The following is a 144,179-nucleotide window of genomic DNA, read 5'->3' as shown; positions in this document are numbered from 1 at the left end:
ACATCTAGTAGGAGAGAAGCTTCCAAAAGAACGATGAGAACAGATCCTATATTTGTCTTTGTAACGGTCACAGTGGTGCACTGCCCAGATGACCCTTTCAGGACCAGCTGTGAAAAGTGTTGGTTGCTAATGGCTCACTGGAGATTCTTTCTTCAGGAATTGCCCTAGGCTAAAGAGAGTGGTCTTGCCAAAGTTTGTGCGCCCTTCCTGGGGGGAAGCCTGGAACCAAAGTCTGAGAGTTATGATGGTACAAAGAACTGGCCCCCATGCCTCAATTGGGAAGAACTGGGGCCAGAACTCGGCTGAGGCCTTTGTTGTGTCTGTATCACACCCAAAGGCTCTCCCTACCCAGTCCTGCTTCCTTGACCACTTACAGACCTTGTCCTCAAACATACTCTCCAATAAACTTTGGCACACACATCTCCATCCCAGACTCTATTTTCTGAGAAGTCTGATCTTTGACAGCCTTCTGGAATGTATATTAAAAATGAAAAAACAAAAACAATTTAAATGCTAGGACATAGAAAAAACAAAAAGATAAACAAACAAATAATACCCTGCCTCATCATTTCAGTATAGTGGCCCTAGTATTGTACACAGGAATATCTAGAAGTGACACTCTTAATCCAGGAAGAATGTTGTAAATCATAGGATTTTACTCTTTTTAGAACCAAAATGAATGTTAAGGAGACTTTCTCTCCCATCCCACTTCTATCCACCATCATATTACAATTTAAAAAAATAAATGAGGCTTTGAAAAAGTAACTGACTTGGTTATGGTCCCCCAGCTATTTGGTAGATGAGGGCCTAGTGCTGAATCTAAGATGTCACTATGAAACACAGAGCCAAGGTCATATTAAACTTCTAATTTGATTAAATTAAAATGCTTTATGGTACATATTATGTGCAAGAAAGTAATTAACTGAGAAATGTCAGGTTCTTTCATGCCAATTTTAGAGTTAGTGATACATAACTATTGCTTTTACAAATATAATAAAGGAACTTAATATCACGGCAGCAAACATTATCCTCTGCTTATCCTCTGATCAAGTACTGGATCTTACTTGATTCTGCCTATTTTAACCAAGTAGTGTCTTTTACACATAATTCACGCAGCTTTAAGTGATGCATTTTCTCTCCCTGCCACCCTGTGATAATTTTAATTTAAATTTCACCATGTTACATGATCAATTTATTTTCCTTAAAAGGAACAACTTCAAGTGTGCCTTCCAGAGCTCTGGGAGTTCTTTTTCCTTTCAATTAGATTAGTTTATAAATGGGGATCTTGGAAACTGAAAGAAGATTCAGTTGCAGAAGGAAAGACTTTGTGCTTGATTCTGATCCCCCCAATACGTACGCGTGCGTGTGCACAGACACACACACCATCCTCCATCAAGAGGTTAAAGGACCATGGCCTTTTGTTTCATGGGATGGATTAATATTGCTGGGTTGCTTGCAGGGAGAAAGGACTTTCCAAGCTGTTATATGCTGGATGCGTTGAGAGTGCATGTTTCTGTAACACCATACTTTTTAATACAACTGACGGTCTGTCTTGAGATTTAAGTGTGTTTTGACAGTTTTTATGCACCTGTTAATTCCAAGCTCTTAACATATGCCAGTTAAAAAGAGCCAGGCACTAAAACATCTAGCTTTAGAGGCTAAATATGGCTCAGCTGCAATCCCAGGCAGGCAGGCTGACAGGAACAATTCCTTCCGCCAAGATGGAAATCAGCTGTAGCCTCCTCTTGTGCCTTGAACAAACCATTTCTAGGTGGGGAGGGTGGAAATACCATTTGATTTCCCAGGGGACAGTTATCAGCGTCAACTCAGGTCTTCATCCATGGTTGGTTACTCTGGATAATATTCTGTTGTGTTCAAGTGGAGGACTCAGGATTTGGAAAGACCTTTATGTTCATCGTGGTGTCTAGTTAGGAGAGCTCTCCATCTGTTCTCTGCTCCACACCTTCCCTTCATACCCACCTACCCACACCCAGCAAAACTGAGGACAGATGCCCGAATTTTTCCAATGCTAACTCCACGGTTTTTAAGAACTAAGGCCATGCATTTCTCTACAACACAAAGAGCAATATTTCTGGTGTAAATAAAGAAATAATTCTCGTCAAACTTAAACAAGGATGATTAAGGGATATTCACTGTAGCACTAGCTAAATGCCAAAAGATAAATGATCTCTCTGTGCATACAAAGTACCTTGTACTCAGAGCTTTAAAACAGTGTAGAGTGAAAGATAAATAAGCATTTGCCTTTATTGTTCTGTGAGACTCTTTGGGGCAAGGTATGGATTTGATACATTTCAAACATCTGGTACATTTCCTCTTGAGGGTACAGAACAATTGCTGTCCAATGGAAATGTAATGCAAGCTACAAATGTAAGTCTGTGCATATGTAATTTGAAATTTTCCAGTAGCCACATTTTCAAAAGTAAAGAGAAACAGGTAAAAATAATTTTAATCATGTACTTATTTAAGCAATATCCAAAATACTATCATATCAATGTGTAAGCAATTAATGAGAAATTTTATGTGAAATTCGATGTGTATTTTGCACTCACAGCACATCTCTGTTTGGACTAGCCACATTAGCCACATTTCAAGTTTTTAATACCCACATGTAGCAAGTGCAGTTCTAAAATGTTGATCATGAAAATGTTCCAACAAATGGAAAATAACATTTAATGACCCTGGGAATATTACTAGAAACTGGATAATGGCCAAGGGACCTGTAGAGAATTCACCAGCTTCTTCTCTTTTTTACCCTGTATTACAACACATTTCTTTTCATACGATTGTTTGAATGTCCTTCTCAGCTTCACAGTGATGGTCATCAGATTCCAAGTAAATAACTATAGAAAAACAGAACTATTAAAAAGTGGAATGAGTTACCTAGATGGAAAAGTAGATTTCATGTCATCAGAGTATTTGAGCAGAATCTAAATGATTGTCTGCAGTGATGCTATGGTGAAATTCTGTACCATGTGGCTGAATAGCATAAGGTAGTATACACAGCGGCTAAGAGCTTGGGATTTAGAGCCAAGTAGAACTGGGTTACAATCTCACCTCCACTATTTGTGTGGTAGCACATAATGAGATTTAATTGTCCCATTTGTAAAACAGGAATAACCACTTCATGAAATTGTTATGTGAAATAAATGAAAGAATATATCTATAGCTCTCACAATGTTCAAAAAGATATTATGATTATGATTATTACAGCATAAGAAAACTGCCTACGGATATTTGGTACTAAAGACAGATGACACATAATATTAAGCATTCAAGACATTGTGTATCGTGTCTCCTTTAACTTTTGCAACTACTCTAATCTATCATGGTTATAGCAAGGTCATCAACTGTTAAAGAGGGTGACAACTAGACTTCAGAGTGATTTGTACCAAAAATGGTTCACTTCAAAAATTGTGGTTTTGTGTTTCTCCTAATTTTAGGAGAAAAGAAAGAACTAACTTTCATTGAGCGTTGTTGGTTTTGTTTTTGGTTTTTTCCCTGTTTGTTTTTTAAACGTACAAAGCACTTTCTGCATCTTATCTTAAAAATCCCTTGAGGTGGTGTTCTTTTTAAAGGGTGAGTATACTGAGGATCTGGGAAGTCAAGGGTGCAAGGTTAACATGTAGTGCGTTAATATGTGCATCCAGACCCGTCCGACTTTAAAGCTCGTGCTATTTCCACTACATGGGAATGGCCAGATTTGACTTTCACTTATCTGCAACTGTCAGTCAACAGTAGAAACAGATAGAAACAGTATTTCAATCAGTACTAACATACAAATATTCTGGCTCCTAAATTGACGCTGGTTAAAATACATGTCCCCCAACTACCATCATTTACCCAGAAAGGGGGTTAGTGCTGCACCTGTGGATCATCGCTGTTATCCACATCACAGTCTGCTTAGGCACTGCTTCTTACTGCACCACTGAAACGTTCACCCCTTTGAGGAGCTCACTTCTGATGGAAAAAATACTGGAAATTGGGACACATAAGTTGAAACGTATTTCAAGAGACTTCTCTTAGAGCATGCTACACCAGTGTTCTCAGGGCAACACTGGTGACCACCCTAGAGGTGGGAGCCATGCACACACTTCTCCAGAATGACTTTCCAGGTGTGTCTATCCTGATAAAACTAGTTTAAGGTTGATGTCGGGGGGGGGGGGGGTGGGGGGAAGGGGCGGGACGGAGTGGAGTGGCAAGAAAATAGATGTTTAAACACCACCCTTTAGACAATCATTTATGGTTAATCACTATCAGTGCCTTTAGAACATGTCTGCCATAGAAGAAAACAAAAGAACAAAAGTCCCTGGCAGCTGTTCTAAGGTTCTTTGCTTCATCAAGTTCAGTCTTTGTAGCTTTGCAGAGAGAGGTCCAAATAAGAATGTCCATAGTACGGCTGTGATTTTCAGAGGAGTCAAAATTCCTCAGTTTTGATCCTGGGACAGAGATGAACAATCCAGTTCAAACTGCATTTGTATTTCTCATCTATAATGTATTCAATTTAGTTTAAACAAACTTCCGTGTTTCCCTTAGGTGTTCTTACTCCAGAGGAACTGTTTCCACAAATTATATGTAATTACCCCTTCTGGTCAAAGGTGAGAAGGAAATTAGCATCACAATGGCAAGTTTTCTCTCTGGGCGTTGCCAGCTCACACAGTTCCATGGGTGATTTGAGTGTGTTAAGCCTCCGTTTACAAGCAGGAAAGCTCAGCAGAGCCCATGAGGACAGCATTAAAAATTCCTGATCAGAGACAAGCATTTCAGACATTCATTACCACACAAGCCATCAGTGGATTAGATCGAATAAGCCAAATACTTGCAGACCTCAGCCCTGGGGCTGGTTAGACTATTCAAGTAATGCAAAGTCAAATGGGCCCGAGTTACACCCTGCCTTCTTTTGAAACAAGCCAATGAGCCTCTGTCTACTCATAAGGGGTGTTAGGATACTAGTTGAAAGACAGTAGGCCCAGACATTTGGGTTTTAGCACTCTATTTGGTTATAGAAAGTAGGAAGTCATCTAGTGAGTCAGCACACACACACACACACACACACACACCATTTTTAAAAAATGTGTTAAGTTAGAGGAGGTAGCCTTTTGGGGGGAAGATAAGGGTGCTCTCTCCACTATTCTAGAAGAATGAAAATAACTCATCTTTTTCAGTAAAAAGAAATTGCAAAATATTCTTCCAGAAATAAACATGAAAAACTATACACACACATGAATTTCTGAGATAGATGCCAAGTACTGCTCTGAAACCATGTGAATTTTTCTCTCGTGCATTTGTCAGCCTGACTCCAAACCAATTTATTCTTTCCTCATTTCTCCCCTCTGCTCTGTCTGTTTTTAGTTAGTTGCTTCTTGGCATAGCTTCCGTTGGAGCAGAGAGTGCCTGTACTTTCTTCTTTTCTTCCTCTCTTCTTTTTCTTTTGTTTCCTTTTAAAACTTCTTTTTTTGTGTTCTTTCTCCTGGGCTCTGCAGTGACTCTGCAATAATTACTAAGACCAGAGCAAACAGGAGGTATGTGTCTCTGGAGCCCACTCTGTCCCCCTCCATCAGGCCTTCCTACTACACATAAAGAGCAGCTCAGTGAGGGGCACAGAGACATGTTCACGAATGCAAATGATACGCGTGCACGCTGCCCATGACTCACTTCTCTGCAAGAGCCTGCAGCTCCCCCGCCACCTTCTCTTGTGAGTGGACTTGCCCAATGGCACCATTTTGTGTCGAGGACTTCCTGCAGAGGAATTCTCCAAGCTGCTTTTGCTTTTAAGAACTAGGATTTTGAGACCCAGAGTGTAGAGGTTGCGATATTCATGTATTTACAGAACTCCATTACATTTTATTGGACCTCATTTTTAACTGGCTTTGTCACAACATGTTTCAAGTTGTGGAAAAACAGAAACACACTAGCCATGCAGCCACATAGAGACATGAAAAGAAGATGGTTGTTTTAAATCTAAGTTTAAGCAAACAAGTTTTGTTTGAATATGGAGTAAGTTTTAAAAAGCATCATGAACACACAGAATATAAAATGAAACACACTGTAAGGGCACGTCTTTGTTCTCATTCATTTTGTCTGGGGAGCTGGAGTGGATTCAGCTGGTGTTACTGTTTCTAGCAATGTGTGATCAGCCTTTGGAAAGGACACAATATCAGAACACACTCATAAGTGTGCGTTGGTTCAGGAATGTTAAAAAAAAAAAAAAAGGGACTTCCCTGGTGGTGCAGTGGTTAAGAATCCACCTGCCAATGCAAGGTACATGGGTTCGATCCCTGGTCTGGGAAGATCCCACATGCCACAGAGCAACTAAGCCCGTGCACCACAACTACTGAGCCTGCACTCTAGAGCCCGCAAGCCACAACTAGGAAGCCCACAAGCCACAGCTGCAGAAGCCCGCGTGCCTAGAGCCCGTGCTCCGCAACAAGAGAAGCCACCGCAATGAGAAGCCTGCGCACTGCAACAGAGTAGCCCCTGCTCACCACAACTAGAGAAAGCCTGGGCGTAGCAACAAAGACCCAATGCAGCCAAAAATTAAAAATTAATTAATTAATTTTTTTAAAAAAAGAAAGACAAGTCAATGCCTTTAACAAATTGAGAGTTACTTAAACTTGAATCAGCACTGTAGTCTAATGAGACAATAGAAATTGGCCTATTTGTTCCTGTCTTACCCTTCCCAAGTTCACGGACATTCAGCTTCTTTGAAAGAATTAACTCTGAAGCATGAAGCCCACTCTGTCTTCAGGTAAAACTTGAAATAAGAAGATTCTTTCCCTCTCTAGGAGCAGTTTTTTCAAAGAGACATAGAAACACAGAGGCATTTGTTGATGATGTGCATAGGACTTATGAACAAAATTTAAATCTCCATCATGTATAGGATTTTAAAAAATAATCATGTTAATTTCAGGAAACAAAAATAAAGGAATCAACACACACAGGTGCAAAGACTGTTGTGGGAGAAAATCATCTGAGGTATAAAATGAGAGATGTGAATTGGAATGACTTGGCTACTTGCAAGAAAAAGTGTTCAAAACTTACCCTCTTTGAGTATGCAGCCTGGAGAATGTCATTTCAATCACTTCTGCAGTTGCTCTACTGAGTACTTTTGAAATATCCTCTATCTACAGATGAAAGCACCCTCATCAGGGAGGGAACGAGCCTGTGACCATGTCTACATGATGCCAAACACTTGGGTAAAAACTGAAACCATTACACCAGTGCCTTGATGCTTTTCAGACACTCAGCTCTTTGGCATTGTAAAGGGAAACAATTCAGATTTTTCAGTTTTCCTTCTGATATTTGTCATTGTGTAGCTATAGTCAATGGCTAGATAAGTGTATGTTTACCAGAAAAAAAAGTTTGAAAGTTATATATATGATAGGTAATTCAAGAGAAGTAAATTATAGGGAAGATACATAAAGTAAACAGCTAAATCATCGTGCCATGGTCACCTATGTGTCTTTATTATAGACAAACACATAACACGCACAGGTGCAAACATACACTCAAAGACCAATTTTTAAAAATCCAGTTAAGTGAGATTTTTCCCTCTACCTTTAGTTATTTGTTGTGATGTTATCTCAATCTTATTTGTCCATACACCAGACAACTCCTATGAGAATAAAACTTTGCAGAAGTACATGACTTCTCTTTGTAAATCTGCAAACCATTTTTCTTTCTATCACTTGAAATATTGTCACTGTGGTTTCAGTTATGGGCAGAGTATATTTTAAAGGCACTGCTCAAATCCAGAATGCTCTGAGCCTCTCTGTTATTTTAGTGATCATATGGTTGCTGAAATAGAAGACAATTTATGTGCAAAAAAAAAATCCCAGCTTCAGTTTCTAAAATATGCTTACTGTTTTTTCAACAGAAATAAAAATTGTATCCAAAGAACACATGATTAATATTCTTACGTTAAAGGATTCAAAATCAAGATGAGAATAAATATTTTGTGTTTTGGTAGCATAATATATTTGCCAACAGACTTACCTTAATGTCTCTTAATTGGGAGATGGGGAAATAAGGGAATGTATTTAAAGTGAAGAACCACTTTACAGTTGACTTATTTAAAATGGATATTTAATGATTTCTAAAACATTTTCTAAAATAAATGGAAAAGAAAATGTTTAAGCTGTTTGATAAAAGCTGCTTTCAAAAGGCACATAGCATACTACTAACCTTTTCCCTGAGCCTGCCGTTCTCCAGAAATTCTCCTAACTATAAGGCACGTTCATAAACCCCACACCAGTAGAGACATACTTGTCACACCCAATCTTGCTATCTTCTTAGTTACTCATTTTACAGGAAAAATTCCTCGTCTTATTTTCTAAATTTTTAAATGCAACTTCCTCTAGGTAATATGTACATGAAATGGCATTCATTTCCAATATATTAAATGTCATAACTGAGGTCATCTTAAGATTAGAAAGAATCAGTGTTTTCAAAACAATGCACTTGAATTATCTGTGCAAAGACATACATGTACTTAATTAAGGTTGGAATTGTATAGGATTATTTATAAAGTTATAAATTACATTGTTCAAGAAAACACTTGAAATGGGCACTGAGAAGCCACATAATTAAATAAAAATTGAAAACCTTTGAACATGTCTAGATTGGTGTAAGTGGCTTCACAGACATAGATTTCATGTTTTCATTTTAATAGCAATAAAATATTTTGTTTATGTACACTCACTTTAAAACTCAACTTGAAAAGCATGGCATATATAGCATTTATGCACATGTTTACCATATATTTAAAGACAGATTTTAATGATCCATTACTGGAAATCCATAAAAGTTTGCATGTCAACACTGGCTCCATTTTAGAAAATATTTTGGAAAATATTTTCCTTTCTCTATTACATTTCTAAAAGTATGAAATGTTTGGTGAATGTGGAGGATAAGATGGAAGAAATGCTTTAAATAAATACATAGATTCTGAAGGTGCACTTTCTTTCTCTCTTTCTTTCTTTTTCTTTCTTTTCTTCTTCCTATTGAGAACAAGAATAAATAGATTAGTAGTTTAGTGCAGAGGAGAAATTGTACAGAAACTGAGATGGTGGCTGTAACACCACTGCAGTGATAATGTATAAATACTATTAGCTCCGTGTTCCTCTATCGCTTATGAACATTTAAAAAGTATTCAGCATGTTTGCTGGGTCAGATAAACTGTTGAAAGTCATTATTTGTCTACTTTTCAAAACTTCAAAATTTAGTGCTTTGTAATTTTGAACAAGGAAATTTAAACTGGTTGCAAGTCAAATGTTATAGAAAACAAACACAAAAACAAACATCAGAAAGAAAGGAAGAAAGGAGATATAAAATGAGAATAATAGTATGGAAACAGAGGGAGAAATAATTTGGGGGGAGGGCAAAAAGGACAAAATTAAGATCAGAATTGAAGGGGTCTGATAAAAGAATCCAACATAAACTTAAAAATATAGAAGCAGAGTAAACATCGCAAAATGCCCTTAACAAACCCCAGTTCTGCAGGCTTTTCTGCTGCTACACAAAAGTGTATTTTTCAAGAAAATTGGTTACAGCAGTTACCCGTGCCTTCGAATAGCAACGAGTAGAAATAAGGCAGGACGTCTAGAGGGGCTCTCCTTAGAGCCGCATTCCCTACCTTTTCAATCCCTGCCAGTTCTCCTGCGCCAAACCATATGGAATCCATCTCACTCAAGGACATAGACGAGGAGAGGGGCTTCGGGAAACCAGGGCTGCTGCAGGCGTTTTAACGGCATGCCACAGGAAAGTTTTATTTCCAATTGATTGGTTACAAATCAGATAAATATCGCTTCTAATGAAAGCAGCTTCGAACCGCTGGAAATGTTATCTATAGGAGTCTGGGGTTTATCAAAAGTCAAAAGTAGCTTTAATCACATCAGCATGCTAATTACAGGCAAACAATAAAAGCTTTAAGAAATGATTGTGCGGGTTTTATTACTATTGACAGTCACTGAGGTATATTTATTTCGGGAGGTAATTGTCAGAAGACTTTCTCCAGAAAGACTTGTTTGTATAATTAAGTGCATGTTATGCAAGCTTATCTACTGATCTACTTCTGCTAGTTATGTAGCTCCCCCAATGCCTCAGAACACAGAAGCAATTAAAAAAGAAAGGCCCAGGGAGATGGTTTTTCAGTAGTTCATTTGTGAAGGAGGAAAAAATAAAGACCTAATGTACTCTGGAAAAACAGAATGTACTAGAGTAAGAAATGTGATCAGTCACTAAAACATAAAGGAATAAAACAATAAAGGTAAGTTGGAAACTCTTCACAATCAGTGATGTAAAAGTAGGAAATAATAAGAATGGACATTTTCATTTGGAGGAGAAGTTGGGGGAGCAGGAATTTTCTTTTTTGTATACGAAATATCATTCAATAAAATGGGGTATTCCAACCTAAAAATATATGTGATGAGAATGAGACAAAATGGAAAATAACAATAAATGGCTTCAGGACCACTGGTTTTATTATTTTATTGTGGGTTTATTACCTAATTCCCAAAAGTGCCTAATTTACAAGTAAGAGCCTAAACTTTTCGTAACATCATTTCAAATCTGCACAGACACACGTGCTTTTTCATCCAAATGAACAACAAAGGTAGATTTACAGTTGCCGCCGAGCTTTTTTTTTTTTTAGGCTAAACCACCTGAAACATATTTTAAAAAAAATATTTCCATCTTATTTCTAATGACAAACTGCATTGTGACTGGACTAAAAGAGGAAAAAATAAACCTTTCAAACTATGAACTATTTTTGTGCCATAAAGAATCATTCAACTCTAAAAGGGAAAAACCCTAATTTAAAAGATATCATTATTATATCAAAAGGTGTTGGACTGGATTTAATTCTTTCCATTCCAACATATTGGCCTCAGTTCAGTTTCCACCTCATTCAAAGCAATTAAAAATGTGGCAAACCCTTGATCAATTTTTTACCCTTAAATCCGGTCGGTTCTGAAGTTTTCACATTTTAATGGGTTCAGAGTCAGTTTATGCAAGAGACAATCAAAAGTTTGCTTTTAAAAGTCCTATAAAAAGTAAGAGCTTTTAACCTTTTGAATGCATTAATAAAATGCTAATGGCATCATGGCCAAGACCACATTTGGAGGTTCCCCAGAACTCCAAAGGACTGTTGTGAAAACAGAATTTTAATCAAATGATCTGTTATTTTAATGGCCACTTACAAAACAGGAGATTTATTGAGAAGCATAAAGTTTGTTTGCATGAGTGAAAGCAAAGCTTTTAAGAATTACCTTCTTCCGGGTTTTTTTTTTGCCCCAGTTCCTTACAACATAATACTACCAAATATTTGTGAATTGTGACTCAAGTCTGCAGTCTTATTTCTAGCAGAAAATAAAAGGGAGGCTGGAGAGCAAAAAAAAGGTGGTGCCAATTTGTCTGCCCAGGCTCTGATTATTGGATGCAGAAAATTTTTTTTTCCTTTCAGGGGAGAAGGATTTGGTGGGAATGTTTCTCCCTTCAGGGTGAGATATCTGATATCCATCCCGAGACCAATCATAAGGCCAAACTTTCATGCAAACTGCACAAGGGAAAAAAATTAGGTCTTTGGGTAAAATTCTCATCTAAATTTGCAGCAGATCCCTAGTTTCCGCTGGGCAATTATGTCTCTTCTTACCATTTCTGATTGCAAAACACATTGATTTTTTTAAAAGTTATTTCTGATAACTTGAGAACCTTCGATCCCTAGCCCCCTCCCCCAACTCTTCGTCCTCTCTTTTGAGTCTCTGTTCCTCATTTCTGTCTCCCCCGTCTAGAAGTGCTATCCAGTGACCCCTGGTGCTGATTAAAGTTTCTCGGGTGACCCCTGAATGCATTTTATTACACTGGCTGGTCATAAAACCTGCTTAAACTGCTGGCTTATCCAAACTCCTACCTCTTCTGTGGAAAGCCCTACAGTCAGTCCAGCCTCAGGCAAGGAAAATACAAACAAGCAAACCAAGGAGGGCAGAGAAGGCTTGAACACAGACTTTGTCAATACCAAGGAGCCATCCGGCATAGGGGAGGGGAAAACTTAGAATGAAGACAGACACTCACAAGGGTTCTGGAGGAAATCAACTTAATACTAGTGTAGGTGGGACATGGAGAAGTAGAAACATGAGAAAAGAGAGAAAAAATTAAAACCGTTTGGTGTTTTCTTTTCCCTTAAAATGATGTCACAACACTGAAATAGCTTACAAGGTGAAAGGTAAGCATCACTAACACAGGTCAGCATAAGACATCTCTGAAAACAACATACTCCTAAAACGGATCCCAGGAAAACATTTACTCAGCTTCTGGGAGCAACACAAGGAGGTTAGAAGCCTTTGTATGTTTATGTATTTACTACATCTAGGTAAAAATATGTATTGTTATATTTACATGGTTCAGGAGAAGCCAACTTACAGTGAGGTTTAGTTTAGCTGTTTATTTTCCTGGGCTGCTGAAGGGAGGCAAAATCTATAAGATTCACAATCCTGCCTGGATGGAATTTCTGTGGCAGGGATAAGGCATGCAATGCTTAGAGGGGAGGCCAGAGAAATCAGCGTTCGAAAGGAGAATGGTGTTATTGCGCATCAAAACCTATCAAGCTCTGGGTTTTCCCCTGGGACTAAAACTGAACATATGCGTGTGTATCAAATCCAATTTAAAAAGTGTTTTGAATTTCATTCTCATTCGCGAAATCTGAAAATAAATCGGTAGGGTCGGTTCTCAGCCTTAAGCCAGAGTAGGAGGCTACAGTCTGGAAGTCTGCCGAGAGAAGTCCGTCTGTTCAGTTCTACAGGTAAGGTGCTACCTGTTGCCTTGCAGGCAACGGGATGAAGATCTGACACACAGAGTTAGCTCCTGGCAGCTGTCCCACCAACCACGGTAGAGATCCACAGAGGCAGGAGAAGAACACACTTTTCCTACTGGTCACGTTCCCATTTCAGTGACACTGAACCTGGATGAGATCCAGACTCTGCTCGGAGCCGTTGACATTCCTAATGTCCAAGTGACAGGCCCCCCGATTGCTGGGCAGTTTTTCAATACTAGCTAGAAATCTTTAAGAAGGTAAAATCAAGGGCCCAAAGTGAATCATTAATGACTATTTAATTGCATCTTGTGATTAAAAAGTGATTTGTGATGGTTACTCTTGACATCATTTTCTTTGTTCATGTGATTTTTTTAAACTCTTACAAAATGTCATTATTTTCCCTTTTGTTCAAAGAAATACAAAATAACCATGAATTCAACTCTTCTGTAGACCAGAAGTGGTCCCTTTCACCTGTTTATACTTTTCATGTAGTCACTAAGCAAAAGTCAAGCATTTCCCCAAAGATACTATTAGTGGAAGCTGGTGACTTTGTTAATACCTAGAATGAACTGGTGAGATATGCTTTATTTATCTAATTTAATTGATCTAATGTAATTCATTCAGAGAGTCTTCATAGTGAATGATAAATCTGATAACCAATGACATTCATCAACCATTTTTATTTTTTATATGCAGCCCACATTACACCAGGAGAGGAGTTTGATACCGTTCCTGCTGTTGCTTGCCTATCTACTAGGCCTGGCAATTTACAGATGTAAACACTTTACTTCTTACTACAACCATATGGAGTAAATATAATTATTCCCAGTTTGTAGATGAGGAAACTAGGGCTTAGAGAAATGAGGTAATTGCCCAGCTTCACATAACTAGTGAGTGTTACAGTCAGGAATGTGATTCTGGACAATCTGACTCTCTGCACTGACTTGGGCTCCAATTCACTCCTTAACCAACATCTCTTCATCAACTTTGCTGGGTCCCAAACAGGGTAAATAGAAAGGAAAGATCGGGGAAACAAACAAATGTACACTTGGTTGCTTATTTCATTTTTCTCAATATGTTAGGTCCAGAATATATATGAATCCACAACTCAAGGTTATTTTCTTCATGAAAACTTCCTGAGTAAACTAACTTACTCTCCACTTGATAAATCTATTTCTCACCTCTCCTTTCCTCAGTGGAATCTAAATTTCTTTTAAATTCTATATATTTTAGTTGCTTACATATAGTATGTCTTCTTAAAGGAAGTGATACATTTTTCTTTAAATGGTGGATAGTTTAAGTAGTTAAAAAAAAAAAAAAGCTTGTTCCATGCTTTCAGATAGAGGATGTAAGAAAGGAAAGTGGGTGCCAGATGTGCCAAAATGCTAAATAGTTTGGAGTTCAAGTTGAAGCTGGGAAACAGAGAGGGTAGATAGGTCAAAGTGGTAGTCAGCCTTCATGTATTTGATTGAAAAAGATGGTGAGTAAAGTGGTGGGGTGACAGAGTCTAGGAAGTTAAGATATAGAATGACCTAGTAAACATTTCTTGGAATCTAGCCTAGAACAAAAAATTATGAGGGAAAAGTTATGTGCAGGAAGATATTCACAATAGCAAAAGTTTGAAAACAGTAGAGCTATCCAAAATTGGGAAAATAAATAATTAAATGCTGACATACACACTGTGAAATATTATTACAACTACTAAAAGTGGTAATATAAAGTGAATAAATTACAAGTGTCATTACATTGTTTTTACTCTAGGTGAAATGTATGTACAGATGAATAAAGATTGGAAAAGAATGCATAGAAACTTTCAAAGTTACTTTAACAAGAGTATTGGTTTAGGAATTTTTTTCTCCCAATTGTCCAAAGTTTCTGTAGCATTGTTATACAGTACATTATATACAATATAATAAACAATAATATATTTACTATAGTGCACAGTGACAAGCACTTATATGTGTAGAAATATTGGGGATATTTCTCTATAATATTTCTATAGCCCCATTATTTTCAAAGGACATTTGATTTATGTAAATGTATGGATATTTATAGAAATTATTAGATTGATTATATTTATACATTTTAAAGTGATATTCTTAATTATTTTCCTCTTTTTCTTGACGTCTCCCTCCACTTTCCTCTGTCCCAATCTCACCCCCACCCCAATAATCTAAAAAGTATTCACTATTGAAATCCCAGGGACAACACAATAAAAATTTGTCACTTATTTCAAATCTGATGAAGGTAAGGTGGTCCTCTTCCAATTTGTAACTATATCATCTGGAACATATGACCTTCAAGATCACTATACAAGAAAAGAGTTTTTAACTATTTTGGCTTGCAGGTGACACACAAATTCTACTGACAGACCATTAGCTGAATTAGTCACAAAGCCCAGCTAAACTGTAAAACAGGCTGCAAAATGAAGGCAGCTCATGGAGTATGTAGTGAGCACTGTCATTGTGACAAATAGCCCATTTTCTCCTTCCTTTCCACAGTCAATATCTTCTCAAAAGAGACAACAAAAGTCCTATTCAGGTGCTGCCTCCATCTCAGAGTCCAGGATGTAGATTAGTATCTCCATCAAGACTGGAGAACTTTGAACTAAATACCCAAGTCATCTTCATACCCCAACCCTGCTGCTCAAGATGTTAATAAATAATGGAACAGTAAACACCCCCCATTTTGAAAGGGAAAAATGGAACATACACCGCAGTCACTGGTCCTCAGAAGTTCTGAAGTCCTCTGGGCAGGCAATATGAAGTCCTCCTAGCTGGCATGGGGATGTGTGTGTAGGACAGCACCTTGGTCAGCCCCCAGTTCTGCTCTCTGAATCTTCTCTGTCCACTGTTCTCAATAACCTTTGTTTTTCCATCTGAAAGTTCTTTTTTGAACATCCTCCTTGTCTACACCTGAAAAAGTCGTTTAGGGAATATACTGTCCTTGGAACTATATACCTTTCTCAGTCTACTTTCTGCTTGCAGAAGTTTGAGGCCCTAATTGCCTGGTTTTTTTAAACAGATTTATTGTGATATAATTGAGATATAAGTTGCCCATACTTAAAATATAATTTGATAGGTTTTGGCATATGTTTACATTGAGAAATCATCATAGTCAGACAATAAACATATCCATCACATATAAGAACTTCCTCAAGCCCCTTAGAATTCTTCTCCACCTCCCCTTTCTGCCCCCCTCATCCTTAGGCAATAACTGATCTGCTTTCTAGACCATTTCATTCTCTAAAATTTTATATACATGGACTTTACATATAGCGTGTACTTTTTATTTTTGGTCTGTTTTCTTTTACTCAGCATGATTATGTCGATGTTCATGCATGCTGTACAGCAGGCATGAACATCTCATTCCTTTTTATTACTGAGTAGTATTTCGTTATATTCCCCTGTTAATAGATATTTGGGTTGCTTCTAGTTTTTGAATATTACCAATACAGCTGCTATGACACTCAAGAACAAGTCTTTGTGTGGGAATATAAATTTATTTGTCTTGCTTAAAAACCTAAGTGTAGAGCAACTACGTCATATGGTTGCTGTATTTTTTTTTTTTTTTTTTTTTTTTTGCGGTACGCGGGCCTCTCACTGCTGTGACCTCTCCCGTTGTGGGGCACAGGCTCCAGACGCGCGGGCTCAGCAGCCATGGCTCACGGGCCAAGCCACTCCGCGGCATGTGGGATCTTCCCGGACCGGGGCACGAACCTGTGTCCCTTGCATCGGCAGGCGGACTCTCAACCACTGCGCCACCAGGGAAGCCCTGGTTGCTGTATTTTTAAGTTTCAAAATCCCACCAAGCTGTTATCCAAAGTAATTGCACCATTTTACACTTCCACCAGCAGTATATGAGAGTTTCAATTTCTCCACTTCCACAACACTTAGTATGGTCAGTCTTTCTAATTTCAAACTTTCTGGTAGGTGTGTAACATGAACTTCTTGTGGTTTGGACTTATATTTCAAAAATGGCCAATGACTTTGAACTTCTTTCTGTGTACTTATTTGCCATCAGCATCTCTCCTTTGGTGAAGTGTCATTTATACACTTTGGCATTTTTTGATTGGGCTGTTTCTTTTTTTATTGAATTTGGAGAGTTCCTTCTATATTCTGGATATAAATCCTTTATCAGATATGTGATTTTTAATCATTTTCACTCAGCCAGAGGCTTGTCTTTTCATAGTAGTATCTTTCAAAGAGCAGAAATTCTTAATTTGGATGAAGTCCAATTTTTCAATGTTTTCTTTTGTGGATCATGCTTTTGTTTTGTTTTCTTTAATTTTTTTTTTTTTTTAAATTTTGGCTGCACTGTGCAGCATGCAGGATCTTAGTTTCCTGACCAGGGATGGAACCCGTGCCCCCTACATTGGGAGCATGGAGTCTTAACCACTGGACCGCCAAGGAAGCTCCTAGATCATGCTTTTGATGTTATATCTAATAAATCTTTTCCTAATTGAAGGTCATAAAGATTCCATGCATTGCTTTTATTGAGTGTTTTATAGTTTTAGGTATTACACTTAGGTTTATGGTCGATTTGAGTGATTTTAATATGTATATGGATGGAAGTTATCCCTCCACCATACACACACATATGGATTTTCAATTGTTCTAGCACCTTTTAACATTATGAATTGTCTTTCTTTATCTCTAATAATATTTCTTGCCTTAAAGTATCATTCGCCTTATATAATCACTGCTTTCATAATTTTTATCAAATTTGTAATTGTTTTGACCATTATTTTTAGCATTATTTCTTTTAAAAATTTTCTGTCCCTCCCCTCCTCTTTTTGGGGACTAGAATCACGTGTATATTAGGTTGCTTAAAATTATACCACAACTAAATGAAGCTCTGTCCATCCTTTTTTCAATAACTTTTTTTCCTCTCTGTGATTCATTTTGAATTGTTTCTATTGCTATGTCTTCTAATTCGCTAATCCTTTCCTCTGCAATATCTAATCTACCATTAATCCTGTCCAGTGTATTTTTCATCTTTGACACTGTAATTTTCATTTTAAGAAGTTCAGTTTGGTTCTCTTTTATATCTTCCATGTTTCTGATTTACATATTCAAGCTTTTCTCTAGCTTCTTGAACATATAGAATGTACTTATAATTGCTTTTTAAATTAATTTATTTTTTATTGAAGTATAGTTGATTTACAGTGTTTTTTAAATTAAATTTTATTGGAGTATAGTTGATTTACAATGTTGTGTTAGTTTCTGCTATAGAGCAAAGAGACTCATTTATATACATATATATTTTCAGATTCTTTTCCTATAATTGTTTCAATATCCTTGCCTATTCATTCTGTCATCTGTATCATTTATGATTTGATTTTGATTAATTGATCTTTTTTCCATATTATCAACCATTATTTGTTGCATGCTTGATAATATTTGATTGCATGCCAGACATTGTGAATTTCACTTTGTTGATGGCTAGGGAGTTTTTCATTTGTTTGTTTTCCTATAAATATATTTGAGCTTTATTCTGAGACATTGTTAAATTATTTGGGAGCAGTTTAATCCTTTGGATCTTGCTTAAAGCTTTGTTAGACATAGTGGTGTTGAGTCAGGGACTAATTTTTCCTTATCTTGAGACAAAATCCTTCTGAGTACTCTAATCAAAGCTCTGTACATTATGAGTTTTTTTCACTCTTGCTCACAGGATTTTCCCTCTAATCCTTTCAGGTGCCTTTTTGCTCAGTCTTGGGTATTTCATTACATGCATGTGTTGATCATTAGTTAGCTGAATACTTGAGAAGAACCCTCTACAGATGTCCAGAATTTTCTCTTTGTGCAGCTCTCTTCTCTCTAGTACTCTGCCTACAAAATCTAGCCACGTTTTCACTACCCAGGCTCCCATCTCTGTCTTCTCAACTCAGGGAGACTGCCATGCTCCACCTGTACTCCTTCATCTGTGCCCTGATTGGAAAACTTTTTCTGGGCTTTAAGCTGGAACAATTGTAGGGCTCACCTACTCTGTCTCCCATTTCTCAAAGATCAGTTTTCTTCATTGCCTTATGCCTAATGTCTTGAAAATCAATTTTTTATATATTTTCTCGGTTTCTTAGTTGTCTCATGTGGGAGGGTAATTTTTTTTGGATGGTAAGTAGAAGTCTCCATATCTTGATCAAAATCTCACAGTTGGTCTAAGCTACTGGTTTCTTTGGCAATGTAGTTCCTTAAAATCTTGGTTGGCTTAACACTTAAAAAATGTAGTAGGCTTTTCATCCACTTGCTCAGTTTCATGTGCCAGTAACCACACTGTAAATCTTATTGAGGCATAGTTTTCAGATCTGCTTTATGTCTTTGCTTTCTTATCTCTACGCTTGTCTTTCTCAACTTAATAATAGCCACCTAAAGGCTTTCAGGCTTAAAAGTGAGAAATCTGAATGTGATCACTTATGCCAACAAGGACCTTAATTTTTTTTTGTTACTATCTTACACTTTTTGAGGTTGATAAGCAATCAGTTTTTCCAACCTTGTATGATCCCAAATTTCTCATCTCTGTAATCCTTCTAACTTCTGCTTGAAAATTGGCCAATTTTTTTTCTGAGTTCATCACTTTCTTATAAGATTCTGACAAAAGCAGTTAGCAGTAGCCAATATTCACTACTAATTGTTGTCTTTTCTAATCTCTTCTGCTATGCATGAGGTCTGGCCTAATGCCCAAGTTACCACGAGTGATCATTTTACCTTTTCTTTTTCTTTTTCTTGGGGGTGGGGGTGGGACACTGGATAACATCAATTTCTATCTTTCTTTCCTCTGATGTCAATTTTCTCACTGCTGGCTTCACACTAATATGAAGCATATATTTTAGATTTTTAATTTCAGCAACATCTCATCTCAAAATATTAATCACTGGATTAAGATAATTAATGTAGCTACCATAAGAGAAAAATGCCAAAATCTCTAAGGCTTAACAAAATAAGTTTAATTTTCCTCATGCAAAGTTTAATGTAGATTGGCAGTCTTCCTCAGACTTGTAGCTATGCCATCTGGAACATGTAGCCTCCAAGTTTTCCAAGGCAAGGGAAGAGAGAAATGCAGGAAACACATCATTTCTGAACTGCCTCATTTTTCCTCTCGGTCCATTGGTCAAGATTGTCATGTGGCCCCAACCTAACTCCAAAGATAGGAAATGTTAGGAAACATAAGAAAGTAATTGGGAGAAACAAGGGGGACATAATGATTAAATAACTCTTCCACAGCATGCTAATAACTTTGTATTGTACCATTCACATTTTCTTTATGGTCACATCCTTCCAAATATAAATGTATTATATATAGAAGGATGTGCAATGATAGGATTACATGTATATAATATATGATAACTATAGTTATATACATATAATCTTATCATTGTATGTGTGTACATAGATATAAAACCTTATCATTGTTTTCTAAAAATAGAATCATATTTATGCTATTTTATCTTTCTTTTTGTTTAGAAATATCTACTGGAAATCTTTCCAAATTAACTTCTAGACCTGTAGTTCATTCATTTTAATGACTCCATAATATTCCCTGGTGTGTTTGTACCGTAATTTATTATTTCTATACTGAGGTATATTTACTTTATTAGCTCATTTTTTGTCAGTATCAACTGTGTTTTAGTATATTTAATCAAATGAAATTTATTTCTGGAAATTAATGGCTTTTCCCCTCTATGGGATAGATATTAAATAGTGGGATTTAATGGGTTGAAGTGTACGTTTTGTTAATTTTAATACTTTGCCGGATTGGTGGTCATAAAGGCTGAAAATATTCACATTTTCATGTACAATATATAAGAGAACCCATGCCTCCATGAATGTGACAATAGATGTTTCAATACATTTTAGTTTTGTCAATTTAATGGGGAGTAAAGAGAATTAGGGAAATGCAAATTAAAGTAAGAATATCTTCATATATTAATTGGCCATTTGGTTGCCTCTTCATATTCTTTGCTATTGAGATTCACATGACATTTTTGTCAAGTAGTAAGAACTTTTCATTGTCATAGTAAACATCTGGTGATCTTCTGAATTGCAAATATATTTCCCAAATCAATTTTATAAATGTTTATAAAATTTTATAAACATTTTGGGTATATTTCTGCATAATATAAAATATTTAATATTAAACCATATGATATATGATATTTTGTCATTCAAATATTTAAAGTTTAAATTAAAATTTTAATTTTAAATTAAAAATAAAAGTTTAATTTTCGTATTACCAGAAAGTCTTTTATACTGCTGAGTCTCTTCTGCTCCTTGATTGTACTTGTTGTGTACTAGATTTTCTTGCCATATTTTATTATTTTTTTACTTATTTAAGGTTTTAATCCATATGGAATTAATTTTTTCATAAAATAGATTTCAGTTTTATTTTTTTTAGATGGGTAGCTTTCTGTGCCAGCACTATTTATTAAATAATTCAGTATTTTTCTTCTTTTCATATATCAAATCATGTATTTTCTGGGACTCTTTATTTTGTTCTATTGATATATTTGTTTCTTCCTATGCCTATAACAATACTAATGCAATTTCAACTGTTTACTAATATATTCTGATAGTAAGGCAAGTCCCTATTCACTATTCACCTTTATCAAAATTTGCTTGGCTATTCTCAAAAATGTTTGCTTCCTTATAAACTTTAAAGTCTTTTTATCCATTTTCCCCAAGCCTCTGCAAGGATTAAAACTGAGATTATTTTAAATTTAAACAATAATTTTTGGAAAATTGACACTTTTATTATATCAGATCTTTCCATCAAGGAATGTGGAAAACTTTCTAAAAATGGCTAGTTAAAAGTTAGTTATGGGGCTTCCCTGGTGGCGCAGTGGTTGAGAGTCCGCCTGCCGATGCAGGGGACAGGGGTTCGTGCCCCGGTCCGGGAAGATCCCACATGCCGCGGAGCGGCTAGGCCCGTGAGCCATGGCCGCTGAGCCTGTGCGTCTGGAGCCTGTGTTCCGCAACAGGAGAGGCCACAACAGTGAGAGGCCCGCGTACCGCAAAAAAAAAAAGAAAAAAAAAGTTAGTTATGAATCCATCTGTTCCTGGTACTGTTTTTAATGGTAAGTCTTTAATCTTTCGACAATCTCTTCTGTGATAATTGATCTATTGCAGTTTTCCTGGGTCTTCTTTGATAATTTTGTTAGGAAATTCTTCTTTTCCTGACTTCAAATTTGTTGTTAAAAGTTTTATGTAATATTCTTTTATAAGTTTTTCATCTTTTATGAACCTGTGATGTCTCTTTTAAAATTCCTGCAGTTTTGTGAGAAATTTTAATCACATTACTATTTTTTTTCTTTTTAAAAATCCTATCGGGTTTATGTCTTTTCTCATCAGTCCTTTTAATTGAAGATTAGACCTTTATTTGAACTTGAGGGAAATCTAATATTTGTTTCATTGCTTCACCTCCTTTTGCGATTCCTTCTTCTAGAACTTCTTTCATATATGGGGCTCCTGCTCTATCCTCCAAGTTTCTGTGTGTGTGTTTTCCATATTTATGAAATATTATGTTGTGCTTTAAGATATTACTTTTATTTGACATCTCAGGCCACTAATTTGAGTCTAGGTGGTAGCCAATAATTCCATCAACTCATTTACTGAATTGATTAGCTCAGAAATTATGATTTCACATACAGGAAGTATTTCGGAACTGCATTTGAATCTTTATGAATTGTCATCTGTCTCCTTCAGCAGCTGTGTGGGTGTTTTGTGCATTATGATCTATCTTCTTTTTGTAGATTGTTGGGCTGTCCTCAACTGATCACTTTTCATTATGAGCTCATATGAGCTCATTGTCTAGTTATTGGATTATCTCAAGTTGTCTATAGGTTCTTGCATTGTGGAAGGTGAAGCAGACTTTACAAACAAGAGGCTGACTCTTATTGAAGGACTGTATAAAAATCTTCCTGCTTCCAGCTATCCTCTCTCTCTTCTAATCCCAGGTATAAAGAGAGTTCAACCTTTTCTTTGCTTCTCCTTAGCTCTTCAAGGCCAGAAGACCAGGCACATTCACTGATACTAATGCCAAACTTCTTCCAAGGATCCATACTGTCTTAGAAACAGGTGCTTTCCAGGTTTCTCAGTCTTCATCCTGGAGATCTCCAGGCTTTCCAAGACCATATAGAAAAAGCCCTATACAACATTTCTCCTCTGGGTGTCCCATAGAGTTTGAGTTTCACTGGAACATGAGTATATACCAATCAGCTTCAGTGGTCTGGAGGCTCAGAAAGCAGACCAGACAAAGTTGAAATAACAGGGAAAAAAGATACGTTCAGGGGGACTTCCCTGGTGGTCCAGTGGTTAAGACTCCATGCTTCTGGGCTTCCCTGGTGGCGCAGTGGTTGAGAATCTGCCTGCCAATGCAGGGGACACGGGTTCGAGCCCTGGTCTGGGAGGATCCCACATGCCACGGAGCAACTGGGCCCGCGAGCCACAACTACTGAGCTCCGCAACAAGAGAGGCCGCGATAATGAGAGGCCCACGCACCGCGATGAAGAGTGGCCCCCGCTTGCCACAACTAGAGAAAGCCCTCGCACAGAAACGAAGATCCAACACAGCCATAAATAAATAAATAAATAAAAAGACTCCATGCTTCCAATGCAGGGGGACACAGGTTCAATCTCTGGTCTGGGAACTAAGATCCTGCATGCCACAAGATCCCTCATGCTGCATGGCATGGCCAGAAAAAAAAAAAAAAAAAAAAAAAAGATACATTCAGGTTACCACCTTCCTAGAAACTTCCCACTATTTTCTATAGAAATTATGGAAATTGAGAGAACACAGTGACAGAGTGATGAGGACTGTGAAAAACTGGGCACTCCACTCAATTATTGCCAACTAGGAAAGAAAACCCTGTGTTGCCAAATCTCCCCATTTTTTTCAAAAGCAGTCATAAATCCAGAATTTTATGTAATATCTTCCCATTTCAAAATATCAATGACTTGTTAAAATTTATTTTGTAAATACTTCGTGAGCCAAAACAAGTATGTCTGTAAGTTGAATTTAGCCTATAGGCTCCGAGGTTAGGATCTCTGGCGTAGATGGTACTCTGGACAACAGATGGGTATCTCTGACTTTGAAGTTCTGCATCATGGAGGGAAACTGTCATGCCTTCTCTTGAGGCAAGCTCCTTGAGGCAGATCCACATTCTCTACTTAGTTTTGCATCCCCCAAGGTTCCAAGTACAGCATAAGGTATGCACAGGACATTTCATACATGTTTATGGAATGAAGAAAGACAACTCTCGATGCCATCGTCAGAGACTAATGGATCATTGCTCTGGCTTTTGTAAAAATAAACAGTACTGCAGTTACGGAAGCTGCTAATGTGACAACTGAAAACGTAAAAGGGATGAGGCATGGGGTCATGAAAAACAAATTCCCTGAAATTCCTTTGCAGGTAAGTTGGATGTACAATGACAAGTTTTATACAAGACCAGAATATTTTCAACTGTCCAACTTTTCCGTGTCAAAGAGTTAGCTGGGCAATGCTTAATGAATGAGGAAGACAGAAAGTTTTGTCCCAACCATGTGGATGTGAAGATTTCATACAATCACCTTAATGCAAAGCTTTGTCTAGTAAGGCAGTCTGAGGATGAATTCGGAACACGGATTTTCATTATTTTTCTATTTGCCATGCTTCTCTATGAGACCTTTGTAAGGAAAGGAAAACAAGAAAATCATTGTTCTCTATTATACAAGCATGGAGTCTGAATAATATAATGCTGAAGCAATGGTTGTCTGAGATGAGAACTCAAACATGATTTTAAACTTGGAGGGAGAAAGGCCCAAAATCCAAGTTTTGAATTGCAAATCTACTTAATCTTTGATTGGGCTCTGATGGTCCACTCACAACAGTGCTTCTTCTATTAACCTGAGACCTATTCCCAGTTACAACCTGCTTTTGGTGTTCCTGGATGACATCAAGATGTGTGGGATTAATAGACAGTAACAGGCACACTGCGGAACAATTGCAGCAAAACACCACATTCCCTCAAGAGCATGGAGGGTGATTTCCTGGGTCAAAATATTAATGTCTAGACTTCCAAGGCTGTTATTATTATTCTGGAAAAAAAATAAAAAGCATCATTCTACTGAGTCAACAGACCATCCTGGATTTATCATTGAACTCATCTCATTTTACTCTCTAATTTAAAATTTCTTTGTTTCTCTCTGACAGTTTGAAAACATACTATTAACCTCAAAGAGTATTGGGTCCACTTATACATGATAGAAATATACTGTGTATAATAATATTACACATTTATTTATAATCTGTCTACTTTCAAAGAAAGGATTTGAGGTGGGCTATTCAGAGTAAATGAAAGAGATTCAATCAGCCCTTTCTGTCTGGGAATTTGAGAATCTAAGTGTACCCCCAAAATGCCAAATATGGCAATTTTCTCCAGGACTGTCACATTGCCCTACTTCCAAAGATATGACACCCAAAGAGTTCACAGCTGCGCTGTCACCACAAGTTTAAATTTGACACTGGTGATATCAAAACCATGGAAAATAATTTTTAAAAAATATCACAGCTGAGTTTATGGATTACTTAAGTTGTCATTAAGAAATAAGCTCCACGGAGTTTGATAGAGACTACTGACATTAAAGGATGCTCAGGGCTTCCCTGGTGGTGCAGTGGTTGAGAGTCCACCTGCTGATGCAGGGGACACGGGTTCGTGCCCCGGTCCGGGAAGATCCCACATACCGCGGAGCAGCTGCGCCCGTGAGCCATGGCCGCTGAGCCAGCGCGTCTGGAGCCTGTGCTCCGCAACGGGAGAGGCCACAACAGTGAGAGGCCCGCGTAACGCAAAAAAAAAAAAAAAAAAAAAAAAGGTTTTCAGTGAAGGAAATTTATTAAAGAATCAGCTGTGTAAAATGCTGTGCTAGGCCTTCCACATCCATTATCTCATTTAACTTCAAAATAACCCCAATCAACTAAGTATTATTATTTTTCTTATTCTGTATATCAGCAACAAATTTCAAAGAGGTTAAATTCCTTCCCCAACAGCTGGTAAGTGACAGAATGAGGAAGCTTACTCATGTCTACCTGATTCCAACGCTTCATGTGCTCTTTCCATTACAACTGGAATGTTTGGAATTCAGATTAAATTCCATTTTTGGCCTGGATTAAAGATCTGCTCTGTGGCATCTCTCAGGAGTCAAATATAATAGAGGCTAATGAAAACAGCTGATTCACCTAACAAAGCATAACACACCACAGAAGCAAGGGACAGGGTCTTACTCTTGGAACAAAATCATGGCAAGACTGAAAGCCTTCTCAGCCATTCCCTCTCAGAGAAGCCACGATAGCTAAAAGTCTACTATGAGTGTTTCTTCCTTATGCCCTTTTTTTTTTTTAAAAAAAGAAACTATTTCTCTGGAATACAGGAAAGGTTTATACATGAAATAAATTCATATCCAGGTATTTTGTGACTAATCGGATATGCCTTCTTATGAGAGGAGAGAAAAGGCAGTCAACACATTTTTGGTGTGTGGAAGGCAGCAGGGCTGAAAAAAAGAATGGAAATCTGGAAATGAGAGAATGCTCCCTATTTTGTCTCCTGCTTAGGTCAAATGCTAGACATAGTACTTGGGAAAAAAGGAGAAAATAAGATTCTGGTGTATCTTTCTTGCATAATCTAGAAGCTTGCAATGGGCCTGAAATTTGTAGCCATGTTCTTAAAGTGAAGGAAGTCTGCCTGAAGATATTCATAACTTTTTATTCTATTCTAGTGACCCCTGATGATTTGTATCATTTTACAGGTCAAGAACTGGCATCAAGGTCTTTTCTGAACTATTTGCTTTTATAATTTTCATAATCCTATACATGAAAGGTACACTTTGAAAAAGTTAGGAAGAGATTTCTTTACCTTATCTTTGTGAATTTGACCTTTGATTATCATTAAGTTTGAACCACAAATTATGGATTTGACTAAGACCAGTCCTAGTTAGCAAATTGTGCAAAACCATAGAGAAAAAAAAAAAACTTAGTGATTTATTCTGTCTCATTGACTTTCCTGCTTGACTGAATATTAGAAAGTATAATGCAACTAAATATAGAATGTACCTCAAAACATAAGGGTTGAAAGACAAGAGCCAAACTCCAAGCACCGCCTATAGTTGGCAACACACAAAGTTCCCTTTTTAAACAACTTTTTTCAAAGCTTCTAAAAAATTATTCTGCTCTTTAGAAAACACTGCCTAGCCCTGTCACATTGAGACAAGCCTGTGGAGTTGGCAGCCATCTTGTGCAGTGAAAGACAAAGTATCTGGCTCTGAGCCAAGGAAAGCCAAAGTGATCAATATTACATTCTGAAAGCACCAATGGACCCTTTGTCCCAGGACTAACTCTTCTGGGAGATGTGCCAGAAGATTCACGTGTGCACATATGTGCACACATGCAGTAACATGATGATTCAGGAAATCTAGTCATATGGGAAGATCAAAAGCACAGCAGGATATTCCTGTGACTCTGGCATTGGTCAGCAATACTTCAATGTCCACATCCAAATATGAAGGCAGCTTAAAGAGTCTACAGATGGAAGATTAACAGAAACTTGAAAAAATGTACTAAGGCAGCTTATTTTTTTTCCTGTTGTCCTTCCACCTACCATGAGCAGCCCTGGTACATTGTCAATCACTCCCTCACACCACTTTGAAGTATGACTCTGTCCCTGAATCCTACAGAGTAGATGCCAGCCTGGCCTCGTCTCACCTCTTTAAGCCTCTGCCCTTCAGCACACTCACAAGTGTTTGGAACATATATTGGGGATGGAAAGGAATATGATCCCAGCCCCAAGTCCAGACGGCTACTAGAACACGTCATGTGTCTGGCACTGAAAAAGATCACATTGCCAATTTAAAACTAGAGAAATGATCTCAGTTTTGAGGGGAAAGAAAAAAGAAAGTCCATGTGGCTGATGAGAGAACAATGAAAAGATACCTCACACACACAAAGATCATTTATCTAAAAATCAAGGCCATATTTGGGATCAGAAAAAAATAGACTTAGTGGATAACATTAATAGAAGGGCCTAATGAGGCACTCTTGCTACTGTTGTCCTTACAAATAAATTTTAAGAACACATTGAGCCAGGGAGGAAATTGGTATTCAATTTAGAACTTTTTCATACGTTTAATATCTGCCTCTCTCATCATGTTTGCAATTTTTACAGTCTTTGTTATGAATAGCTTCTCATCACATTTCTATGAGGGAGATCATCATAATTACAACCTTATGTTACGGGAGAGCAGAAAGAAGTGACTTGGCAAAGGTCATGTGGCAACGCAGTGTCCTAGACAGGAAGGGAACTGATATATCTGGAAACCATTGTGAGCTGTGCATTCCAGTGTGCCTGGCAGAAAACAAGGCTCAGGTTGCCCTAGCCAAAGCCCTGAGCTTATTCAGAGACATGCGTGCTTGATGTGGATGTGATGTCTCTAAGAAGAAGAAATCAAGCTTTACTAGTAATAAATTGAGCAAAATCATTTTGGAAGCAATTTCCAAAATTACTGTTACTACTAGGAGCGCTGGGAGTAAGATAGGGAAAGAATGAGCTGCCTTTTAATACTGGAGCATTTGATCTGGCATTTAAATTGCTACAAAATATGCTCTTAGCTAACAACCTATCATTTGCAAAAGCATATTAATTCTTTTAAGGATGGTATCTCTTTCACAAGGTGCTCCAGGAGGCTACGTCCTTGTGTTCTTGGATGGTCTTGTATAGCCCACGTGGCGATGGGACAAACCATCACTTCTATCCTAGGATGCTGCTTTGCAGTAGGAACTAGGTGTTTAAATAATTTTAGAAATAAAATATCATGAAGTTCATAATTTCTGAACACTGAATGAGCCTTCTTTCAGAACTTTTCCAAACTGATCACTGTTCTTTTTCCACCAGAGTTAAAAAAAAAAAACTCCATCTCCCATTACAACATAGAAGAGAGTAAGACTGAAAACTCAAATGAGAGAAATGACGGAGTGTTGTAATCAGTATTTTTCAGAAACTGCCTGTTACCAGGTAAGCAAATATCCTTCTGTAGTTGTTTTTAAAACACTGCACTTACTATGTGCACTTTGAAATAAATGGAGAAATTGAGAATTTTCTGTAATTAATATTGAAATTCTGATGTATAGAAGTAAACATTTAAATCATAAGGTAAAGGACTAAAACTTCATTGGATACAGAAGAAGTCTATTAAATGAGAATATGACCCAAACTGGACAAGGACAGACACATATTCCACAGCCATATCTGAACAAGTGGCTTTCCCCAATTATTCCACAGAGAAATTAAATGTTAATATACCATATAGTTTATGTTTCAAATGTTTAAAAGTGATTATTAAATATTTCAAACAGCACAGATGAAATGGTATATTATCACCAGCTACATTTTTCAAACCTTACTCTCTTGTCATATTTGCTCCAGATCTAATTTTTTTACAAGGAGACATGGTAGGTACATTTGAAGCTCACAACGGAACACCACTCTCCACCCTCACCACTGCATTTAATTTCCTCTCCTCTGTCTGCACCAGTAATTGGAAACTGGTGTGTATTTGTGTTTGTTGTTGTTGTTTTCATACTGCATTATATGTGGTTATATCAAAACCCATTATGCAGCATAATTTTGCACATTTAAAATTTTTACCCAAATGGTATAATGTTGTTCACATTCTTTTCTACTTGTTTTCACCTTCCACATTGTTTTCACCTTCCACATTGTTTTCAACATTTATTCAAGTTGATGCATATATGTGTGTGTGTGTGTGTGTGTATAGTTTAATCATTATAATCAGTAAAGTTGGTCTACCTGTGTGTGTAAGTTGGGGAGAATACTATTTAATAACAGTTCACTTCATTGATTTTCATTTTTATTGTACTTTTTTTTTTTTTTTTTTTTTTTGCAGTATGCGGGCCTCTCACTGCTGTGGCCTCTCCCATTGCGGGGCACAGGCTCCGGACGCGCAGGCCCAGCGGCCATTGCTCACGGGCCCAGCCACTCCCCGGCATGTGGGATCTTCCCGGACCGGGGCACAAACCCGTGTCCCCTGCATCAGCAGGCGGACTCTCAACCACTGCGCCACTAGGGAAGCCCTGTTGTTTTATTTTACATTTCCTTGGTTATAGTGAGATTGATCTCATTTTCTGTGGTATTCCTATTCATAGCCTTTGCTCATTTTCCCAGTGGGTTCTTTGACTTTTTAAATTAATTTGTAAGAGTTCTTAATATGTTCTAGATACTAATTCTTTGACAATTATATGCCTTGCAAATAATTTATATTATGCCTCTTTCTACAACTATTTAAGTATTTCTGTATTTAATGTCAAGCCCCATCTCTATTCTTTGACAGCTCCATTCACCATACACAGTTAATGACCCCAAAGAAATTTTACAGTAACTTCACTTTGCTTGCCACTTTGCTTGCTCTCTATTCACTTCCCCCTCTTCTCACTCTAAATTCTAGTAATACCAAATCACTTTGCATTCTCTATACATGCTTCTTTATAACATTGCACACACTGGTGTCATCCTTTTCAAAGTTCTCTTACCTTTTAAGTCTCAGCTTTAATGCTGTGTCCTCTGATGAACCTTGCCAGACATATCTTGATAAAGTCAGGTGCTTCCCTGGAAGTACCACTTAACTTTGTGTATATGCCACTTACAGCTATTATCTTACTGTATTATTAAATTTTAAGTAGTATTTCTGAATCTTAGGTAAACTGTATACTTCTTTGGGGCAGAAATAGTTCATTTAATCTTTTTTTCCTTTTTCCTAGTACCAGGGTCTGGCATTTAGTACATATCCAACAATTATTTATTGAACAGATATATGAATTACCTGGAATGGCCTATATTATTGATAGGGGAATAACATTTTGAATAAAGGAAAACCCCACTATTATTATTCATGACTCTCTGCTGAGAAAAACTCCAATTCTGCATTTTTAGTGATTTAAGTATGTAAGCTCATCCTTTGAAGAATCTCATAGCTTGTGATCTATTTTACCTTCATATATTCCTTCTCTAACACTCTTCCTTTCTTTATGTAGATACAAGTTTCTGGCCTGCATCATTTTCCTTCTTTCTGAAGAATTTCTTTAATATTTCTTGCAGTGCAGGTGTCCTGACAACAAATTCCCTCAATTTTTGTTTGTCTGAGAAAATCTTTATTTGTCTTTCACTTTTGAAGGATAATTTCACTGAATAAAGAATTCTATTTTGGTGGATTTTTCTTTCAACACATTAAGTATTTCACTCTACTCTTTTGCTTACGTGACTTCTGAAAATAAGTCTGATGCAGTTTCTATCCTTGCTGTTCTGTAGGTAAGGTGTTTAAACTCTGGTTTCTTTCAAGATTTTTCTCTTTGTCTTTGATTGTCTGCCATTTCAATATTGTGTACCTATGTGTAGATTTTTTATTTTATCCTACTTGGTATTTTATGAGCTTTCTGGATCTGTGTTTGGTGTCTATCACTAATTTTAGACAATTCCCAGTCATTATTGCTCCAAATATTTCATCTGTTCCTTTCTCTTTATTTTCTTTCTGATAGTCTCATTGTATGCATATTATACCTTTTGTAACTGTCCCAAAGTTCTTGAGTATTCTGTTTGGTATCATTCCATTCTTTTCATTCCTTTTTCTCTTTGCATTTCAGTTTAGAAGTTTCTATTAATGTTTCTTCAAGCTCTCTGATTCTTTCTTCAGTTGTGTCCAGTCTATTGAGGAGCCCATCAGAGGCACCTTTCATTCCTGCTACAGTGTTTTTGATTTCTGGTATGTTCTTTCGATTCTTTCCTAGAATTTCCACCTCCCTGATTACATCACCCATCTGTTCTTGCAATCACCCACCTTTTTCTTTAGGGCATTTTTCTTAGCACATTAATCATAGTTGTTTTAAAGCTTCAGCCTAATAATTCCAACATTCATGTCATACGTGACTCTGGTTCTGATGCTTGCTCTGTCTCTTCAAACTGTACTTTTTGTCTTTTAGTATGCCTTATAACTTTTTACTGAAAGCTAGAAATGGTGTACTGGGTAAAAGAAACTGAGGAAAGTAGGCCTTTTTGTGAGGTTTTATGTTTATCATACTAGGAGTTAGGCTGTGTTTACTGTTTGCTGTAGCTGTAGATGTCAGAGGCTAAAATTTCCTATGGTGGACTTACAGTTGCCTTCCCTGTTGTCTTTGGATTTCCTTAGAGATATCAATTTTTTTTTAATGTCTACTGCTTCTCAGTAGAACTACAGGGAATATACTGATACTTCCAAGAAGAAATGGCTGAGTGGTGCTCAGGAAGATAGAAGCACAGGTAATCTCACCAAGAAAGGGTTCCATGCTCCAAATATGTATGGCAGGAATCTACTGGTATTGAAAGGGTCATGCAGGCAGCAGACATTTAAGTGGCTATCAATGTGGCAGAAAGACTGAAGACCACATGCCCCCTACCCAATATCTTCACCCTATGTAAAATCTACAAACTGTGACATAACCCAGGATGGAGAAGTCCAGGAAAGCCTAATGCTTATGTTTTCTGCCTTATGGGTTGAAGGCTTAAAATATTAATTATATTAATTTATGATTGGGAAAACCCATTTATGATTAAAAACTCTCCAGAAAGTGGATAGAGAGGGAACATACCTCAACATAATAAGAGTCATATATGACAAACCCACAGCTAACGTTATAGTCAATGGTGAAAAGCTGAAAGCATATCCTCTAAGATCAGGAAAAAGACAAGGATGTGCACTCTTGCCATTATTATTTAACATAGTTTTGGAAGTCCTAGCCATTGCAATCAGAGGAGAAAAAGAAATAAAAGGAATCCAAATTGGAAAAGGAGAAGTAAAACTGTCACTGTTTGCAGATGAAATAATACTATACGTAGAAAATCCTAAAGATGGTACCAGAAAACAATTAGACTTCATCAGTGAATTCAGTAAAGTTGCAGGATACAAAATTAATACACAGAAATATGTTGCATTTCTATACACTAATCATGAAAGATCAGAGAGAGAAATTAAGGAAACAATCCCATTTACCATTGCATCAGAAAGAATAAAATACCTAGAAATAAACCTGGGAGGCAAAAGACCTGTACTCCAAAAACTATAAGATGCCGATGAAAGAAATAGAAGATGACACAAACAGAAGGAAGGATATACCATGTTCATGGACTGGAAGAATCAATATTGTCAAAGTGACTATACTACCCAAGGTAATCTATGGATTCAATGCAATCCTTATCAAATTACCAATGGCATTTTTTGCAGATATAGAACAAAAAAAAATCTTAAAATTTGTATGGAAATACAAAAGACCCTGAATAGCCAAGGCAATTTTGAGGGGAAAAAAAAAAAAAGAAGCTGGGGGAGTAAGGCTCCCGGACTTCAGATTATACTTTAAAGCTATAGTAATCAAAGCAGTATGGTACTGGCACAAAGACAGACTTATAGATCAATGAAACAGGATAGAAAGCCCAGAAATAAACCCATACACGTATGGCCAATTAATCTATGACAAAGGAGGCAAGAATATACAGTGGAGAAAAGACAGTCTCTTCAATAAATGGTGCTGGAAAAAATGGACAGCCATATGTAAAAGAATGAAATTAGAACATTCTCTAACACCATACACAAAAATAAACTCAAAATGGATTAAAGACCTCAATGTAAGACCAGATACTATAAAATTCTTAGAGAAAAACATAGAACACTCTTTGACATAAATTGCAGCAATACTTTTTTGGATCCACCTCCTAGAGTAATGAAAACAAAAATAAACAAATGGGACCTAATTACACTTAAAAGCTTTTGCACAGCAAAGGAAACTATAAACAACAAAAAGACAACCCACAGAATGGGGGAAAATATTTGTGAACAATGCGACCAACAAGGGATTAATCTCCAAAATATACAAACAGCTCATGCAGCTCAATATCAAAAAACAAACAACGCAATCAAACAATGGGCAGATCTAAATAGACATTTCTCCAAAGAAGACATACAGAAGGCCAAGAGGCACATGAAAAGATGCTCAACATCACTAATTATTAGAGAAATGCAAATCAAAACTACAATGAGGTATCACCTCACACCAGTCAGAATGGCTATCATCAAAAAGTCTACAAACAATAAATGCTATAGAGGGTGTGGAGAAAAGAGAACCCTCCTACATTGTTGGTAGGAATGTAAATTGGCATAGCTACTATGGAGAACAGTATGGAGTTTCCTTAAAAAAACTAAAAATAGAGCTACCGTATAATCCAGCAATCCCACTCCTGGGCACATATGTGGAGAAAGCCATAACTCAAAAAGATACATGCACCCCATGTTCATTGCAGTGCTATTTACAATAGCCAAGACATGGAAGCAGCTTAAATGTTCATTGACAAAGGAATGGATAAAGAAGATGTGGTACATATATACAATGGAATATTACTCAGCCATTAAAAAGAATAAAATAATGCCAGTTGCAGCAAAATGGATGGACCTAGAGATTATCATACTAAGTGATGTAAATCAGACAAAGACAAATATCATATGATATCACTTACATGTGGAATCTAAAAAATGATACAAATGAACTTATTTACAAAAAAGAAACAGACTCACAGACTTAAAAAACAAACATGGTTACCAAAGCAGAAAGATGTGGGAGGGAGAGATAAATTAGGAGGTTGGAATTAACATATACATACTACTGTATATAAAATAGATAATCAATAAGGATCTACTGTATAGCACAGGGAACTCTACTCAATACTCTAATTATATGGGAAAAGAATCTGAAAAAGAATAGATATGTATATGTAAAATTGAATCACTCTGCTGTACACCTGAAACTAACACAACATTGTAAATCAACTATACTCCAATATGAAATGAAAATTAAATTTAAAAACTTTTTTTTTAAATTTACAATGGGGGGGCTTCCCTGGTGGCGCAGTGGTTGAGGGTCCGCCTGCCGATGCAGGGGACATGGGTTCATGCCCCGGTCCGGGAGGATCCCACATGCCGCGGGGCGGCTGGGCCCGTGGGCCATGGCCGCTGAGCCTGCGCGTCTGGAGCCTGTGCTCCGCAACGGGAGGGGCCACAGCAGTAAGAGGCCTGCGTACCGCAAAAAAAAGAAAAAAAAAAAAAAATTAACAATGGAGAAAACATTTCTTTCCAACCTGAATTTGTAGACATATTCACATTTTTATTAGATCCCTATGCTCTTCTTTAAAACAGAGGGTACATACCTACATTCAAATGATTTCAGAAAGTTTCTCCAATTCTCTTTTAACAGGATTCATCTTCCAGAAAATTAATAAATATGGAACACAGAAGACTTAGGCAAACTAGACTTTATTGCTGTAAAAACCACTTTGGATTAAACCCAATCTAAATAACTCAGTATGAAACTAAACAGGAACAAGATAGAACAACAAAATTACAACAAATAAGAAACTCAGAAGGGTCAAAAATGCTAATATTTACCAGTATTATGAGCTCCTAATTATTAATTGTGTCACAACTTAGCCTTGTGGCACCTCATTACTACTGTAGTCCTCTTACTGTCCAATGTTCCTGCCCCTTCAAATTCTCTTGTCCCAAACATTACAGCTGCTATGGGCATCACATAAAAATTTGCTGCAATCATTGGCACTTCAGCTTAGTAATTATTCTAACTTTTTTCTGTCATCCTGGACTCTTTGAACTCCCTCACAAATTGGTTCTCTTAAATCTCCAGTCTCCCTTGCCTTTGGATCTGGGATTGCTCATCTGTTGATAACCCAACCTCAGACCATCCTGATTGTTATGGGTTAATTTTACTTCTCTGCTTCCCCTCCCCACCAAAGATATGTTGGAGTCCTATCCCCCAGTACCTCAGACTATGACCTTATTTGGAGATAGTCTTAACAGAGGTAATCAAGTCAAAATGACTGGTGTTCAATATGACTGGTGTCCCTATAAAAAAGGGAGATTTGGATGCAGAGACAGAAACATACAGAAAGATGATGTGAAGAGACACAGGGAGAAGATGGCCATCTCTAAGCCAAAGAGAAAGCCCTGGAACAGATCCTTCCTCACAGCCCTTGAAAGGAATCAATCATGATGACACCTTGAGTTCAGACCTCTATCCTCTAGAACTGCGAGATGACAAATTTCTGTTGTTTAAGCCACCCAATTTGTGGTACTTTATTATGGCAGCCCTAGCAAACTGATACACTGATCCTCATCTGACATCACCTTGGAATGCTGCTTCTGATCATTGTTCTTTGGCTCCAGGCACAGAAACCAAATGCAGGATGTCCCACCGCATAAAACACAGCAGCAAAACAATATTCCTTATGCTCCCTATCAGGAGAAGTAAACATAGCCACACCTTGAGCTTCAAGAACATTTTTCTTTATGCCTATATATGAGTAATAATTATCAGTCTCTTTCAAAACACATAATTCACTGTTGTATTTACTAGCCAATGTTGTTAAAGATATTGTTCACCACATCACCCATATCCTTACATGGAATCCTGTGTGAGAAACTTGTTCTGAAATTCAGTGTTTCACATTTTGGCAATATCTATGAAAATTAGAAATGTAATGATAATCTATGACTAAGAAATTCCACAAGGCCCTGAAGGTGGATACAAGCTTGGATTGTCTAAAGATCAGGAAAAAGGCCAGTCTTAATCTTTAGGTGCTTCAAGATGTGGATCTTTCTGAGACAGTTTGTTCTTCAACTTAGTGAATAATCAAGAGTAGAATAGACTGAGAAATATCCCTAAAACATCAAATATTTTCTGTTTGACCCTCTTGGATCCTTGGAATTTGGGACATTTAAAATGAGGATATCAGTTCATCATAGATCTTGCCCATACCATGTAGCTGTGACTGTTCACTTTGTGGATCCTCAGACACAGATCCTCAGAGTAAGAATAATGATATTGATACGAATCAGGTTACAGGGCCACAATACCCATCAGGTGTGTCTTTTAAAGTAGCTCTATAGCATAGCTAAGACAGCACTCAAACTGTACATAAAACAGTAATGATAGACAGCTTATAAAGTATTAATACGAAAGCTTAGAAACCTTATATGCGCAGAAGAAACAAACACTTTGCACCTGCTCCTGTAATCCTTACATAAGGGAAGGAAGAGCTGTAATTTAGACTGTTTTGTGGTTTCTTTGTCTTCTCTCTGCCCCAAAGAAAACAAATACACACACAGCTGTTATAGCACTTGCTTTCTGCTCCAGAAGAGCATAAGTATGGAGTAGAAATCTTGACTGCTTGCAGACATTGCCTAATAACTAAAAAGTGACAAACACAGCAGGTCTCTCCTGGTTCCAGTAAGGAGACAGTAATTCATTATAAAAGCAACTCTGCAGCTGCAGTGATGGCTGTTTTATGCTCATTTGTGCACCAGAGTCGGTCCACGCATAACTGTGTAAGTTTAAAGCTGAGGAAGTAACATCACTACTGTGGGCCTGGAGGTAGAAAGCACTTTGATGATCCCAAATCAAAAGAGGAAAGTGACCAGTCCTACTGAGACAGAACCAGTTTCCCAAGCTTGGTCCCATCAAGGCCAAGAATGACTCCAGTTGAGAGGTAGTGACCCGAGATTAAGTCAGTGCAGTTTTTAAAAATATATATTTTACTTTTTACATTTCACAAACAAAAAATTTGTGAATTCCAGACCGTGTACAATTTAAACCTTTTCAAAGGGCCATGAAGTTGCAATACAGTAAGGTGCCTGGCTGAGGTTTGTGATGTCAGTGAATTTAACCCTTATTTTTGACTATTATTTCCTGTAGTAGTTATCGGTGGTATTGGTCAAAGATGTTATTTTTTAAAATCCCATTGATTATAGAGAGATGGAATGTCCTTCAAAGTTCCCTTTGGAAAGCTCTTACGTTTTCTTCCTACTATAAAGTAAATAATCTTGTGATAATTTTTAAGAAGAATCATTTGGCATAATATGAAGATATCAATCACAAGTGCTATGAAGCATTTCAGAAAAGCTCACTCATTCATTCATTCATCCAACCAGCTCTGATTAATTGCTGAGGTGACTTTGAAACTGACAGCTGAAGAAAGAGCAAAAGCTAATCTTAAGCAAAGTAGGTGTGATGACCATTAGAGACGAGGAAATGGCCTAGGTGAAGAGAGGGGTAGGAGGTAAAGTTAATCCAGTTAATGAAAGGAAGTGTGCTAAACCTTGGGAGAATAGAGATAAGGACAAATCCCAGTGGGAGCTTACATTCCAGTAGAGGGAAATAGATATGTGAACTAATAAAAGTAATAGAACGTGATCAATTTTATGATGAGGTGAATGATGGTTCAGCAGGGTCCAAAGATAAGAGTGGTTAACTCTACCAGGCTTTCTATAATGCTTGAGCTGAGTCATGAAATATGGCGATATACTCCCCAGACTTTTCAGAGAATGACAAATGCTCTAGACAGAGAAAACTGAAAATGTGAAGGCAGAAGTTGAAATAGCTTGATACATTCAGGTTGCTGGAGCTTGCTCCATTTGGAATAAGGGTTCATTCATATACTCATTCGTTAAACAAGCTCCTTAGAGTAGTGAACGAGATGTGTTCAGCCTATGCCTGCATGGAGACTACTTTATAGTGATGGAGGCAGATTTTTAAAGTACGATGTAAATAAATATATAATTACAAATTTTAAGTGTTTATAAAGAAAAAAGTGAGAGCTAAGATAGATATAGAGAAAGAGACATGAGGAGGAATAGAAATATTCTTTAAAGTCTAGGAAGTGCTCTTGTGAGAGGTGACTTTTCAAATGACATTGAAGAATGAACAAAAGCTAATCTTAAGCAAAGTAAGTGTGATGACCATTAGAGACAAGTAAATGGCATAGGTCCTGATATGTGAAGAGAAGGCTGGGAGGTAAGGTTAATCTAGTTAATGGAAGGAAGTGCATGCCATCACTATGCTAAGGTGTTTAATCTCGCTCTTGTAGGCAATACAGAACCACTGGATAATGTTGAAAGAGACAAATACAATCATATTTGCATTTTAAGAAATCTACTTTCTTGGCAGGGTAGACAGGTATTGTCCATAAAGTAACCAGTTAGGAAATTGCTACAGTAGTCCAGTCAACGGAAGAAGGATTGCTGGAAGTGAAGTTAAGGAAGGAAAATAGAAGGTGCATATAAAACAAGCCCACATTTACACAAATAGTAGTGAAATTCAGGAAATTTAAGGCAAAGGGAAGATCAAAAAACCAGAGGAAAACTCAGTGGATGTTGCTTTTCATGAGACTTCTTTAGGGCCTCCTTTCTGACTCCAAGTATTCTTTCTCCTTGGTATCGAGTTTGCCTACTCAGCCTGCCTTGTTTACCAGAAGTCTATATAATTTTCTAAATATTTTGAAGTTATAGTTTTAATTGTGCCTAGGTTATATATTTTAACAAATTTAAAATTTTAATTTTCTATTAGTTGTAGTTTATTTTTATACTTTTCAAAAGGTAATTTCTAACTTTATTATCTTATTGTCATAAAAGACGTTTTATTTCTGCTTTTCTGCGGCATTCTTTTTGTCATAAACTACAGTAATAATCGGCACTTGATTGTGATAACCACAATCAGTTCAACTCTTCTTTGTTTAATCAATCACAGAGGCCCATCTTTGACTGTCTAAGATTTATGTCTTCTGTTAACAGAATCCTGTACACTCGTTAACAAGTTAGTTCACTCCTGCCTGAGATACAGAGGCAACTAAATTCAAAAAATATAATATCAGGCAACATTGTGTCTGCCTTCAGTGTCTGTAAGTTTCAGCAAGTATATTTTGGGTACTCGAAGTTTTATCACTAGCATCAAAGAGAATTAAGAATTGTAACCTGACTCTATTCATTCAACAATGTTCTACCGTTAAACTTTATTAGTCAAACTTCTTTCAGTATACTATATAGTTGAGTTTCTTCCCACTTGGGAAAAGGGACAACAGTGTCAGCTGGGCATAGGGTGAAATGTACAGGGTATCAATGACTGAATGGATCACCAAGCACTACCTGAAATATGCTTCTCTAGGCCTGTGTATGTGTGCATGTATTTGTGTGCACTTCCAAATATATTCCAAAGTATTCAATGTTAGTAATACTATTTAATTTGTACTGATTTTAAGGATGATAAAGCAACATTGTCCTACAGCCTCTAAAGATTCTTCTTTAATTAATAAATTGTATTATAGTTCCCCATCTGGTTTTCCTTCAGTCTGAATGGCTTAACATTTTAGACATGTCCTTGGAAAACCTATGTTCTATCAGTGAAAATCCTGAGAAGTAATAATAGCAAGAAACTTGATTGTATCTCTTGCTTCAGTTTTCCAAAAGAAAGCCAATTATATCAATTTAATTATCTTTCTCGTTCTTTTACCCTAACATGTCTACAGTTGTGTGTTCCTTCTTGGTGTTTCCATTGTAGCTTATGCATCTAAAATAGGGATAATGAATTTTTAAATATTATGTAATAGTTTTATAATATGTTATAAAACTACAAATATATAATCTATTTTAAATGTCATAAGAAAATAAATACACATAATATATAATAAACATTAAAATATAAACCTTTTTCCTCCTATTTCCATTAACTTTCTATTTATTTGGAAATATCCATCTGCTGGAAATGGCAAATAGAAATGGAAAATAAAAGAGTAGTGGATATTCAACTACTGACTACCAAAATGGGATTTTTGAGTCATTTTTTAATGACAGTATTCTTAGAAGCCAAGCATTGTGGAAAGAAAAAATAAATCTCTAATTTTTTTCTACTCTTTTTTTTTTTTTTTTTTTTTTTTTTTTTTTTTTTTAACATCTTTATTGGGGTATAATTGCTTTACAATGGTGTGTTAGTTTCTGCTTTATAACAAAGTGAATCAGTCATACATAAACATATGTTCCCATATGTCTTCCCTGTTGCGTCTCCCTCCCTCCCACCCTCCCCATCCCACCCCTCCAGGCTGTCACAAAGCACCGAGCCAATATCCCTGTGCCATGCGGCTGCTTCCCACTAGCTATCTACCTTACTGCGTTTGTTAGTGTGTATATGCCCATGACTCTCTCTCGCCCTGTCACAGCTCACCCTTCCCCCTCCCCATAACCTCAAGTCCGTTCTCTAAGAGGTCTGCGTCTTTATTCCTGCTTTACCCCTAGGTTCTTCATGACATTTTTTTCTTAAATTCCATATATATGTGTTAGCATACGGTATTTGTCTTTTTCTTTCTGACTTACTTCACTCTGTATGACAGACTCTAGGTCTATCCACCTCATTACAAATAGCTCAATTTCGTTTCTTTTTATGGCTGAGTAATATTCCATTGTATATATGTGCCACATCTTCTTTATCCATTCATCCGATGACGGGCACTTAGGTTGTTTCCATCTCCGGGCTATTGTAAATAGAGCTGCAATGAACATTTTGGTACATGACTCTTTTTGAATTTTGGTTTTCTCAGGGTATATGCCCAGTAGTGGGATTGCTGGGTCATATGGTAGTTCTATTTGTAGTTTTTTAAGGAACGTCCATACTGTTCTCCATAGTGGCTGAACCAATTCACATTCCCACCAGCAGTGCAAGAGTGTTCCCTTTTCTCCACACCCTCTCCAGCATTTATTGTTTCTAGATTTTTTGATGATGGCCATTCTGACTGGTGTGAGATGATATCTCATTGTAGTTTTGATTTGCATTTCTCTAATGATTAATGATGTTGAGCATTCTTTCATGTGTTTGTTGGCAGTCTGTATATCTTCTTTGGAGAAATGTCTATTTAGGTCTTCTGCCCATTTTTGGATTGGGTTGTTTGTTTTCTTGTTATTGAGCTGCATGAGCTGCTTGTAAATTTTGGAGATTAATCCTTTGTCGGTTGCTTCATTTGCAAATATTTTCTCCCATTCTGAGGGTTGTCTTTTGGTCTTGTTTACGGTTTCCTTTGCTGTGCAAAAGCTTTGAAGTTTCATTAGGTCCCATTTGTTTATTTTTGTTTTTATTTCCATTACTCTAGGAGGTGGGTCAGAAAGGATCTTGCTTTGATTTATGTCATAGAGTGTTCTGCCTATGTTTTCCTCTAAGAGTTTGATAGTTTCTGGCCTTACATTTAGGTCTTTAATCCATTTTGAGCTTATTTTTGTGTATGGTGTTAGGGAGTGATCTAATCTCATACTTTTACATGTACCTGTCCAGTTTTCCCAGCACCACTTATTGAAGAGGGTGTCCTTTCTCCATTGTACATTACTGCCACCTTTATCAAAGATAAGGTGTCCATATGTGCATGGGTTTATCTCTGGGCTTTCTATCCTGTTCCATTGATCTGTCTTTCTGTTTTTGTGCCAGTACCATACCGTCTTGATGACTGTAGCTTTGTAGTATAGTCTGAAGTCAGGGAGCCTGATTCCTCCAGTTCCTTCTTTCGTTCTCAAGATTGCTTTGGCTATTCGGGGTCTTTTGTGTTTCCATACAAATTGTGAAAGTTTTTGTTCTAGTTCTGTGAAAAACGCCAGTGGTAGTTTGATAGGGATTGCATTGAATCTATAGATTGCTTTGGGTAGTAGAGTCATTTTCACAATGTTGATTCTTCCAATCCAAGAACATGGTATATCTCTCCATCTATTTATATCATCTTTAATTTCTTTCATCAGTGTCTTATAATTCTCTGCATACAGGTCTTTTGTCTCCTTAGGTAGGTTTATTCCTAGATATTTTATTCTTTTTGTTGCAATGGTAAATGGGAGTGTTTTCTTGATTTCACTTTCAGATTTTTCATCATTAGTATATAGGAATGCCAGAGATTTCTGTGCATTAATTTTGTATCCTGCCACTTTACCAAATTCATTGATTAGCTCTAGTAGTTTTCTGGTAGCATCTTTAGGGTTCTCTATGTATAGGATCATGTCATCTGCAAACAGTGACAGCTTTACTTCTTCTTTTCCAATTTGGATTCCTTTTATTTCCTTTTCTTCTCTGATTGCTGTGGCTAAAACTTCCAAAACAATGTTGAATAATAGTGGTGAGAGTGGGCAACCTTGTCTTGTTCCTGATCTTAGTGGAAATGCTTTCAGTTTTTCACCATTGAGGATGATGTTTGCTGTGGGCTTGTCATATATGGCCTTTATTATGTTGAGGAAAGTTCCCTCTATGCCTACTTTCTGCAGGGTTTTTATCATAAATGGGTGTTGAATTTTGTCAAAAGCTTTCTCTGCATCTATTGAGATGATCATATGGTTTTTCTCCTTCAATTTGTTAATATGGTTTATCACATTGATAGATTTGCGTATATTGAAGAATCCTTGCATTCCTGGAATAAACCCCACTTGATCATGGTGTATGATCCTTTTAATGTGCTGTTGGATTCTGTTTGCTAGTATTTTGTTGAGGATTTTTGCATCTATGTTCATCAGTGATATTGGCCTGTAGTTTTCTTTCTTTGTGACATCCTTGTCTGGTTTTGGTATCAGGGTGATGGTGGCCTCATAGAAGGAGTTAGGGAGTGGTCCTCCCTCTGCTATATTTTGGAAGAGTTTGAGAAGGATAGGTGTTAGCTCTTCTCTAAATGTTTGATAGAATTCGCCTGTGAAGCCATCTGGTCCTGGGCTTTTCTTTGTTGGAAGATTTTTAATCACAGTTTCAATTTCAGTGCTTGTGATTGGTCTGTTCATATTTTCTATTTCTTCCTGATTCAGTCTTGGCAGGTTGTGCATTTCTAAGAATTTGTCCATTTCTTCCAGATTGTCCATTTTATTGGCATAGAGTTGCTTGTAGTAATCTCTCATGATCTCTTTTATCTCTGCAGTGTCAGTTGTTACCTCTCCTTTTTCATTTCTAATTCTATTGATTTGAGTCTTCTCCCTTTTTTTCTTGATGAGTCTGGCTAGTGGTTTATCTATTTTGTTTATCTTCTCAAAGAACCAGCTTTTAGTTTTATTGATCTTTGCTATTGTTTCCTTCATTTCTTTTTCATTTATTTCTGATCTGATTTTTATGATTTCTTTCCTTCTGCTAGCTTTGGGGTTTTTTTGTTCTTCTTTCTCTAATTGCTTGAGGTGCAAGGTTAGATTGTTTATTCGAGATGTTTCCTGCTTCTTAAGGTGGGCTTGTATTGCTATAAACTTCCCCCTTAGAACTGCTTTTGCTGCATCCCACAGGTTTTGGGTCGTTGTGTCTCCATTGTCATTTGTTTCTAGGTATTTTTTGATTTCCTCTTTGATTTCTTCAGTGATCTCTTCATTATTAAGTAGTGTATTGTTTAGCCTCCATGTGTTTGTATTTTTTACAGATCTTTTCCTGTAATTGATATCTAGTCTCATGGCGTTGTGGTCAGAAAAGATACTTGATACAATTTCAATTTTCTTAAATTTACCAAGGCTTGATTTGTGACCTAAGATATGATCTATCCTGGAGAATGTTCCATGAGCACTTGAGAAAAATGTGTATTCTGTTGTTTTTGGATGGAGTGTCCTATAAATATCAATTAAGTCCATCTTGTTTAATGTATCATTTAAAGCTTGTGTTTCCTTATTTATTTTCATTTTGGATGATCTGTCCATGGGTGAAAGTGGGGTGTTTAAGTCCCCTACTATGAATGTGTTACTGTCGATTTCCCCTTTTATGGCTGTTAGTATTTGCCTTATGTATTGAGGTGCTCCTATGTTGGGTGCATAAATATTTACAATTGTTATATCTTCTTCTTGGATCGATCCCTTGATCATTATGTAGTGTCCTTCTTTGTCTCTTTTAATAGTCCTTATTTTAAAGTCTATTTTGTCTGATATGAGAATTGCTACTCCAGCTTTCTTTTGGCTTCCATTTGCATGGAATATCTTTTTCCATCCCCTTACTTTCAGTCTGTATGTGTCTCTAGGTCTGAAGTGGGTCTCTTGTAGACAGCATATATAGGGGTCTTGTTTTTGTATCCATTCAGCTAATCTGTGTCTTTTGGTGGGAGCATTTAGTCCATTTACATTTAAGGTAATTATCGATATGTATGTTCCTATTCCCATTTTCTAAATTGTTTTGGGTTCGTTATTATAGGTCTTTTCCTTCTCTTGTGTTTCTTGCCTAGAGAAGATCCTTTAGCATTTGTTGTAAAGCTGGTTTGGTGGTGCTGAACTCTCTCAGCTTTTGCTTGTCTGTAAAGGTTTTAATTTCTCCATCAAATCTGAATGAGATCCTTGCTGGGTAGAGTAGTCTTGGCTGCATGTTTTTCTCCTTCATCACTTTCAGTATGTCCTGCCACTCCCTTCTGGCTTGTAGGGTTTCTGCTGAGAGATCAGCTGTTAACCTTATGGGGATTCCCTTATGTGTTATTTGTTGTTTTTCCCTTGCTGCTTTTAATATGCTTTCTTTGTATTTAATTTTTGACAGTTTGATTAATATGTGTCTTGGCGTATTTCTCCTTGTATTTATCTTGTATGGGACTCTCTGTGCTTCCTGGACTTGATTAACTATTTCCTTTCCCATATTAGGGAAGTTTTCAACTATAATCTCTTCAAATATTTTCTCAGTCCCTTTCTTTTTCTCTTCTTCTTCTGGAACCCCTATAATTCGAATGTTGGTGCGTTTAATGTTGTCCCAGAGGTCTCTGAGACTGTCCTCAGTTCTTTTCATTCTTTTTTCTTTATTCTGCTCTGCAGTAGTTATTTCCACTATTTTATCTTCCAGGTCACTTATCCGTTCTTCTGCCTCAGTTATTCTGCTATTGATCCCATCTAGAGTACTTTTAATTTCATTTATTGTGTTGTTCATTGTTGCTTGTTTCATCTTTAGTTCTTCTAGGTCCTTGTTAACTGATTCTTGCATTTTGTCCAATCTATTGTCCATTCTATCTCCAAGATTTCGGATCAACCTTACTATCATTATTCTGAATTCTCTTTCAGGTAGGCTGCCTATTTCCTCTTCATTTGTTAGGTCTGGTGCATTTTTATCTTGCTCCTTTATCTGCTGTGTGTTTTTCTGTCTTCTCATTCTGCTTATCTTACTGTGTTTGGGGTCTCCTTTTTGCAGGCTGCAGGTTTGTGGTTCCTCCTGTTTTTGATGTCTGTCTCTAGTGGCTAAGGTTGGTTCAGTGGGTTGTGTAGGCTTCCTGGTGGAGGGGGCTAGTGCCTGTGTTGTGGTGGATGAGGCTGGATCTTGTCTCTCTAGTGGGCAGGTTCACGTCTGGTGGTGTGTTTGGGGGTGTCTGTGGCCTTATTATGATTTTAGGCAGCCTCTCTGCTAATGGGTGGGGTTGTGTTCCTGTTTTGCTAGTTGTTTGGCATAGGTTTTCCAGCACTGTGGCTTGCTGGTCGTTGAGTGAAGCTGGGTGCTGGTGTTAAGATGGAGGTCTCTGGGGGATTTTCGCCGTTTGATATTATGTGGAGCTGGGAGGTCTCTTGTTGATCAGTGTCCTGAAGTTGGCTGTCCTACCTCAGAGGCAGAGCCCTGCCTCCTGGCTGGAGCACCAAAAGCTTTTCATCCACAGGCTCAGGATAAAAGGGAGAAAAAGTAGAGGGAATTAGTAGAAGTATGAGGAAAGAAAGAAGGAAAGGAGGGTAGGAAGGAAGGAAGAAAGAAAGAAAGAAGCAAAGAAGGAAAGAAGGCAAGAAGGAAAGAAAGGAGGGAGGGAGGGAGGGAGGAAGGAAGGAAGGAGGGAAAGAAGGAAAAAAGACAGAAAGAAAGAAGATACAGTAAAAATAAAATACAGTATAATAAAGTTATTGGATTAAAAACTTCTTATTTAGAAAGAAAAAAAAAAAAAAAAAAAAAGGGACGGAAAGAACCTAGGACAAATGTTGGAAGCAAAGCTATACAGACAAAATCTTACACAGAAGCATACACATACACCCTCACTAAAAGAGGTAAGTGGGGAAAAATCCTAAATCTTGCTGTCAGATACCACCTCCTCAATTTGGGATGATTCGTTGTCTAAAGGAGGGAAGGAAGGACGGAAAGAAAGAAAGAAAGAACGAAGGTAAAGTATAATGAGGTTATTAAAATTAATTATTAAGAAAAAAAAATTAAAAAAAAAAAAACATGGACGGATAGAACCCTAGGACAAATGGTAGAAGCAAGACTATACAGACAAGATCTCACACAGAAGCATACACATACACATTCACAAAAAGAGGAAAGGGGAAAAAATCATAGATCTTGCTCCTAAAGTCCACTTCCTTAATTTGGGATGATTGGTTGTCTATTCAGGTATTCCACAGATGCAGGGTACATCAAGTTGATTGTGGAGCTTTAATCCGCTGTTTCTGAGGCTGCTGGGAGGGATTTCCCTTTCTCTTCTTTGTTCTCACAGCTCCCAGGGCTAAGCTTTGGATTTGGCCCTGCCACTGCGTGTAGATCGCTGGAGGGCGTCTGTTTTTTGCTCAGACAGGATGGGGTTAAAGGAGACGCTGATTGGGGGCTCTGGCGCACTCAGGCCGGCGGGGACGGAGGGGCACAGAGTGCGGGGCGGGCCTGCGGTGGCAAAGGCCGGCGTGACTTTGCACCAGCCTGAGGCGCGGTGTGCGCTCTCCCGGGGAAGTTGTCCCTGGATCCCGGGAACCCGGCAGTGGCGGGCTGCACAGGCTCCGCGGAAGAGGGGTGTGGAGAGTGACCTGTGCTCGCACACAGGCCCCTTGGTGGCGGCAGCAGCAGCCTTAACGTCTCCCGCCCGCCTCTGGGGTCCGCGCTTTTAGCCGCGGCTTGCGCCCGTCTCTGGAGTCCGCGCCCTCAGCCGCGGCTCGCGCCCGTCTCTGGATTCCGCGCTTTCAGCCGCGGCTCGCGCCCGTCTCTGGATTCCGCGCTTTCAGCCGCGGCTCGCGCCCGTCTCTGGATTCCGCGCTTTCAGCCGCGGCTCGCGCCCGTCTCTGGATTCCGCGCTTTCAGCCGCGGCTCGCGCCCGTCTCTGGATTCCGCGCTTTCAGCCGCGGCTCGTGCCCGTCTCTGGGGTCCGCGCTTTCAGCCGCGGCTCGTGCCCGTCTCTGGGGTTCGCGCTATTAGCCGCGGCTCGCGCCCGTCTCTGGAGTTCCTTTAAGCAGCGTTCTTAAACCCCTCTCCTCACGCCCCAGGAAACAAAGAGGGAAGGAAAAGTCTCCTGCCTCTTCTGCTGGTGCAGGCTTTTCCCCGGACTCCCTCCCGGCTAGCTGTGGTGCACTAACCCCTTCAGGCTATGTTCAAGCCGCCAACCCCAGTCCTCTCCCTGCGCTCCGGCCTCAGCTCTCAGCCCCGCCCGCCCCGGCGGGTGAGCAGACAAGCCTCTCGGGCTGGTGAGTGCCGGTCGGCACCGATCCTCTGTGCGGGAATCTCCCCGCTTTGCCCTCCGCACCCGTTGCTGTCCACTCCGCAGCTTCGAAGCTCCCCCCTCCGCCTCCCGCAGTCTCCGCCCGCGAAGGGTCTTCCTAGAGTGTGGAAACTTTTCCTCCTTCACAGCTCCCTCCCACTGGTGCAGGTGCCGTCCCTATTCTTTTGCCTCTGTTTTTTCTTTTGCCCTACCCAGGTACGTGGGGAGTTTCTTGCCTTTTGGGAGGTCTGAGGTCTTCTGCCAGCCTTCAGTAGGTGTTCTGTAGGAGTTGTTCCACGTGTAGATGTATTTCTGGTGTATCTGTGGGGAGGAAGGTGATCTCCGCGTCTTACTCTTCCGCCATCTTCCGCCTTCCCCTTTTCTACTCTTTTTAAAACATCAAGAAGCAGGACAGGCTGACCTGAATATCAAATTCCAATGGGTAGAGAGAATTCAGAAGACATATATCCTTTCCACACAGGAAAGTGAGCAAATTCTACTTCTTCTAGCCTAAAAGGTTATGGGAAGAAAAGTTTAAAAGACATGGGAGGAGGTTCAGTTCCTCAGTCATTCTCCCCCACAAAGTACCCCCCCTCCATTTCCCACAAACTCCAAAGATTTTCCCCCTTCTTCCTATTTGCAACTCTTGAAAGAGATGATCTCACAGGGTGCTGTCTTGTACCAAAACAAAAACAAAAATAAAGAACAAACAAACCACACACACAAAAACAAAAAACAATGGAAAGGCTTGGTTTGCTTATAAGACTTGAGCTAGCCCTCTAAATACTCCATCAACTCCTTTAGTGTGTGAAAAAGATCCAGAAATTTGCGTGCAAGGGGAGGGGAGGTAAGGAAAGCAGTTGAGCCATTGGGCTTATATGGTATTGCTGTGACAAGGGATGAGAGGACTTAACCAAAAGGATCCTAATCCTAGGAAGCTGAACATAGTGAGCTAAAACCGAGAGGGTTGTGCAATGCTAGAGTCAAACTGGAGCTTAATGAGCCAGGGTGGACCACTGCGGCCTAACCAGCTATGAGAAGCAAAAGCACACCTTCATCAATAATACCTGTGAAAGGGAGGCCAGGAATAAATTCCAACCAGAAGCTTTGTCATACAGGACCTAGAAATCAACACAGGGCCGTAGATCTTATTTGTGGATCTTAGACTCTCTCTTTCCAGCCTCTTTGAGACTTGAAACCCCTTCCTAACATTCTTAGATGCTAACCTAGAAGAAAGCCAGGGGAATGGAAAACAAGCTGAAAGATTGAGTATTAACATCCTCAAGGATAACGAATTATCTTTGAGAAACTATTGAATCCCCAAGAGTCTGAGATACCATTACTTATTGAATTTAAGCTTTTCTTTTGGTCCTACTGGATGAAGGACTAGGGGAATAGATCAATTTTAGAAATTAAAGAAATTACTTTTTTCAGTTTGAAAAATATAGTGTTCAATCATTAACTCTGCCACACAAAACATTTTCTTAATATCTGTTTATCTCCCCTCTTAGATAGTGAGTGTATTGTGGGAAGACCTGTTTTGTTGTTTGGTCTTTTTAAATCTTCAGTGTTAGTAGGCACTCAGCACATGTTAAGTGAGTGAATTAGTGAATGAATGAGTATCTAGTGCAGAAAGGCCTGGGGGATTGTTTTACAAGTATCCATTTTCCTGGTTAGGATTTGAGGTAAACAGGCATGAAAAGTGCAATGAAGACAGACATCTTGTTGAGAAGTGAAGTTCTGGATGAAGAGATGAATCTTCAAATATAGAAAATCAAGCCTTACAAGGGTTACTATGTTGAATTCTATTTGACCTTTAATCCCAAATGCCATTGAAAGCAACATAAGCAAAAAAAGAATGTTGGAATCTTCACTTCATGCGCTGTCTGACTCACTATTTATACTTTTTATTTGATCTTCAATAAGGCTCCCTTTACCTCATACATGAGTTATGGGTTCAAGGTTTTTATTAGTCTTCTTGCTGCAGCAGGGTGCAGTAGCTGAAATTCTTCTTCAACCTGTACAAGTACAGATTCATTTTTCAATTGAAGCTGTTATCTCCAGAAAGAACATATTTCACCAACACAATCCAAGGGCAGAGTCATAATAGCAAGTCTTCCCTATGGTCTAAGAATAGGAATCTGGCTCCTGGCAGCTGAAGAGCATGCTGGTGACAATATGCATCCTGATGTGACATGGCAAAGGAATCTTTCATTGCAAACAAAAACATGGCACCTTTCAAAAATGGGGTGGGTGTGAATGTAGAGAAAAAATAATCTAAGTATGACTATCCTTTGATTTATAGGATATCTAAGCATACATTTCATAATTCTTTCTTTTCCATTGTTCTGCCAAGAAAAATAGTAAGCCTGAATGCTACAATACAACTTCTCTCTTAACTCCATCCCCAGAAAAAAAAAGCAAAGACAGGGCCCTAAGCATTCAGTGGTATCTTATTTGGGAATATGGACGCTTTGGTGAGACAGGCAAAGGGACAGGCAAAGACTTTCTCTTCTTCCTCATGATATTTCTAGTTTTTCAGTTGCCACTGTGGTGTAGGGCGACTCAGGAGGGTAAATTGAAGGCTAAAGGTAGGGAAACAGAGGGAGTCTTGGAACTAACTTTATACTAAATCTTACATTTACAGTTTCAGACCATTGAACTGGCATTTCTTTATGTCACTGATGCACACCTGCACAACACACCATTTAGCAAGGCAGTTAAGAGCACATGCCTGACTGTCAGAGAGAACCAGATACTAATCATGTCTGGGTGACTCTCCTGGGAAAATTACTTAATTTTGGTTTCCTTATCTGTAAAAGGAGAGAGTAAAACCTACCTTCCAGGGTTATTGTAAAGATTAAATGAGATAATGGGTACAAAACACTTTGCACAGTGTTTGGCACATAGTAAATATTCATGAAATAGTAGCAATTATTACTATTATTACAGTTCTGAGGTTATGAAGTTGAGATCATCATGAACACCTGTAGAGCTAGGAGAAAATTGTCATGTCTTTACATACTTCAGACATCTGTTTTCAGTGCTATATACTTGGTATATCATTTAGTTGAACACGTAAAAGCATAGTTAAGATTTTGCTAAATATCAGAAGGCAATTTGTGAAAATATTTAATGCTTCTTAGACCAAGTGATATTTTAAGCATTTTTTTCTCATGCTGCTACTTATTCTTACAGAAATTCTCTGTGGAAGACAAATGGTAAATGAGTGGCAAGAAATGGGCCTCCAATCCCTTGCTTGAATTATAGTTTCTGTAAGAAACATAATATGATATGTCTTCAGCTTGTGACACGGAAATGGAGGGAACCAACTTTTTAAAAAATGTATGGAACAAACTAAATGTGCTCTTTGTGGCTGGCATTTTTCCATCAACATTATATTTGTGGACCCATCCATATTGTTGCATGAAGTATTTAATTCTATAAATATAGCGATTTATTTATCCATGATATTGTTTTTGAGTATTTGGGTTATTTGCTCTTTGAGTCTGTCATAAATAGTACTGTTATACTTTTTTAAAATATTTCTTTGGGTACATGTTCATATGTTGAACCATCCTTGCATTCTAGGAATAAATCCCACTTGGTCCTCATGTACAGTCCTTTTGATATGCTGCTGAATTTGATTTGCTAGTATTTTATTGAGAATTGTTTATTCATATTCATAAGATATATTTGTCTGTAGTTTTCTCTTCTCATAGTATCTTTGTCTGGCTTTTGGTATGTTGTGTTTTCACTTTCATTCATCTCTATTTTCTAATTTCCCTTGTGGTTTTGTCTTTGATCCACTGTTTGTGATTCAAAGAGTGTGTTGTTTAATTTCCACAAATTTGTGTATTTTCAAGTCTTACTTCTGCTGTTGATTTCATCCTATAGTAGTGAGAGAATATAATTTAAATAATATTTGTCTTTTTAAATCGATTGAAACTAACCTGAAAAATGCCCCAGGTGCACTTGAGGAGAATGCATATGCTGTTATAGTTAAGTAGAGTGTTCTGTATGTCTGTCAGATCTTGTTGGTTTATTGTGGTAAGTCCTCTATTTCCTTTCTTATCTTCTCTCTGGTTGTTCTATTATTGAGAGTGGAGTACTGAAGTCTCCTCCTATTATTGTAGAGCTGTCTGTTTCTCCCTTCAATTCCATCAGTTTTTGCTTCATATATTTTGCACGTCTGTAATTAGGTATGCAAATGTTTATAATATTTACATATTCTTGGTGTACTGAAACTTTCATTAATATATTGTGTTCTTCTTTGTCTCTTTTAACTTATTTTGATTTAAAGTCTATTTTTTCTGATATTAGTACAGCTACCCTTGCTGTCTTTTGGTTACTATTTGCATGGAATGTCCTTTTCCTTTCTTTCACTTTCAACCTATTTATGTCTTTGGAAAGTGAGTCTCTTATAGATGGCATATAGCTGGATCATGTAGTTTTATCCTTTCTGTCAATCTCTGTCTTTTTATTAGAGTGTTTAGTACATTTACATTTAAAGTAGTTGCTGATAAGGAGGGGTTTACTTCTGTCACTTTGCTATTTGTTTTCTGTATTCCTTACAGCTTTTTTGTTCCTCATTTCCTGCATTACTGTTTTCTTTTGTGTTTAGTTGATATTTTGTAGTGAGACATTTAAATTTCTTTCTCATTTCCTTTTGTATATATTCTATAGTTATTTTCTCTGTGGTGACCATGGGGATTGTATTTAACATCCTAAAGTTACAACACCTTAATTTGAATTTATACCAGCTTAAATTTGATAACATACAAAAACTCTGCTGTTTACAGCTCTGTCACTACCTGTTCCAGTTGCTGATGTCACGAAATTACATCTTTCGTATTGTGTGCTCCAAAACCTAAACTAATAATTCTTTCAAATGCATTCATCTCTTAAATTATGGATAAGGCAACATGTAGATTTACAAACCAAAGTTACAATAATACTAACTATTAGACAATAGTTAAAAATATATTAGTCTCTTAAATCATGTGGAATAGAGAGTGGAGTTACAAACCATTGTTATAATACTACCTTTTATAATCACCATGTATTTAACTTTATCAAGATCTTTATTTCTTCACATGGCTTCAATTTATTGTCTAATTTCCTTTCATTTCACTTTTCCTTTGAGAATTTCTCACAGGGAAGTTCCAGTGGTAAAGACATTTCTTAATTTTTATTTATCTGGGAATGTCTTAATGTATCCCTCACTATGAAGGACAGTTTTGCTGGATATAGGATTCTTGGTCGATAGTTCATTTTTCCTTAGAGTGCTTTGAATATATTGTCTTCTGGCCCCCAAAATTTCTTATGAGAAAATCTTCTGATCATCTTATTGAGTATCCCTTTTATGTAATGAATCTCTTCTTGTTGTTTTCAATATTCTCTGTTTATCTTTGGCTTTCAAAAGTTTGATTATAATGTGCCTCAGTGTGGATCTCTTTGAGTTTATCTTACTTGGAGTTTGTTGAATTTCTTGGATGTTTATATTCATGTCTTTCCTCAGATTTGGGAAGCTCTTTGCCATTATTTCTTCAAATATCCTCTCTGCCCATTTCTTTGTCTTCTCTTTCTGAAACTCTAACACTGAATAAATGGTCTGCTTGGTAGTGTCACTTAGGCTCTATTCAGTTTTCTTCAATCTTTTTCCTTTCTATTCCTCACATTTGGTAATTTCCATTGTCCTGTCTTCAAGTTTGCTGATTCTTTCTTCTGCCTGCTCAAATATGCCTTTGAATCCTTCTAGTGAATTTTTCATTTCAGTTATTATACTTTTCAGCTCCAGGATTTCTTTTTGGTTTCTTTTTATGTTTTCTATCTCTTTATTGGTATTTTCATTTTGTTTATACATCATTTTCTTGAGCATATTTAAGACAGTTATTTTAATTTCTTTACCCAGGTAATCTTCCATCAGGTATTTTAAAGGAACACTTTCTGATTATTTATCTTTTACTTTGAATAGGCCATACTTTCTTGTTTCTTTGTTTGCCTTATGACTTTTTGTTGAAAACTTGATGTTTGAATCTAATAAGGTGAAAACTCTGGAAATCAGATTCTCCCTTTTCCCTAGGGTTTGCTGGTTTTCATGATTGTATGTATGTATGTGTTTCCTTGTTTGTTTATTTATTTATTTGGGGCAATCTCTGTTCCAAGGATCAGCCTGAGGTGTAAACCTAAAATCTCCTCAGGTCTTTTCTGAGCCTTCACCTTTCCCATGCATGGTCACTTTCTAATTTTCCCTGTATGTGCACTTGCTTTTGAATGTCTTAGGCTTTAGTGTTTGTCTCCCAAAAGGGAAAAAAGAAAAAATGAAGTGGGGAGAAAGGGCACTAGCCATTTAATTCCCTTAGAATCACTTTCACTTGAGGGGAGGAGCTTGAACAATGGGGGAAAGGTTACAACAATTACCATCCTCCTTTTTGCACTTCTGAGATCAGAATCAGTGATCAGCAATTAGAGCACTGATTCCTGATATTTGGAGAGTAGGGTCCTTTTTGCCTACCCTGGCTTCCACAAGTTGTGTGTTGTGTGTAGCTGGTCCAGCAATGTGTGCACAGCTGCGTGCCACAGGGCTGAGGCTAAGGTATGAGTAGTAGTTGCTACTGTGCTAAGAGCTAAAATTGACTGAAATCAACCTCAATTTACTGTCCAAACCTTCCCCTGAAACTTGCAAGCCTTCAATGTACTCCAGAGTTTTAAATTAATTATATTAGACAGATTCTGCCAGCAAAATTGTTGTCAAGGTGGAGAGACAGTTTCTTGGTGCTTTCTACTCCCCCATTTCCCCAGAATTCTCTCTGCTTCTCATTATTTTTCTCCTCCATACTTAAGTCTGGATCTTTTCTTCTGATCTATTTTTCAGCTATTTCTCTCTTAAGCTGTATCAAATATCCAGTTAAACTCATCTACTGAATTTTTGAGTTCACCTGTTGCATTTTTTAGTTCTATAAATTCCACTTGATTCTTATAGTTTCAGTAGTGGAATATTATATTGTTTATTGTTAATTTTAAGTCCATGTCTGCTATGTCCAATACCCGGGACACCTATTTCTGTTGTGCACGTTTTCTCTTGGTCTTGTTTCTTAATATGTCTGGGTTTTTTTTTTGTTTTTTTGTTTTTGTGGTACGCGGGCCTCTCACTGTTGTGGCCTCTCCCGTTGCGGAGCACAGGCTCCGGACGTGCAGGCCCAGCGGCCATGGCTCACGGGCCCAGCCGCTCCGCGGCATGTGGGATCTTCCCGGACCGGGGCACGAACCCGTGTCCCCTGCATTGGCAGGCGGACTCTCATCCGCTGTGCCACCAGGGAAGCCCTGTTTTTTTTTTTAACTAAAATGCTGGGCATTTTATATGAAAATTATAGTGACTCTGGGTGTTATATTCCTCCAGAGAGGATTCAACCTATTTTAAAAGGCAAGAGAGAGGCAAATCAGCTCAATTTAATCTAGGACTGAAATCAGTCTTTGGTAAGGTTCAGTCTTCATCTAAGTTTCTTGCATTCTTAGGGATGTAGCTTTCTATGTTTCCTAACAGAGGGCCCGAAGTGTTCTTGTGGATTCTCCTCCTTGATATGTCATAAACTTCAATTTTGGTCTTCCTGGCCCTTTTGGGTTGCCAAAATTGCTGATCTGCTTTTTATTCACATTATGTTATACTGAGCCTTTTGCCTTGTGCAACTTAATTAGCAAACACCTTGAGGGAAAAATGGTATTACTGTTCTTATTTGTCTCAGCCTCACTTTTCTATGAAATCTCAGCTGCCCCAAACTCTAATTTGTCTTTCTCCATGGCCATACAAATGCATAAAGCTCTGCTGGATTATCTGTTTCTTAGCAGGTACATTTTTTTCCTTTTCTTTTCTTTTTTAAGTCTCTTGGTCCAGTCCAAAATGTGGCAGAAAGTGGCAGACTACCCAACAATTAAGGAAGAATAGAGAAAGTTTGATTTACTTCCAAAAGCATTCTTCTCTGGAACATAATTTTCAAGTCCTGACTGCCTTGGAAGCTCTTTGATATTTGGGGTGAGGAGGATATAAATATTTCAGATTTTCTAGTTGCTCTTAGAGGGAGCATTGCTGTTCTGCTACAAGCTACTATATAATAAACAAAAGTGGAAATTTTGAACTTTTATTGAGTATTTACTATTTGCCAAGCACTCTATTAGATCCTTACTATGTTATGCTACTTTTTTTTTTCAGCAGTACCTTAGATGCTGAGACTCAGATATTGAGACTCAAAGGGACTGCATAACTTGCTCAAAGTTTTTAAGAGGCAGAATCAAGAAATATACTTCCAAGGTTTTTAAAGCTTCTACTCTTTCCATCATACTAAACTCAACATGGAATATAATAGACTGGTAATGGTTACAGATTAATGGTAGACCCCTGCTTTATGCCATTTGGTCCAAAATAACATAAAATTGGATATCTGAAATCCTGTATCATAATTTTCAGAAGGAAAGCAAGACACCCAACAGTAATGAAAATTAGAGAGATCACTAAATCTTACCCTTCAAATTTTGAAGGAAATAATTCAAACTTCTGGCTTAAAGGAGCAGAAGATGCTCAAAAGAAAAATTACAAAAAGAGGAAAAGATAAAAGGTGAGTGGCAAAAGGAAGTTTTGTTTTGTTTTTAAATCATGTATGTTGGTGAGAAGTGGTTCTGGTGTTTTAAATGCAGAGCTGGACACCAGGTTTATGAAAAGCAAAGCTGTATTTGTATAAAAGAGGTGAATGGTGACTTAACAAAGTGTTGAAGTATGAGGTTCATGATCTGCAAAGTGTTGAAACACTACATTATTTTAGACTTTAAAAAAATCAGTTTTCTAACTTCCGTTATGTAAATACTTCCTTCTTATCTGTAGTGATGAAAAGCAAGAAAAGAATGGCAGGAAAATGTGACAACTGGAGGTAATAGTCACTGCAACTGGTATTATACATACACATTATCTCACAGCATCCTTTTGAGACAGGCAAGAAAAAAATGTCACTGAAATTTGTTACCACTATTTACTGTGGAGCAAAACTTGAAGTAAGGTATATCTGGATGTGTTCAACATGACAGATAAAAAATTTTTATCTAACCAAACAATAATATACCTAACCAAACAAGTGTAAATAGACAATAGAAGGTGCAACCAGCTTGGTTTTTGACCTATGAGCTAGTACTATAGGAAAAGTGGAGAACTGGGGGACAAGAAGTGAGAGACCTGTTTAGAAAATTAGAGATTTATGGAAGGACTCAGGAGAGGAAAGCAGGTGGAGAATTGGTTGTGCTTGGCTCCAGATTTATGAGAGCAGCAAGTCCAAAAAGGTAATCTTAAGTGTCATGCCCACTGGGTAAGCACTAAAGTCAGCTGAAGAGCCTCATAAGTTTTAAATTGGCCAAATTTACCCAGGCCCAAGGCGTATTGTATCTATCCTGTAAGATTCCACCCCACTTTTGCTTGGCTTAGAAACAGAGCTCTAGGGCCCCAACGTTTAGGAACTTGCAGAGGCAATAAGCCAGCCTGGGACCTCAGCTCTGGTGTCTTACATAGGGCCAAGAATCCAATGAGCATGCAGGTTCTCTAACTATCAGAGTGTGGTAAAAAAAAAAAAAAAAAAAAAAAAAAATCCACCAGGCTTGAGCATTTCCAGCACAGTATTGAAGGGTCAGCAATGGTTTCCCTGGCAGTGCTGTGTGCTGCTGTTTGCCTAGAACCACTCCCAGTTTTATGCTTCTCAGTCACATGCATTTGCCCAGGAGTTTTCTAAAATAGGAAAACAGCAAGAATTTAACATCCTATTTTTCCATGGAACTCAAAGGAATCTGTAACCAGGGCCATCTGAAGAAGGGAATTAACAGAGTAGAGGAAGGGAATTTACATTTGTTAAATGATGATTATGATAAGGCAATTTTTATGTTTTTGTTTTTTTTCTTTCTTAATCCTCCCAACAGCCATTTGTGGTTTGTCTGAATCTGCCTGGCGAGTAAGGCTTGAGTTCCTCAGGACAGAGAAGGTATGGCGTCTGCACATTCATATTTCCTCTGAGGGCGTTTGGCAAGTCATCCTGACTACTAATTGTTATTATGTTAATATAATGTGAACACACTCTAATATTATAGCTACACACTCCCACGTAATGTTGCCTATTCATTTGCTCCAGTGTTAATTAATCTTCAGTTGCAATTCGACAAGCACTTATTGACTTAGTGACAGGATTGATGCTAGTTAGATAACACAGGCAGAATTTAGTGGTTACCTGGATAAGCTGGAGGTCACGTCAAAGAGGGAGGAATTTGGGGTAACTCCTAGGTTTCCTACTGGGGAAAAAGGCAGAGCATGGGAAGATTAGGTTGAGTTCAGTTTTGGACATGCTGAGTTTAAGGTTCCTTAATGAAGTGCATGTCCATCAAGAAAATAGCTATTTTTTTTCCAGGGTTTACTGTACGGTAAGCACTGTGTTAATGGCTTGCATGCATTCTCATTTAGTTCTCATGAATATATGTGGTAGGAGCATGGTTTATCTCATTGGAAAGATGAGTAAACTGAGGCATAGGGAGGTAAGTAACTTGCCCAGTTTGCCCAAGGTGACAGTGAGTAGGTGGTAAAGCTTAAGATTTAGATATTAGACTCATTGATGAACAAGTGGTAGTTGACCCATGAAAGTATATGAGATCTTTTAGTAACGACCTGTTTACTGGAAAGGACAGTGAGGATGAGGGACAGAACTCTGGATAATATCAATATTTAAGGAGTAAGCTGATGAAAAGGAACACTCTACGAAGGCCAAGAAGAAGTGGTCATTGAAACAGAGAACCAGGAGAAGAAATTTCAAAAAGAGAGTGCTCAATACTGTCAATTAGAGCGAAGGCACTTGGCAAAGGAAAGTCTGAGAGTACTCATTGCATTTGCCAATGTGCAGGTCCCCGGTGTCTTCAGTAGCACGTGCAAAGTCAGTGTCCAGTGGTTTGAGGAGGAGACAGCTCTAAGTGAAACTGCACTAGGTCCTACGTGAATATGTTGGCCCTCCCAAACTGCAACAAAATGAACCTATTACCAGCTTGCTACCTGGAAATGTGTTTTTAGTCCTACTTCCTTTGATTACTGCAAAATGCCAAAATAATCCAATAGGGCTATTGGATGGAGGTGGGCGTGGGTAGAGAGCATTCACCCATGCATAGGAGAAATGTTCCTGAGATGCCACTTATGATAAGAAGAACCAGAACGGGGAGGGCAAAGGAGAGTTTTTCTCAAGTCTGGCATAAAATCTCCTCGGAAACACTAAAATATGAGAACCCTGAAGAATCTATCTTGCATTTTACTCTTTTCCCCTTTTTTATTGCTAATGAATATATACTAGAATGTCAACCATGAGCAGGAAAGCATTTCCACCCCTATAGCATGTTATTTGCATGAGGGTGGTATTGTCTTGTTTACATGTCATGGAACCTACGACCTGTCACACGTGATTATCATGTCAGCTTATTAACATGTCAGAGAGTACAACTCCTGGCTTCCACCTCAGAGGGGAAACTGCTTAGGGTGTGTGGGGGGGGGGCATTCTGCTAGCCAGATGAGGCAGAGTTCTGCTAGCTTCCAGTGCCAGGGAAATCCTGGACAATAATCAATACCAAACCTAACTATGAATAGGACCACACAAGGGCACATAACTGGGAACCAAACCTCCTTCCTACTTTGGTCTGATCTCTTGGCAAGTTTCCTTGCTAGTCCGAGCTTTGCTCCCACTTACTTGGGGAGGAATCTAGACACAGGAGTTATTTTTAAAAAGGATAGGGCAGAAGGAAGGGTTGGAAAGCCACTCGCAGATCCTGGAGGGATCATGAAGAAGAGGGTTCTGGTTAATTACATGATCCAGGGCTTCACATTTTAATAATCATTGATTGATGGATGGAAGTCAAAGAAAAAGCCAGGGAAAGATCTACACACGTTTAGAGATTTTGAGTTAGAAATGCTCTCCTTCTAACTTTTCCGAAAAGGAAGTCACATGGTGAAAACAAAGTAGTGATTAGGTAACTAAACAGGCCACAGCATTCTCTGAGGACTTCTAAGTTCCCAGGCCAGGCCTGCCGCTTGCCTGGGAGATGAGCATGTACTCCCGGCCACAGCTTCTCCTCCCCTGACATCTTTCTGCCAGATGGTCATTCTCTAATTCTAGAGGTGCTTGGCCCTCCTGGTTCCTGCAACCTGAGCCGAGAGAACTTTGATCCACCAATTTCCCCCTCCCTCCACCCCTCTGGCGAGCAGGGCCTGGCGCCTGGACGCAGGGAGAGGCCAGGCGTGGAGACCCTTGGCACTCTGAGAAGGAGCTCCGTGGCCCGCCTCTGTGTGCCCGAGGTACAGCGTCTGCGCTGGCTCCGAGGGTTCCGCGTCAGCCTTCTCCCGCCTGGCCAGCTGGCAGCACGAACCGACGCCTTTCACCATTTACCGGGTGAATGCGCTCCTTGCTCATGAATCTCCCTGTAGGGTTATCCGGCTGGTTTTTAATTACAGTCCAGAATCTCAACAAATTACAAATGTTTTGTGTAAACATAATAAGGGTGTGGATCCAATCCACTAGCAATTGTTAATAGAAAAAAATAAAAACTAAAAAACTCCACAAAGACCTAAACAAGAAAAAAAAATCAATTCTGCAGGGTCTATGCCTCCAGGATTTGCTTTCTTGGGGACCCTCCCAGAGCGTCCTCCCAACTCACCCCGCCGCCCCAGCTCCCTGTGGTGAGAACTACGGATACCCTGGGAAGGAATGGCCTTCTGGAGCGGTGAAGAGTCCCCGGAGCCTTTTCCGCAGGATTCCAAACTAAGCATGCCGGGACTGCCAGAGGGGCCCTGCCGCCTGTCTCCAGATCCTGTCTCAAGCTGGCATCTCCCTTCCCTTGGACACCCCGGGAGTCTGCCCCCTAGTTCCAACTTCTTCTGGGCTTGGAGGACACTCTGTCAGCCCTTCTCCTGCCACGTAGTCCTCAAATGCCACCCCTGGAGGGGGACTCCGGGGCCTCAGGACTCTAGCGCAGCGCCGAGAGCTGCGCTGTGGCAGCTGGGCCAACCCCACACAGTCTGCTGGTGTTTGAACTCTCACTCCGGAAGACATTTTGGGAAAATATTGTGCATAGAAATTTATAGATGTATATATGTGTACATAGACACACATATATATGCATGTATATGTAATTTGGTCGACAAATGCTAAGCAAATGTGCCCGGTGTTTTTGTTGAAACCGTTAGCATCTTAGTTGGTATTGGTATAATTGGTTGATATTATTATGAGTATGACAAGTGGATGATGTAAAGGGAGCGCCCGATCCCCTTGGAAAACACAGCGGAACACAAGTGGAGACATCTGATTGTTTCCAACTGCCCGTATCTCCCCTGTCGCTACCTCTCGGTCACCAACCAGGCTGACGGCACACTCTGGACAAGGCAACTTCCTCCGAAGGGCGATCTCCCCTCATATGACTGAGATCAATGTGTCTTCAGGGGAAGCGGCAAGTCCTGGGGGTGTCAGAAGCCCCTAGTCCCTTATCCAGACCTTTGTCACAAAAGGCAGTTCGGTTGGTATCAAGGACGAAAAGAAACATTAAAATACAACTGTGTAATGAGGGTGGAGAAGGAGGGAAAGGCTAGGGCCTGCTCCATTTCTGGGAAGATCCGAAGAGGCTGACTCGGCTGCGGGGACATTCCCAGCCGTGCCTCGCGGGGCGTGGAGAGAAGGGAGAAACGGCCGGCCCCTCAGCCCTTTCACCTAAGCTCATGCAGCGGGACGCCGGCTGAAAACCTCTCTATGCGATTAAGTCACGTCCATTCCAGCCGGTGGCACTGACACATGTGCGCTCGGCTTAGGCGCGCGCAACCAACGGTTTTGGAAATCTCCGCGCAAGGCACCCGCCTGCAGCGCTCCCACTCCGGCGGGCCCACCTGGGAGCTCGGCCGTCTCCCACCGGCATCCCGCTAGCCCTGCCGCGCAGCTCGCCCCAGCCCAGACGCGGACAGATGTTTACTGCTTAGAGCCCCGACCACTGGGGAGACGGAGCGACGGGCTCTGCGCACCACGCGGCGCTGGCTGGGCTCTGGGGCTCGCGGTCCGGGTGCGAGCGGGCCGCGGGGGAGGGCGAAGGGATGGAAAGAGGAGGGAGGGAGTGGGTGGGCTAATGATGAAAAAGTCTCCTCCATCCCGGCTCCTTAATTAAATGCATGGAAAGAACCGAGGCGAGCACATCTGGTTTCAATCTGCAGCCCTTTGATGGCATCAAATGTTCTTTTCCTAGATCAGGGCTGGAAGTTCTGGGCTAACTGTGGCCGTTTGGAGCCCAGAAACCATTTACACACACTCGGACCCTTCTTTCTCTCCAGTCGAGCCTCTGGGCTATAGGAGAAAAAGGGGAAAAAAAGAAAAAAAAAAAGTTTAGTAATCAAGGGAGTGAGGGAATATGTGTGTATGTGTGTGTGTGTTTAACGAACATAAAACGCCACAAATAAACACTTAATATTTTACTTACTAGTCATATAGTAACTCATTTCTAATGAGACTATTAAAGCTGTACCAAATTCCAACAGGTCATGAAAAAATCGCTCAGCACCTCTCTGTCCTCTGTCAAGTTAGGGCTCAGCATTAGAACGACAAAGCATTATCCGTAGACTTAGATGGGGGTTCGTCCACCCCTCTCCGTCCTTCCTCCCTCCTCCACCCCCAGGGCAGCCGGACTGTACCCTGAACCTCCGCTGGAGCCTCCGCCCGCAGCTGGCTCTAGGAGTGCCCCTGCTTCCTCCGCATCTGGGCAGCGCGACCCTCTCGGCTTAGCGTCGTAGCCTGGGGACGCGACCTTGGCCGCACCAAAGAGGTTACGAAATTGGCCAGCGTGGGGGGAAGGGGAGCAATTATGACAAACTCCTAGAGTCCTTTCTTCCAGCTAAATAAATATGTAAATTTCCTACTGCCTGGCCCCGGGATTCCTAGCGGCGCGGAAAGACTCGAATCGATTCAGTGCCTTCTAGATCTCCCCCAACCTGCCTTCAGTCCACGGAGGAAGCGTGGGAGAGCCTTCCATTATGATCACTCCTGTCATTTTATTACATTATTTAATAGGCTGCCTCTACAGGGCCAAATGCAGCATTAATATGCTTGCTGTCTCCCTTGTTCTCAGACGCTCTTCCAGCCCCACCACCCAAAAATTGTTAGAACAGCAGGAAACGTAAAAAAAAAAAAAAAAAAGGCAGAGGGAGAAGAAAATTTGATTGAGATAGTTGTGGATTTTTTCCAACAAGTTTCCCCGCAGCTGTTATCAAAACATGCAAATGAGATTTTCCAACAGGATCTTAAACAAATCTGGAGGAGTTAATGCCGAAGCAAAATAATCAGCCCGTTTGAAGTGACTATGGGTTTCAGTTTGTCTTTTCTCCCCGTGATACTATTGCAGGGGAATGATAATTAGACCTTTACTTAAAAAATCTGAAGGGGCTCTCGCGCTTTCTTTTCCCTCCCTTTTCTCCCCCTCCTCCCTCTCTCCCTCTCTCGCTCCCTCCCTCTCTCCTTCTCTCTTGCTCAGAAGTTGGCAAAGGGGGTTTTCTTAATCAGACTGTTTTTTTGGTCCGAGGGAAAGGAGGAAGAAGGAGATTGTGATGGAGAAAAGGGGTCTGTAAAACGTCAGGCACCACACAAAGGCTTTGCCACGTAATTACAGGCTCCTATTAAGTCGAGATCTGCCCTCCCAGGGGTCTCCAATTTTCTTGTATTCCCTACAAAGCCTCCTCTGCATGCCAGTTTGTGCCTTTTGAAGTGCCAGAGAGCTTCTTGATCCAACTGAGAAGGAAAAAGGAGCTCAGCAAGAAGAGGGGGAGAGGGAGAAGGGAACGGGGAAACCCACTACCACCCTCCTTCGGACTCTTGGAGCCCTTTTTTTTTTTTTTTCCTTACGAAAAGTAAAGTGAGAATCCTGCTCTCCAATACATCTGCAAGACATCACCCTCTCCTCCTGAAACTTTAGTCACTCCTGAGAATCCACAGGAGTGCAGAGAGGGGGAACACGTTTTCTTGAAGATGTTTTAAAGCTGGAACAAGCCTTCTTCTGTTGGTGCTTGAACTCTTGCCTGGGAATAACTTTTTTAACCTTAAAAAAAAAAAAACCCACTTTGATTCTTCTCTCCCACCCCTTCTTCTCTGTTCTTCTGTTTGCCTAACTCCCCCGCCCTGCTGGCCTCCCCTTTCCTCTCTCCCCCTTATTATTATTTTTAGTGTGTGCGCGTGGACGCTTTTGGAGAGCTGGAAGGGATTTTTTTCTCCTGACTTGAACATAGGGTGACTTTTAATTTTATTTTTTGGTGTGGATTATCTCTTTGGACCCCGCCGGACTTGGCCTCAGGAAGGCAACCGAGGCTGTCGAAGGCTGCTGGTGCAGAACGCTCTGCTCTACACAAGGGGGTCCCCCGCCCTCCTTCCACTTTTTTTTTGTTCTTCCCCTCCTTCTCTCTCTCTCTCTTTCTCTCTCTCTCTCTCTCTCTCTCCACTCCCCCCCTCTCTTCCCCACTCTTCTCCTCTCCCCCCTCGCGCCCACAGCGTTTGGTGTTGATTCGAGCGGGAAGAGGGGGGTGGGTGGGATCGGAGGGGGAGACCATGACCTCCAGCTACGGGCACGTTCTGGAGCGGCAACCGGCGCTGGGCGGCCGCTTGGACAGCCCGGGCAACCTCGACAGCCTGCAGGCGAAAAAGAACTTCTCCGTTAGTCACCTGCTAGACCTGGAGGAAGCCGGGGACATGGTGGCGGCGCAGGCGGACGAGAGCGTGGGCGAGGCCGGCCGGAGCCTACTGGAGTCGCCGGGACTCACCAGCGGCAGCGACACCCCGCAACAGGACAGTGAGTGAGGGGCGCATGCCCGCGGGGGTGTGTGTCCCGGGTCGAGGGCGGGGGTCCGGGCTGGGCGGCTGGAGCCCGCCTGGGGCCAGGGGGAGAAAGTCAGGAACCAGGAGGGGTTGGTGGCAGTGGCCGGAGGAATGGCCGGTCACAGACAGAGGGAAAAGGATGAGAAAAGGAGGGCTCCGCGGAGGACGGAGTCAGGGCGGACGCTGGAGGGAGGCCCTGCGATTGGGATCAGGGACTCTGCCCGCCGCAGACTCTCGCCGAAGCCGACTGCGCTGCCTCTCCGTCCCGAACGAGTGCGGCTGCCAGATCTTCCCGCTTGCGGGGCGACGGGGCTGGGCTGGAAAAGGGTCCCAGAGCGGTGCAAATTCGGGGAGCCCGCCCTGTTTGGGAAAGCATTGGGTTAAAGATGCTGAGTCGAGTTCGGAGGGCTTCTTCCGGGTGGCGTAAGCGAGTTGGAGGGCAGACGGGACAGAGGTGGCAGAGGGCACCGCGTAAATCGAGCTAGACCCGCGCTGCTCTGGCTGGGCACCGCGCGCGGGCTCCGAAGGCCGAGTGTGCCGAAGAGGCGGCGCCGGAGCGCCCGGCTAGAAAGCCGGATCCGCTCTCTGTCCCCGGAGCCACTCTCTGTCCCCGGCTGTTGCGGACACCTGCATAAGGGTTTGAGACTCCCGGTAGAATGAAAGGCCTGAATGACACGGGAAGACTCAGGCGAAGCAAAGGTAGTGTCCTTTAGGGGTGAAACCCGAGCTGCCGCCCCGCATGAGCCCGCACGGGAGAGATGCGCTGGGGAAGCGCGGAGCACTGTGTCGCATTGAAGGAGCTCTCCCTACTGGCCCCAAAATTTCCAGAAAAGTCCATGTATAATCTCCCTTCCGCAACCTACCTGATTGGTATCGTGCCCCCAAGGAAATCTCACCTCGCGTTATTAGCTGTACCTCAAAAAACGTGACTCCAAGTGTATCCATACGTCCTGGAGTCTATAACAGACCTGTCACCTGGCTCATCACAGGTGACATGGGGTTGGATATTTCCTAAACAAGGTTGTTAGAGTCAGAACTTGGCTGGAAGGTTTTAAATGAGGCTGATCCCTTTCCATGCCATTATTTGCTGACTGCTGTTTCGTCTTGGAACCTGGAGCCTGTGGAACCAGGGGGTCCACTGGAATTCTGTGCTTTTCCAAAAACAGTGCCAAGGTCAGATTCTCAGAAAACAGATAGCAAAGCAAACGGGACTTAGAAACAGCTGGAAGCAAGGCCTGTGAAAAATGGTGGGAGGGCCAAGCTGAAACAGGCCGCAGGGAGAGCCCATCTCTACCGCAGGCTGCCTGCTGTTCGCCCTGCATCCTTGGTCCAGGCCTGGGCTCCCTTATAGTTTTTTAGCCAAAAGCAAACTGGGGCCGATCCACCCTATGACGCGCAGAGGCAGAGGGTGATGGGGAGTCTGACCTTGCCTGACACTAGGGAAAAACTGGGCAACTCTGAGGAGTGAAGACCCCGTGTCCCCAAGTCCCGGATAATGCCTAGGTGCAGAGGCCTCCTTGTTGAGGTTACTGGTTTCTGAGGAGCTTTCTGGGGAGCTGCTCAGGCCCAGCACAGCCAGGCAGCATGACTCAACCACCGAAGGCGTAGGCACTTGTAGCTCAAGAAAATGCACTGCAAAATAATATTATTTGAAAACACTTTACTAGGGAATATTTAAACATACAAAGAGTAGGGCGAATAGTATTACGAATTTCCATGTGCCTATTACCCAGCTTCACTAATTCTGCAAATTCCGCCGTTTTTTTGTTTTGCCATGGCTAATTATTAATCACAACGTTTGTCACTATTCGGAGAACTGAAGGCTGGAGCCACAACAGAAAAGAACGTTATGAAGAAACTGCTGTATAGAAAATCAGGGTGCGGCAAGGGAGATCAGCCAGGGCTGCTTTGCCCCAAAAGCAAGCGGAGGGCTGTGTAAAGCAGGCCCAGGGTCAGTGGCCGCAGCAAGCCCAGGGCCCACGCAGGCCAGGGCTGGAGAGATGCTGACGTTTCCTGTCGTTTGACTTTAAGTGGACACAAAGAGAGGGGAGTTCGAGTTCATGGTGGCCTTCTAGTGGGTACAGAGCAAGACTGGGCTGAGGAGGCCAGCTGGGAAGCACCCCCAAGCTGAGGCGAGGCCACAGTGGTGGGGAGGCAGCCCAGGGATGGCTCTTTCAAGACCCAGGCCTGGCGCAGCTAAGGCTGCGTTGAGCACGTGACAACCGCGGGATGGTTGGGGACAGGCAAAGGGCAGCAGGCAGAGTTGGGGACCGTTTGTCCTGAGGGAAAGGGATGACACCTGTGGGAACCTGCCTGCTTGATACTTGAGCACATCACAGAGTTTCTAGTAGTAAGGAGGCCTAGTGGGGAGTGACCCCAGAAAGGAAACAGATTCTGGGGGAGAGGGTGTTTGAGGAAGAATGGTAGACAAACAGTTCCAGAGGGAGGTCGCAGAATGCAGAGCGAGGTGATGGGAATGAGCTGATGGACAGACACCTGGGGCTGAGAAAGTAGCCGGGAAAACACACACACCCAACCCCCCCCCCCCCACACACACACGCCAGAGGCCTTGCTTTCTGGAGATGACCAGGGCCTATCCTAACAAATAGTAGTTGCTTTTAGAAGCAATGTTTCCTCAACCTCCTTCCCCATCTCTGGGATGAGAATAAGAGGGTTTGGTAAGTTGAGTGATAGCAAGTGTCCAGGAGGACCTTTGTCCTTAGTCTTGGGCCCCAACCAGGAGATGCCAAGGAACCTGTCATGAGCTACCTAGAAGTCAGGACCAGTGGAGCCCTGCTGGGCCTCCAGTCCACTGTGGACAGTGAGGGTCAGACTGTGAATCAGAGAAGAGAGGAGTCTCCAGGCAGGGTGTTAGAGCTAGGCTGCCAGCTGCAAGACACAGAGGAGGGCACGGAGAGTCAGGCGCTTTGAGCAGCCTGCTGGGAGTCTTCTCCAGAGTGAGAAATCATAATCTCCTTTGCAGAGATGAGGAACATTTAAAAGACACCTTTTCCTGTTAGAGCTATATAGAAACAGGTCCTTCCTAAATTTTCTGTTCAGCTGAAATAAGTAAAACAGACTCTACTTACACTTGCAATGTTAGATGATTAATACTGCAAATTTTTCTGAATTACAAACTGGACCCATCTTAGCAAAGAGGAGCCACGTACTGTCCAAAGTGAAGGCTTCCCGCTGATCTCCTGCACTCCACACCACAATTCTGTCCCCCCCTTTTTTATTCACTTCACTTTCCTCTCTGTTGAAGGATTTCTTTCTCCTTTTACTGATACTCCCAGCCTAGTAAATTTCTCAAACTTCTCGGTTCAAATATCTTAAGTGTTTAAAGAAACGGTTCTTTAACACGGTTAGAAATCCAGTGGCTAATGGGGGAGTGTGGAGTGAGAAGGGGGTGGTGGTAGAACAGGGGTAGTCAGGGAGAGGAAAGAGAAACAGGTCATAAAAATAGGCAGACCTACTTCTAGGAGGACGGTGCATCCCGCTGTCATTTCTTAATCTGAACTTCTGCAAACTCTTAAAAAAAAAAAAAAAAAAGCGCCTGCCTTCCACGTTCTCAACCTCTAAATTAGTGAAACCAGATTGTCCTAATAAGACCTTTCGTTGGAAACACATGTAGTCATAAAAAGGTAGACGGAAAGTCAATTAGACACGCGTGCACACTAGCACATATTCACAAGGCTGTTCTAAGTGTGCACCGGGCGCAGCTGGACCGCGGGCCACGGCGGGATGCAAATGCAGAACAGCGGCGCGGGGAAATCGATTTGTCACAAAGGGAGAGGTGTAAACGCGGCGCGAAGGAATCACCCGCCCAATGCGCCTGCCACATTCCCGGGGGCCCATCTCTGCCGACTCTTCTAGGCCAGAGAAACGCCCAGGAGAGCGGGACCGTTCTCCAGGGCGCTCCCTGCTTGGAATTCACATCGGAACATCAATTCCACTGGAGTCTCAATATTTGCAACACCTACAGCGCCAAGAAATTTTCCTATGCGGCACCACCCTGGGGCCCTGGAGCCGGTGCCGCCACTCTGAATTTGGGCCTCAGTTATCTCAATTCAGGGGAGGGAGCGAACGAAATATACCGTTTTAAGCGTAGCCTGGAATTTTTTTCTCTTTAGAGGAGGCAGTGAAATCCAGGATCAAGGGAGGTCACTGAGTCCCCAAGGTTGAATGTCAAGTCCAGAAAAGAGGTTGAGAATCCTGTTTACCTTACATGCAGAAGCAAGGGGCTTAATGGCCTCCTCTTACCGTTTCGGAGAAATTGACCGCCTAGTGACTCCCTCCCGCTTTGGAGCGAAGGGCGCTTGGAGTTTGAAGCTTCGGGGAGGGGAGCCTCTAAAGTCCGAGGCCCCGGCTGCCAATACTCCCTGGGGCTCCAGATCCCCCAGGTCTAGAAGACAGTGAGTCACTGGCTCCACCGTTCACTTCACTGAGGAGGCCCTGCCCAAGACTCCGGAGCGCCTTTCCCGCACCTTGGGCGTCGCGCAAACCTGCATTTTTGCTCGGCGACCTTAACCTTCCCCGGGCAAGCTCAGGTCAGAGCGTAGGGGCGTCAGACGGGGAGCAGTAGGTCACTCGGGTCCCTGCAGTTCCTTCGTCTTCCCAGGGGCGTCATTTTAGATTTTACAACACGAGTAAATAAATCATCTCCAAACCAACAAGATGTCACCCCCCTCCAGCCCCCTGCGAAAAAACCCCAGCAATTTCAGAGCCAAGGAGATCTTCCTATTCCACTGGCTCAGATCAGCTCAGATCCGAATTTTGAAGCCGCTCTGGTCAGCAGACACCTCCGGGAACCTTTTTCAGTTTTAAATAACATCTATAGATTTTCAACGATGAGGATCCCTAGACCCATTTGAATTTTCTTTTAAAAGATGTGTTTCTTTTACAGTTCCTCTCCCATATCCTGTTTACCTGCTCCCTCCTTCAGCAGGGCCGACAGTCAAATCAGACCTCCACCTCCTGGAGAACCCCTCTCCTTCGCGGGGGCGCCAGGGACGCGGGTACGAGGAAGTTGCAAATCCGTGCGCGCCTGTGCGTGCGCGGCGAACCCCGCGTTCCTCTCGCTCCTGGCGGTGCGGACTTTCAATGGCTCTGAGAATATATATTTATTTTTTACCCTTTAGGAGAGATGGAGTCAGCAAAAGCCATAAGAAGTACAATTTTTAGGAATCGGGGGATTGTATTTGTAGAAAAGGATATAAGGCTTCCTTTTTTCTTTTTTTCTTTTGTCCCCCTGAGGGTGGATAAGGGGCCAACTCCCTGTTGCCACTTCGTGTCCAAACATTTACAGAACTACCTGTGATTGCGCGCCATTGTAATCCGATTGGAAGCTCTTTGTCGAATTCTGGGTTTTAATTTGAAGCGGGGCGAATGCCACTCATAGTTTTGGTACACTTTTAACTCCCTGTTCGACAATTCAAAGAAGATGCATATGTCAACAGCATTATTATTTATCCACAAGAATTTGGATTCTTGTAAAATCCAATAGTTTGGTGAGCAGGCTAACAACACTCAGTTAAAAACCAACCACCTCAAAAAGTAATAATAATATCAACAAACTGCCACGAACTCCTTTTCTCGAAATGCTGTTTGTTATTAAATCAGTAAATGCGGAGAAACATTGCTGAGACGTCTGAGGAGGGACAGTCATCGGTGTTTCAGGGTCAGTGGGTTTGTTTTCCAAACACACGTACGTTTTTGAGTAAGGAACCTCCACCGTGGTCTGGATATTAGTAGATTCTTGGCATTGTCATTTGTCTAATTTAGTGAGGCAGCCTCAGGGAAGTAGTCGTACAGAGAATTATGGCCTATCAATTTTAGGTTTAAGACAAAAAAGAAAAATCACTACATTTCACTTGTCCTGGAAGCACTTTTCTTGGTGAAAAAAATATCTGGGAAGCCGATTACAGGGGCAAGCCACTTTAGGGGAGGGGAGGGGAACAAAGGCACAAATGGTGGAGGGTTAGGGAAATTTTATGAAAGAAAATAAAGAAAACACGTCAGAACAAATCAATCACAAACACAAGTGACTTCTCAGAAGAGTCTGAGTACAACTAGAATCAAGGATTCTGCTGTTCCCGGAGTTCTCAAATACAGGAATTTATATAGGTCTGAGTTAGGACCAGAATGCAGTTCTCGGGCACTGGATAGCCTAGTCGCTTTGCTGCACCACGTAATGAGGAAGCTCTAATTCCCAAGAACTTTGGTCCTCATTTTTGCCATTATTGATTTCCCCAGACTCAGCTCCAAATGAGGAATGCATTTGAAAAATGTGTATTAATTTGAATCCCCAAGGCCCGAGTTATGAGAAAGAACAAGGACAGGTCCTCTGGTTCCTATTTTGTCTGCTTTCAAGGAGTTATTTGCAAGCGATTGGAAATGCTCTTAACTGCCGCATGAGGAGAGACTTCACCGAAACTCTCTTGCAGGAATGGCGGTCGCACCCGGCCAGAACCACAGGCTCTCTTCGACGCTCATCTATTTGGGGGAAGAGGGGCGGAAGACGTGGGGCGAGGGAGAATTAATTCAGTAATTCAGTGAAGAATTTTAACTTGTAAAATAAAGACACAGTATCTTAGATTTTAATGTTCTCCATCTCTGCCGGCCGGGACGAAGATGCGAAAACCGCCACCCCACCTCCGCCCTTTTCCTCCCAGTTCCAGGGGCACTGGGGCGCAGCGCTCGGCGAGGTGGAACGCACTCGCGAGCCTTACCAGACGCGCCTCTCCTTGCTCTCTCTCGCCGAAAGGGGACGCATTCCTCCCAGGTCGGGGCTGGAACTTAACCCCGGCCTTCAAAAACCCTTGGACTCCCGCAGGAGAGAGAGATGTGCTGGAAGACCCCTCTACACAAGTAGCAAAAGATGGGAAATATCAATAGCGTGAAGTCACTGCGGGGCCTGCGTAAATATATGCTACACATAAGTTTTAACGGAAACATGGTAACAGCTGGTAGGCTTTGTGCCTTCCTCTGTTTTGAAACGAGGGTGGTCAGTATTCCAGGGTTAGCAGGAAGGAACAGGAGAAGAGTGGGACTAGATGACCCTGGATAGGTGGGTGCTAGGGCTGATGCCTCGGTTCCAGTGGGAAGGAGAATGTTTGTCCCTGTGGAGGTGGGTGAGACATTTCTGTAGATGAACTCCAAGTATTTAAAGAAAGAGGGGCAGTTCTGAGAGACGGAGAGCTGGCAGTAGTAGTGAGATGCTGCAAAACTGCCACAGAAACCCTCAGTACCTGAAGTCCTTGGATAGGGCAGAACATTGGCCACCTTAGAGTTAGGCCCTAGGGTTAGGGTAAGCCTCTTCCCCTCAAAGGAAGAACGGTAGCTGCCCCCGCCGTCTTTTATGTGCCTGCAGCTTGGGCACTCACAACCATTTCCAACCCCTGAATCTGACTCCTGGCCTCCACTGGTCCTCCCTTTTTGGGCAAGAGTTTCAAGAGACTTACAGGACAGATGAGGATACACCCTTGTACAACTTGGGATCTTCTACTTCTCTCTTGGTCTGTTTCTCACCCTGACATTGGAGGGTCAACAGGATAAGGCAATGCTGGGAACAACAAACTGACAGAATGAATATTTTGTCTTCGTAGCTTCGATGGTAGTTTATACACACCTTCCAAGATAATCTTGAGCTTGGGCGTTCACTAGAAACAGAAGCATGAGGCCAGAACTGGAAGGGAAATTGCTTTCCCTCAAACGTTTGTCTGAGAGAACATTCACCCCATTCACTTAATTTCTCATCATCAGTATGTCATTATATTTTAAAGGACCTCACAGTGCTGGAAGGTGGTGTAGTTATAAATAAGCATAACAACAGATGGGTACTCTTCCAGTACTCTGAATATACATGCGGAGGCCAAATCTATTCAAAGACCATTGAGATATACAACTTAAAGGCCAAGGGGCTCAACTCAATCAATTTTTGAGCCAGGATATGCTAAGTTCAATCAGCTTGACTATGGGCAAAGTGAAAGGCCTAGCCAGCACTTCAGATATATACAGAGAACATGTTTTCTCAAGTTTCCGTTGTATTTATCCACACAAATTCATGGTAGTCTGCAAAGGTCTCGGTAGAATTGGCTTGGGTCTGTTGAGTGATAGGGAGTCAGTGCCCCGGCCTCCTGAGCTTGTCCACCATCCTTTTCTTCTTTGCATTCATTCCCTGTGCCCCAACTGGCTGTCCAAGATCTGTCTGCTGTGGAGAAAACTGATGCTAGAGGCCACAGAAGCCTCTTAAATGCTGTTCTAGAATCCTCAGAAAAGGAGAGGGCTTTTGAACAAAATATGTAATGTACTAGGTATTTTCATGTATTTGTCCTCTCTGATGATTCATTTTATAATAGCCAGTTAGAGACTTCTTGGGGATTGAGGTTTGGGAAACTGGTTACTATTCTGCTTCTTTTCCAAGTAACTCATAAATATATGAAGTTGAAAGTTCTAGTGGGAACAGGCATTGAATCTAAATCTTTATACCTGGACATTGACATACATCACCATTAATCCAAACTGGGAGGTGACACTAAATGATTATGTACATTGTGACTTTTCTTTCCATTTTCTACCAGTGCTACTTCCCTAAATACTGGTCTGGATTACAGCAGTCACATACCACTGGGACAGGTGCCAGACTGTTGTCTGTGCTCAGTAAATGCTTATTAAGTGATAGAATGAGCTCCCTAAGTTTAGTGGATCCCCTTTCTAACCTAGCATAAGTACTAGGCCCCCTCCCCTCCTCTTCCCACTCTAAACCCTTTGCCTTGGAGATCTCCTCTAGGCTCACCATTTTAGTAACCATCTATATACTAATGACTCCCAGGACATAGCTTCAAGGCTCCCCCCCTTGGAGCTGCAGATCTATATATGCATCTACCTATTGGACATTTCCATTTGAACAGCACAAAATGCTTCAACCTCAAAAACAACCTAAACATGGCACTAATGAGCTCCTCTTCCCAGTCTGATCCTCTCATAACTTTTTCTATTTTCCTGTATCAAAACATGTGGGTGCAACACTCAGAAACTTCAGACTCATCCTTGACTCCTTCCTTTATGCCTCTGTCCAATCCAACTCCAAATCCCAACAATTTTACCTTCTAAAATCCCTTGAATTCATCTCCTTTTTAAATCTTTACAATACCTCACCTGCACTGCTAAGCCAGCCTCCTAACTAAATGGGTCTGTCTGCATCCATGCTTGTCCTCCTCTATGTGTACATGATGGCAGAGTGGATATAATAGATCTTCAAAGAATATTGGTTGCATGAATGAGTGAATGCTAGTGCATTTTTTACAAATATATTTTTTAAAAAATCATGGCTCTCCTCTTCTTTAGAATTCACAATTGCTTTTCATTCTTTTCTACCTGAAGACCAAATTTTTGTCCTGTTCTTTTTTTAAAATCACTCTTTACTATATCTATATCTATATATTTATATATATATATTTTTTTTCGGTACGTGGGCCTCTCACTGTTGTGGCCTCTCCCGTTGCGGAGCACAGGCTCCGGACGCGCAGGCTCAGCGGCCATGGCTCACAGGCCCAGCCGCTCTGCGGCATGTGGGATCTTCCCGGACCGGGGCACGAACCCGTGTCCCCTGCGTTGGCAGGCGGACTCTCAACCACTGCGCCACCAGGGAAGCCCTACAATCTGTATTTTTATCTCTGCCCCAGCAACCTGCTCATTCACACACAAATGCTGATTCGAACCATTCCCCTGCTTTTCCCTAGTATGCCAGTTAAGCTAGTACGTGTGCTCTAGTCTCTTTTCTGCTTCTTTGATTCTGATCTGAAATGTCCTTGCTCCATGCCTCTTTTTTACAAACCTACCCATGCTACCTTTCAAGGTTCTGCTTCCATCACCTCCTTGTGACATCTTCTTTGTCTGCTTCTTTTAGACCAAGCAAATCCCTTTTCTCAATGCTTACTGTAGAAATAATCAGTTCCTCTACAAGTACTGCTTAATTCTTTTCTAAATATTTTAAATTGTTAATTTACCTTGAGAATTTTCTTAAGATTAGAGACTTTTTTGGGCAGGGTTTATTCCACAGTTGTAGTAAGCAAATAAATCAAATAGATAATTTTAGGGAGGTATTGTATGATGCTTCTGTTTATGCAATCTCTAATGCAAGTAATTTTTAAAATATGAGTAATACCAAAGTGCAATACATGCTTATTTTAGAGAATGTATTATTTTGCATTAAAAAGTTTAAATGGGAAAGTCAACTAAATTTCACCACCCTGAGGTAGACAAAGGTAACAGTTAGATGTTAATGTATTTCTTTTTTATTTTTGACACAATGTTTGTATTAATATTCTTTTTTAATATAAATTTATTTATTTTTATTTTTGGCTGCGTTGGGTCTTCTTTGCTGTGCACGGGCTTTCTCTAGTTGAGGCGAGCGGGGGCTACTCTTCGTTGCAGTGTGCAGGCTTCTCATTGAGGTGGCTTCTCTTGTGGAGCGTGGGCTTCAGTAGTTGTGACGCATGGGCTCAGTAGTTGTGGCTCGCGGGCTCTAGAGCGCAAACTCAGTAGTTGTGGCACACGGACTTAGTTGCTCTGCGGCATTTGGGATCTTCCCGGACCAGGGTTCGTACCTGTGTCCCCTGCATTGGTAGGCAGATTCTTAACCACTGTGCCACCAGGCAAACCCATGTACAACATTCTTGATGGCTGATTTTTCTTAATTTTTCAAAGACTGTGTTTCCCCCAAATTAAGAAAACACACACATGTTGAACCCACTTGCTCTCATCAGAAAAGTTAAACAAACGCACAAACAACAAACAAAAGTTCTCCAAGAATGATGAGAGCTGTGACATCACAGTTATTTCCCAGCGTTCTCAAGTTCCAGTGGGTAGATTTCCAGCAGTAAAGACCTTCGGAGTAAACAGTTTCTTTTTCTTTTCTGCTTGTTCTAGCTGGGAACCTTCCCTAGACATGAGCACATGTCTCCTTTTGAAATTGGAAAAGCCTGCATAATACCTAAAGGACATTCCAAGACCACAGTTGGAGAGCTACTGCTCAAAAAAAATCATTTTTACATGATTTAGTAAGAAAAGTGCCACAAAGCAAGTTGGGAAGAAAATATCTTAAGGGACTGAAATTTTTCTATTATTGTAGATCCCTGGATCTTGAATTTTCTTTTATTAAATATTTTAAGACTGATACATGCTTTTGTAGAAAAAAGAGGAGGAAAATGATATATATTTCTCTGTACCCTGTAGAATGATGATCAGGTTGGATAGCAACACATTCCAGGACACGGTAGTGTTTTTTGGCAGAAGAAGAAGCACTTAGAAAAATCAAAGACAATGCATTTATCCAGATATGAAAGTCTGCAGTCCCCCAGCCCTTATTTCAAGTGATAATTGCAGAGAAAATATAAATTGTTATTATGAAGTCTATGTAAAAATCATTCCCAGGCAAAATGATGTTGAAACATTTGCCTGATGAATGCAAATATTTTCTTTAGGCAAAGTATTAACAAATGATATAACATCATGCAGAACAAAATTTTAAAATTATAAATTAGATATAGCTAATAATTAATCTTTCTCTTTCTCATGAAAAAGGGGGAACAGGGAGAGTAATCATCGTTTTTGAGGATTAAAAATCACTCTTCCCCAATAAAAGTTTCTGCAGTTTCCCACATTGCCTAGTTTTAAAGGAGAAAAGAAGGAGAACCACCCAGAGAGCTCTTTGCCTATAACCAGATGTGCTGTTCAGCTGCTCTAATCCTCAAGTTCGAGGGAAGAACACAGGATGAATCCTTAACACATTTAAGAAATAAAATGTAATTTGGTTCATTAATCACGAAACTGAAATCTGCAGTTTCGCTACATATATTTCAAAGGCTGAATCCCTTTTGACAAGAGAAGAAGAAAATAATATCACTGCACGTTTGACTGTTACGCGTCTGTTCTAGCTTCCCTCAGGGAAGAAGAGATTTTTCCGTGCGTGATCATTTTTTACTCAGAATATATGAAGTGTTATTTAAATTTATATCTTTTTTTCCTTTACCCTAACATTCTCCTTTCTCAGGGTGATGAGAATATCTGTTGTCTGCACTGTTTTGGATTTTTCTTTTGTGTGTGTGTGTGTTTGAAGATTCAGGGCTACCTTGCACAGCCAGGAAATTCCAGCTGTGCTTGGGTAAAGCCTTAAAAGTACAATTGTTTAAACTGAATTAATATACTCAGGCTGCTGGTTTGCTTAATTCTTTTCCCTTATTACTTGTATAAATTGATGCCTTACTTGTCTTAAAGGATTAATAACATTAATAATAGGAATGATAAAGTGAGATAAAATATGAAACTGCTTCACAAACTCTAAGAACATGTGCCAGTGCTATTATGTTTTATAAAGGCAGTTCTAAGAAGTAGGTAGGGGTAGCATAATTATTTTTGTTTTACAGATAAGAAAACTGTGGCTTGGAGAATTTTAGTGAGCTACTGTTGAGTGACTTGAATCTTGATCAGGAATCTCTCCTGATCCCATTTTAATTTTTTTCATTGTATCCCACCACCTTTGATGTCAATCAGATTCTTTTAGATACATTATTATCTAGAGAAACAACACTGAGTTAGGAAGAGGGACCCCAGCATGCCACTTCATGACACACTGCCGTGCTGCACAAATCTCTTTTAATTCCTCTGGTTCTTATTCTTCGTTATAAACTGGGCATATAACTTCATTATAAACTGCCCATCTTCCTCATGGGAATGTAGCAGGCCAAAAAGACATTGCATTTGTGAAAATATTTGAGAAATAAAGGGCTAAATTTATGTACATTAGTATACCGTAAGGAATCAAATGAAGGCTTTTCTAAATTAAGTTATCAAATAAAGATAAAAAACAAGAATGTATTTCAATACATTTATATCCAATTCTCAAAAGCAAGAATACTTAATTTAGATTTAGGGGCACTAGGAGGTTCAAAGCATTTTACTTTGTTTTTAGACAAATCCATGTTAAATGATGGGTCTGCAATTTACTTACTGGTTGACTTTAGACACGTCTCTGGGTCTTGATTTTCTCATCTAAAAACCTGACACATTAATATCTATCACACAGGTTTATTGTTTGGAATGATGAGATGATGTAAACAAAGACCCTGAATGCTTGCCCTTTCCCTGTTCTCTAATTCTACGACCTCTCCGACAAGTTCAGGCTCAGTTATGTATTCAATACGGTTTCCCAATCCATGCTGGAGGTCATTTAATGTCACTGAAATTAGGAATATTCCCATCCTCCAAAGTCACAGTCTTACAGCATGTCACTTACCGAGTGACTAGGGAGACATCCGTTTTCGATCAACAGTTCAGAGCTGATGCCTTAGGATTTTTAGTGACACTCCTAAGACCACACCATAAGTTCCTGGCAGAGCCAGGAGTCTGGCTTAGATGTTCCTGACTACGGTCACCTCTTTCAGGCCACCCTCCCCTTCTTTAGCATGAAACAGTATTGCACATCTTTTTAAACTTTGAGATGGGACCAACCTTTCATATTTCCACGTGCTTCATCCATCACTGAAGACTTTATCGTGACTGAAGCAGACAAACACCCATCCCCAAGTTAGACACTGAATTGAATGGAGAATATATGACATATGCTTAGGCTACCAGCTGTCAAGACTTCTCATCCCAGACCTGACACAGCCAGTAAGTTTCCAGGAGACCAATCACGTTAAATTTTCTCTGTAGTATAATATCTCTAACATAGCACTGTCATACCACTCCTCTGAGATTTCTGTGGGGTTTACTTAATTTTTTTGTACATGAATAGTACTAAGTTAAATGTGATTATATATAAAGTTGCCATTCTTTTGCCAACTTAGATTTCCTAACCAGTTGAGTAAGATAAACATTCTGTTCTCAGTTTGATATGTGACCTGCTTTCATATGTATGGCTTTGAAATCTGATGAACCTGGAAGACATACAGACTGCATTTCTATATCATGAAGCATCCAGGACTCTATTTATTTTTTGCCAAGCAATTAACGATGAAATCTTCCTGGCATTTTTCTGTAATAGAACAGCATGGCTAATGCTTGTGGTGCATGTGGAGAAAATGGGTCACTGTGGGTGAGGCACTTTGGAGACGGTTTATTGCAAGACGTGTGCTAGCCGTCTAGAGAAGCAGGGTACCATGTACCTTCTGCACATGATAGATGAGAGGCAGATCATCTCTTAAACACGCTCAGTGGGTATTAGTCAGAGATTAGGAGCACAGCTTTGTTGGGAATATCAGTTCCGACATATGGAAAAGTGTTTGTGTGTTTGTTAAAAATGCTTTGTGTGCTTTACAGTGTTATGTAGTCTCTAATTGGGGGTGTAGATAACTGGGTTACTGCTTTCCTTTAGGGAGCATGGAGTCCTTCCTCATCCAGGAAAATTATGCTTTGGTCCTTATATTCTTCCTTTCTTTCTCCTATATATGTCTCTCCCATGTGCAGTTCATTTCTAATGATTTAGAGAAAAAGGATAAAGAGAAATAACAGGTAATCGGATTCTTTCTCTAATGCACTTGCAATCTAATCCTGTGTATCTTAAAGTGTGATCCCTAACTCACCCGCATGCATCAGAAAGAATAACCTTAAAATGCAGATTCCAAGGCCCCACCCACACCCAGTGAATCAGAATCTACCAATCATGTGCATTCTAAATATCCTGGATGATTTTTATATACCGCAAAGTTTGAAAACACTGACGTACACCACTTTCTCTCATAGTAATTGGTGTTGAATGATGTTTCTTTGTGACATCCACTGTGTTTTAGGTGTTCCATTGTTATTTAACTCTCCCTAAGTGTCAATCTTATCTTTTCAACCAGGTGTATAAAGTTTTGAAGACAAGGGCAGAGAGGCAGGTATTTTCTAACTTCAGAGTGCTTATCATGGTGCTTTTCATGTTGTAGATGGCTTAATAAAAAGCATTTATTAAATAAATGAATGCATGAACAAAGTGGGAGATAAAAAGAGCACACATAAAGCACTCACTAGGTGCCTGGCACTGTTTTAAACGCTTCACAGAAAACAAAGAAAAACAGTTTGAGGCAATTATTGGGGGTTGTAACATTCCTAGGATAAATTTTCAGTGATTGTTATCTCAGCTTTTCTTCTAGAAGAAAAATGTTAAAGAAGGGGCAATCTATCACACAGATACTAATATTTGCAATTTCACTTTAGTTTTAAGTAAGTTTTCAGATGAAAGCATGCCACATTTAGAAAGTTATAGTTCAGTATTTTGTATCTTTTTTTTTTTACAAAGTCCTTCCTTTCTGATGGTTGATAAAGTACAGTTTTTCTAATATTTATGCAATTTTGTGTACTTATCTTCTACATGGTCTGAGAAAGCCAAGTTTTAATTTACCCTTTTTTCAGACATTGACTGTGGGAAGGTTGTATTTTGAAATTTCAACATAACTTTTCCAAGTTTGCCATGTTTAGAGACAAATTTATTCCATTAGTGGGCACATACATTAGCTTGGCACATACTAAAGTTACATCTCAAATATCTCCTTTTAAGGTGTGTTCCAGGGCTTTTGCCCTAAATGGATTTTTCTGCTAAATATCAGGCTTAGCTTTTTTCTACTGAAGTATATCTAATTCATAGCTTGCCGTTCAAAGAGTGTGGAGGAGATGTGGATAGCCTCTTAAATGACAGACCATTCAGTTAAAAAGGAACTGCATTTAGAAAGTCAGGGTTAGTGTGATTTTAGAAAGCTCAGAGGAAGAGAACAAGAAAGGAGGACCTTTGCAGAGATGAGAAGGGGCAAAAAACAAGGGGAAAGGCTTTCCTGGAGTCATATCTGCAGCAGAGACCACTGCTGAGTTACAGGCCTCTAAGCTCATCTGGGATCCTTTGGTGACCTAAACTTTGCTCTAGTGGTTTATGACATCACTGGCACCCCCTTAGTGGAATTACAACTTCATAATTTACAGTTAGCTGTTGTTTATTTTATATTTAATCATTTGTGGAGCATATTGGCAGTATACTCAGGGGAACTATGTGGTTGTGCTCCTGCAAATCTTGTTGCATAATTAAGTACGTAAGAAGTAATTCACCCAGTGTCATAACATCCCATATTTCAGGTCTTGCAGATGCTGGCCTTGGTTGTGATTGTCCTGAAAGTTAGCCCTGCTGACTCACCTTCTCAATGAGTTTTTCTTTGGGCTGAACAGTTACCAAAGACAGCTGGGCTTCCTGGTTTAAATACAGTTTTCTAAGTAGCAAGCATAATGCTTCCATAGAAAGATAATCCTCTATGTGATATTAACTTCTATGATGTAACTGTAAAATGTGTTTCTATTCCTATTAACCCAAAAGAATGTTAAATGTATCAATGATATAACAAAGAAGGTTCTTGAGTTAGCAAAGGGAATTTGGATTAGTCTCTATATTTCTCTGTGTTTGGCCCTGCGGCTCAGAGATGCTACCACTTATCTAATGTCTTTGGATCTTTCAATGGAGGAAGGGAGCTAAGGGAAAGAAATTAGGATTTATTGAGCACTCATCATGACCAGGTACTGTGCTGGGTGATTTATACTACTTAATACTGTTTAAATTTTCACAATAATGCTGAGTGGTAGATATTGTCATGCCCACTTTACAAATAGGGTTTTGAGACTCAGAAGGGGCAGAGCAACTTGCCTAAAGCCTCAAAGTTAATCCTGACAAAACCAGAACCTGTCTTGACACCTCTGGTAACCCATATTCTGTTATCCTATCACTTATCCTCCAGTGGCTAGAAAAGTGGAAGAAGATGATTGAGTTGAATGGCTTTTCTGTGACGTTTAGTCCGTGGAACACAGGACTCCTGTAACTGGGGTACTGGACTGTTCACTGGGCTTACAAGTTAAAAAATGCAAATAGTCCTTTAGAAAATTATAGTTTTGCAAAGAAAACCCCTCGTGTCACTGGATACTTCAATGACAGTCAAGCAGCAAAGTTGAGGTTAATTACAGGGCTCAGTGAACTTGACTGAAAGGGTGAGCTGAAGATAGTACCAGAGAAGAGATTAGGAGAGCCAGAGAGCTTTCCTCAAGATAAGGACTTGATTTTGATCATGGCTCTGACCTTGAACATGCCACCCAGCCCCTCTGAGCTATAATCCTCTCAAATAGAAAGCATATCGGTATAGTTTTTACAAGTCCATTGAAGATTAAATCAGGTATATATGGATCTTCTTTACCTTATCTCACGAGTGGTACACATCTTTTCAATTGTGTCAGGTCTAATACTGGATTAAATACCGGATTAAAATATTGAAACAAAATGACAGGTCCAAAATTTCTGGTTATATTCTTTCCTGCTATGGAAATGATTTTTTTTATAGCAAAGAATAGGGTTTTATTTGAAAGAGTCAGTCTGATTTGGTTGTTTGGAATTGGAAATTCATTTTTCCAGATGCAATGTTATAAGTGGTGATTAGGGTCCCAGGAAGCCTCCAACAGACGAGTAAAAGTATGATATAGATGAACAGTAGTGATGATGGAGGCATCCAGAGGGCTGTGTCCTGGAAGGAATTGTCTCAGGGGCTCAATAGTGAGGAGGAAAGGGCTGTCTTTCCCTCTTTACTGGTATAGACCAGTGCTGGGAAAAGTTTAGAACTGGATGAATTTTATCTCTAGCAGCCTTCTTTAGCACTTACCCTCTGACCACCAATGTATGAATTCAGCCCTTCTCTCCTGGTGCTCTCATGTCATTTACGGTGTGGTCTCTTTGCCCGGTTTCTTTAAGAATGCGACTGAGGTTTTGGTGCCTCAATCATCCTTCCTGCTCACCCCTCTTCTTTCTTAGTTCCCAGTGATAAACACACAGACAGTAGTTTAATGGGAAATGATATACTGAATTTTCATCATCTGGACCAACACTCAATAAACCCCGGGCAGCCCAAGGCCCCATCTTCTGAGATTTGCTGATGAAACAAAGTTGGAGGCCTAAGTTTAAGTCTGTCATGATTGTGGAACAGACTCCCATTCCATTGTCTTTTCTGTTCCTCTCACTCATTTCCTCATGTTTGACAACTATGTTTTGAGTACCTGCTGTGTACCAGTCACTATTCTAGGTTTTGGGGATGAAGCAGTGAAAAAGACAAATTGTTTCTTCTCATAAACCTTACATTCTCCTGGGAAAGAAAGGTGATAAACCTGTACATAAACGAACAACTAGATAAATGATTCAATTACACATGATGCTAAGTCCTATAAAGGAAATGAACAGGATTATACGAGCAAGGATATAATGAAAGGAAGGAGCTAACCATGAGGAGATGAGAATAAAGAGCCTCTCAGGCAGTGGGAGTAAACAGCAAGTGCAAAGGCCCTATGACAGGTACAAACTTTTTTTTTTTTTTTTTTTTGCGGTACGCGGGCCTCTCACCGTTGTGGCGTCTCCCATTGCGGAGCACAGGCTCCGGATGCGCAGGCTCCGGACGCGCAGGCCCAGCGGCCATGGCTCACGGGCCCAGCCGCTCCGCTGCATGTGGGATCTTCCCGGACCGGGGCACAAACCCGCGTCCCCTGCATTGGCAGGCGGACTCTCAACCACTGCGCCACCAGGGAAACCCAGGCAGGGCTGTTTTTTTTTTTACTTTTTTTTTTTTTTTTTGCTGTACGCGGGCCTCTCACTGTTGTGGCCTCTCCGCTTGCAGAGCACAGGCTCCGGACGCGCAGGCTCAGCGGCCATGGCTCACGGGCCCAGCCGCTCCGCGGCATGTGGGATCTTCCCGGATCGGGGCACAAACCCGTGTCTCCTGCATGGCCAGGCGGACTCTCAACCACTGCGCCACCAGGGAAGCCCTTCATTCCTTTTTTTTTGTTTTTTGTTTTCTTTTGGCGGTACGTGGGCCTCTCACTGTTGTGGCCTCTCCCGCTGCGGAGCACAGGCTCCGGACGCGCAGGCTCAGCGGCCATGGCTCACGGGCCCAGCCGCTCCGCGGCATGTGGGATCTTCCCGGACCGGGGCACAAACCCGCGTCCCCTGCATCGGCAGGCGGACTCTCAACCACTGCGCCACCAGGGAAGCCCAACAGGTACAAACTTGATGGGTCCAAGGAACAGAAAGAAGGTCAGTGTGACTGGAAGATAGCAAATGATAGGAGTTTGGCAGATGAGATCATAGACATAAGTAGGGGCCGGGTGATAGTGACCTTGTCGGTCACAGTGAGGAGCTGGGCTTATATTCTACGTGTGATGGCAGTGGGAAGCCCGTGGAGAGATTTAAGCTGGGGAGTTTTGTAATCTGATTGATGAATTTAAGAGAACAATATGACTGCTATATGGAAAATAGATATTAGAGGGGAAAGGAGAAGCAATTAGGAGGTTATTGCAACAGGCCAGGTCGGGGGCGATGGTGTTTTGAACCAGCTGTATGGATGAAGAGCTGAGCATCGGTGGCATTCACCCAGACTGCGCTTACTATAGGGGCGTAGGAGGCTGATGGGAGCCAGCTGGCTTAGTAGATAAAAGAGGCCTCGCCTGGAGGACTGATCCCAGGTGCTTACTTTTCTTAGCCTCATCTTTTCTGTATTTCCTTAACCAGGTTTTCTCTCGAACTTGCAAGCCTTTTCTCAGGGAGCTCCCTGGAATCAGTTGACAAAGAAGAGGGAGTGGTTGGGTGCAGTGCAGTGTGAAATGTGGGCAATTTTTTTCTCGAGTTTGTGATTTGAAAAGTTTGAGCCTGTAATTCAGGTACTGCCTGTAATTTTCCCAGAAAGGAAGGATTCTGTTTTAAGTTTAAGTTCAAAAGCAGCCTCTTTGTAATTTAACAAAACATCAGAAGGTAGTGTTACTAACAACCACAATTCAGATACGTGATAACTGAAATGCCTTGAGACGTTCTTTGTATTTCCTCGGTTGGAGTTCCTCCCCTTTAGTGTGTGTGCATTAATGCAGTCAGAGGTCAGAAGCCAGTGAGGTCTTTTCTCCAAACAATGAAATAGTACGCAGAGTTCAGATGAGCTCAAATCAGAACATTTTACCTACCACTGGTCATCCAGCTAACAAGTATTTATTGTGTTCTGCACCATGTCAAGCACTTTGGAGGATACTAAAGATGCATATGACATAAGCTTTTGCCAAAAAAAAGCCAATCATCTAATTGGTGAGATGAATCTACTACTGGCCCTCACATAGCTCACCTTCAGTGTAATTTTAACACGTCCAATCCTGAGATCACCAGTCCTCCATACCTTTCCTCCTCTTTTCCCCATCACTCAAGGGTACCTCAGGCTACCAGGTGGTGCCAGCTCAAACTTTCAACAGCAACTGCAACTCCTTCTTGTCTTCTGTTCTACATGCCTGTTTCTCGGGGCAGACATCTTGTCTCACAGGGGCTTGATCAGATCTTTCCTTCCAGTTCTTTACAGATGGAATTTTCTATGACCTGGAAGTGATTCTAAACTGGAGGAAGAATTTCAAACATGTAAGAAACCACTAGTTGGAAAGAAGACACTTTGAATAGATACATCTTGCTCTTATTTATTTTTTAAAATTTTTATTGGAGTATAGTTGATTTACAATGTTGTGTTAGTTTCAGATGTACAGCAAAGTGAATCAGTTATACATGTATCTACCCTTTTTTAGATTCTTTTCCCATATAGGCCATTACAGAGTGTTGAGCAGAGTTCCCTGTGCTATACAGTAGGTCCTTATTAGTTATCTATTTTATATATAGCAGGGTGTATATGTCAATCCTAATCTTCCAATTTATCCTCCCCCCCCCTTACCCCCTGGTAACTACAAATATGTTTTCAATATCTCCTCTTGCTTTCAAAGAATATTTTGAACCTCCGGTACTTTAAGCATTGTGCAGCTTATAGTACCACGAGAGTTAAGAAATGCCTCATTATCTCATCTTCCTCAGCATTCTAAACCTTCTAACACTTCTCGTGATTTTCAAGTTATTTGGCAAATGATGTTATAGTCAGCATAAATGTACAAGTATGCGATCAATTAAACAGACCACACAGAAAAGTTCAGTAGTTGGAAAGAAAAACTGGACTTCATATAAACTGAACCTTGGAACAAGATGACAGTCCCCTAACTTTGAGACTAGAATTCAGAGACAGTTTATTAATTTCTTAACACAGGGAATTTAGACAATATTTTTCCTGAGGCTGAAATATTGGCTTTGCAACAGGGCTTATTTGAGGTTTTATTAGGCTTCTCATTTCTTCTGAGCTTCCACTAATGTCTTTATTAATGATCTGAAAAAAGGAGCAGAGGAAATTGGGTCAGGATAAATCATTTTACACCAGTGGTGGCTGGAACTAGCCCTGCACATCTCCTGATGCACGGGGACACAGAGGACAGTGTGAGGTGGGGAAGCCCTGCAGCCTGACAAGGCTGGTCATAGTCAGCTCAGACCTGGGAAGGCTGGTCAAAGGGTAATTCAAGTCCTGACTAGTAGCTGACTAGGGAACAACTCAGCAGTTCTCAGAAGGCTGATTCCAAGCCAGAGGATTTATGGAGGCAATCTGCAAGACACAGTTAAGAGGGAAGATGATATGGGAATTACAGTGCTTTCATCCAGACTAGGAAGTTTAAAAAATATTTGTTTTGGTAGGTGAAGAATATGGAATTTGAAATCAGAACATCTAGATTTCAGTCCTGCCTATGTGTGCCACTCTTGGCCTCTATTACCCATCTGTAAAATGGAATGATAATGCATGCTTGATTTTTTTTTTTTTTTTTTTTTATGGAGTCTTGAAGGGGGCACAACATGGAAGGAAAGATGTATATGAGAAGAAACTAACACAACATTGTAAACGAACTATACCCTAATAAAAATTAAAAGAAAAAAGATGTATGTGGTTTGAGGTCTGATCAACTGTACTGTAAAACTCTAGTATAACAGAAGGGTAGCAAACTGCTAGGGAATCAGACGGTGGATTTTTCAAACTAGCAGGGATACATGAGGAAAGGCTTCCTGGAAAAAGCAGCATTTGAATGGGACTTGGGTGTAGTAGAATTTTTTTACAAGTTGGAACATTGTGAGTTAAGAACAATATAAACACTAAGCAAGCAAATTTCAAATGGACATGGACCTGTTCAATCCCACAAGGACGCTTGCAAGCAGAAGGGTGAGGCCTGTGAATTTCCTTGGCAGTAGCTGACATTGATTCACTCTGTTATAGTTAAAAATATAGACCCTCGCCTCCAGGCTGTCAATCTAGGCACCTTTCACCAGCATTAAACTCACTTAAAAATGATTTGAAACAACATTACATTTAAAAAAAAAAAAAAAGAGCCTGGTAGATTTTTAGTCAAGGGTACAAAAAACAAGTTGCTGTTTGTGTTCCAGATACTTTTTAAAAAATATGGTCTGGTGAGTGGAGAATGGCAGCTTGGAAAACATGCTGGCTTTTAGAGGACCAGAAAACCTAAGAGGGCAAAAGCGGGCAGCTCTGCATTTTATAACCCAGCTTTTCTTTAAAAGGAGCTATTGGAGACCCTGGAAAGGGGGGAAGGAGAGAAGTGGGGAAGAGAACTCATTCAAATAATCCCATGGTTTTCAGCAAGGTCAAAAGTCTGAGAGTTCTGTGGTGCCTTGGGGAGTGGGACTAAGGAAAATGTGACTTGGCAAGGTCAGCAATTTCTGACACTCATTCAAATTCTAGCCTTAGGAGGGTAGCTATTTGATGAGAACAGGGGAAGAAGTGGCATGAATAGATGACATTTAACATCGGTAAGAGACAGGCAGCTGCAGCAGCTTGTGCGCTCAATTCCAGGAGAGACATTTCCAGAGCAAACAGCGTCACCTCTTAATCGCCTGCATATGGATTTCCCACTTGGTGGATTCTTTTAGTGTCGATGGTTGCTGTCTCGAACTTGCACACTCCAGAGGTACTTCATTTCATTATCCCAGAGACTGCACGTTGAGAACCCAAAATCATCTGGAAACTAAACCTAGGCAAAACTTGTTAGAAATGTATACCTCCTAGGTAAACGAAAACAAAGAAACTATATAATATTTTTCAGGGGTAAATACAGAAGGCTTCTGGACTACTTTTTGTTTTGGGGAGTGGAACTAACATTCTTTGAGTACCTTGTAAATGGTCACGGCTTGCTTCTCTCCATTAGTTAGAACAATCAATAATTGATTGGACACGTCCTCATCCCCACCCCAAATACAAGTCATTTAAGCGTTTTTTAATTAATACTAGGCTCTTTCCAGAGTAACACAAAGTTAAACAAAAAGCATAGTTTCTATGATATTAAGAGCTTCTTTTAGAAAGCTCACCTTGACCACTTAGGATTCTTTTTTTTACAGGTCAGAATATTGTGAGTGAAGAACAATATAAACACTAAACAGGCAAATTTCAAACTCCATACGTGAAAGCTGGTTTTTATTTTTTTATTTTTTAATAAATTTATTTATTTTATCTTATTTATTGTTTCTGGCTGTGTTGGGTCTTCGTTGCTGCGCGTGGGCTTTCTCTTGTTGCGGCGAAGGGGGAGCGACTCTTCGTTGCAGTGTGCGGGCTTCTCATTGTGGTGTCTTCTCTAGTTGCAGAGCGCGGGCTCTAGGGGCACGGGCTTCAGTAATTGTGGCACGTGGGCTCAGTAGTTGTGGCTCACGGGCTTAGCTGCTCCGCGGCATGTGGGATCTTCCTGGACCAGGGTTCGAACCCGTGTCCCCTGCATTGGCAGGCAGATTCTTAACCACTGTGCAACCAGGGAAGCCCTGGTTTTTAAATAGTGAGAAAGTGTTGGCGTCATACATTTACAGTCTGTTGCTATATTTGGTGAACAAGTCTGTGGGAAGTACTCATGGATATTAAACAAGGAGGACTCTTGGTCTACAAACCTTCCTCTCTCACCTCTTAAAGGAAATTTATTTGGATGTTCAGGGATGCTCCACAACTTCTGTGAATTCTTTCCTCTGTATGATCCTGTGCTAAGCCAACAGGAGAAGAGCTTTGCTCTGAGAGAGAGGCAGGGCCCACCGGCTAAGAATGTGGACTTAGTATGGCAGCCCATTCCCTCACTTCATGTTCTGTGGTTACTCTCTGAGCCCCACCTTCCTCTTCTCCAAAACGAGGAGTACAATACCTCCCATATAGGGCTATTGTGAGCATCCAGTGAGATAATGTATTGAGCGTGGTTAGCGCTGTGCCTGGCATGTAGCAAATACTTGCAGAATGGAAGTTATTTTATAATAAGCACTTGATCCTTATTTTACAATTGAGCAGACACTGTGGAGTCCTTTATCACTCAGCCATAAAAACTGTGTGAATATTTCCTTGAAACATTTGTAAACATCTGGAAACAATTTAGTCCGAGGACACTTTAGGTAACTAAAGGGACTCATTCTTAAAATGAATATATAGTCTCAGGAGACTCTGGGGTCAGAGAGCAAGTGACCAAATACTTCTACTCAATCCAGAAAGCTTTGTGGTGAGAGAGAGGGAAAAAGAAGGAGGGAGAAAGAGAACGGGTGGGAGAGAAATAGATTTTGCTTAAAGCTAAGGATCAAGCATATTTTGCTTCAGAAGCAACATGTTGCTTATCCTGTGATTTAAAAGTCAAAGCATCTAGGCTATATATCTATTTATTTGCTGAGTGACCTCTAAATCCAGGGGAGTACCTCTCTAAAAATTATTATTGTTATTATTATTATTAAATCTATTCACCTAGAGATCTTGGGAGATAAAGCCTAGAACTGCCTGCTGAATTTGGACCTCGAAGCGGTGTAAAATCACTCAAGGGAAGCATTAGCACTCAGAGTACAACGTGGATCAGAAAGATGTAATGTTACACAGTGTAAAGAGATATCTGTGGAATTGGGCTATACTTGCAAAAATGGAGGTATTTGGGTTTTTTTCTACTTTTCTTAGACGTTGCCTTTTTTTTTTAACCAATCCATTTGAAAAAGCAATTGGCTTTTTAAATTTTGCTCTTAAAGATAACACAAAGCCAGGTGTGTTTTGAGGGTTCCCAACTTTTAGCCCTTCAAAATTAATTTCAGATTCATGCTCTGGATAATCTAGACTTTAGAAATTTATTTAGTTGTAAAATTTTATTCAAAAAATTCTGGGCATTCTTATTTAGCCACATAAGGACATTTATATAAACTTCCTACTCTTTTCTGACTATATCGTTTCATAAAGAAAAGGATACTATAACACCAAAATAATAAAATGACTATAATCTCAGAATAAAACTTACGAGTGCACTTAACTTATGAAGAAACTCGCTGCTTTGTACTTATTTCCTCCCCGTTTTATATTGGAACCTTGAAAGCTTTGTTCTGAGGACTGTTGACTAGGAATCTCTGATCTAGGTATTTTTTGCCTCCTATATCTTCACTATATAATTGCTGATTTTGTTATTGAAACTCATTTGATGATTTCGTGATGACCCTAGTTCAAGTAAAATTCATATTCTTTAGCTATGCATTTTCAGTTCTTAGTTCTGTGACAATAAAATTATCATCAATATGCCTTAACAACCAATTACATATTTAAAACCAGATGAAAGATAATCTGAATAAAAAGTAGACATTTGAGACTTTTTTTCAGGAATTATTGATTTGAAGCTGTACTCAATCCATCAGGATCTATTTTTTCCTTATCCACTGGTACCCAAGTTCAGATTCCCCAGCTTCTTAGGGACAGTGATAGGAAAACTTGACTAATTTTCAGTTATTTCAAAACACCTAATGAAAATATATGTTTACTCTCTACAGACAAAGAAAAAACTTTACGATTTCTTGATTGGATTGATATTAAGTTACTGTCACTCTGTGGAACATTGTATAGCTCTTAGAATATAGTAGGGACTTATTAAAGAGCTGATTGAACACATAATGAATGATGATATTCCTGGCTATCACAGGCTAAACGACACCTTAGACTGACAATTTTGAGTTTACTTAATGAAAATAACAAATGATAGTTTATTTTCCAGTAAGGTTTTTAAAACATGGAATCTGTGGTGGGGGGAAGGTAGTCCATGGAACTGAAAAGATTGACAGCATTCTTTTCTTGTGTGAAGATGTGAGTGGAAAGAGGCTGTGCTTTGAGGGAGTTTTGTGCACTTAATCTTTATGTTTGTGACCAGAAGTCTATGCCAAGAAGCATGTGATTTTTTTAAACTTTCAGTATATGATTCTAATGTCCTGATATTTATCAGCTCAAAAAAAATCCTTTTCATTTCTTAGATATTTTTCTTGCTTTCGGACACCAGGTGGCGATATGAGGTGAGATGTGGGGAGCTTGGGGCCCTGAGGCTGGATTATGTCACAAGACAGATAAATTTAAAAAGGGAAGGCGTTTTAACGATTTGGCTGTATTTTGGCTGAGAAAGGCTAGGTTGGCATTCATCATCTGTATGAAACACTTTTCTCACCAGATTTCAGGCAATATTTCACTTGGAAAATTCAGGAGCTACCAGAAGGTCTGTAGCTTCTGCTAGTCTTTTCTTTCTTTTTTTTTTTTTTTTTCCGATACGGGGGCCTCTCACTGCTGTGGCCTCTCCTGTTGCGGAGCACAGGCTCCGGACGCGCAGGCTCAGCGGCCATGGCTCACGGGCCCAGCCGCTCTGCGGTATGTGGGATCTTCCCAGACCGGGGCACGAACCCGTGTCCCCTGCATCGGCAGGCGGACTCTCAACCACTGCGCCACCAGGGAAGTCCTCTGCTAGCCATTTTTGATTAGTATTTCATAATATACAAGACCTGCCCTCCTCCCATCTCTCACATTCATTCAACATTTACAGAGTACCTACAGTGTTGCACGCACTGTTATAAGCACTAGAAATATTGTGTTGTATAATAAGGTCTGGGCCCTGCCCCCTAGGACCGCATAGTTTAGAAGAGGCAGACATACGAATCCTAAATCAGCAACATGTCATGGATTCTAGGATGGAGTCAGGATCAAGGCAGGATAAAGAAGAGTCACAAAGGATGAAGTTGTCAACCAAATAAATGGCTAAGGAAGAACTACATGGAAGATGCGAACTTTGGGCTGAATAATGAAAGATGAACAGATGTTAATCACTTAGAACGGATTGGGGGAAGGGAATTCCCTTTATACATAACAGTCCATTTTGCCACCACAGACAGTTCAAGTATGTGTGGTATGTGCAAGAAAAGTTGGTTGGGTCTTAGCAGTTAATCATAGTCATACCCAAAAGCAAACTTGGTCGTTAACATTAGTAACCTAGTTTTTGGATTTGAAAATGTGAGAGAATACACTGTTGGCAAAACCGGCCACCTCCTCCTATATATGAGAATTTTTGTGATAAGAGTAATTGTAATATAAATTGGGTTTAAACATTCAAATGTTTTTACGGGGTCAGGATGGTTTAAATATGGGCCACCTGGATTTTGTGTCAGAAAGGTCTGGACGTGTGATTCTTGGAAGAGTTTGAATAAAAAAAATTTAGAAACTATTCAGAGAGTCGGAAATTTCAGAAGATGTAAGAGCCTGGAGAGAGAATAGTAAGTTGGCTTGATGCAAGCACTGCCATTGGGGTCAGAACCAGGGACTGCAGGGATTGATCAGACATAGTCCATTAGAAAAGGTTTGATTGCAGGGAGAAGGTACTAATGGTTTTGTCTGGGCAGACAGAAAGAATTTAGAGAGGATAATGTGGTGAAAAAGATGCCTGCTTGACAAAATCTGGGGATGGATAATAGCACTAGTTTGGGTTTCAGATGGCTGTAGAGAGAGTCAGATAATCCGTTCAAGTGAGAGACATGTTTTGTTCGCCACTATTTTTCCAATGCCCATCACAGACCTGGGAAATTGTTCCTCAGAAAACATTTGTTGAATAAATGAAATAAAGCAGATGGGTTGGGTGACAGCAAGCAGACTCAGATTGGGTTAAAAAATGTTTATTAGCCAATTTAGGCATGAAATATAAAGTAATGTCTTAGACATTGCCAATGGATTTAATCAGGTCAAATTTAACCCAAGTAATGAGAACCAACTTGTTTTTATAGAGTTGCCATTCAAATGAATTCTGACTTCGAGAAGAAATTACATTCATTTTTTCCTTCTTTCTTCTTCCCTTCCTCCCTCTTTCCTTCCCTCCTTCCCTCCCTCCCTCCCTTCTTTCCTTCTTTCCTTTTTTTTCTTTCTCATGTTTTTGCTATTATTTCAGGTACATTGAATTATTTTGTTTTCCCCAGTTCCCATCTTTTCTTCCTCTCTCCTTCTTTTTCTCTCCCTTTTCTTTTTCTCCCCCCTTTCTTCTGCATTCCCTCCCCCACCCTTCCTTTTCTCCTCCTCTCCTTCCTCCTTCCCCCTTCTCCTTCCTCTCCCTCTTTTTCCTCCCCTATTCTTGTGTGAGTGACAAACATAGAATTGAAAATAAATAAACTAAAGGAGCACAGCCCCAAGGGTTTAATGTAAAATGGAAATATTTTAACCCTTGTGCTCTGGTGGCTGACAGAGTTCTAGCTGCAGGTTTCAGCAGACCACTCGACCTTCTGTTGGGGTGGGGGAAGCAATGCCTTATTACAGCACTTAAACCTACCTTATTGTAACATTAATTCAAGAAATATTTAATGCGCCAACATATGTACATGGTACTGTGTTAAGCACTCTGAGAACACAAAGTTCTTTGTCCCTCAAGAAACTTGAGTTGATGGATGGGTCTAGAATCTAGGCTCTAGATTAGATAAACACAAAATAAATATAATATTAAATGGAAAGTGATGTTACAAGAGAGGAACAAATTATTTGATACAGGAGTTATTTTTATCTTGGAAGTCCAAAATTGGAGTAGGATTTATATTTCTGGGAAAGAATATGCATTTATATTAATGATTGTCCAAGATCAGGAAGTTCTTCCTAATAACTGACAATCTTTATGGGTTAAAAATCTAATTATTCTTCCATAGTTTCAATATTTCTGATTAAATTCTTAATTTGAAGGGTTTAACTCAAGAGAAGAGCCTTAAAAATCCCAATAAATGGTGTTAGTAAGACTGTTGGAATATTCTTCCTTGATTCATTGTTGAATTATATATTAGAATGTAGCTAACTTTCTAGAATGTAGTTAAAAGATAACCTTACATTATTATTATAACCCTACATTATAATGAGCATTATAACCTTATTATTAAGTTATGCATTACATGTATCTGGTGAAAAATCAAAGCTGATTTTATTTCAGGTTGCTAGTATTCTCTTACTATTTAAGAATTAGATTTGTCCTAGTTGTGGAATCATTGTTTTTCAAGATAAAAAATGATAGTCTGTGACAAGGATTGAGGATTTAAATGGGTTCAGTAGAGAACTTTCATGGAAATAAGTTAAAGGAATCTTTAACTAATTAATTCCCCACCACCACCCAACACACACTCACCCCTACCTCTCTTACATTTTTCTGCATTTGGGGCTTTTGGAATTTGTGTATCATCAAAAAGACTTACCTTCTGCAGAAAGCCCTTGACCTTGAGGTACCTTGGGAAACTTCAGGAGCTTGCTTAATCCTATATGTATTCCAGGCAAATTTTGACAGCCTTATTGCTTTTCATCATTAAGTGATCCTGGAACTTTTCCTAAATAGTTGGGCATATTAACACCAGCATCTTGATTCATTTCCAACCCAACCTTCAATTTATTCCACTTAGGCTAGTCATAGCATTCTTCCCTGCTCCTTCTGTGACCTAAGCTATTTGGGAGAACAGTGTGTGCTGTTAATATGTGTAGAGTTCTCAGGAGACAGAAGCAATAGAAAAGCCGAATAGCATGGTTTTGTTATTATTACTAATCACGGGGCTCTACCTCAAAGGAACGAGGGTGAGAAAAGATGAAATAGCATTGATAAATGACTTGCACAATAAAATATGCTGTAGAAAAGTTCTAAATATTACTATAAAGAGTGGAGACAGCATGCAAATGTGATTAAGGAGGTGGGGCCAGAGGGCAAAAGCTGGAATATGGGTGCACTTAGGGTCAACAAGACTGATTTCTGCTATGATGTAACTTCCCGCACATAACCAATCTGAGTCGTGTTTTCAGGAAACAGGATATTTGATATGACAGCAGTGCCTTACTTACGAAGGGGACCAGGAAAGAACAACAGTTAACTTTCTTGCTGGGCTGTGATCTCCCTCTTCCCCTACCCCTAACCCCCACTAAATTCAACAATTACCATTGTAAATAATTTAAAAATTGGTGTTGCTAGGTAGAACTTGCTCAGCCAGACTCTTAAAAGGAGAACTTTTAGGAATGAGACGTTTGATAGTACAGTTGGTATGATGGAGGATGGGTAATGGGGTTGATGGGGCCATTTATTACCTGGAATTTCTTGGAAATTGAATTAAAAAGACGAGAAGATCAGACCTTGAACTGGACTAAATTTTGAGATGAGACAATCAGAAATCTGATCTGATTGGAGGAAAGTGAGATGTATCAGTAGTAGCAAAGAAACAAGTCTACGTAGTATAAATTGCAGGTGAGTTTTTGTCTACAAAATAAAATGGTTGGGAGTAATAATTCCATTTTATTTCAAACATTTGATTCCTAATTTCCATGTTTTCTGCCTGTGAGAAGCGGGAATAGTGTTGTTCACCACACATAGATACCATAGAGTTTTAGTTTTATATAGCACTTGGCAGTTTTTTTGGAAGAAGGTTGCCGCCACAAAGGATGTTACTACCACATACTTTGGTTTCTAGGTGCAAATGTGTCCAAAATCCCAGGTGCAAATGTATCCAGATTTCAGCACCACAAGGTTTTAGTTTCTCACTTGTGTTTGTTGTAGTCCCTGCCAACAAATGAAACACAGTAAAGAGGTTGGGTCAATTTCTAAAATGAATTAAGGAGAAAACGGTAACTTACAGAATCTCTGAACTCGCAGTTGAAAGAGAGTTTATAAGTGACTGAATCAAACCTATTCTGGGATCTGGAATTCCTCCTCTGGTATTCCTGGATTAAAAAAAATCCAGGGCTTGTTTAGTGGTTTTCACAGCTAAGGAGTGCACTATCTCACAGAACAGCTGTTTTCTTTGTAGGGTGGAAATTATCATTATAAAATTTATATGAAAATTTTGTACATGTACATGCTTGTGTGCATGTATTATACATATGCCCATTTAGAAGAGGCATATTCCCTATATAACTTCATTTTCTTATTCAAAAGCTAGTCACGTGGGCTAAAAAGTGTGAGCATATTTATGGGGAAAATAAGAGAACTGGAATAGTGCTTAAGAACTGGGAAATGTGCCCGCAGTATTTACCACTCTTTTAAGAAAGCATATTTAGGCTTTTAGTACCAAGCACATCTTTTTATTAACTCAGGAACTTCTACTATTTCACAATGAAAGCAGACTGTAAATAAAACGTTACTGATTTTCTTTTTTCCTTTTCCTGTAGTAACCAAATGCTTTCAGCCACTGGAGTCTAATGAATAACAGCTGTGCTTGAAGTGTTTCTATAGATAAAAAATTTTAAGTATGATAACATCTAAGGATTTTTTGTTGTTGTCAGAATAACAATAGATGCGGGAAACTAAGTGGTGACTAAGGGCATCAGTTCTTCTAATTTGTCATTCAGCCTCTTCGTGAAGTAAATTAGGAACTGGCAGAGTCTAAGAATGCAGTGCATTGGGAGAGAGGCCGGGGCTCTCTGAACCTGCATGTAGTTGCAAGAACTTGCAATGGAAGAGTCTAGTTCACCCACTGGGATGTCTTTGGTGGCCTGATTTACAAGATATCTGATATTAGAATGGCTAAATGCAATAACTCTACCCCCATGGACGGTTAGAGCTACAAGGGTCTGGAGAGGGCATCCTTCCAAACCTCTTATTTGCAAAATGAGGAATCTGAGGTGATTTACACAAGATCAGGTCGCTGGTGGCAGAACTGTGTCTGCAACTGGAGCGCCTGTTTAATGCCCATTAGGTTCCACCAGTGGCTTTTCCAAAGCTGCCTTCTGGTTGTAACCACTCAAAATAAGATGCTATATAAATACTACATACCTAAATATTCAATCAATTGTCCCCCCCCCCACCGCCACCTTTTAGCGAAACCTTTCTGGAATATATTTGACGCTAGTGTCATGTGTCTGTTCACATACGCTTAGTGAAGGAATATTTGTCTTTGGGTGGAAAGGTCATTCTTTCATGCTGGGAATGTGTACATACATGAGATTCTCAGCCACAGTTAGATAGAGGAGAATATTTCCTTCTTCAGAGTCAGGATCAGAAGCCTTTATACTGCCAGCTGTGCTTGAGTTCTTTTCACTTGGACATATCAACTCCCAGTCAATTATATTTCCTATTAGTTCAAATCATTTCCTATCATAATATTGTAATACTTATATTCAATACTACATAATATTGTAATACTTCAATTAAAAAATAAATAAAAATAAAAAACTCAAAAAGGAAAGTAGAGACTATTGCCACCAACATTTTTGGATTTGTATGCTGGCAAGAGTCAAACATCAAAGAAATTTTGCTGCAAAGCTTTTAGATTTGGATTGTGTTTAAAAAAAGAGAGCCACTAAAGTAGTGCTGGTTCGTTATTTTAAAATATTAAATCTGCAACACATAATCAGTGATTTGATTAATAGTGGCTAATAATTTTGGATGTGCTTTTTTGCTCTATTCAGTGAGGAATCATTTTTAAAGTCTTTATGTGTGAACTTATAGCCTCATATTGGCATTAGATATTATAAGAATAATAGATACTGATAAATAATAAAAAGAAAACATAAAACTAGATGTATTTAAGGTCCTGAAACTATTTTATTTGTTTACTTGATCTTTTATTTTTTTTAAATAAAATGCATATATATTCAAGGTAAAAAAAAAATCACTTCCTGTTAGTTCCTGTTAGAAAGTCACACCTCCAGTCAACAAGAAATCTGTAAGAGGTATGAAATCACACCTTTCCCTCCAGCTATCCTAACTGCGTCTTCTCTTTTCACTTCTTTTCCTGGATATGCTCTTTTTTGCTCTATTCTCTGGGCCCTTATCTGGAACCCCAGTTGATGTAATGTAGCATAGGCTTAGAGCGATTTAGGATGATTTTTCTGGGACCTTCCAGATGTTCAGTGTGGAGAAATAAAATATAGACGTGCTTCCCTCTAGACTTCAACATAAAAGGCTTGAGCTTTTAGCTTCCTCTCCCTGTAGTGGTACGTGTCCAAAATCCAGCACAAAAGAGAGACAGAGAGCATCCACACCTCACATCTGCACGGGTCACTCATGCAAGGTGCCAGCTAGGCAGGAGCAAAGGAGAGAGTGACACATGAAAAGTCCCAGGGCCACATGACAGTAAGACCAGCCTGGCATGCTTTTCTAGAGCGATTTGGAAACTCAGCGGGAAGGGTGCTAAATGCATTATTAGTCATGGCCAGCGGTGACCTGTCTGTATTAGAGATAAAGAGGCAAACTTGGCTCTCAATATCATATTTTTTGTCTTACTTTGCCTGTTCCCTAGTGTGCAGTTCTCAGAGAGGAATGTGCCATAGTATTCCAATGGTTATGAAAAGATAGCATAAGTACAGCTGGCAGTCCGGAAAGGATGTGGTTAAGATATAAGCCACTTGAAGTTCTTTATAAGTAAAAATACCTCACTTAATGGCTCTTTTTTTGTTTTTTTAACATCTTTATTGGAGTATAATTGCTTTACAATGGTGTGTTAGTTTCTGCTTTATAACAAAGTGAATCAGTTATACATATACATATGTTCCCATATCTCTTCCCTCTTGCGTCTCCCTCCCTCCCACCCTCCCTATCCCACCCCTCCAGGTGGTCACAAAGCACCGAGCTGATCTCCCTGTGCTGTGCGGCTGCTTCCCACTAGCTATCTGTTTTACGTTTGGTAGTGTATATATGTCCATGCCACTCTCTCACTTTGTCCCAGCTTACCCTTCCCCCTCCCCATATCCTCAAGTCCATTCTCTAGGAGGTCTGTGTCTTTATTCCTGTCTTGCCCCTAGTTTCTTCAGAACCTTTTTTTTTTCTTTTTAGATACCATGTACATGGATTAGCACACAATATTTGTTTTTGTTTTTCTCACTTCACTCTGTATGACACACTCTAGGTCCATCCACCTCACTACAAATAACTCAATTTTATTTCTTTTTATGGCTGAGTAATATTCCATTGTATATATGTGCCACATCTTCTTTATCCATTCATCTGTTGATGGACACTTAGGTTGCTTCCATGTCCTGGCTATTGTAAATACAGCTGCAATGAACATTTTGGTACATGACTCTTTTTGAATTCTGGTTTTCTCAGGGTCTATGCCCAGTAGTGGGATTTCTGGGTCATGTGATAGTTCTATTTTTAGTTTTTTAAGGAACCTCCATACTGTTCTCCATAGTGGCTGTATCAATTTACATTCCCACCAACAGTGCAAGAGTGTTCCCTTTTCTCCACACCCTCTCCAGCATTTATTGTTTCTAGATTTTTTGATGATGGCCATTCTGACTGGTGTGAGATGATACCTCATTGTAGTTTCGATTTGCATTTCTCTAATGATTAATGATGTTGAGTATTCTTTCATGTGTTTGTTGACAGTCTGTATATCTTCTTTGGAGAAATGTCTGTTTAAGTCTTCTGCCCATTTTTGGATTGGGTTGTTTGTTTTTTTGATATTGAGCTGCTCTTATGATTCAATTTTCCAGTTAAAAAAGGGCAAAGAACACATTTTGCCATTTGTGCTAGAGATTAGTATCTCTTTATTTACATGCAAATTACTTTAAAAACTAGGAAAACCTATAAAATCTTAAATATTCCACACCAGGGACTCAAACTAAGAGTCTTTGTCAAATAAAATGAATTCTCTGAGATCTGCTTTGAGCAACTTTCTTTGCATCTAAGCACAGCCTCTCTTAGAGGAAGGAAATAGTAAAGTTCTCACAGGGAGAGAAAACGTTTACCACTCAGTAAAAATCCTGGGGCCTCGCTGTATGAAAGCTTTAATTTAGCTCGGCTCACTCCTCCATGAGTTAATTTAGAGCACTAATAAAAGGAGATTATTTTTGGACTGAGAATCTGCCTGGTACATTCTTTGAACCTAATAGAGCTAAATAAAGCCATCCAAACTCCTGTGATTTTTGGAGGAGGTCACCCACAAGTGATAGCCCTGTGATAGTTTTTATGAACATAGCAGACCAAATGTGAAGGAACATGCTCTAATCTGGAGCGATTAGGAGCCTCATATATGAATAGACCCGCTTCTTAAACCCACGTTAACTGGGAAAGATATGGAATGTGAATGTGCAAGTGTGCCTGAGTGTGCACGCACACACACACACACACACACACATATCAGTGCAGGAGGCAGCAAGGAGAAAGGGAAAGCACATAGGCCTAGAAGTAGAATAAACCGTGTCTCAGCTTTGGCTGTGGTACCTACCCGGTTTCCATTGGGCAAATCACTTAATCTCTTTAAGACTCAGTTACTTTATTGTAAAAATGGGAACAGTCAAAAGGTTATCATATTGGATGTGAAAAGTATATACATTCACAATCACCTTGCAAGCCTAATATTTTAGTTTTGATTTTTTTCCTTGCCTGTACCTTTTCTGTTTTTTTCTCATAATAAATGTAAGACAAGCTCATCATAGAAAATTAAAGAAGAGTATAGAAAAAAACAATATGAGAAAAATATCTATTATTGCATCACTCAGAGGTAAATACTCTTAACACTTTGATTTATCTCCTTCCAGTCTTTTTTTGCTGAATAGTGTTTCACACAGTTAAGAATATACCAGATGTATAACTTTCATTCGTATATATATGGATATATGTGTTCACAAGCGTTCTTTCGTAACATTAAAAAGGCTTTATAAACGCAAATCTTAATACTGCATATTCCCCCTCCTCATCTTTATCAGCATTATTGCCAACAGCATCATTATCTTCGTTTACTGATCACTATATACTAAAAAAAAAATAAGTGGTTTACATATATTCTGTTATTTTACTTCCTTCTGATAGAATACCGATGTTTGTATACTGAGACAAATATAGTCAATAAAAGCAAATATTGGAGGGAATAATAATATTAATCTGTAAGCCTCTGAGAGAAACTCCAGGACCATTGAAATTAAATTAACTGGCAACAAGGTGATAGTAATACTGACAATGACCTCATACTTCTCTGGAAAGTTAAATCTAAATAAAGATATACACATATGTTTCTTGAAAAAGAGATGTCGTACCACATATATGCACTTGAGACTAAATTTTTTTCTAATTTTAAAGTCTGGAAAACAAAGCATCTCTTTGTTTTTCTGTTCCTAAGGAATGAAATCATTTAAAGATGGTTTAATGCCTCAGTGAAATGCAAAAAGGCTTCTTCCGAGAATACATAGGCACCATTCAGGGTTTGGGAGAGTGTTTTAGAATCACAGTAGAGGCCTTTTGCTTATTAAAATTCACTATTTTTCTGACCAGTTAGCCTCTAAATGAAGCAGCTGAGAGGAATAAGACCATATTATTTCTTTAGTTTTCAGAAACCAATCTTGTCATTTCCATTTTTATCAACAGAGCTCATTCAGAGCAGAATTGGAGCAAAGTTGCTGCTGACTTGATTTGGCCAAAGGTTCTTAAGTAAGGCCTTTCACAACCATTGCATCTTTTTGCTGAAAGCTTGCTGGTGAAGGGAGAGAGTGCAAGAGATGGGAGAGTCAGCCTTTAAAAGTGAAGAGGGTGGGCGAGGAAGGGTCGAGGGGGGTCTCTGGGGAAGGGGCTCTTGGTGTTTAATGTTCTAATCCTCCCTTCAGAGTGGCCCACTGGCCGCCAAGGCTGGTGTTATCCTGTGTTCAGTGTTGATGGTCTGTAATCCTTTGTCAGAGTAATTGATGGTGAAGTCTGCACTTTTGCAGCTAATGATAAATAGGGCTTTTAAAGGTTATAATTTCTTGTTTAACTGATGCCAGTTGCAAATACTTTGTGCTGAGGAATAATTTCTCTCTGCCAAATAAAATATAGTGGAAGTCTGGGGCGTGTTTTTCAGCTTATTGTTAATCACAGCTTGCCTGACAGAGCACTTTCTATGCAGGAGATAAATGCTCAGGCCGTCTGGCTGCCAATTTCAGTACAGAAAGGACTTTTCTTGTGGAAAAAGCTTTTTCTGTTTCTCCAGCAAACATTAATAAGGCTTGTTTATTTTTATTTTTTTTTACTTCTGATTTTTATTCTTGTATAAAACACTTTCAGAGGGCTACATGTTTAGTTCCTTGAAAAGAGAGGGATTCTTTGAGTTTCTGAATGTGTCTCACTTCTTTCTCTGTCCCATTCTGGAGCCGTGGTGCGCACATAGCTCCGCCAGATAAATGGCAAGAAGACAACTTTCTCAATTCACAGAAAACTGAACTATGAGCAATGGGGTTGGGGGTGAGGATCTTGAAGGGGTCTGCCCATTCCAAGACTGAAGGAAAAGTTAGAGTAAAAAGGGCTGGAGAATGGCAAAGAGAAGAGAAATAAGGGTTCCCGTGGGCTCAGAAGGAGACAGGCTTGCTTGGATTTGAATTGCACAAAGCAACACAAAAATACGATGAGAAGTGCCAGTTTGCCTCAAAGTACAAATGCATGCACTTCTGGGGGTTTCATATATATATAATTATACTTAAAATATACCAATAGAGTTAGCAATTTTAAAATACCCTGTGGTCAATATTTTGTCATATCTGATATTATATTTTTAGAAATTTTCTTTCTTTTCTTTAATAAATCAAGTTGCTTAAAGTGAGACTCCTCAGGAGCCTGGGAAGTTCAGTAGGTCTCAGGTGGAATGTTGGAGGGTGGAGGCAATAGCAGGTAGTATAGAGCCTTTGATGGGTTGAGTTACTGCAGGTTCCTAGTGGAGGGGTGCGTGGACTTTTTGGATATACATTTGGACCATTTGGAAAGTCCTCAAAGCTCTGCCATACAGTAAAAAATTTCACTTCTTCATGTCCTGAATTTGTACTTTGAATCTTTTGTAACTCAGATACACATATACTTAATAGATTGAAAGAAAGATCAGCAGGGAAGTTAAAAACAGGTACATATCAGAGAGATAGTGAGAGATGATGGACAGAGATATTATGGTGGAAGTTTAAGAATCAGAGATGCCTAAAGCATCCTGAGCATTAAAAGCAGCAGGATGGGCCACATTATTAGTACTGACTTTTTGAATATATAAAGTGTCGATGTTTGCCTCACGCCGAGCCAAAACCACACTCTATGCAATTAGCAGGATGCTATCTGAAAGGCAGAACTGCTCCTGTCACCCACTCCCCTGCTGAAAAATTCATTACTGACTCCCCTGCGCTAAAGGATGAAGTCCAAATGCATGTTTTAGGAGGCCCTCCACCATCTGGCCCTGCTTTCCCTACAGCTCCATCTTTCTCCTCTTCTCAAAGATCCCAATGCTCAGCTTCAGCAACACAGGAAGGTCAAGATCATATCACTTGCCAGCCCTGCCTTCTTGAGATGTCTACTTTTCCGAAACTCTGAAATTAGGACAATGACATGCTCCTTCATGGGGCTGGAATGAGGAATAAATGAAGTGAAAATCCTCTATTAGGAATGAGTAATACTGCTTTCTATAACTTTGCTCCATCCATTACAAGCAGTCATCCCCCCCCGGTCAAAGTGTAATTTTTTTCCTTGAAAATCCAGTGCAATTTGTTTCTCCTTTTCTGTGACTCTTTTTTTTTGCGGTACGCGGGCCTCTCACTGCTGTGGCCTCTCCCGTTGCGGAGCACAGGCTCCGGACACGCAGGCTCAGCGCCATGGCTCACGGGCCCAGCCGCTCCGCGGCATGTGGGATCCTCCCGGACCGGGGCACAAACCCGTGTCCCCTGCATCTGCAGGCAGACTCTCGACCACTGCGCCACCAGGGAAGCCCTGTGACTCTTTTTTTTCATCTGTTAAGATGCAGTTGATCCCTCCTTTGTTCCACAGCTTTGCAGTGTATGCCTCTGTTATTTTACTTAGCTCATTTTTTTTGAAGTTACCTATTTATAGATCTGTTTTTCTCACTAACCTGTGAGCTCCTTGTGGGGGTGAAGGCCATTGACCTTGCATACTCACCAGCCCCTAGGTGTTCAGTAAACATATGTCACATTGAATAGAAAGAAAACACAAGATAGGAAACCTGAACTGATTCATCATTGCAACTTTATTTTAATTCCATGGTTTAAAGGCTCGTATACACCTTGGGCATGAACTCAGTTTAATTTGTGGGCTACTGATCATTCCATCTCTACTCAGGCCAAATGCTTTGCTTGCTTTGTTCAAGAATCGCTCATTTGTCAGACTCCTCCTGTGGAGTTGGTCTGTGTGTGAGGTGCGTGTGAGGGAAAAGCAGAGGCACATTTCTGCTAACAAATGTAGTTTCCATCACAAAAGAACTAAAAAGAGAACTACCCAACTTAATTTCTTAGTGGGGCTCACCGGATCCTTAAATTGAGGTGCTTATCTACGTTCACATCAGACGATATTGAATTTTGCTGGTTTTTCTCATGTTTTCCGTTGTTCTATCTCATGAGCACCCTCTGAAGGATAAACACTTAAATTTTTAATTTTATTTTGATAGCACTTAAGGCAAAGACAGTATAATATGGTTCTTCCATAAATGGCAATAGTAGAGTATTTCAAACAACGTGGGGATTCCAGAAAGCTGAGGTCGCGGCACTTCAGTGATTGATGATGCTGAGTGTAACGGATGGGTACTAGGTCTGTGCAATTATCTTGTTCCCACTGGCCTTGTGCATAATCGGATTTATGCTCCCATGATTCTGGGAAGAATTTGTAACGAGTTGATCGGGAGAAGAATAGAAACATCTTGTAGGCTGTAACTTCAGTGTTTAACATTTTGCCAAGTCAAATGCTCAGAAGTGTTTCTCTGAAAGAAACACCTCTTATACAAATCATATGATTGCAACCCAATCATATATATATCAAGAAGTTGGTGTATTTATTTATTTCAAATTCTGAGTTAAAATTATATCCAACATACGCTCACCAATTCCTATGCACTTCTTAAAAGTTCTTTCATTTTTTGATAGTTTTAGGAAGGACATTTTATAACCTCTGCATTCTTTCAGGAAAGAATGCTGGTTCTATGAAAGACAAACAGAGTAAAGAGTTTCAGAACTTGGGCTCTGTAGCCAAACTACTAAGAGTCAAGTGTCAGCTATGTGCCCCTGGTCAGGCTGCTCAATCCCTCTCAGCCTTGGCTTCTTCATTTGCAACATGAGCATATAACATGACCTATTAAGGTAATGAAATATAAAATATTCCATGTAAAGTACTTAACAGTGATTCTTGGAAAATAGTAAGTACTCAGTAATTGTTCGTTATTAAGAAATATTAATTAAGTACTTACTTGGGAAATCATATTAACACAACATCACATTAGATCCTGGAAAGTAGGTAAGACAGTTACAAAATATTGTGTCTGCCTTCACAGAGTTTACAATAATAATGTCTTATTTGTATGCATAGTAGTTTTTAGGAAAAAAATCTTATTTGAACCTCACAACAATCCTTTAAGATTTTTTTTCATTTGTTAGTAAAGAAACTGGAGCATAGTAAGGCTGCGAGTTTGTTGAATGACAGTGAGGGGCAGACACAGGTCGGGCACTCAAGGCTCTTGTCTTGAGTTAGTGTCATTTCCAATACACACCAGTCTCTCCCTTTGAGTAGCTATTGAGACTAAAATACATAGAAAACAAAGAAGACAATGTAACAGTGTATAACAATGTGCTAAATTGTGTGAATCAAGCACTTAGTGCAATTAGAGTTAAGAAAAGAGAATAACTCATGTGATCTTGAGAAGTCGGGAAAAGTAAAATAAAATTTTTAATTAGAAATAAAAACAGTGAACTCACCCACTAACCATTTTTAATTCTGAATGTTACTGAACATTGGTTTCTCTTGTACATTAAATTAAGTAAACGTTACTTTACTTAGTTTTGCTAAATTTATTAAATTATTAATATATTTTTCCTTAAAATTGTATTTAAGTGCTCTTTTCTTATACTGTAAACACATTTGGAATATAAATGAAATAGCATATGTGAGGTGTTTTATGATCTTTGGAAGAAAGGCATCATAAAAATGCAACCTCTCAACCCTCAGAAGTTATGAATACAATTACATTGTCTCTCTCTAATGGAATTCTGTTCTCTCCAACTGCACTGAGAATAAAGTGGGGAACATAGATTTCTAGTTCTATTCCTGAGGTTTAGAAATCTCTAGGCTGTGGTTAACTTTTGGCTTGAGACCACAAAAAACACACTCCAAATATTTGTCATATCCAAAGGTTAAGTAGGGTACAAAGATGTAATTGATTTATTGGCCATTGGTCACTGGAGTCATTGTATAGGACTGTATGCAAACTTGCCTTCTTAGCTGTACTATATTCTTAAAGGCACCTTGAGAAGCAAGCTAGACTTGGGAAAGCCAGTGACATACATCTTCCTGTCTCCTGTCCTGAGCTCCCACAAGGGATGATCTTGGAGGAACTCGCCATCATGATAGTCTTTGTTGAAACAAATAAAACGGTAGACAGATTTGCCCCAACAGATCTGCACCCTGTGTATAATAGACTATACACCAAACTCTTCTTAATCCTAAATGTCAGAGTTTTTCTCTCAGCCTGGGAAGTAAATTGTTTTTCTGAATGCTCTCCTTTTGGAAGAGGCATCAACTTGGAATCTAACTAACAGGCCTAAATTCTGTTGTTACTGGATCCTTTGCAACATTATTTTTCCAGCCCTGACAAGAAACTGCTTTTCTAGAGGGACCCATAAAATCTACCTAGTGGCTTTGGTCTGGATTTTGAAACATATACTGCAAATGGTTCCAAAGGCTTGCGTATTACTTGGGTCCTAGTGGGATGGTGTTAATGTATAAACACTCACAGTTTAATGGAAGAGCATCCTTAGTGATTCATCTTTAATGCACTCCTACTCCTTTTGTGTCACTTCCCCTCCTCTATGTCTGCATTATGCAACAATTTAAGACCCCATTGATATAGCACTTGGTTGTACCAACCAGCACAACTTGGCAATTGACTTACTTGGAACCTTACACACTCTGCCTTGGTTTATTTAAATTTTAAAATTTAAACATCTGAAATATCTATTTAAGATTTTTTTTTGTTTACAGCTGAGTCCAGCTGGCACTGATATCACATGAGCCATTGTCGGGGAGCTCCTACCTAGAAACTAATATGTCAAAGTGAGTTACCAGATATAGCTGACATGAGACTAGGTAATGATGATAGGTCTTAACAGTTTTAGTGGGCTACACAGAAAGCCCAAACAAGTAAAATCTTTCACAATGCCAAAGGTTGGTCCTTTCCACTGTGGGCAGTTGGATCTGCTTCTGGTTCTCATGTTTATAGCACTGTTGCAGTTCAACCCAGGATTCTCTGAGCTGAGTCACACACACACTCACGCAGACACACACACCCACGCACATGCACATGCACACAGACTTTTTATAAAAAATATGTCCCCCACCTCTAAATGTCAGATTATTTTAAAATTCCAGAACTTTATAAAATGGTTTTTCATCTTTGCTCTCTTCTCAACTGTTTGAATACTTGCTAAATCTGAACATTTTCTTTAAAGTTTATCTAAAAGAAAATAAGCATCTACGCAATGCTGAAATAACCCTGATATCCACAAAGGTCATCAGTAATGTTATTTAAAACATCAAGAACACTGCAGATTTGACTGCAAAAATGTGTATCCGCGGAGTTATGTAATATCTAGTTAGTCATAGATTCCAAAATTGGAGATAATTAGTAAGTAAATATATTATTCTTTACTATATACCTCTTTGAGGGCACAGATTTATTCATTGGTCAAGTATTTGAAGAAGAATTTATAATTTAAAATCAGGAAAAGATATTAAAAAATCTAATAACATGCCACATTTGATAACAATAGAAATGGAAACCCAGCTTGGCAAAGTTACATGCTTAAGATTACATGACTGGGAAAAAAATCACATGATTTTTAGTACCAGACAGGTCAAGAACCCAGGTTGTCTGACTTTTAATCCACTGGAGTACCTCCCCCACCCCTGCCCCCACCAATTATATAAAACTGTCTTTATAATAAAATTCTATGAAGACATAAATATTGGATTTCTGGGGAAAGGTATAAAATCACTATCGTGAAAATCTGATCTGGGGCTATGACTAATTAGAGATAAAGTTTGATATAAAACTAGACTCTGTCAAGTCAAGAAGTTAATTATACTGATGTCATTCGGTGACCACCTAGGCTTAGTGGCAAACAAAGTTAGTGCCCTTTTGGCTTTTGGGAAGATCTGAGACTGGTGCTAAAACTAGAAGTCTCCAGGAAAGAAAATCATGATAATCCTCTAGCCAAGGAGCTTTACTTCCAAACTGACAGACCTGTAGTAAAGAAGGAAGTTTAATTATGCTCTCAAGGGAGGTATGACCACTACTGGAAAACCTTAGTATGAAAACAACCAAACAGAACAAAGTGAAGGAGCCCAGCAGGGGTCTGCAAAACACAACTGAAGAGCAAGAAGGAAGTTGATTTCCTTGTAGGTAACTCCCTCTTTGGCTAGATAAAAAAGTATAAAACTGCAGCTTAGGATGGTCTCACTTTCCCAGATCAGTTACTGTATGCACACGTCCTTCAACCAATTTATGGCAAACATTATGTTTCTAAAATCTTATTTTCTAAAATCTCTTCTCCCATCTATACACCTAATCCATATATGTTTTTTTTGTGAGTCACCTGAGTTCATAAAATCTTCCAGTTTATTCCTAAGATGCTTTATTTTAAAGGTGCTGCCTTCCCAGTAAGCTAACCACATCGTCAAACCCTGTGCCATTTTATCAACATTGCAGAGGAATAGAGAAGAAATAAGAAGAAAGCCAGCAAATGAAAGTTGAAGAATGGTTTTGTAGTGGAATTAAGCACTAGTTTTGTAGTGGAATTAAACACTAGTTTGTCCTGGTTTATCCTTCCTCTTGGTTCAACATATTGCTATCAGAGTCCTTTCTTGAAAATGACTTAAAGGTTGGAAAAAGATCTAAAGGTAGGGAAAATCTGTAAAAAGACGCAAGGATGTGGAAGGAAGAATGGCTGTATTGGCAATGCATGCACATTGGGAACAGGTGTCAAAGAAGAGAAAGATTTAGGTGGTGACTAAAGAGCCATTGTTCTTACCCTTGGTTATCCTCCTTTTCTAGTTACCTTCTTTTTAATCAGTAAAACTTGTTATTAGGTCTTTCCTCCATCCTGGCTTCTTCCTGTTATGAGCTGAGCAGTATAAAGTCTTCTTGCCAACTTTCAGATGATGCGGAGTTGGAAGTGGTGGCCATGACATGACTCACAGTGACACATAGATTACTCATAGGTTTCCACTCTAGGCAAACAGAATCACCTACTCACAAGGAGTTCTTTAGGGCTGTTCAACAGCAGGGGACATGATTCAGTGGAATAAGATTATCCCACATGGATTTTTGAGTGCTTTGCCCAAAACCTTTTTTCTCTCATATGACCTTAGTGCATCAGCTTTCTTACCGGTTAAAAGTCACATATCCCTGGAGAGGAAATCGCCATATAATTAAGGTTTAGGTGTGGTTGACAGTAATGTTCTTGTATGTTGGCAAATGAATTAGTCATGCTTTTGCCCAAGCTCCTTTACCAGTGAAAAGGAACAGAAAACACAGAAATAACTAACTAGAAGAGAATACAACCTAAAGCTAAAAATATATATTTTTGGAACAGAAATAACTGTATCAAGTCACCACTAACATGTTCAATAATTCCATAATGTGTCATCATTACCAAAGTCAAAGATTTCATGAGTGTTACTGAGATATATAGGGCTCTGTTCTACACACTTATTCACCTGCCTCAAGGCTCTCTTCTAACTGGGGTGATAATTACTGATGCAAAGTCATGTGCAAAGAAAGTGCATGAGAGACCTGGGTAACGCATGCTCCTGGAATTTATGTGCCTTGTAGAGATTGCAGTAACCCTTCATAACAGGAAAGTCTCTGTGCCAAGACTTTATAGAAACTCAGCCCTGAAAGGGCTGTCAGGTTTGTGGCTGAGTGTGAATCAACCAGGTGTACAGAATAGGCGTTTTCACCAAGCACAGTTAACATATTCATTAGTCATTCAAAGAAAAGAGCCTAAAGTATGCCAGGCACTAATGCTAGAGGCTGGGATACTACAGTTAACAAGTCAGAAAAGGTTCCTGCCCCCACGCAACTCATATTCTAGTGTGTGAGCCAATCAACAGCAATAATTATTTGTCATAATTATTAGTTTGTCATAAGTTGCAAAGCCGATGGTTCATTCCGATTCTGGAAGGGGAATAGTTATAGGAAGGCTACTTCTGCTTGGTGATCAAAGAGGGTCCCTATGGAGAGCTGACAGGAGGAGGTTAACTATGGAGGTTGACTGAGACTTGGAGGAGGAGAAGGTACCATCAGCATAGTCAGTGGATAGGGGAAAGGCCTAGTATGTGTGGTTAGGCAAAGACAGACGAGGTCAAAGAAGAGTATGAATGACACATGAGGAAGGCATGATTTGTCACCATCATCAGCTGAACAACCAGAATGGGGTGAATGGAATGACAAGTCATAATGCAGCTGAAAAAAGGATGCTGAACTTCACATGTGACAGAGGGAGGCTCATGCTGACTGTGTCTTCTTACTTGCCAGCCACTTTGGTGTCTCTGTCCTCCTCCCTCGCCCATTACTGGCTCTGATGGCCACCACATCTACTGTTTTTACTTTACTTTACTTTACTTTTCAAGTGCTCATGGCTTCATTTCCCAAATCGATTATAAAGTGCCTTGAAGGTGGACTACATGTAATATTTGTCTATTTCTCAGAGCACCTACTTGCCTGGTGTGTAGTAGATGCACACTTAATATTTGTTCAAATGAATGAATAAGGTGATAGAGACAGGATGTGAAGGTCAAGAATAAGCGTGACCATTGTTAGTGGCACCAGTTTTGGGATTAGTCTAAAGTGGTTGACACAGACAGTGTTTTCAGCAAGTGTACTGTCACCCAACCCACAGTTAGGTGGTCAAAGCTAGTAGAAGTAATAATAGAAATAGCAGTTATTCTCATTTCTGTTAAGTAAATTTAAATGTTAGAATAACTGTTTCTTAGAAACCTCTCAGGTTGCCTCTTTTTTCTTGACTGCGATTATAGGTGAACTAATTTCTTTTAGAATAAAGATTCACATAAATTTCAGTTTGGAGACATATGTGCAGAGTACTCTGGACATAGAGGAATGGGTCAATCACTTCAGCTTCCTCCAGGCATGAGTAATTACAGAATAGTCTTCATCCAATATGTCATCTAGCCAAAGGTTTTCCAAAACATAGACAAGAACGAAACAAAGCAAAACCAAACACATAACAACAAAAACCAAAGGACATGATTCAGTCATTGCCTTAAACAAACAATTATTAAAAGTTTTCTATTGGGCTAGATACCGAAAATATAAAAACAATCCGAAAAACCCACAGTGCTGGATTTGAAAGAGATCTTAGTTGCCTAGTCCAACCTATAATTTTTCCAGTAAGAACACTAAGGCCAAACATCACATATTTGGTCAGCAATCCTGCTGAATTAGGATCTGAACCTCCTGATTGCCAATCTAACACCCTAATTGCCAATTTCCACAACTGCTCCGTAACAGAATTTAAAGCAAAATAGAAGGAAATGTGTATATACCTAGTTGTTATAATTTTTAAAAAACATGTATTGTTTATGTCTTAAAGCAACCCCATTTTACAGATAAGAAAGTTGAAATCCAGAGATGTTACAGTGTGATACATTTCTCAGAATATGTCAAGCTTTAAACCACCGTTTACACTTTGGCTTTTCTAATTCTTGAAAGAGAATTTTAATTTCCTTTCACTTAAACATTGTTTAAAGATACCAGGCTTCTTATGTTGACCATTTTGGCATATTTTAGTCTTTATATTAGTTTGATGTCAGAGGCCAGAGTAACACCTGAGAGGGGCTTTAATCTCCTCTTTAGCCCTCTTCATTTACTCTATACAGTGTTAACAGAGTTATCCTTGGCTCCATCTTTATTGTGATGAAAAGCTAATTCTCTGTTCTCTGTGGCTTTCTCTGCTATAGGCATCTGTCCTTTTAACTTGAGATGAAAAAGCATAAGGAAAGACTAGTCATGCTTCTATTCTCAAGTGTTCAAGCCTCATAATTGTCTTTTTATCCAAGTAAAAGAGCCTTGTTCCACCACTACTGTCCTTTCAAGAGCTGAGCTGACTCATTAATCATGTACATCTCCTTCATTACTATCTGCTGCCAGCTATGTTTGTTTGTTTGCTTTTTTAAAAAATGTATTTTTTACCGTATTTTTCTTGAGGACATTAAAATTTATTACCCGAAAAATGAATCATTAAAAAAAAAATGACTTATAGCGGTTGCCTCCCATGGAGACACCAATTTCCACTGCTAACGTTAAGACTGACGTTGTGTCTTTTACAAAATAACAACAAGTCTTACTACAAAGGGAAAATGCTACCCAAAGAAGACAGGAGCTTATAACTCCTCTAGAGCTTTGTTTGTAATCCTACTGAAATACAGGGCACTTCCAAGGGGACCACACACCTGGAATACTGCAAGTTTAGAAAGCTTTTAAAATCTCCATCAGAACTCACTCTTTTCCCAGAATTCGCTTTCCTTGGTTTCTTTTTATCCCTTTGGAATTCACCAAAATGCTCAGACATTTAGAAAAAAAAAAGTCACTGAATAAATATGGAGTAGTATGACCCAACTCTTGTGTTTTTAGACATGTGGCAACCAAATTAGTCAACCCGAGGCAAACAGGCTGCAAAATCATTGAATTTTCATAGCCTGGGTTTAGCCCTTGGTTGTCTTCTTCCTTTCTCCTGTATTTTTTTTTTTAAACTTGTTTCTAGTGAGATTACTTGTTAAAGGAGAAGGTTGCTGTCTTTGAGTCTTAGAATCTGCCTGCTTTCTGAAAGTTTCTTTTCAAAATTTTAATTGAGAGAGGAAAATTGATTGCCTTGTTAGAAAGCTAGGAATTGACGAGCAGTAGAAAAGTGACCCAAACTGCACTGATTTCCACGTGCAATTTTGGGTCTATTGTCATGTTTCAGTTCTTTTTTAATTTATAAAGTTTTTACTCATTTTTCATGCTCCCTAGATCTCAACTATGCCCTCCATCAAACCTAACTAAGCCAGATCAACATATTTGAATGTTTTTTCTCACTATCTCCCTAGTTATGCTGTGATAGAGATCTTAGTGAATAGTTAGATACCAACAAACAGTAAGCAGAAGAAAAAAGGAAGAACAGCAGTGGTTTTGACAATCCACCTCCAAGGAGAAATTGCAGCAGCAGTGGTAGCTGTTAAAATCCACCACTTACAAAACAACTGCTATGTGCCAGACTATCTGCCTGCTCTGTGTTCATTATATTTTCAAGTGACCCTAGGAAGTAGGTAGTCTACTTCCATTTTATTGTTTTGAAAATTGAGGCTCAGAGAAGTGAAGTGTCTTACTCAAGGCCACACAGCTACTAAAGTAGCAGGGCCTATAGGAGAACACAGGTCATTCTGATCGCCAAGCCAGTGAACTTTCCTCTCTACTCCACTGCACTCCCTCCTGATTATAGTGTAGTTGGCTCTGAGTAAAACATTCTCATTTTCCACTATTTTCGACATCCAGAAATGAATTGAAAAATGAGTAAATAAGTGATTCATCCGTAGAGAATTGGGAGTAGGTTACATATCTGAAGCTGGAATTTTATGTCTTTATCGAAGAGAAGGTATTTTGTGCAGTAACTGAACTCCTATGATAATAATTCCAATATATGAATATTTTATGTCTGACTGTTAATTTGTATTCACTGAGCACTGATAAGAGCTTCAATTAAATACACATGTAAACTTTGTATTCTGAAGTTATAGTCTAAAATAGACCCAGAGTCACATGGAAAAATGATAGCATGGGGAAAATTGTCAATATAGTCCCAGAAGAAAGCTAGGGTTCCAATATAGGGCTGCATCGGAAGGCTTGCTTTGTCTCGGATATCCTCAAGGTTCTGGTCAGGAATCCTTTCAGAAAAATGTCTTAAGAGGGTTAAAGTAGATAAGATGATATGGATTGTGTTGATATTTTTGACTGTATGGAAATGTATTGGTCCTACAGAGGTGAAAGCAAATATGTGAGATGAAGAAGTGAAAAGCAGTACAAGCTGTATTATGATATCTCATATTCTCCAGTATTTTCCATTTCAAATGACAGTTGGTTATATTCAGAGAGCTCAACTTTGAGCTGTATCTGCTTGAAACCACTGTAGCTTTACACAGAGCCATTGATCCATCTTTTGGGTGAAAACCATTCAAAATAACATTATTTCAAACTTTTTAGAGCATTTTATTCTCCAAAGAACATATATTCCCCCAAATGTTTAAGGTGTTTTAATGCTATTTTCTAAGGTTTAAGACTCATACTTGACCAAAAATAAACCATGTCTATGCCAAGTTGACAGTAAGGGAAAAAATCATCAAAGACCATGACGCAAAGTTCAGGTTCTGGCAGCCATGACCCTAAGGTGAGTAAGAGCTGTACAGTTGGGCATTTGTATTGGCTGAAACCTGGTCACTCTTGACAGTTGCTGGGATTCAGCAGTGGAGGATACCAGGTATGCTGCAGAGAAGATGCGGATGTGCTGCTGAACTTGGCTTTGGTCAGTGGGATGTGCTAAACTCAGTCTACACTCATCCCGGTGAGGACCTATGTGCCATTGATCGGAGCACTTATTGAAAAGATGCTGTCCTAATTACAATTGGAGCTTAGTGTAACCAAAGAAACTCAAATGAATGCCATAGCTGTATTTCACTGCTTTTCATAAGCCTTGCAATAAAAGCTAAACAGTTTTTAGTGGCTTTTACAATTATACTTCCCTTCAATTTTCCAAAGGTTACAGGGCCTGAACCACACAAATCCCATTAAAGTAAGTAGTCGTGCAATATAAGTTCCTTTGAAAACATTCTTCAATGCCCATAAAATGATCAGCCGGCTGCTCTTTAGATCCGCTTGCCTGCCATGTTTTCAGCCAAAAGGCAGATGACAAGCTTTGATGTGATGGTTGGTTTCTGCTACTGAAGCTGGCGTTTTATCTTCTTGCATCAGATTTCTTCTCAAATTGATGTGACTCAGGCATACGAAACACATTTTTTTCTTCAGATTTTATTCCTAAAATATGTTTTTGCTGTACCTTTAAATTACATTTGGCTGACTGATTTTGGAATCTCAAGTGTCCCACAAGGTACAGAGCAGGAGAGCGTAAGGGCCTTTGGGAGTTAACTGGAGCCTGCACAGTGAGTGCAAACCTTAGTGAGGAGGAACCGCGGTGTGCTGCGTTCTCCTCGCGCTTGAGGATGGCGCTCCTCCCTGTCTTCTCCACCCTCCCTTCAGTGCAACTTCAGCAGCCGCGAGTGAAGTTCACAGTGAATTTCAAGCTAGAGCCAAGGACAGAGCTATTGTTCTCTTTAACTTCTACTTGAAAGCGTGAGGGGTCTCCTCCCTAAAATTTACGGCTTTCTTTCCTAAAGAAGTGCTTGATAAGTATTCTAACATCCTGTTCCATAGGAAACACCATTCTCTTTAGCAGCTCTTCCCCCTGCGTGTTCCTGTTTGCTGAAATCATTCATTTATCTTAGATCTGCTTTTCTTGTAGGGAATAAAAAAGAAGGACCAGCTCCTTCATTTACGGAAGAGTCAGACCCACCCAGCTTTCTCCCATCTCTCTAAATCTGGTGGTGAACCTGTTTGAAAAAGAAACATGGTAAAAAGATTTTTTTCCTCCACAGGTAAAATTATCCAGGGACAAAAGATAATGTTAATCTAATTATTTACTATGCACTGTTAAAAATAATAATTGGAATCAGAAGTTATTCAGCCCTCCAAAACCTTACGTAAATCACCAAGGTTCTAATTTTCTGGGACTACTTCTGTACCACAGTACTACTATAACTCTTTCAAATTTTATTGTCATTTAATGTATCAAAAGACCTTATGTCTTTTATATAGGAATACTTGAGCACAGCGAGGTGACAAAGCATTTACATAAAAAGACATGAACCATAATTTTAAAAAAGTATTTGATTATGTACTAAAATATGTTTAGGAATTTAGATATGGAGAAATCAATATGGACTGGCATTATCAGCAAAGTTATATAGAGAAAGTAGGATTAAGATGTGTCATAGGAGACAGAGATTTTGAACTGTGTCCTAAAATGAAAGAAAGGGAAGGACTAATATGAATGTGAGGAGAAGATGGAAGGTGAGGGTTTACTCCTGTGCTAACGTAACCCTGCACACACTTAACTGATGAAGCAAGCACTTACAGAGGCCTTTGAAAAGTGAAATCCAAGGACGTCTGGATCAAAGTTGCTGTCCTAGATGAGAATGGTTGCATTTTTGTAATGGCTTTTCTGGCAGGAATAACAGCTTGTGATACACGTGGACTCTCTTCCTGAGACCCTCTTTATACAGCTAGTTTGGTTAAAGCTACCTTTCCCATAAAATTTTTTCCTGGGGTAGTGGTTTTTTATTTATATCTGTGGTGAGTCATTGCCCCTCTCCTGCACAGGGTGTATATTGTCATTGGCACTTAAAAGTAGAGTGGAATTAGAAGTCCTGACTTCCACACTACTATATATAAAATACGTAACAAACAAGGACCTACTGTATAGCACAGGGAACTATACTCAATATTTTGTAATAACCTATAAGGCAAAAGAATCTGAAAAAGAATAAATATATATTCTTTTATATATTTTATATATATATATATAATATATATCTGAATCACTTCACCGTTCACCTGAAACTAACACATTATAAATCAACTATACCTTAAATTAAAAAAAAAAGAAGTCCTGGCTTCTAGCTCTGGCTCAGTCACAGCTTGTATTGTGATTTGAGGCAAATCACTTCATTCTTCTAAGCCTCATTTACCTCATCTGTAAAATAAAAGGGTTGAATTAGATAATTTCTCTGGTTTCATGTGGTGCCAATATTTTATGACTCATGAATCCAAGTGAAAATTAACCTGCTAATAAGATCATTTTTCTTATTTTTCTTAGAAAGCATGGCAGTAACTGCATACTTACAATTTACTCAATCATTCATAACATACATAATCATCCATAAAATCTGTAAACACCTTGGATTTGAAACATGATTTTGATAAAAATGTATCCGTGTACCCTGTGGTTATCCTGCAGTTTGGTGAATCCTACCCATTTCAGAATTCCAAAGAATTAGCTATTTCCTGATGGCCAATTGGCTGTCAGCATCCTTGGACAGCATCTTTCAAAATCAACCTTTACAGTAGCTGTTTTTATAAGAAAGATGATATTCCGGCAATGATAAAAATACACTACTGTCTCTACCCTGTATTCAACCAGAGTTCAGAATCTGATAACAGTCCTTATCCCAGGTGTTGCAAATACCCCACATTTGGAAACCCGTACGATGTTCACATTTTCTCTCATGCTGCTGATGAGATTGTACTGATCCTGTTCTGTGTTCTTGGGGGAAAACAGGGAGCTCATAGTTGGTGATTAGTGAGCAAAGACAGACGAGCCGAAGGGCTGCCGCTCAAGCTGTCTCTGTTGCCCCCTCACTGTCTCTTTCTGTTATACTTGTGCTCTGAAGGACGTTTGCCAGATACACTCCTTGGACCCCTGTTATTTGTGTGTCTTTTCTCACCTTCAACGTGATCTGGACTGGTGTTTTCATTTGTTAAAAACAACAAGAACATTCACTGGGAAACTTTTGCTGGAATCATTTCAGGTCATCATAGCTATTTATTCTCTGTCATAAACTATAATTCTCCATTTCCCTTGCTCCCATGTCAGGGGAGTTGGTGGTTTATGGTGGACAGGCAGTGGAATTTGAGTGAAGAGTGGAAGATTTCAAAGAACTACTGAAAGGCTATGGAGCAGGTTGTAGTACTAACAACAAAACATAAAAAATTCTTGTTCTCCATCATAGTTTGGCAGTACAAGAAGAAATGGGCTTACCAAACAGCGTAAAGGATTTATAATTTGTGGTTATACCTGAGAAAGCATTTTCTTTGAGGAAAGAAAGCAAATCATGGGATTGGCTTAACAAGGGATTTCCTTTATATGATTAAAATAGCCTAGGGTCTAATTGATCTCAGTCTAGGGTTGGTATGGAAGCTAAATATTTTTTGCAGACTTCTGTTTAATAGGAGCATGAAATACAGGTGTGGTGCTGTCAAAAGGCCTGAATGACTGAGAGAGACCTGAAGTGCAAGACATAGAACTGTAAAAAGATTTAGAAAGAGAATGGGAGCAACAGGAATGCCTTCAAATATTCAAATAGGAAGGAGCATACAAATGCAAGGCAACAGCTGAAAGATGTATGATCCTAGGTGTTTGAACTCTAGTGTTGACATTATTATAAACTAATTTTGCTAATAGCTAAATAGTGGTAAAATGAGGGTTGTTGGATGGAATATTCCAGGCGTTGATAGATCCCAGAAATCATGATAATTAAATTGGCTCCATTCTCAAGATGCCACTGATCTGACCTTCTTATTGAGAGTGTCACAAAACTGCCTTCAAAGCAGGGCTCCTTGTTGAGGTACCACAGTGGAAGAAACTAGAGAGGTGGTCAACTCTGAACACAGCCATAAAGCTGAGAGAATGGGTGTCAGCAGCTTCTTAGCTGGGGGAATGTGGTTGAGATCATACGGCTTTTTTTTTTTTTTCCTACAGAAACAATTTTCTAAAGACAGGAAAAGTTTCACATTTTCCCTGGACACAAATTCAACAAGCACTTACAATATCTAGGTGCTTTAACTATCAGGAAGGAATGAGCAGTCTCTCTTCTGAGCTCCAAGGGCTTCATCCTCCACTGATGAAGCAGCACTCATGAAGAAGGGGTCTCTCATCAAAAAGTCTTGGAGGCCTTAGTTAGGCACTGAGAGATCTGAGCTAGGAACTCCTAGATTTAAGCTGCACTTTGAATCCCCGCCCAAATCTGGAACATGCCCTCAGTTTGTAATACTACTACTATAGCTCAGAGGTGGGTCACTCTCCTCGGGGCATTAGAATTCATGTTAGTAATTTTTTGAGTATTTTGTGTGTTTATAGTCAGAGAGGATCAGGAGACTTTACATGTTGGAAAAAATGGCTGAGAGCTACTTTCTGTTGAATGTGGAGCTAGCAGCCACGCTCCTCTTTCTCTCCATCCTCACTCTCACTCATATTTTTCTTTGAGCTGAGTGGGGAAAGTGATTGGAAGTGTGAGTTCAGTTCATCAGGCTGAGCATGTGACTTGGGCCTGAGCAGCTTGAGCTGTAAGTCTCTGAGTGCTACACGGGCTCTGCAGTGGCTTGGGCGTCAGGGTGAGGGCTTGATGGTGGTGTTAGCACAACTGGTATTCCGCGCAGCTTCACACATCCATCATTCCTGTCTGGGCTGAAGGAGGGTGGCAGGACAGGAGCACACTACTCTCTGACTGCCATGGGCAACCTGGATGATCAGCTTGCCAGGGTGCCTTTGGGGGCACTCAGAGAAAACCAAGGAGGAATCTTGACAGGTGAAAACATGGGGAAATGATTCTCCAAAGGTTCCCAAGAGCTCAAAGCCTTAGAACTCAAATTTGGAGTGAAACTGTTTCAGAGATGTTTCAGGACCGTTCTTGAGTTCTTAGAGGGTGAGTCTCAGGTCAGTGTCAGCTTTTGATGGTGTTATAGCACTAGCTCTGATCTAGGCTGAGGCCCCTGAAGCCTGCCTCAGCAACAGCATGGAGCCTTGAGCGAATACAGTTATGAGTTACTTGCCGTTTCCAGGAAAATGCATGGTAAAACAGAGATCCTTCTAATATTGCCTAAGACAAGTGAGGTACAAAGCAATCTACTCTCCTTCCCCCATCTCCAGAGAATATGGAGAGGAGTTAAATTTTCCTTTGGCCCTCTTTGACAAAACAGGCTTCAAAAAAATTTTTTTTTTCAGCATACAAAAAATATCCCTCTGACAGTTCAGGTCTGGTCCCAGATTTAGAAGCAACAACCAAGCATGAGGACTGCTGCGGGCTCTTGGCATATGAACCTGATTGCACCAACGCCTGCATGTGCACACTGAAAATGGCATTTGGCTATAGCACTTTGATAAGCGTGTGAGCCAAGGAAACAGTCTCACTGTAGGTACACCGTAAAGAAGTGTAAACCGGGACCTCCAACGTGACTTTTTAGCTCCTTATCATCAATTTCTTCTATTCCAGATGATCAACTGAACTCAGAGGAAAAGAAAAAGAGAAAGCAGCGGAGGAACAGGACAACCTTCAACAGCAGCCAGCTGCAGGCTTTGGAGCGTGTCTTTGAGCGGACACACTACCCGGATGCTTTTGTGCGAGAAGACCTCGCCCGCCGGGTGAACCTCACCGAGGCCAGAGTGCAGGTAACTGGAGTATTCCCCTCCTTAGAGGCACATCTCTGAAGACTGTTGAAAAACACAACTTGTAGGTTTCAGACCAGAGCCGATGCTAAAAAGAATTATAAATGGACAGCATGAGAACAGAATCCGTTTCTAATTGTGTTTCTTTTGGCAGCAGAGTATTTTTAAAAATTGAAGTAAATGCCTTTCAGTAGGGCAGAAAATGCCTTGCTGGAGGTCTCATTCCTCCCAACGTTTCTCACCCTTCCAGATCCATGTTATAAACATTGTCCATTGGAGGATTTGACTCTGCACCCTCCCTCATCCACATCCCAGATTTCAACTTGAGTTGTAGGGTGGCCGGAGAGATGAACTCTCTGTCCTCCATCTCAGTTTTCCTCCCCAGACTTTGGGAATATCTAAATCTTCAGGAAAGGTATTATAAATACACACAATTATGGACATGGATGGGAGTGAGAAATGAACACACCAAAGACCTTGCCCATAGGAACTGCATTAAGAGCACATTCAAATAGATGATTTTGTGTTTCTATGAAGTAAAGAAGGATAAGGGCATGTAAGACAGGGGAAAGAGAATCACATGTGTTTCTAATATGAATGCCATGAGACATCACCTACAAGCCAGACATCTAGAAATAATACCACCTGTGATTAGGAATAATAATGATGATAATCATAACTAACACTAGTTGAGCCCTTACATGCCAACTAGTGTTTGTAGTTACATGAACTAATCTGTCTAATCCTCGCAACAATTCACTGAGGTGGATAACATTATTCATCTTGCAGATGAGGAAACTGAGACTCAGAGGTTAAAGTAGTTTCCCCAGTGTCACACAGCTAGGAAGTGGCTGAACTAGGATTTGAAGACAGATATGCAGATTCAGAGTTCATGATTTTAAGCACTACAGTAAATTTTAAATAAGTAAGAGTCTTCTGGCTAAATGCTTTTTCAAGCAGTGCTTTGCTGTCTTTGCTGAGAGTCAAGATTTTATTATTTTCCATATTGCCAGTGGTAGGCTGCTCTTTTTTTTTTTTTTTTTTGTGGTACGTGGGCCTCTCACTGTTGTGGCCTCTCCCATTGCGGAGCACAGGCTCCGGACGCGCAGGCTCAGCGGCCATGGCTCATGGGCCCAGCCGCTCCGTGGCATGTGGGATCTTCCCGGACCAGGGCACGAACCCGTGTCCCCTGCATCAGCAGGTGGACCCTCAACCACTGCGCCACCAGGGAAGCCCAAGTAGGCTGCTCTTTTGATAAAGAGGGGTTGTGGGCCAAATCTGTCTTGTCTTCCCGAATGAGTTATTGTTTGCATATCTGTGTTCAGTCTGGGCTTAAAGGGTTTCTTTCTGCAAATAATAACCCTCTTGATGGGGACTAGAGCTAGACTCAAAGAGTGTGGAGGGTAGGAACTGTATCTAGTACCCTATGCTATGAGAGACATTCGTTGAGTTGAGGGAGAGGGTCCTAGAGGTCCCTTCAACCTGAAGAGAGTGTGCAAGAGTTTTCCCCATGGGAAACAGGGACTTCACCTAGAAGTGTTCCCCAGGAGAAAAAAAAATGTCATTGACAAAAGGGGAAAGTTGCCTGGGCACTGTGGTGCCCCCGAGGATAGGTGAGGAGAAGGCATACGTGAGGATGCGTATGTTACTGCGTGGCAGTCTCTCAGGGCTCAGATGAGAGTGGTCCACGGGCACAAACTCAGTTCTGCTCTCTCCGTCCTGCAGTCCAAAGCAGAACTCGGAGGTCTGCCTTCCAACATCCTCTTCCCCCATGCTGCTCACCACAGTTCTCCAAACACGTTCTCTGTTTCTACTCTTAAATCTCTTCCTCTCCTTCAAAAACCCCATATGTTTTATACCCCAGGCTTGGCCTGCAGTGGCCTAATAAATAATTTTAGGCCAATAACCCACAATTCCTGAAAGTACCATTTTTGCCATGGCGATCTGAATTTTAAATAAGGAAACCTGGACACGGCAATGCTGGAAATTTTTAAAAAAATGTGAAAGAACAATTTTGGGTTGAGAGCTATTTTGGCCCCATCACAACAATGAGCAAATGACGTTCTTATATGCTGAAACTATTTTATCTTCCACCTTTTCCATCCTACTACGTTCTAATGTCTTTTAGAGCTGTGAACATTTCCCACGTGAGCAGGACAGAATTCGCCCTCCGTGACTTTATTCTTCCTCCGTAAAGTCTTACCTTTTGCCAGTGTGAACCACTCCCTCTGACTCTGGCCTTCTTTATATTTATGGCTTTTATCGCAACATGACATGTATTATATTGAGTTGTATGTGGGCCAACTTCCCCAACTAGACTGTGAAGCCCTCTTGGATGGAAGCCATATCTTATCATCTTTGCAAAATTCACTTTTTTCCCTCAAATATTTATCGAGCATCTGTTATTCGCTTGGAACTGGTTTTGGTTTGCAGGGCATAAATAATACACTGGCCTCTCTCCTTAAAGTTGTTACAGACTGGGGGCAGAGAAGACAGATGTGCATATCATACTATTATCATAGAGTAAGATGATTCCTACACTACAGGAATGTTCAAGAATGAGTGATAGACCAGAGGAGGGAATGATTAAATCTTCCTGGGGAAAAAGAGAATACATGAACATTAAGCAGCCATTCTGAGCCAAGTCTCACAACAACCTGTGAGTAGGTATAATTATCTTCATTTGATTGGGGGACAAGGAATCAGAGAAATTAAATAACTATCCAAGGACAAACCTTTAAAGTCATGGAGCCAGTGTTTTTATCCAACTCTGTTAGACTTTAAAGTTATGTTCTTTCTACTACAACATTTCACAAAGAAGGTGATATTAAAGTTAAATCTTAAAAAACATGTCCTTGGCATGTGGACAAAAGGGAAGAATATCACAGGCAGAGAGAACATTCAGTGTGAATACACATAGGTGGGAAAATAACCAAATATATTTGGGAGCCTTAAGCCCAGGTAGGACTGGAAATGATGAAGGGCCAGTGCATGAGATTCAAGTGATACAGGATGTGGCTGACTTGGTGGACAGTGTGCTAATTCTTGAACAGTCTTTGTTCTATGGTAATACATTTTGATTTTAATCTGTGGGTGATGGAGAGTCAGAGGATGATATAAAGCTAAAGCGAAGCCCTGATACAATTATATTTGCATTTAAAACGATAACTCTAATAGCAATATGAAGGACACATTAGAAACAAAAGAGGTGAAGCCAGAAAAGATTCTGCCTCTACTGATTTGCACCCTGGTCTTCCATGGGGCACCAATCACATGGTATTTTATGTGAATGTTACCAACTAGAACTGTGAAATTGTCCCACTCCTCACCATAGGATTTCTTTCTCCCACACCTGGTCATGCGTTTCCATAATTGCACTTAAAATTCTTGTAATTTTTCAAATTTACATGTCTATCTTCTTTTAATAGATTGTGAGCTGCTTATGAGCAGAGAATAAGTCTCACCTCTCCATTCCCGGTATTTAGGCCAGGGTCTAGAACACAGTCGCCATAAAGACTTCTTGAATGAGTAAATGAATGAATAAAATACCACGGCAGTCTGGAAGAGTTGTAGTATCATGAGTCAGATGTTCTTCAGCTCAAAAACTCAGCCATTTATTACTTGTGAGAACTTTAACAGATTACTTAATCTCATTGAAACGGTTTCCTCAACTCTGAAATAGAAATAATAACACCTAATTGTGGAATTGTCATGATAACTAGAAATAATGTAGGTAATGTGCTTATATAAGTTCCTAGCCCTAATAGCACTTAATAAGTGGTAGGTTTATTATTAGCTGTAGTCGATGATATCAGTGCTGCCCATTTCCTTGGAACCCTACAATTAAATATACTCCAGCCAACTTCCGATTTTCAGTATCTGCATTTCTGTTTCACAAGTTTCTTTCTAGAACTTCGGGAGACACGCCAGAAGTGTTGGAACATTTATGATCAATGACTGACAGGAGCCAGTGTACAAATCCACAGTTCTCTCACCCCTCCAGTGGGAGGTGTGTGCCCTGCATCAGTCCTTAGAGCCCCTTAAGGACTGAGCTCCCACAGAGGAAGCTGGTTCAGTAGCACAGTTAGAGGTTGCTTTTCTTCTGTTACTTCCTCCCTCTCTTATTGATATTCCTTGCACCTCCCAGATAAACTATTTGCTTCTTAAATCCTTGTCGCAGGGTCTACTTTTGGGAAGATGGAGAGTTTTCCTTCCATATCCAATAAGTATTATGAAAGCAGTTGAAGTTTTTGCCTTTTGAAGAACTTTGAAAAAACTTTTAAAATGCCATTGTATCTGTGCAGAAATCTAACGAGATTTTTCTGTTTTTGAAAAAACTTTTAAGATGCCATTGTATCTGTGCAGAAGTCTAATGAGATTTTTCTTTTTTTATTACAATTACAACAAGGAATATAATCCATATTTTGCTGTCACGTGGGTTAGTCATGGACCGCATCTCCGGTGGCTTGATTATTGGAAGTACCTCATGGTCCTGTTCTAATAGTCTTTGTGCTTAAGAGCCCTGGAACATGGCCCACCAGGGAAGGATTATGGCATGTTTTCTGTTGTTCTGGGAAGAATTCCATACTTAGCCTAGGTCTTCCATGGGAAGGTATTGCATGGTAAAAATCAACCAGGACTTTATTCATGGAACCTCTTCTTTGTTTTTTTCTCTCCCTCCTCATGCTCTTCTCTCCTCCCGACAATCTTCCAGGTGTGGTTTCAGAACCGAAGAGCCAAATTCCGCAGGAATGAGAGAGCCATGCTGGCCAATAAAAACGCTTCCCTCCTCAAATCCTACTCAGGAGATGTGACTGCTGTGGAGCAGCCCATCGTACCTCGTCCTGCCCCAAGACCCACTGATTATCTCTCCTGGGGGACGGCCTCTCCGTACAGGTGAATGACTGGCCCACTCTCCCTTGCTCCACTTCCACACGTTTCTCAGCGGTTGGTCACGTTTAAAGCTGCTTGTGCAGCTGGCTGACATTTCTTACTGGGTTAACCTCTTCAGAGACATTCAACTTGCTGACATCCCCAGATTTTCACAGGAGATTACTAGTTGCCCCAGGAGCAGGGTTTGGGGCAGAAGAGAGAGGGGCAGGCCATCAGCAATCTCCTCTTGGACTCAGGAACTCTTGCAAAGGTTTCAAAGATGGGGAAGAATCTCAAAGAAAAGATCATTAAGCTATGCCCAGAGTCCCTCTTGTAATCATTCTGAAACAAAACTTCACTCCATTTCCAAATCTGATAGATTGGTTTGATTATATGCAAGTAGGAATTTAACATGTAAGGCTCTTAAGTGTAGGACCAAAGGCAAACTTCACAATAAAACTGATTTTGAATGAAAAGAAAAGAAGTAAGGAAGGGAAAAAAGAAGGAGAGAGACAGAGAAAGACAGAGAGAGAGAGAAGGGGAAAAAACCCAAGATCATTCAGATAACTTTCATGGCCATAGTTCTTTGTTAGTAGGTGGGGATGTCGTATGATCCAAGATGCCTTCCTAATCTATTGCTAATTCTTGTCTACTTATCTGAAGTTCTTTGAGGGGTTAGTTTGTGTGTGTGTGTTTTTTTTAAAATATATAAAAACAATGTATAATTTACACTAAATTTTTATATTTAAAAGGTGAAAAATATTAAGGAAGCAAATAACAGAGTATTATTTCAATGGCTTGGAAAGGCTTTTAACCTCCATTTATTATGCTGTCCAGAAAATACAGATTAACGCCAGAGGGAAGCTGAGACACATGTGCCTAATGCATTGTCATCAGTCTAAAGTGTCTTTATTTGAACCTAAACTTGAGTATTCTTAGAAACCAGATCAAGGCTATGTGTTCTCTGGCTGATTGCAGTGGAGGAGGAAGTATTTACAAATTCATTTATTATGCTTCTGTTTACCTTTTTATTGCTAAGTTTAATTAAAAGTTTAAAGAGAGGTTTTAAACTAATTATAAGATTATCTCCCAGTTGATGCTGAGCTACTGATGTGAAACGCAACATTAGTGAAATGCAAATACTTTCAAAAGTTGATCACTCTAATCAAAGCAAAAAACCTCAACTAAATATTCTGTTCCAAATCAGTTCCTTGAAAGAAACAGCATAAATGGATTTGAAAATTTCTTTTAAATTCCCCATTGTGAAATTAGCCTGAATTGCTTTGGTCTTAGTACATGGAGATTCTATGCATAGGAAACTGGAAATTTCTATTGCTCTCAGACATAGTATGCTTTGCTGATTTCAAAAGATGAGTCCTATCTGTGTGTCCTATTTAAAATTTAGACTCCTCTCCCATAGGATTTACTAAAAACATATTTTGAAGACCATCGTGAAATCATATATTCTTTAATATTTTAAAAAAGTGGAAGACTGCTTTGTTTTTCAGATAAATATTGATAGTTCATAGACTCATTAAATGGCTTGGGAAATGGATGTGGATCAGAGCTTGATGTTTCAAGGTCTCTGGTTTGAATTTGGTCACAACCAGGGAGTTCAGCTCCTTTTTCTTCCTGGATCCTAGTGAGGAAGTTTTCATACCAGCTGTAATAACCCAGATGGCTGTCACGTGGTCCTTACCAGTGAGAGGCGGAGGGCAGTACACTGCATGAGTGGGGATGAAATCTTCCCTGAATTAATGGCTAGATCACCTGGACCTCAGCAGAAGTTCAAATCCTGTGCCTGCATTATACATACTATGTATATGGGCATCTAATTGAAATTATTATGCAATTTATGTGTGCTATTTGGGGAAGTGTTCTATTTTATTTTGAATGAGTATGTAGAAATACTAGATACACTTTAAAAAAACACTCATAATTCCACCATCTTGAGATAATTAGTGTTTATTTTTGCAATTAGAGTTCAGTATTTCATATAGTATAGACTTAGTATAAATACTATTTTGTATTCTGCTCCTTTCACTTAAAAATCATATAACCTAGTACTTCTTACTCAATTCATGGTATACTTTTATATCATTTCTCTCTTAGACACAGAGTTTGTAAAAAATAATTAAAAATTTCATAGAATCTGATTGTTCATATTCTGTATGAAGAATTAATTAATCTCCAGATTTAAGTAGAAAAATGATGGTTTAAGCAGTAATTTAAGCAATAGTAATGTTTTTTGACCCAATGTTGACTGAAGTGTTTATATTTTGATTAATTTCTAAAAGTGGCACAAAGCTATTTTGTTTCTTAGAGATTTTTCTGCTATGTTTAGAACCAAAATACATTATGATTTCACATTTTGAAGCTTGGTAGGAAATATAAGTCTTGTTAAGGAAATATAAAAGAAAACCAAGTGATGAAAAGCAGAGGAAATGATAGACCTTTTGTGTTATGGAAAATTAACTTGCTATTTCTGTTGGTACTATTATGTCAAATTAGTTATCTCACATGTGACATTCATTAAAAGGCATTTCTCTTGGTTAATCCTTGGACGCACCTGTGTGGCAGCTCTGTCCTTGATCTGGTTCCAAAGAACAGACCCAACACCTGCCCAAGTTTAAGCCTTCAGCAAGCAGAATTAGAGCGAGGGCTCATGATCCCTGTTTCTGTCCAAAGTATTAGGCCACATAACCATATTTTCATTCAAATTAAATCTTACACGATACTGAAAATAGTAAATAGTATAAGACTAGGAAACCTCGTAAACATGCCTGTTTGATTCAGGGTTTGTCTCAGATCTGTGAAGCATGCCTGCGACTGAGGTCCACCTTCTGGGGTGTGTGGGTAACCCCTGGGATGAGTGAGGCAGCTTGGTCATGCAACCCAGGGACAGCGGAGCAGACAGTTTTGCCAAAGAGGACAGTTTGCTCACTTCCACAGCAAACTGTGGAAGACAGGAGGAAAGCAAGACTCAAAGCAGAGAGCATGCGTATGGTCAGAATTATGGGATGGGAAACAGCCAACATATTTTTTTCTGGGTGTCTTTTATATCTAGAGTGGTGGGTGTATAATTTATCATCCAAACTGGGACACTTTTCAAGTAAAAGGGGAGTGCTATTCATAATGACACTAGGACAACAGGCATAAACTGGGATTGTCCCTGGCAAACTGAGACTTATGGTTCACTCTATTTATAGCATGTCATGACCTCCTTCATTCCCTCGAGGGTGTTAGAGGTGATGATATCAGGTAGGAAACTGAGTCACCAGAAGGAACAAAGCATTCCTTAACAGGACACTACTGTCCTGGGAGGTGTCTTCTTTATCTATGCCTAGACAGTTGAAAGAAGCTTGTCTTTGGCACACGTGCTCACTGCTTAGCTAAGAACTGTTTCCTTATGCAAATGAAAGCACACACAAGCACTAGAGTTATTTAAGACTCATTAGCTTGTACTGCTTTGCCTTTCGGGTGGCAGTGATTTACCAAGTCCTGGACTTTTGACTGTTGTTTTAGATGAAGTAGTTAAGAAACCTTTCTGCGAGACGTCCCTTCCTATGAAAGATAGATAAAGAATGGCCTAGCTCTGCAGTGTTGGTCTGGAGTGCCATTTCCAGAGGGAGGGCTGGGCTTCAAAGAAAACTAATGACAAGTGAAAGAGAGGCCAGCGATCCTTATCCACAATTTCCCTCCCCCCACCTTCTCCTCCTCCCCTCATTTGATCGTGGTCACGGTGCTGCCTGACATCTGCTGAACGCATTTGGCTCATTTCTCCCTTTCACACTTTCAAAAATAGATCCTCGTCCCTCCCAAGATGTTGTTTACACGAGGGGCTTCATAACGGATTCTAACGGAAGACACTGAAAAGGTAACTTGTCAGAGGGGGAAGAGGGCGGCTGCTGGGGGTAGGGTTTAAATGGGAATTAAGTATATTCAAGAAAGTGGGGCTTACCAGTCCTAGAAATGAAAGCAGTGAGGTCCTCAAGTGGGGAACACCATTGGAAACCAAAACTGCAAGAAAATACATCCATAGAGTTAAGGGTAATCTGATAGCCTAGAGCACGGCTCTGCAAAGATTACTGGGCGTATGAATCACCTGGAATCACGGTACGATGCAGAATGAGATTCAGTAAGTCTGGGGCAGGACCTGGGAAATGTACCTCTAACTTGCTCCCATGTGATGCCCATGCTGTTGACACTTGGTACATACTTTGAATAGTGAGGTTTTAGAGGAGATGGGACAGAGGTCAGAAGAACTATGTTCTTGTCCTGGCTCTTGTTGTTCTTCAGGCCAGTTGGGTCGTGAATCTACGTAACCTTGTATCTAAGCTTGAGCTAGTAATAGTTTCCCTCTTATATATCACACAGGGGCATTTGGAACCTACGTTAAGCAATGTGCATTTCAAAAAGAGAAACAAAAATCATTGAGACAACAGAAAGATGCAAGTCTTCATATATAAAACATTTCTAGAAAGAAAAGTTTAAAATGGTGGAAGCATCACTGAACATGCAGTGCAAACTGAAGGCTTAGTAATGAAATATGGCCCAAATGTGTCCACTTTAAGAGCTAAATGTACATTTAAAAAAATCAACTTCTGAGTTTTAAAAACAGAAGTTGGAAATGATTATTTAAATCACGAAAAGATCATTTCCAAAAGGATTTATCGGGTCTCTCTTTAAAAGTAAATTTTCCCTAGGAAAACTCATATTGAATTTTCTTAGATGAAGCGAGTATACCTCTGCTGTTCTTGCATTGACAAAAGAACAAACCAAAGAGATGATCTCCAACCTCTACACGTCACTGACAGAGTCATGAAAACCTCAAGCTCTACAGCCTTTCGAAAAATCCCAAGCTGGGAAGCCTTAGGATCTCAGGAAGACACATAGACTTCTTGGGCTGACAGATCTGTCTTTGGGGTGAAATTTTCCATAGCTTGTCATCATTTTTCCAAAAGGACCAAATAGAAAACAAAGTTAGAGTTGAAAACTGAGTCAGGTAGTATTTTTCCCCCAGCTCTCCTCAATTGTTTCGTGATTTGTGGGATTTACACTCCAGGTGATTAGAAAGCAGAGGGGGAGACGGTCATAAGTTTCCTGGCTTTAAAACCATACCATGTATAGTATTTTCCATACTTCCTTGGTGTTTGGCAGTCATTTTAACACACTATCCCTCACGACAACCTCTCAAGGTAGGTTGAAATTATCAAAAATGATTTGTCCCCAGTGAAAACAGAACTCTAACCCTGCTGGTGGTTAGCATTCTGCTGTCTGTGGCTGGGCTCCAACTGTTAGGAATCTCCAAATAAGGAGAGGGAAAAATTTCAAGCTTACTTAAATGTGTCAGCTCTGAGCAAGTCCCAGAGCAGATTTGCTGAATCAACAGATAGGATACAAGTATTTCTTTTTCATCTCTAATTCCTCAATGCCCTGTACACGGCAATGTTGTTTCTTGGTCACAGACACAGAGAATTTTACATTCTTCAAAACTAAATAGAAATATTGCTTTGGCCAAACCCTATAAGCCCAGTCTTAGTACTCATCTCATGTCTGCATCCTGTTAGAGGAATAGGCAGAAGGCAAGACCAACGGGCAGGATCTCTACGTGTTGGAAAGCAGGCTCTTGGTGTTATCATGTGCTTAATAAATTACCTAGTTTCAACCTCATCTTTTTAGCCCAGGAAGCTTAATCCTGTTTAGGAAGGAGAGGTCATTTTACATGGTGCGAATGGCCCCATTAATTTGGTTGAAAACAGCTTATTAACCTCACTGGTTTCTGTCTTGTGAGAAAACATTTCAGGGTTCTCGTTCTTTTCCTAACACAGAGCTTTAGAAGTTTTGGTGACATGGAAAACAGGTGGTCATGAACAATCTTTCAGATTGACAGCCACTCAAGGCTCTCTTGCATCTGTTGTCACTTTTGGAAGTGGGTCCTCTCCATCATACTTCTAATGCCTTTTTAAAGCATGACTAAGCTGCTCTTGGATTAATTTTGTCTTTTCTGACCTGTAACACGTCTTGCTTATTACTGGTATGTCAAAGGACTGGTCCCTACTTGCCTAAATGGTAGTTTTAGTTTAAGTTGAGAAACTAGATTCATGTCAAACTACTGGAGGGAAAACATACTCGTTTTCTTTAGTGTGTGCACACAATATCACTTTAGCCTCTACCTATGAAGTTATGTACTCTAAATGTTTGTTTAGAGGCTGTGAATTAAGATGGTCTCTGTTCTTTTATCCTATTTCTTATGGCTATGCGATGCTGAAATAAGTTAGACCGATTTTTGAAAGTTTATAGCTTTCCTAAACGTTTATAGAGTGAAAAGCTTATCACTTATCAAGTGTATAGGATATTGCAAAACTCATTCATTAATATCAACTGCTTTTTTATTCTCACATCCCTCTAACTTGAGAGCTACATATAAGTCATTGTCATGGTCTCACTAACACAGTGGTGTCCTTTAACAGCACCACAGTACAATTAGACAAGGGTGTTGTTCTCAACTCTGCAAACACAGGTTGCTATTTAAGGAAAAATGTCTCAGTGAAAATCCAATCTCCTGTGTAAAATATAACTCTAATTCCATTAATTTGGTTTTGAGATGGGAAGTGGATCAACATTCATCTCATCTGGGATATTAACATCTGGCCTGCGTTAGAAAATCTCAGTGTTTCCAAGATATGTGTTACCATACTAAGTCTTCAGACTAGAAAACCAGATGATACTAGCGAATTATGAAGTAACTGCAGCAAAATGGTTATATAATAGATAAAACTGAAATCGCAAATACAGTAGACATTTCTAGAAAACAGTAACAGCATCTTCAGTAAACTAATTCTCCATGGTTCTAATTCCCTTTGTCTGCTAAGGAAAGTGGCCACACCTTTGATCATCACAAAAAGAGAGAATCTCTATTAAATAGGACTTTGCTTGTCCAGGATCTCAAAGGAGGCAAAACATATCCCCCGAGAAATTGGGCCAAATACGTAAAAGCACAATACTCTATGACAATCTACAGTTTGCCATCAGAGAATTTTTGTTTTCTTTCTGCTCTCTCATGAAGTTTTAGCCTCCTGTTTTCAGAAGCCATTTAATTTTATTCTCAGTACTTAAATAATACAGATAACTCAAAATCTCAGCTTCTTTCCTATGCATTTAAAATTATACTATGTACCATCTTTAGGACTTAATTCTCTCACAGAAATCTGGCTGAGAAAGGCTGATTTGGTTGATGTCATAATCTATAACTTAGGTACATTTTCCAAATCCAATTATCTTTTTTCTCAGCTACTTAGATCTTTTATTTCTTTGAAATCTTAGATTTCAGTATATCCTAGAAATTTCTTGAGTATGGGATTTATGGATTTGCATATATTTCTGGTAGGGTCTTGAATGGAAGCATGTAATTCATACAGAACTTAAATGATAATATGTATATGGGTTTTGAAAACAAATGAGACTTCTTGGTATATTGTAACAAAGAAAAAAACTTGTCCCATTTTAACAGGTTGTTCTGACTATTTATCTCACTCCTAATTGAAACCTACATGAATTGGGGCTCTTTCTGTCTTTGTCTTTTGGTAGACAGTAGTAGAAGTAATAGTCTATTCTATAAGTCTAACCTGCACCAATATTTGTTCACTTTTTACTGTTAAAAGCTATTTATGGTGGATTAAGAATATGCAATCATCAGTCTTGCCTTTGTCATGTCCCTTTTGATTTGGCACATTCGATTAAGATAGCAAAATTAACGGGAAGGACTGGTTCCTTAAAATAAAAGCATGTTGGTAAAATATTTTTAGAAATCATTACTCACAGCAGGATGACAGAGATCACTGATATTGAGCAGTAATCAGTTTAATCATACAATATCTAGATATTTGTCACTTATCTATTCATTAAATACTTTCTTGAATGCCAAATATGTGCTAGATATGGTGGTAGTTCTATCTGGGGACACGGTGGTGAACAAGGCAGATGTGGTATCTCATCTATGGGGCTTATAGTATGAGGAATTAAAATAAGTCCTAAAAGGAAAAGTACAGGGTGCTATAGATAAATCTAACTTTGTGTAGACAGTTAAGATCGTGCACCCAGAGATGAGTAAGAGTGAAACACACAACAATGAAACAGAAGAGTGTAGGGTTATTTTGGAACGCTTCTGAGTCTTCCCCCTGCCATAGGACACAACCATAGACACTCACACTCATACACATACCAGTGTTATAAGGGTCTTAAATTAAGGATTATATTTCTGGAAAGACCTAATAATACTTTTTAACCCAATTTTCCTGGGTTAATTGCTAGTAACTGAGCTGATATAGGCTATTGTGGGTCTTGACTCTAAGTCTTGACTGTAAATCTTGACTATGTGGTGTCCCAAATAAGTATTAATGATACAGTCTCTCTATTTGTAGAGTAGCTTTAGTTCTTTCTTTCTGGTCTGTCACTTGATCCCCAGAACCACAGACTCCTGTGTGGCTGACAAAATTGCATAGGAATGCAGGCACCAGAAGAGCACATGTCATTCCATTTATAAGTCTATCTCATTTCAGCCCTCAGTTGAAAGGTATTTTGTTAATCTTAGAAACAACTAGGAACATTTTCATTGAATTAAAATGAGTTCCCTTATAGCTGTTTAGTATCAAGTAATGGATAATTTGCATCCAAGTCTAAGAAACCTTTACTTTTCCTTTATAAGAAATTCATGGATACAATTAACAGAAAACCACCAATTACAAATTTCTGCCCAGTGGTATTCCTAGGTCTTAATTACAGTCTCTGACAATGAAAAACAACTTTGGGTTTTTCTCAGCAGTAAGAACAGTCAGAAACAGTTACCTCTGAGGTCAGGAATACTGAAACTGGAGCATTTGCTAGTTTATCTAAGAGATTTAAACATTTCCAAAATAACTGACCCAAAAGACAGTGTAAGCTGCTCAACTTTTGAATAAGTTATAAAATCAAGGCCAATTGGAGTGGAAACCTCCTGATTTGGCAGTGCTTGGTACTATCAACCAGTGGATCAACAAAGGCAGAGAAGTCATCTTAGATTATTTAACTGGTTCCCCAAGTACACTATTTAATATGGTATTCAGTGATTATCTAAAATATGTTAGGATTAATGTCAGCTACCTAGAATGAGGAATGAAAAATGCCCCGTAGTTTCTTTTCAAATGCCTCCTTCTCTTCCTCCTCACTCCCACAAGCTGGTGATGTAGGCAGGACAAGATTAAACACTGTTTTAACTGGTCAACTGATGAAACACCTGTTATCCACCATAAGCAGCTTTCTTCTCTCACCCCAGAAATAAATCATTACTCACTGTATCCAACACAGAAAATACTTTCCCCCTCGTCTTGTTCCACGCTCCACTGCTTTTCCCTGCCCTTCAAAACACTGCCACCCTTTTCCAAGGGCCTTAGACTAATGGAATCTGGGGCTGTAAGGGACCTCAGAGGTCATGTAGTCCAACCCACCTGCCCCTACCTGCCCCCATCCTGAGACTTGTACCCATCTGGGGCACAGACTTGCAGCTTTATGAAACTAATGCCTGTTATTCTCCCTGCTCTCTCCTTTGTCCCTACAGCGCCATGGCTACTTATTCTGCCACATGTGCCAACAATAGCCCTGCACAGGGCATCAACATGGCCAACAGCATTGCCAACCTGAGACTGAAGGCCAAGGAATATAGTTTACAGAGGAACCAGGTGCCAACAGTCAACTGAGGAAAAAAATAATTAAACAGGCCTAAGAAGAAATCAAAAACCATAAGACACCTATCCTGCTCTGTCATTTCTACATCTGCTGGAAAAAAATAAAAACAAACAAACAAACACAGAAATAAACTATTGGGACCATGGCAGAGAAAAGCAGGAGAGGAGCAAAATGAAAATTAGTTAACAAATGTTCCTCCTCCCTCTGGGATACCACCACCACTTGTTTCTGTGTGTGTTAATTTTGTTTTTCCTTCTATTCATATGCTTTGCTTGATATACTCTGAGCTTCTTCAGTTAAGTTCAGCCCACCCACCCCCATGATTGTATGGGTTTTAAAAGAATCTACAGCAGCCAAAGAAACCATATATGTATATATATTCAGAATAATTGCCTATAGTCTCCTCATTGACCTGTTTGAACCTCAGTGTCTTACACTATCCTTCTTCCTAGTTCTCTGTACAGAAGCTCTAGGAACTTCTGAAAAGCCAAAGTCTTTCTGAAGAATCTGTGCCAGACATAATTCCCTTTCTCATTGTCTCCATCTCTGTTGGTCATGGTAAGCTTGTTCCGTCAGCTACTGGAAAGAAAAAGCAATTGTATACAACATCTGGTCACTGGCCTGTCTGATCCAGTGTGATTGGCTATGTCTGGCTAATTCTAAGCTCTAAGTTCTAGATCTAAGCTCTAGATTTAAGCTCTAAACTATAGAGGATAATATTACCATCACTACCACCCCTCACCCCTATCCAATCAATCAGCCATCCTAAGTTAAAGATATTTGTTGTTTCTTGAATGATTTGCTGTCATAGGCTATTTGATAGAAGATACATTTTTCACTTGAGAGAGGGAGAGACATTTCTCTAGGAAAACAAAGACTAAGTTGTGAAAGGCATGGCCTATATCTCTTTGGTGCCTTAAGGGTAGTCAGATGCACACTTATATATATACTGTATATATTTATATATTATATATATATAAAATATTCTTGCAAGCTTGAGTTTGAAGTTTCTCAAACACTACAAAGAGCAAATTTCACACCATCACAAGTGTCTTTATTTCTACGGTGATAAGACTTTTTATTAGGGATCTCATTTCCTTTCTTTCTCTACACAAAATTCTCATTACGGCCACAGAGCAATTGATAGGGCCGCTGTTTGAAAACAGGTCTAATTTTCACATTAGGGTTTTAAATAAATTAGAAGCTATTTGAGGCTATGAAAATGTCCTTGAGTTTGGCACCTGAACTCTGGTGGAATGCTGATACATTCTGATCTATCACGCGAATTACACTTAGAAGAGGGAAAGCCGTTTCGTCATCTGTCCTTTTTCCACTCAACAGAAATCTGAAAGATACGCCTTTAAGTGGAATACTTAAAGGTTTATCTAAATTCTAAAAATTTAAAAGGCAATTGTGGGCTATTTTTATCTTCTAATATATTGAAATAAAGTTTCGTGTCTAGGGCTGGGAGCCAGGACTGACCTTTTCTTTGTTTCTTTCTCTTTGTTTCCACCCGTGCTTTTGTAACTTGTCAGGTAAACTTGACCAAACCATGTTACCATGCTGTGCCTTGGTTTACCTTTTTTGTAAAATGGGTTTAACAATACTTACCTACCTCACAGGGGTGTTGTGAGGCTCTAATCATTTGCTTTTTCATTCTTTCCTGTATTCTCTGTACGTCCAGCGCTTTGTAGCCATGGGAGGAAAGGGAATATAAAAGTATACCATGTTAATAGAAGGCTGCTGTACCCAGAAGCCTTGTTTTCTAGCAAGGAAATGCTACCTTGCTGTAAATACTTATAACCTTGTATTTGGAAATGAGAAATAGGTTTATATTTGCAGACCTCTCAAAAAATCACATCATTTGACCAAAGAATAATTTAAGACACACAGAACAGACATATCTTTGACTTACGTTTTCATCCTGACCAACTTGGATTTCTAATAATTTTTATCAGTAATTTGAAAAGGTTTAGATTGATTTTGGCCAAATATGCCAACTCTGAGTGACAGGCAAGGATTTGGGATTTAAGATGCACTTTTAGTACAGATTTTTTATTTTCCCTGGCATATCAGATTAAGCTAATGGTGGTATTTTTTCAGTCAAACAGCCACCAATCTGAAAATGTATTTCCTATGTTGATTTTGAACTTCTTTTATTAAGAAGGAAGCCCATCTTATGCATTTTGCTTTCATCAGCTGATTCTCTCTTAACATACTATTAAAACATTTCTTACTGAATGGTTTATGTAGGCTGGCTGAACAACACACATTACTTGCTTCCTAAAGTATTCTTCAACTAATTCTTTTATCCCACTAGTTGCTGCAGATTATCAAGTTTCAAAGGAACAGTGTATCCTAACAGATTAAAACGTTCTTTGTGAAATGAGTGCAGTCCAAGAAATTGGTGAACTTTTGGAGTTTGGGGAGAACAGCTAAAAAAGGATTTGGGTTATATAGTGCAGGGAAGAGACATCATAGGTGAAAAGATTTTGCTAAAAAGGGGGAAATCTTAGAAGAGGGAGTAAAGAGATAGAGGATCATGTAAAACAAGGTCATTTGAAACTTGCATCCTGACATTCATTTCCAGTGGTGAAGAGAAAAGCCTGAACCCATAACCCCAGTGCTGGATGAAATTAGGCAATTTTACCCAACACCTGGGCAAGTGCTGTCCAGGAATATCATAGAGTAACCAATGCTGTCTGCCACAGGAGCTTTTATTGCTAGTGAATCAATACCACAGACACCTATTATGTAAGCATCTGATGGAGACATGTACACAGGGTACAAGCACTCAATTTTGTTCATTCGTTATTGATTAAAAAAATAGAAGTTTGATATGTAATTTGGAGGAGTAGCCTTCTGGCTCCTAAACCAGGTGTCAACAGAGGGCCTCAGGGACACAAAATTCAAAGGCATATCCCTGTTCCTTATCATCTATACCCAGATAACAGATGAATACATACAAACTATCTGTCTGTGTCCCCAGTCCCCGCCACCACCAAAATAAGGCGCTGATTTGTAGGGTACTTGGCAGTTTAAATCAAGCAGGAAGAAGTGACCGGATAAAAAAGGGAATGACATTTAGGGTATAAAGATCTCATAAGAAATGTAATATGTAAATTATATCTTGCTTTATGATGTAAAATATACATTGTTTGCGCTAGAATAGAAATGATTCCTTTTCAATAAAAAGAAAGAAGGATACTACTATGTCTGCTGAGTCTGCTGGTTCTTTTCTCTTTGACCTTCAAAAACACATCTGCTAAGATCTAAGATTGCACTCAGAAAAGAGTGAAGGTAAGAGGGATTTATGAACAAGAGAACTTTTATCAGAGTGTAATAATATTTTCTAAAAAAGGGAAATAATCTATTGTTCTCACAAACAAAGACAAATGGTGGGAGAAAGAGGGGACTTTTTTTTAGTATAATGGATAAGTATCAAGCGGATCTTTTAGGAGAGTTTTGCTATTTTTCATCCACATCTTTAGTATCCACAATAACAGATATCATTAGACAAAACAGATTTTATATAAAGCACGGCCTTTTCTTTTAGAAAAAAGAAGTAACAAAGTAACATTTCTTAAGCACCTATTGTTATAGCATTGTGTGTGGTAACTGGTGGAGGCGTGATATAGAAAAACTAAATAGGAATCGAGTTTTTTCATACAAATTAAAATATGATTTAAAAGGCAACTACAGCATGAACAAATTTATGCAGTAGTTCAAGACAATAAATTAATGTGTCAAAGAAATAGAGCAGATGGGAGTTCAGAAGAGGAAGCAAGAAAACACTGTGAACTGGAATGGGAGAGGGTTTCACGGAGGAACTGGGGCTTGAGTTTCATCAGCAAGGATTTGGTCAGGAGAAGGGAAAGTGATGGCTTTCAGGTAGGGGGAATGGCATGCATAAGAAAGGATGAAGGTAGGGATACGGGAATGAGGAATTTGTTTCAGGGAATGAGGAATTTGTTTCAGGAGGGCACGGCAAGATGGGCCTTGTGACCGCCTGGAGGGGTGGGATAGGAAGGGTGGGAGGGAGACGCAAGAGGGAAGAGCTATGGGAACATATGTATATGTATAACTGATTCACTTTGTTATAAAGCAGAAACTAACACACCATTGTAAAGCAATTATACCCCAATAAAGATGTTAAAAAAAAAAAAAAGATGGGCCTAGATGGGATGGAGAGTTTATTTTCAAGTGGAGTAGAAGAAAACACTGAAGATTGAAGCTGAGTCTTCATCTTGCAAGGTATTATGTGTCAGACAAAGGACTGTGGACTTTTCCTCAGGCCATAGAGATTCATTGAAAATTATAAAGCAGGAAAAAAAAAATGCCATGCAAAAAGTACTTCTTTAGCAGGATTGTTCTGGTAAAAGAATAAAGGTAAACTAGCGCAGAACAGAAACCGGAAGCAGAACAGAGAGAAGGGGAACAAAAAACAAAGGATGGATAGGAAATATCTTGCAAGGAAAGAATCAGTAGAACTTTATGATGGGAGAAAGAGAATGGACAAATCAAAGACAACCCTGATTTGAAACCTGGGGACTAGGGGGATGAATCACTGACAAAACTGACAAAAAGCAACAAAAATGGGAGAGACCCAATTACAGGAGAAGATAATTGCAGTTTTAGATGTATTATATTATTGTACCATTTGAAAACTGAAATGTAGGGACTTCCCTGGCAGTCCGGTGGTTAAGACTCCACGCTTTCACTGCAGCGGGCATGGGTTTGGCCCCTACTCAGGGAACTAAGATCCCACATGCTGAGTGGCATGGACAAAAATACAAAACAAAAAAACTGAAATATAAGTGTCCAGTAAGTGAAGAAGTAAGGCTTGGAACCAAGGTCAAGGATGATAGACGTTTGGGATTCATCTTTAAGGAGGTGACACCTTGAGGTACAAGTGTGAATAAGTTCTTCGAGAAGAGAAAGTGTCGTGACTCAAATAAATATTTTAATAAGTGGCTTTTGGAAGTAGTTTAGCCCAGGGAGAAAGACAGGACTTTGAAGAACATCTCCAATTAGGGAGAGAGTTACTGAAAGCAATTTACAAGGAGCTTTTTGAGAAATAGGAGAGAGGTCAGCTTGTTTGTTATCCCAGAGTTAAGGAAAGAGAAGTTTTCAAAAAGAAGGGAATGCTTAATATACTCAAATGCTGTAGAGCAGACCAGCTAACTGGGGGTGGGGAAAAGGCCATTGGATTAGTGATTTTCTAGAGTACAGTGTACTAGAGTGCTGAAAGAAGAAGGTACATTTTGACAAGTTACGGTAAGAAGAAGTGCTTTAAAAAATGGAAGCAGTGGCTATAGACCACTTGCTTGAGACTTTTGGCATTGCAAGTGTATTAATAAGGATCCTTTCAGTGGCAGGTGGCAGAAACCTATCGCACTAGTTCAAATTACAAAGAGCTTTACTTAAAGGACACTAGGGTTGCCCACTGAACCCAGAAAAACACTGCTGGAGCCAGAGTAGCCCTTGGGATCCCAGACACTGTAATGAGGCCCATACCCTTAGACCTGGCAAAGTCCACACACCCTGCGTTGGGTCTCACTAGCACTCCTCTGACTGTGCAAATAGTCTAGGGGGCCAGATGGATGTGCCCACCTGGAATCTGCACCATTCATTGTAGACCATCCTTCGGGCACTTGGGATTTGGAATTTCCTGTCAGAATGACCTGGAACCTGCTTTCAGGGTTTCCATAGGCCTCTTTTCCTAGGACCACTGTTTTTGGGAGATGGGGTTTGTATGTTGTCCTAGGATATGTGTGCTGCAGTTGCCACCTGTGTGCGCATGTCTACTTTTGCTGTGGGATGGGGCTGAGGTGAGAAGGGAAGTGGGTAGGCCACAGGCTGGGGGCTAGGTCCTGGCCCTTCCCTACACTGCCATGCTCTGAAAGAAATTACAAAGCAAACAGTCTGAGAATTCTGGATGTGAACCTGGCTTTTCTGGTCATTATGGAGGGATTCATTAATGGAGGAGAGTGGAGCATAATTGTTTAGCGGTTTGTTAGCCTGATTTATAATATAAGCGTGTGGACGTAACTATGCGGACCTTCATTTGTACTCTTGCCTGGGTATGGCTCTAGCACCCCCATGGATGAGAGACCTGGCTTGGCTGCCTTTTGATTTAATTTCTGGAGACTCCATTAACTAGAAATCAGTGCCAGAAAGCTTTTTGCGTCATAAATTTTGAATCTGAACCCATCCTGACCCCACTTTTTTTTTTCTCTTAGAAATAGGACTCAGAGTTCTATGCATCTGTAGGACTTCAGTTTGAAGTCTTCTTTCAAATCTTCCTTGGGACAGGGTCACAGGAGAGTTCTGAACAGAGCTAATCTGCCCCCTATCAACCAACATCCCAATTTATTGTGATTTACATGGGTTGGGGTTTGATACCTTACATCAGGTCTATGGGGAGAGAAAACAGCAGAGAGCTTTGAGAAAGGGCCGAGAAGGGAGATTTCAGTTATCGCTTTAGCTCCTCTTAAGCCCATGTACTTTCCACTGTGTTTCAAACTTCCTGACTTTGCTTTAAAAGGGGACATTTCTGTTACAGTTCACAGAGTTTGCTATGGTCTGACCCTCGGGAGTCTTGGAGATCTGGCAATGGGTTGAGATCCTCCTGGTTGTACAGAATACCTCAGGTCATGTAGTTCTAGATTTGAGGGCCTCTAATAAATGACACTCCTCTTTCACTTACCCATTTCTATACTGTTAGGTACATTTCTGTTGCAAGTGGCAGAAACCCAACTGAAATTAGGTTGAGGCAGTTTAATTAGGGTGTTTATTAGATGGATGGGAGGTAGGCCAGAGGAAGAAAAGAGGAGCCATGAGAATCAGGGTAGCTCTGAGAAGCTCAGCTACCAGAAGAGACTTGACATCACCAGAACCCTCTGTCTCTCATCTCTGCAGGCAAATTTTCTCCATGGAGTAAGGAAACTGACTGCTGGCAGAGGCAGACTTACATCCCTTCAGCTTTAGCAGAAAGATCTGAGAAACCAGCTCCTGTTATAAATGTCCTGGGAGAGGACTTTAGTGTCCTGGCTTGATTTACGCACACTCATGACCCAATCATTGTGCCCTGGGGGTGGAGGTGTACTGAGCCTCCAGACCAGGGGTGTCTGCCTTTTTCAGGCACCACTTGAGCATCAGGGCAACTCCTCTTGTCCTCACTTCTACCTCTAGTCACTACTGAAACACTCAGTCCCCAGCGTATTTCCAGAGTCTTGTAGACAGAACATAAACTAAGCCAATGTACAAATGCTCCCCACTTTCATTTTCAGGCATACAATTATTGGACATCAGTCCCCATAGCAGTGGTGGCCACCTTGATAATGGATCCTTGTGTTGGTTTCCCTTTTTTCCTTTTTATTCCCTAAGCTCCTCAATCCTGCTACCTGGGATCATTTTCCAAATAAAATACCTGCATGTCAGCCATTACCTCCATCTGTGCTTTTTCAGGGGTGGGGTGGGGGAGGGCTCTGACTAATACGAAGCTCTATTCTCTTTTGCTAGGGGCATCCTCCCCAAAACTATGTGGATTGAGTATTGGGGACCTGCTGTTACCAGATGAAAGAGAAGGAAATGAAATGTAGGCAGATAAAGATAACACAGACAGGTTGTCCCGAGCAAGGAAGGAGAGAGAAACATTTTTGACTGTAAATTGCTTTCCATCTCAATTGGTATTAACTCTTTCTTCTCACTAATGTTGGCAAATGTTTGCTGCAAATACTTCAGTTAAAATCATACCAATTCCTTTCCTCATTCTTGTAGAAGAGACAGCTAGCATTTCAACAAAGCCATTTACTCTTCTTTCTGTGCACATGGGTAGGTCTCATGCCCCAGCATCCCTTGCAGTAAGGTGTGGTCTTGTGACTAATTTTCAGACAATGGAATGAGAGAAGTGGTATTTGACAACTTCAGTCCTGGCTCATAGCTCCCATCTATGCTTTCCTTTGCTCTTCCTCCCTCTGGCTGCCTGATATGACAGCCTCTGATCAACATGGGGAACCACATTTTAAGGATGGTAAAGCAACAGTCAACCTGGAACTTGGAAAAGTGACTTCAGGAAGCAACGCTGCAACTCTCGCTGACCTGGAAACATTCTGGAGTGTTATATGGTGGGGAAATAAAGTTTTGTTCTGTCAATCTATTACATGACAAGGTTTATTTGTTAACTGCAACTCAGCCCAACCTAATACCTCCTCCCCCTTTCTCCTCCCTTTCCATTCTTCCTTCCTTCAATATCACATGCATTTCAAGATCCTTGTAACTCACTGACTTACTGTTTTCCATGAGCACACATTCTTATTCTCCCATACTGGATATTTGAATATTATAATATATAGTTTTATAGCATCTTGTGCCCTTTGGATAATACCTAATTAATTGAATATTGTAGTAAATGAGTACACTAAATATCACTTTCAATAAATTAGTGCCGGACACTCTGGAGTTCCTGGAAAATATCTCAAAATGTTATTCTAGTTATAAAAAGGCAGCATTCTTGAAAGTAAGATAGCCAGGTCATCTACAAATTGAAGACATCTGAAAACTATTTCTTAGAGTCACATATTTATTTGCTTAGTGTCACTCAGTTACTCAGAGGTAAAATAAGGCTAGCGATCCTGGACAGCTAGAGAAACTCACACATGTGCACAGAAAGATGTGAACAGAAATGTCCATTATAGCACGGTTTGCAATAATAAAATATTGGAAACAAATAAAATGTCCATCAAAGAGAGAATAAACAAAACTGTGATATATTCAGACAATGGAATATTATTCAGAAATAAAAAATGAATAAATGAGAAATGGCTACCACATATCTACTTGGGGACCTCTCAGAAACATAACTGTGAGAAGAAAAAATAAAAGTTGCAGAAGGATATATGATACTTTATATAAAGTTTAAAAATGCACACTAAAATCATATATTGTTTATAAACACAGATGCATGTGGTAAAAATACACATACATATAAATAAGTAAAAAGATGAAATGAAAAACAATTTCAGAATACTATTTCAGAAAAGGCAATTTCTGAGTAAGGAGGTAAGGCATAGGATTGGAAGGGGCACACTGAGTGCTTCAAGTAAATCAGAACTACTTCATTTCTTAAAAAATATGAAGGTGTCT

At 39.8% G+C, this 144,179-nt stretch overlaps 1 protein-coding gene and 1 long non-coding RNA gene across 4 annotated transcripts; both read left to right on the top strand.

Annotated features, from left to right (window-relative positions):
• The first annotated feature begins 52,727 nt into the window (after positions 1-52,727).
• Positions 52,728-62,220, top strand: LOC132597115 (uncharacterized). Its single transcript, XR_009563498.1, has 3 exons — positions 52,728-56,709; positions 58,049-58,110; positions 60,749-62,220. It is a non-coding gene; the product is annotated as an uncharacterized lncRNA (long non-coding RNA).
• Positions 62,221-63,713: 1,493 nt separating this feature from the next.
• PRRX1 (paired related homeobox 1) lies at positions 63,714-138,242 on the top strand. 3 transcript variants are annotated; one of them, XM_030875501.2, is made up of 5 exons: positions 63,714-64,960; positions 120,265-120,440; positions 125,152-125,333; positions 129,115-129,186; positions 134,905-135,042. In XM_030875501.2, the coding sequence occupies exons 1-4, from the start codon at positions 64,720-64,722 to the stop codon at positions 129,167-129,169; spliced, it is 654 nt and encodes a 217-aa protein (XP_030731361.1). In that variant the 5' UTR covers positions 63,714-64,719; the 3' UTR covers positions 129,170-129,186; positions 134,905-135,042. The 3 variants fall into 3 exon arrangements, with proteins under 3 accessions (XP_030731361.1, XP_060152481.1, XP_060152491.1); XM_060296498.1 differs by lacking the exon at positions 129,115-129,186 and having other exon boundaries at positions 134,905-138,242; XM_060296508.1 differs by lacking the exons at positions 129,115-129,186; positions 134,905-135,042 and adding an exon at positions 126,953-127,842.
• The last annotated feature ends 5,937 nt before the right edge of the window (positions 138,243-144,179 follow it).

Source organism: Globicephala melas, chromosome 1 (assembly GCF_963455315.2).
Source record: "Globicephala melas chromosome 1, mGloMel1.2, whole genome shotgun sequence".
Lineage (NCBI taxonomy): Eukaryota > Metazoa > Chordata > Mammalia > Artiodactyla > Delphinidae > Globicephala > Globicephala melas.
This window is presented reverse-complemented; position numbering and strand designations above follow the sequence as displayed.

Coding starts and splice junctions, on each gene's coding strand:
- PRRX1 (XM_060296498.1), top strand. CDS start 64,720: ATGACCTCCAGCTACGGGCACGTTCTGGAGCGGCAACCGGCGCTGGGC. Junction 64,961..120,264: donor CGACACCCCGCAACAGGACA/GTGAGTGAGGGG, acceptor CTTCTATTCCAG/ATGATCAACTGAACTCAGAG. Junction 125,334..134,904: donor GGGACGGCCTCTCCGTACAG/GTGAATGACTGG, acceptor TTGTCCCTACAG/CGCCATGGCTACTTATTCTG.